Below are 132,003 nucleotides of genomic sequence, written 5' to 3'. Positions count from 1 at the left end.
ATTATTAGGTGGAGGTCACTAGCTTCAACCTAGCCTAGCTTTTAGCTAGCTGCTCTGCAGTGCAATCTAGCTTGACTCGCTATAAAGTTAGAGAAACAAGTTGAATAAAAACAATTAAAAAATAAACATGTTTTATTATAACCAGAACCAATATATTTATCCTGTCTTGAACGAAAAGGTAATATTTTACAATCTCCCAAAATAAATGTGATCTTTGACCAGATACAAGCTCTCCTCCATCTTGTGTTACAAACACTACACTTGTCCATTCAGTAGCGGGGCAAGAATTCATGAAGATTAAATAACAGTTCATGATGTAAATGGGGCATCATGCCAACACCTGTCAAAAATCCGGTATAGTAGCCTGTTTGATAGACTACACGTAACATAGTAAACGTATAACGTATTGAGGAAGTACAGTTCCCGCTCAGCCCAGTCAAAACTGTTCGCTGCTCTGGCTCCCCAATGGTGGAACACACTCCCTCACGACGCCAGGACAGCGGAGTCAATCACCACCTTCCGGAGACACCTGAAACCCCACCTCTTTAAGGAATACCTAGGATAGGATAAAGTAATCCTTCTCACCCCCCTTAAAAGATTTAGATGCACTATTGTAAAGTGGCTGTTCCACTGGATGTCTAAAATGTAATGTAAATGTATATCAGGAACACTTAAATTAATATGATATACCTTTGGTATGGTTACTTAAGACAGAAGGTTACTCAAGTTAAAAACCGAAGTAGGGTGGTTGGTCCAGTTGGATGGGTGGGCGTATAACGGTACATAGGAAAATCTAGCAACCCCTAGGCTAGATAACATTAGCCACCCAGCTAACATTAGCCACAACAAATTGGCATTCGTAACATATCATACGTTTAACAAATTCGTAACATTTTATACGAATTACAATTTGTAACATATTGAACGAATTGCAATTCGTAATATATCATACAAAATGGATGATGGACATCCACAAATTCATATATACCATACAAAATGTAACATATCATAAGTATCCTGGATTTACATTTTATTATGTTATGTCTACCCCAGAGACCGGGTTGACAAGAGGCCGGCAGTGGGTTGGGTACCTCCAATCAAGTTGATTTGCAAATTGCACGACTATAATACAGTCAGTGTTAAAAGACCAAAACCCTTATTGCAAGGGATAAGACCCTCTGACACTACCTTTACACTGGCGAAAAATCAACAAAATCTCTTTCACACCCCAGCTGTCAATGTTCTTATATACAAGTGAATGCTATTTATTGTGTAGTGGCCCCAATTTGATGTGTGCTAAACAGTACTGTCCTCTAGTGCACATTTATATGAAGTACATGGATGACAAACCTGCCACTATAGAGTTGAGGGTGGGCAACATGTATTATATAGGCCATTACTGTCCTGATTCTCAACGTAATGACAACCATATAAACTTGTGAACAATTGGATATTTGTGCGTAGTCTGTTTCACTTCAGAGTAGATTGTTTGATGACGATATAAGCCACTGTAGCCAAAAGCATCAAGCTTGTTCAAACACTTTCATTCAGTTGTTGGATATGGTATTTGACTTTGCTGTAAAATTAACTTGGTGAAGTGAATGAATGTTCCAGTTACTGACCAGATATAGGCCAAAAAACAACAATACAAACAGTATATTTCAGTTTCTTACTTCCTTCTTACTCAATTCAGAATGTTGCCTATACCGGATTTGTTTTGCTATACCACACCTTTATTATACCACACCTTTATTGTGCCACACCTTTATTATACAACATATTTATTATACCACACCTTTATTATACAACATATTTATTATACCACACCTTTATTAAGCCACACCTTTATTATATCACACCCTATGTGTGACGGTACACAGTTGGGATATGGGTTAGGTTGTACTCACAGTTGGGATAGGGTATAGGTTGTACTCACAGTTGGGATTTGGGTTGGGTTGTACTCACAGTTGGGATTTGGGGTTGGGTTGTACTCACAGTTGGGAGATGGGTTGGGTTGTACTCACAGTTGGGATATGGGTTGGGAGGGACTCACAGTTGGGATATGTGTTGGGTTGTACTCGTAGTTGGGAGATGGGTTGGGTTGTACTCACAGTTGGGATATGGGTTGGGAGGGACTCACAGTTGGGATATGTGTTGGGTTGTACTCGTAGTTGGGAGATGGGTTGAGTTGTGCTCACAGTTGGGATATGGGTTGGGCTGTACTCATTTGGGATATGTTACATCATATGAACCTTGATACACATGCGTTTTGAGATACATTTTTCCATCTCATACATTTGCCCGTATAAGAAACTGATCACACAGTTGTTCATGTAAACCACAAGAGGAGATAAGACAAGACACAATAGTCTTAAGGGAATAAAATGGTAGAGAATGAATGAAGGACCAGAATGTACAGGTCACTTTGCCAAACCATGTCAGTTGGTTCCATCCATTACTAGCCTGCTGTTTTAAAGGCACAGTGCAGTCAAAAACGTGATTTCCTATGTTTTATATAAACTCAGAGGCCAGTTTATTAGGTACACCCATCTAGTACTGGGTCGGACCCCCTGTAGCCATGAAGGGATACACCTGGTCAGCAATAATGTTCAGATACGCTGTGGGGTTGAAACATTGCTCAATTGGTATCAAGGGACCTAACGTGTGCCAGGAAAACATTCCCCACACCATTACACCACCACCACCAGCCTGTACCGTTGACACCAGGCAGGATGGACTCATGCTGCTTAGGCCAAATCCTGACTCTACCATCAGCATGACCCAACTGGAACCGGGATTCGTCGGACCAGGCAATGTTTTTACACTCCTCAGTTGTCCAGTGTCCGTGATTTCATGCCCACTGCAGCCACTTCTTCTTGTTTTCAGCTGATAGGAGTGGAACCTGGTGTGGTCTACTGCAATAACCCATCAGTGTCAAAGACCAACGAGTTGTGCTTTCCGAGGTGCCACTCAGCACACCACTGTTGTACGGAACTGTTATTTGCTTGTTTGTGGCCTGACTGTTAGCTTGCATGATTCTTGCCATTCAAATTCACCCTCTCTCATATCAACACAAGCTGTTTTCACCCACAGGACTATGTTTGACTGGATATTTTTTGTTTGTCCCTCCATTCTCGGTAAAGACACAGTGGTATGTAAAAAGCCCAGGAGGCCGTGACGTTTTTGGCACGACGATCAATCCACACTCAATCGCTTAGTTCACTTATTTTGCACTTTCTAGAGTTCAATCGAACAGTAACTGAATGCCTCGATGCCTGTCTTCATGATAATGCCCTTTTAGTGTAAGAGCTGTTTGAAAAGACTGCCTGAAAAGTCAGAGAGTTTTGGTGGGAAATAGATAGTAGCAGCTGCATATATGGTGAGTGTGAAAGTGTGTGCCTTTGTGTGAGTGTGTGTGTGACATTGGCATGCATGTGTGCGCGTTCTGTGCTCGGGCCATATGTAGTGTGTGTGTGTTCGAGTGTCAGTGTAAGAATGTGTGAGTGTGTGGGTAGAATCCAGTGTGTGTACATTGAGTCAGTGCAAGAGAGTTAGTGCACAAAAGGGACAATGCAGGTACTCCGGGTAGCCATTTGAGCAACTCAGTGATGTACTGGGCCGTACTCACCACCATCTGTAGTATCAACGGTAGTGGGTGCCTTGCAGTTGCAGTACCAAGCGGTGATGTATCCAGTCAAGATGTTCTCAATGGTTCAGTTGTAGAACATTTTGAAGATCTGAGGGCCCATGACAAATGTTTTCAGCCTCCTGATGGGGAAGAAGCACTATTGTGCCTTCTTCACAATTGTGTGGGTGTGTGTGGTCCATGTTCATTGTAACCCTCTCACCAGGCTCGAATTTGACTCTCACCATATTACCTTACGTAGAGTATCTCAACGACATGGGATGTTAGGTGAGAAGGACATCTCCAATAAGAATCCCTATTGTAAACTATCTAGGGTGACTAGGGTATTATCTTTAGATAGAATGATTATAGATTTTTGTTATGGTACAAGGATATGCTTTCCCATGCATTACATTAAATTGAAACAGTAAATGACTCCACCAAGGCAACATATATAAGGTTCAACATGTGTATTATTACATTTTCCCTGTACCACATCAAAATAAATAAAAATAAGAAACCTCAATGAGTTATGCACAACCCATGTCCAGATTATTTCAAGCCTGCTTACCCGTTGGCGCGCGTTGGAGCTAAAAAAAAATTTTGCGACTCACATAAAGTCCAGAAGCACCCCACCGTTGTGGTTACTCACTATTCGTAGATATTCCCTCAGCGAAGTATAGCAGTTCTGTGCAGGTTTCCTCACAAGATACACAGCAAGCACAGCTATCAATGCAGACAGTACTCCTTAGCAGTAGCCAATATCTTTGTCCAATATGGCGTAGCAGTGGGATGTTTTGTCTGATTGTCTTGTCCCGTCCCTTGTATATATAATTTCTTACTTAGTATACATCTAAGGACTGAGCATACTCTCCTGCAACCCGCCTCACCCAATGCGGTATGGATCTGCTATTTTTTATACTTTAGAACCGTAACCCCCTTCCAAAGCTAGCCAGCTAACTAGCTACTAGCTAGTAGTCAGTTAGCCACTGCCAGTTAGCCATCACCATTAACTCAGACATCTACCACTTTCAGCCCAGCCAACTCCTGCCAGCCTGCACAGCGCGATATCAACCCAGAGCATATTGGACTGCTTTTCTCCACCATATCTCCGGATTCTTACCAAAAGAGCTGAACCTTTACTCCGGATCAACTGCTATCCGAGTGGCTACTCCTGGCTAACCGCTCTGTCCCGAAGCAAGCACCAGTTATCCTGGAGCTAGCCTTGAATCTAGGCGAAGAGATCTATCAAGCAATTCCTTGGCTTCAATTACCTCTTTTGCCAATTACACTGGACCCTTTGCTGCTGACACGGAGCTCTGCCGATCCATCACAACTGGTCTACCGACGTAACCGTCCGAGGGGGTTTCTGTCCCGAAGCAAGTACCAGTTAGCCTGGAGTTAGCCTCGAGCTAAGCCCATCTCCTGGCTAGCCGAAGAATTCCATCAGATAATCCCTGGGCTTCAATACCTCTTTTGCCAATTGGCCTGGACCCTTTGCTGCCGACACGGAGCCCCGCCAATCCATCACAACTGGTCTGCCGACATAACGTCCGAGGGGGTTTCTACACGCTCCCCCGTTGGGATGTCCCCCTGAGGCCCAACTGCTAGCCTGCCCGTTGGCCCAACTGCTAGCCTGCCCCTTGGGATGTCCCCCTGAGCCCCAACCTGCTAGCTGTCTGAATCTCTGTGCCTCCAGCTCCCCTAGCTGCTCACTGGACCCTATGATTACTCGGCAACACATGCCTCTCCCTAATGTCAATATGCCTTGTCTATTGCTGTTTTGTTTAGCAATTTTTGTCTTATTTCACTGTAGAGCCTCCATCCCTGCTCAATATGCCTTAGCTAGCCCTGTTGTTCCACCCCCCACACATGCGGTGACCGCACCTGGCTTAAATGGTGCTTCTAGAGACAAAACCTCTCTCATTGTCACTCAATGCCTAGGCTTTCCTCCACTGTACTCACATCCTACCAAACCCTTGTCTGTACATTATGCCTTGAATCTATCCTTCCGTGCCCAGAAACCTGCCCCCTTTACTCTCTGTTCCGAACGCACTAGACGACTAGTTCTTTAAGTCTTTAGCCATACACTTAACCTACTCCTCCTCTGTTCCTCTGGTGATGTAAAGGTTAACCCAGGCCCTGCAGCCCCCAGCATCACTCCCATTTCCCAGGCGCTCTCATTTGTTGACTCCTGTAACCGTAAAAGCCTTGGTTTCATGCATGTTAACATTAGAAGCCTCCTCCCTAAGTTTGTTTTATTCACTGCTTTAGCACATTCCACCAACCCGGATGTCCTAGCCGTGTCTGAATCCTGGCTTAGGAAGACAACCAAAAATCCTGAAATTTCCATCCCTAACGTCAACATTTTCCAACAAGATAGAACTGCCAAAGGGGGCGGAGTTACAATCTACATCAGCGATAGCCTGCAGAGTTCTGTCATACTATCCAGGTCTGTGCCCAAACAATTTAAGCCTCTTCTTTTAAAAATCCACCTTTCCAGAAACAAGTCTCTCACCATTGCCGCTTGTCAGCCCCAGCTGTGCCCTGGACACTGTCATGACTGTCCTGACCAGGTCAGGTTACAGGAGACCACAACCCTACAGATTATCTCTCAACCCCAACAGAGGAGGGTTTATGACCCCTCACGCCCCTGGTAAATCTCAGGCCACAGACAAATTCCTTTGTCCTATTACTATGGAGAACCAGCCTCAGAAAATTAAACATGAAATAAAGGGACTTTGGAACAATGGTTTCCGTCAGCCACAATGGTGGTCATGACGATAGATGGAATATGAAAATGTATGTAATTTTTGTTTTGTTATTAAAGTTCAATAGATTATGTTTTTATGAAAACATTGTAATATGAAGAGTTTTCCTAGTATATGTTTGATGTTTATACATTGTACATTGTATGGAAAATATCCAAATCAAAGAGAATGTTTTGGGGAAGATGAAATGTTAAGTTAGTTGTCTAAAATTGGATTTGAATCAAATCTAGACCTTGCCTCATTAACTTGGTACGCCCAGAGAATTGCCCTAAAGGCGGTTACGCCCACTTCTGACCCAAGGGTATAAAACTTGTGAGTAAAGAATTCACAGAGGAGACTACGTGACCCAAGATGCAGCAAGGTCTAAAAAGTCAACGAACCCAGAACGCAACGCAAGTTTGAAGACAAAGAAATCCTTTTCTACCCAAGCTACGGATGAGTAGCTGTGTCTAAGCGGGTGAATTCAAGTCGAACCACCTAGCCTCCGTCTCCCATAGAATCATGGTATCTAAAGGGTTTCATTCCTATGCTGTGAGCTCTGAGATACAGAGCTATCTGTCCTCAGAAGACCCCTTCCAGAGCAAAGGTTGAGGGAACAGACTCCTAAGCTAAAAGGACACTGACATCGGGAGGACGATCAGAGAGGTGCGCCGGAGTAGTGCGTCATCGAGCAGCCTGAAGGCCTACGCAGAGAATCCTCAGAGATCATCCCCACGTAATTACATCATTATATTCTGACCCATAAGAGCGGCAGTTTGGGGCAAGGCTAGGGTTAGAATAGCATAGCTGACAAATTCACCCAAATGTATATTTCTCCCGTGTACTTTCTATTTTCTCTCTCTCTGTGAAATCCCCCTTTTTGGGTAACACGCGCCATAGTGTGTTGGCCCGTTACACTAAGTTCTAATCAATAGCCTATTATGTGTTTTGTCTATGTGTATCTTTTATCATCATGTTAGCTTTTTAGTAAATAAATATTTAACTAAGATTGGTATGGTACGAACTCATTGGTGAGACCCGGGTCCGTGCATATTCACGGGCTATACGACGTTCAGAACGAGATTGGAAGAGGCAACTGGTTAATTAGCGACTATTGTAAAATCGATATTCTGATATTCTTTGAGTTAATTTGGGAAATAGAAACTCAATAAAAACTAGTTTTCCCATGGTGCCCCATGTCAATGGTTAATAATTGCATGATTCGGGTAATCACGCAATTAGAAACTTTAATAATTCGATGAACAACAGTCGTCACATTTACTAATACAACGTCACGACAACACCATATGTGAATTGATCTCCCCCATCCATCTTCAGAGTTCATACTGTTAGGTGACCTAAACTCGGACTTGCTTAAAACCCCGTAATGGGTCCAAGGTCAAACGATCACCCCTCATACATTTACATTTACATTTAAGTCATTTAGCAGACGCTCTTATCCAGAGCGACTTACAAATTGGTGCATTCACCTTATGACATCCAGTGGAACAGCCACTTTACAATAATGCATCTAAATCTTTTAAGGGGGGGGGGTGAGAAGGATTACTTTATCCTATCCTAGGTATTCCTTAAAGAGGTGGGGTTTCAGGTGTCTCCGGAAGGTGGTGATTGACTCCGCTGTCCTGGCGTCGTGAGGGAGTGTGTTCCACCATCACTGTCAAATGCTCCCTAAAACACTTCAGCAAGCAAGCTTTTCTAACCGATCTGGCCCGGGTATCCTGGAAGGATATTGACCTCATCCCGTCAGTAGAGGATGCCTGGTTGCTTTTCAAAAGTGCTTTCCTCTCCATCTTAAATAAGCATGCCCTATTCAAAAAATGTTGAACTAAGAACAGATATAGCCCTTGGTTCACCCCAGACTTGACTACCCTTGACCAGCACAAAAACATCCTGTGGTGTTCTGCATTAGCATCGAATAGCCCCTGTGATATGCAACTCTTCAGGGAAGTCAGGAACCAATATACGCAGTCAGTTAGGAAAGCTAAGGCTAGCTTTTCAAACAGAAATTTGCTTCTAATTTCAAAAAGTTTTGGGACACTGTAAAGTCCATGGAGAATATGAGCACCTCCTCTCAGCTGCCCACTGCACTGAGGAAAGGAAACACTGTCACCATCGATAAATCTACAATAATTGATCATTTCAATAACCATTTTTCCACAGCTGGCTACCCCTACCAACACCTCAGCAACCCCTGCAGCAACTTGCCCAATCCCCCCTGCTTCTCCTTCACCCAAATCCAAACCTGGTGTTCTGAAAGAGCTGCAAAATCTGGATCCATACAAATCAGCTGGGCTAGACAATCTGGACCCTCTCTTTCTAAAATTATCCGCCAAAATTGTTGCAACTCCTATTACTAGCCTATTCAACCTCTCTTTCGTATTGTCTGAGATCCCCAAATATTGGAAAGCTGCTGCGGTCATCCCCCTTTTCAAAGGGGGAGACAAATTAGACCCAAACTGTTATAGACCTATATATCATCCTGCCCTGCCTTTCTGCCCTGCCTTTCTAAAATCTTCGAAAGCCAAGTTGATAAACAGATCACCGACCATTTCGAATCCCATCGTACCTTCTCCACTATACAATCTGGTTTCCGAGCTGGTGTTGGGGATGAATCAGAATAGTTGGGTAACATAGATAAGATGTTTTATTTTCATTATATGCTTGTGAGTTAGAATGTATCTTGTTGTACTATAGTGGTGGCCATTTGCAGTTATCCTTTCTCTGTCCTGGGTTAAGTTACTTGGGCCGCAGAGAGGGGAGAGGTCAAGCTTGTCTTCATATGTAAACATATCTTTTAAACCATGTGAAGGGGTGATTGAGGGGGAACCAATTATCTCTTGGCTCCACAATGTCTGTGTGCCAGTCACTGTGTCTCTGTGAGCTTGTCCAGAATGGGTTGTATTTGGGATGGGGGTGTATAAAATGACAATTGATATATATCCTTGGGTGAGGTAATGTCTTGGTACTATGTTGTACCAAGAACGAGAAGTAGAACCTCGTTTTAGGAGAGCAAACCGAACGATAATTTATAGCTAATGCTGTCTGGTTATGGGATACTCCTCTCTCAAGTAAAGTCTTCCTTTGTAATGTTCCTAAGATCTGTTATTTGTCATGTGAGTTGAGATGGGTGTGTCTTGGCTATAAATGATACCAAGAACTGTTTTGTAAGCACTCTCAGAGAATTCATTTATAGACACTGAATTGATCTGAGAGTCACAGGGTTGTGATGGAGCTCATAATAATTAAAGATGGACTTTATGATAACTCTGACTTGTGTGGTGGTTTGGTCTCATGATTTGGTAAATACAGGAAATTTCCACTACATTGGTCATGGGTGCACCTCAACCACACTCAAGGTCCTAAACGATATCATAACCGCCATTGATAAAATACAGTACTGTGCAGCCGTCTTCATTGACCTGGCCAAGGCTTTCGACTCTGTCAGTCACCGCATTCTTATCGGCAGACTCAAAAGCCTTGGCTTCTCAAATGACTGCCTCACCTGGTTCACCAAATACTTCTCAGATAGAGTTCCGTGTGTCATATCGAGGGCCTGTTGTCCGTACCTCTGGCAGTCCCTATGGGGGTGCCACAGGGTTCAATTCTCCGGCCGACTCTTTTCTCTGTATATATCAATGATGTCGCTCTTGCTGCAGGTGATTCTCTGATCCACCTCTACTCAGACGACACCATTCTGTATACATCTGGTACTTCTTTGGACACTGTGTTAACAAACCTCCAAAAGAGCTTCAACGCCATACAACACTCCTTCCGTGGCCTCCAACTGCTTTCTAATGCTAGTAAAACTAAGTGCATGCTCTTCAACTGATTGCTGCCCGCACCCTCCCGCCCGACTAGCATCACTACTCTGGACGGTTCTGACCTAGAATATGTATACACTCATGCCGACAAACATACCCTCGTAAAACTGACTATCCTACAGATCCCTGACTTCGGCGATATAATTTTCAAAATAGTCCCCAACACTCTACTCAGCAAACTGGATGTAGTCTATCACAGTGCCATCCGTTTTATCACCAAAGCCCCAGATACTGCCCACCACTGCGACCTCTATGCTCTCATTGGCTGGCCCTCACTACATATCTGTCGCTAAACCCACTGGCTCCAGGTCTTTGCTAGGTAAAGCCCCACCTTATCTCAGCTCACTGGTCACCATAGCAACACCCACCTTTAGCACACGCTCCAGCAGGTATATTGCACTGGTCATCCCCAAAGCCAACACTTCCTTTGGCCGCCTTTCCTTACAGTTCTCTGCTGCCAATGACTGGAACGAATTGCAAAAATCACTGCAGCTGGAGTCGTATATCTCCCTCTCTAACTTTAAGTATCAGCTGTCAGAGCAACTTACCGATCGCTGTCCCTGTACACAGACAATCTGTAAGTAGCACACCCAACTTCCTCATCCCCATATTATTACTTACCCTCTTGCACCCTAGTATCTGTACTTGCACATCCTCATCTGCACATATATCACTCCAGTATTAATGCTAAATTGTAATGATTTTCGCCTCTATGGCTTATTTCTTGCCTACCTCCCTACTCTTCTGCATTTGCACACACTTTACAAAGACATTTATATTTTTATTCTCTTTTGTGTTACTGACTGTACATTTGTTTATGTGTAACTCTGTGTTGTTGTTTTAATCGCACTGCTATGCTTTATCTTGGCCAGGTCGCAGTTGTAAATAAGAACTTGTTCTCAACTGCCCTTCCTGGTTAAATAAAGGTGAAATAAATAAAAACATCCCATGGAAACATGAACTCCTTAATCTTCCCCAAGCTTTTCTCTCTCGGTGTCGCACGATGCTAGGCTAACCTCAAGGCTGTCAAATACCTCTAAGATGAGACGGTAGCTTCAGTCTTTACTAAGTCTTTCTTTACAAAATGATAACTCTCTTGTAAAATAAAATCGGTATTTCCCTTCAAAACTCGGTAGGTATGGGTTTTGTTCTATTTTTATCATCTTTTTTATCATTTTTCTTCACCAGTCATAATATAATGTCCATCCTTTTCCCAACATCTCTCTCTCTCTCTTTTTTCCCAGGCCTTCCGTTAACCAGGTCAACTTTCCCATTGGCCACAGCTTAACAAGCAACCTTATTGGTCAAAACTTACACTTGAAAGTAAACCAACCTATTCACTTGTACATTACCAATTAATTATCAGCTCAATTAAACTCAATACTAGGTTTTACCAAGGGTATTGCATCCTTTTTATTGTGTGATGTGGACACTGAGGAACTTGAAGCTCTCGACCCACTCCACTACAGCCCCATCGATGTGGATGGTATGACATCTTTGGCGGTTGAATTTCAGGGTCAATGTGAAATTGGTTGAAAACAACTGTCTGAAACTAAGAAACTCTGCACTGATAAAAAAATATATACTCTGCAATTTTGCTACGCCCTATAAACCCACTACTCCATTTTAATGGAATATCCCTCTAAATACTGTGGCTTGTATCTCTTGTTTGTTAACATCTCTATTGTAGCATGTACAGTGTATTCGGAAAGTATTCAGACCCCTTGACTTTTTCCACATTCTGTCACATTAGCCTTATTCTAAAATTGATTAAATTAAAATTGTCCTCATCAATCTACACACAGAACCCCACAATGACAAAGCAAAAACAGGTTTTTCTAAGATTTTTGCTAACTTATAAAAAATAAAAAACTGAAATACCTTATTTCCATAAGTATTCAGACACTTTCCTATGAGACTCGGAATTGAGCTCAGGTGCATCCTGTTTCCATTGATCATCCTTGAGATATTTCTAAAACATGATTGGAGTCCACCTGTGGTAAATTCAATTGAATGGACATGATTTAGAAAGACACACACCTGTCTATATATGGTCCCACAGTTGACAGTGCATGTCAGAGTAAATCCAAGCCATGAGGTCAAAGGAATTGGCTGTAGAGCTCTGAGACAGGATTGAGTCGAGGCACAGATCTAGGGAAGGGTACTAAAACATTTCTGCAGCATTGAAGGTCTCCAAAAACCCAGTGGCTTCCATCATTCTTAAATGGAAGAGGTTAATGACTTAAATGTAAATGTAATGTTTGGAACCATCAAGACTCTTCCTAGACCTGGCCGCCCATCAAACTGAGCAATCGGGGGAGAAGGGACTTAGTCAGGGAGGTGGCAGAGTTCCTCTGTGGAGATGGGAGAACTTTCCAGAAGGACAACCATCTCTGCAGCACTCCACCAATCAGGCCTTTATGGTATAGTGGCCAGACGGAAGCCACTCCTCAGTAAAAGGCACATGACAGCCCACAAGACTCTCAGACCATGAGAAAATAGAAATTCTCTGGTCTGATGAAACCAAGATTGAACTATTTGGCCTGAATGCCAACCATCACGTCTGAAGGAAACCTGGCACCATCCCTATGGTGAAGCATGGTAATGGCAGCATCATGTTGTGGGGATGTTTTTCAGCAGCAGGGACTGGGGGGACTAGTCAAAATCGAGGGAAAGATGAACGGAGCAAAGTACAGAGAGCTCCTTGATGAAAACCTGCTCCAGAGCGCTCAGGACCTCAGACTGGGGTAAGGGTTCACCTTCCAACAGGACAATGACTCTAAGCACACAGCCAAGACAATGCAGGAGAGGCTCCGGGACAAGTCTCAATGTTATTGAGTGGCCCAGCCAGAGCCCGGACTTGAACCTGATCGAACGTCTCTGGAGAGACCTGAAAATAGCTGTGCAGCGACGCTCCCCATACAATCTGACAGAGTTTGAGGATCTGCAGAGAAGAATGGTGTGCCAAGCTTGTAGCCAAATACATGTGTGCTAAGATTGTAGCATCATACCCAAGAAGACTCAAGTCTGTAATCGCTGCCAAAGGTGCTTCATAAAAGTACTGAGTAAAGGGTCTGAATACTTACACTACCGTTCAAAGGTTTGGAGTCACTTAGAAATGTCCTTGTTTTCCATGAAAACATACATGACATGAGTTGCAAAATTAATACGAAATATAGTCAAGATGTTGACAAGGTTATAAATAATTATTTCTTATTGAAATTACAATTGTGTCCTTCAAACTTTGCTTTCGTCAAATAATCCTCCTTTTGCAGCAATTACAGCCTTGCCGACCTTTGGCATTCTAGGTGTCAATTTGCTGAGGTAATCTGAAGAGATTTCACCCCATGCTTCATGAAGCACCTCCCACAAGCTGGATTGGCTTGATGGGCACTTAAGTACCATACGGTCAAGCTGCTGCCACAGCTCAATAGGGTTGAGATCCGGTGACTGTGCTGTCCACTCCATTATAGAACAGAATACCAGCTGACCGCTTCTTCCCTAAATAGTTATTGCATAGTCTGGAGCTGTGCTTAGGGTCATTGTCCTGTTGTAGGAGGAAATTGGCTCCAATTAAGCGCCGTCCACAGGGTATGGCATGACTTTGCAAAATGGAGTGATAGAATTCCTTCTGAAAGATCCCTTTTACCCTGAACAAATCTCCCACTTTACCACCATCAAAGCACCCCCAGACCATCACATTGCCTCCACCAGGCTTGACAGATGGCGTCAAGCACTCCTTTAGAATCTTTAAAAAAAATTCTGCTTCTCACGAATGTTCTTCTTTGTGATCCCAACACCTCAAACCTTTCCAATCTTCCTCTCACCAGTGTTTGTGTTTTTTTGCCCATCTTAAACTTTTTTTTTATTGGCCAGTCTGAGATTTTTCTTTGCAAATGTGCCTAGAAGGCCAGCCTCCCGGAGTCGCCTCTTTACTGTTGACGTTGAGACTGGTGTTTTGCGGGTAGTATTTAATGAATCTGTCAGTTGAGGACTTGTGAGGCATCTGTTTCTCAAACTAGATGCGAATGTACTTGTCCTCTTGCTCAGTTGTGCACCGGAGCCTCCCACTCCTCTTTCTATTCTGGCTATAGACAGTTTGCGCTGTTCTGTGAAGGGAGTAGTACACAACGTTGTACGAGATCTTCAGTTTCTTGGCAATTTCAAACATGGAATCGCCTTTATTTCTCAGAACAATAGACTGACGAGTTTCCGAAGAAAGTACTTTGTTTCTGGCCATTATGAGCCTGTAATCGAACCCACAAATGCTGATGCTCCAGATACTCAACTAGTCTAAAAAAAAGCCAGTTTTTATTGCTTCTTTAATCAGTACAGCAGTTTTCAGCTGTGCTAACATAATTGCAAAAGGGTTTTCTAATGATCAATTTGCCTTTTAAAATGATAAACTTGGATTAGCTAACACAACGTGCCATTGGAACACAGGAGTGATGTATGGGCCTCTGTACGCATATGTAGATTTTCCATAAATAATCTGCCGTTTCCAGCTACAATACATTCACAACATTAACAATGTCTACACTGTATTTCTAAACAATTTTATGTTATTTTAATGGACCAAAAAAATGTGCTTTTCTTTCATTAACAAGGACATTTCTAAGTGACCCCAAACTTTTGAACGATGGTGTACGTAATATTTCAATTAATTTTTTTAAATTTATTTGCAAAAATGTCTAAAAACCTCTTTTTGCTTTATCAGGTATTGTGGTAGATTGATGAGGGGGAAAAAAACAATTTAATACATTGTAGAATAAGTCTGTAATGTAACAAAATGTGGAAAAAAGTCAAGGGGTCTGTATGTCATAGTCAAAGTAATAAATCTCCTATGATGTCCTGTGTTGTTTCTGCAGACGGAACTACCCAAAGGGTCCAGAGGGAGCAGGTATGGGTACTGGGGTTCAACAGAACCACCTGCCCCTGCAATACACTGCAGTCATCCCCTGAAAAATGGACCTCCGTAAATTATTTGATTATCTATGTTTCCGTTGAAAGCCGGGGCAATTGGCAAGCACATCACTGTGACCACACAATTATATTGATAGTGTCTAGTATTGTCCACAGCTTCTCTAATTATGTTAACTAGAAATATGGTTAATAATATCATAGCATTATTTTAAAATCTATTTGTAATTGATTTATATTTGTTCTATAACTGTCAGAATTGTCTGAAAATATTACATTTATCAAAGAAAAGGAACCAGTTTAGTCATGTTAGTTTTGTCAATGATTGTTATAAGACTAAATACTTTGTTGAAAGTTGATTTGGCATCACTTTTTAGAATTGAATATTAAAACACAACCCAAACGAATGTGGTTGAATTTCCTGAAAAGGATCCTTACTTCAATGTCCACACAATAACATTTCCAGAGGAAATACTCAGGTGTTCTGGAGTCACTGAAGGGGCTGAAAACATTGTTATAAGGAGAGATCTTTGATGCAATTTCTCTTTAGGTTGAGAGGTGGATGGAATATATAGCAGCCTGTCCTGGAGAGTTTTATGATATAATTTGGGTTTTCTTTTACATTTATTTTTAAGAATTGTATAATTCTTGTTTACAGACAAGTGATGTAGATCATGTCGACCATAATGACGGGATGTGACTAGAAGGAGCACAGCTATGACCCGTAGTGACATTTTAATAGCAGGTTAGGAGAGCAAAAACCCTAACCCTTTTCCTAACCTTAACTTAAGTCTCCTAACCTGCCACAATCATTTTCCTAACCTGCTACGAAAGTCTCTTCTGGTCATAGCTATACTCCTTTTAGTCAGAACCATAATGGCCCTGACACACAGGCAAGGGGAGGTGTGTCTGTGTCACACCCGACCACAGCACAAAAAAACACTTTATTCCACTTATTTATTGAAATATCTATGCGTGTATTCTTTCAGATGTTTTATGTTTCCATTACATAAAAAGGTCCACATATCATCATTTGACCACATCAAATAGTTGAAAACATCGCTTAAACTTTATTGACAGAATATGATGCAAGCCATTGGAGTCATATTGTGACAGTATTGCGTTGTGTTGTTGAGAGTATTCCAAGTTCTGTTTGACACAACATCTAGTACTCCTTCATCTTTTAAAACGTGTATTTGAAGACTCGCTTCATGACCATGGCTAGGTTAGCACATAGCTTATCCATTAGGACTGTATTTTAAACACACAGCGGGTTGTTCATCTCATGAGTCTCTTTCTTACTTATATGTGGACCATGCACTGCCTTTCCCTGGAAAATATATACTAGGAGAAAAAAAAAAGATAATGAAATGTCCCATTCCAGTTGTCTGATCTACGCCAAGCCTTACAATAATTTTTACAAGGATAATGATAATAATATTAACTAATCGCTAACTGAACATCAATGCTGCAGAAAGTAAAGCATGTAGTAACAGCAGAGCACTTCATACAATGTATAGACAAAGTGGTCCTGGGATAGATCAAACAACTCTCCATAAAAGATGATCCTACTGCCTCTAAGTACTAGAAAACAAGATATAGAAAGAGAATGCTTTTGATAGTAAATAGAAAAACCCCACACATTTTTGCACATTTGTGGCACAGGAATGATCAATAAACAAAATGACAAGCTTCACAATATCCATGGCTTTTTGTTAGTTTTTCTATACAATGTATACCCAACTTGAATTCAATGTGTCTTATTCCACAAAGGAGGAACACTTATGTACAATAAATAGATCATTATTATAACTACAGCCGTTTGAGATAATATTACCTGACAATTTCAATTTCTTTAGTTAATTATATTTCTTGATTTTTCCTTTTCCCCATTTTTTTGTAAAAAATTGACAGAAATTAAATCGAAAGACAGATCAGCAAAATGTAGTTTTTTAAAATGTTTGAAACTTTACAAAAATTACATTTGAAAATGATATTTTTCCTGTTTTTCTCTAGTTTCTTTAAAACAAACATTTTGAAATGGTGCATCTGGCATAGTTTGAGAAAGCGAGAAAGATTGATGATGAAGTCTATAACGCATACATACAACAAAATAAGACAAAGAAAACTATCAAAAACAGTGAGTGTCACTATTGACACTATTGTTCATCCCAAATAGTGATCTAGCTGTGGAGTGTTCTGTGTTAATGGACTACGGCAAACCCTGGGTCGTGTTCATTAGACACAAACAATAGGAAAGGTTTTCAAACAAACGGACAACATAAATGAAATCCCCTATAGGACAAGTGCAGGTAGTACTACCTCTGTTTAAAATATTTGCTTCAGTTTGGTGCTTACTGAACACGGCCAGTACAACATCTGTTCCATCTGGGTGCAACAGAAATAGTGCTTATATTACTGTATATGGGAGTAAGGCTACCTAACTGTAGTTGGGATAATAAATGGATAAAATAGTAACATTCAGCACAAATACTCAAATTAACTTTATCTTCCCTGTGTCTCAAAATATTGCACCTGCTTTTGAAGTTTATCAAAAAGGGCAAGGAGTAAGCCACTGCTCTCTGGCAATATGTTTATTTTACATTTTAAACTGCAGGGTATAAGAGGCAATAACCAGGCAACTCCTGCTTGCAAGAAATACATTCAATTAGAATTCATATTTCCTGCTGCTTTAAAATGGATGCACCAGTATTAGTTACTTCCAAATTTGATCCTGAAATAATTAAACATCAGGCATTGCTGAAATAGAGCCACAATTATCATGAGATGGAACAATAATCAATTCAATAATAATCTATCAATTCATCCTGGATTCCTGGTGGACAAAAAACAATATCCTTACTCTCTGTACCTAAGTGCTTATGTACAGTACCAGTCAAACGTTTGGACATACCTACTCATTCAAGGGCTTTTCTTTATTTTTACTATTTTCTACATTATAGAATAATAGTGAAGACATAAAACCTATGAAATCATGTAGTAACCAGTGTTAAACAAATCAAAATATATTTTATACTTGAGATTCTTCAAAGTAGCCACCCTTTGCCTTAATGATAGCTTTGGACACTCTTGGCATTCTCTCAAACAGATTCATGAGGTAGTCACCTGGAATGCATTTCAATTAACAGGTGTGCCTTGTTAATTTGTGGAATTTCTTTCCTTCTTAATGCGTTTGAGCTAATCAGTTGTATTGTGACAAGGTAGGGGTGGTATACAGAAGATGATATTTTACCAAATAGGGCTAAGTCCATATTATGGCAAGAACAGCTCAAATAATTAAAGAGACACGACAGTCTATCATTACTTTAAGACGGGATAGTCAGTCAATCCAGAACATTTCAAGAACTTTAAAGTTTCTTCAAGTGCAGTCGCAAAAACCATCAAGCACTATGATGAAACTGGCTCTCATGAGGACCACCACAGGAAAGGAAAACCCAGAGTTACCTCTGCTGCAGAGGATAAGTACATTAGTTACTAGCCTCAGAAATTGCAACCCAAATAAATGCTTCACAGAGTTCAAGTAACAGACACATCTCAACATCAACTGTTCAGAGGAGACTGGTCTGATGAGTCCAAATTTGCGATTTTTGTTTCCATCCGCCATGTCTTTGTGAGACACAGAGTATGTGAACGGATGATCTCTGCATGTGTGGTTTGGTTCCCACCATGAAGCATGGAAGAGGAGGTGTGATGGTGCTTTGCTGGTGACACTGTCAGTGATTTATTTAGAATTCAAGGCACACTTAACCAGCATGGCTACAGCATTCTGCAGCGATACGCCATCCCATCTGGTTTGCGCTTAGTGGGACTATCATTTGTTTTTCAACAGACAATGACCCAAAACACACCTCCAGGCTGTGTAAGGGCTATTTGACCAAGAAAGAGAGTGATGGAGAGCTGCATCAGATGACCTGGTCTCCACAATCACCCGACCTCAACCCAATTGAGATGGTTTGGGATGAGTTGGACTGCAGATTGAAGGAAAAGCAGCCAACAAGTGCTCAGCATATGTGGGAACTCCTTCGAGACTGTTGGAAAATAATTTCAGGTGAAGCTGGTTGAGAGAATGCCAAGATTGTGCAAAGCTGTTATCAAGACAAAGGGTGGCTACTTTGAAGAATCTCAAATATAATTTGATTTCTTTAACACTTTTTTGGTTACTACATGGTTCCATATGTGTTATTTTATAGTATTGATGTCTTAACTATTTTCTACAATGTAGAACAACTATGAAAAACCCTTGAATGAGTAGGTGTGCCCAAACTTTTGACTGTTACTGTATATCCTGTATATGTCTCCTATATAACTGTTTGATTTATGTAAATATTCAAGTTGCATTTGTCATTCTGTATTTATTTATTGTCTCCTGTGCAAAGTACCTTTCAGATACACTAACACTTCAGAAGACACCAAACATCTAAATAGCTTAGAGCAGGCTTAAAGCTAATAGCTAGCCACTCTCCATGACCGTTTTCAAATGCCTCCCAGACACCATGGGGATAATGTTGACATAAGAAAGTTCAAATAGTATCTAAACGGAATCCAGAACTCTGAATGACAGGGTAGAGTGAACAATAGCAAATCCTATTAGCTAGGAGATGAAAACAGGGGAGAGAGGGATCAACACCTGTGCCTCCCCCCTCATTCCCACTCCTAAATAAGTACAAACCATGGTCCTATTGGAAACCCCTTCAATTTTCGGTCTAAGGATGATCCCTCCCACCAAATCCAATACCTGTATCCTCTCCAATTAAATAACAACCTTATCACCTGATCTCTCAGCCAATTAGGTACGATCACATGATCTCTCTGCCAATCAAAACCCTCTAAATGATATCTCCAATCAATACCCCATCAATTATATATGCTTTAGGATACTAACTTCTGAACTACAGCCCCCCACCCCCCATCTGCCTCAAATGAAAAGGTGAAAGGATACAGGGCAACTCTGCTATAGGTTCAGTTTCTATGCCTTCATGTACAATGGGAGTAGTATTTTTTCAGCGGTGCATCCAATCCAAGTCCAGATGGTGCATTGGGCTCTCTCACTTTGTGGGATATGTATCCATCCTTGTTTCAACAATCAGTTAGAGGAGCATTGCTCCAGACAACTCCAGGGTCTCAAACATCCTCTTTTCTCCCCACAAATCTTTGAAGAAAGCTCAAGCTCAAAGGCTTGACAGATTCAGGTCAAAGTTAAACCATCACAATCACCTTTTTAAAACAAAGGTTTGGCCGGGCTGGTACAATTCCTCCTCCAACAATTCACAACCAAATGTGGAAAAACAGAGTGATGGTTGAAATCATAAATCAGACTAAGAGCAGGGATTGGAGAGTGGTGCAGTTCTCAAAAAGATAGCTTGGTAATTCCCGACATAACAAAGACTTGAGTCCGGTAAGGAAAGCTCAAGCGAGACAAAATATTGCTTCAAAAACAAGCGCATAAATCGAAAACAAAAGACACCCCACACTCGGGACACTGCCACAAGCATATAAAGACAGGGGTTCTCCACAAAGATGGGCACGCTCATAACTGGTAGCGGCAATGTAGTAACAACATCCATAGCACTAATGACGATATTAATAACAAGAGGAATTAAAAGGGGTTTGCATCACGTTCAAATGAAAAGTCATTTCAGAGTTTGGTGGCCTCTTTTGACTCGTTGATTGTGTTCTTCATACAGGTTAGTTTGGTAGGCACACTAACAGGCACTGCATGCGATGGAGGTTGGGGTGTGGTGTGGGGAAGGGCTGTGGTATTGCGTCGGGGCGGGGTGAGGTTCATTTCTGTCCGCTGATGGACTGGGATATGGAGCGAGGCGGGATCATGTCCAGCAGGTATTCCCTCTGGCGGTCAGCCAGGCTCGACCCCTTGTGGCCGACCACGTTGCCTGGGTTCAGGTAGGCAATGTTCACCCCTGGAGAGGGAGGAAGAGGGAGGGAGGCAGTGAGAGACTGTCAGAGAGGCCTGCCTCTCAGCCCCAGCCCAACCCCTGGTCTATACAGTCGTATGGCTTATTTCTGTCCCAACCCCAGCCCAACATAGTTGTTTGGCTGATCTCAGTCCCATCCCCAGCCCAACTCCTGGTCTATACAGTTGTTTGGCTGATCTCAGTCCCATCCCCAGCCCAACTCCTGGTCTATACAGTTGTTTGGCTGATCTCAGTCCCACCCCCAGACCAACTCCTGGTCTATACAGTTTTTTGGCTGATCTCAGTCCCACCCCCAGACCAATTCCTGGTGAATACAGTTGTTTGGCTGATCTCAGTCTCATCCCCAGACCAACTCCTGGTCTATACAGTTGTTTGGCTGATCTCAGTCCCATCCCCAGCTCACCCCTGGTCTGTTTACTCACCAGGGATGCTGTAGAGCTGGCGGCGGTTGTCGTGATGCTGCTGCTGCTGCTGCTGCTGCTGTTGCTGCTGTTGCTGCTGTTGCTGCTGTGCCCGGCTGTGCCCACTAGTGCTCAGCTGTCCACTACGCTTTCCAGTCATGCCCAGCAGGCTGCTGGCCACTGAGAGCTGGGAAGCCTGGGCGAAGTTGGACAGAACACCCCGGGCCGAGCCAGACATACCCCGTTGGAGGGAGGCCTGTGACTGGGTCACCTGGGGCTGAGGCGCCTGGAGGACACACACACACATCAGATAGAGAGTCCATCTGTCAGCACGGGACATCCTCAACAACTAAAGGGGGTGTGGTGACAGTTGTGGAAATGTGAAACCTCGGGATTCCTCTTTTTGCAGCCATTATACCCCTGACATGCCAGTCCAGTTCAAAATGTCAACAATGGCACATGTGGTTTTTGATATACATCTACTTCAATGCCCACCCTTAGACAGGGATTAAAGACAGAAGAGAAAGTGATCATTGCACAAGAGGGTGGTACATATTTGTAAAGTTTTAAAAAGTACAGATTTATTTCATTTGAAGTGTTTACACAGAAACTCAGCAAGTCGCTCCCGAAAATGTACAACCAAATCTCATAAATAGGGTGTTTAATATTGCACAAGACAGAGGTTTATGTAGTTTATGAGCTATAATTCAGTCAATATTTGATCAATGAAAAAAAAGATGTATCAAGTATCCTTTATGCAGCTGTTACAATTGGACCTTTCATCAACTTTGCTGAACAACGCTAGATGACAGGGTGTCTGTTGCAGCAGGTAGCACTTACTAACAGCGGTGATAGTGACATACCTGTCTGTGTGTGTGATGTCTGCTCATGGACTCAGCCTTACTGACGCTTGGAACAGTTTGAGCTGAACTGGTGGCAAGAGCGGCTTGCAACTGGATTCTCTGCTCAATCTCCTGTGACACATTTAGTAAAATATGGTTATTCACACACACGCACGCACACATACACACACACACTTTCCCTGTAAACAATGGTTGCCTGAACAGAGCACAAGGATCCAATGGAATGCTGACCTGCTCCTGCTGTAGAGCCTTAACGAAGGCGTTCTTCAGCCTATTGGTGTGCTCGGCCTTCAGTGCCTTCTTCTGATTGGATGACATACAGGTCTCGCAGAGTATGCGCCCACCCTTCTCCTGCTTCCAGTGAGGGGTGAAGTCCGTCTTGCACTGGGCACAAGAAAAGGGTTCCATGGAGGAGGGCAAACGCAGTTTACCTAAAAGAGAGAGCCACAAGAGTTCAGTGAGGGGAGAGGGGCCCGATTCCAAATGTCTGTCCAAAATCTGATAACATTGTTGGTTTGATGGTTGTGTGCAGGACAAATGGCTGCTAGGCATCAGCAAAATGGTTCCAGTTCCTTCCCTCACCCTGACTGTCAATGACACTCTGCACAACCTCCTCCAGGCCCACCATATAGATAAACTCGCTGTTGGCCGCTGACGGCAGGAAGTGGAGGAGTGGTGCCGGTGGCTTTGGAGGCGGGATCTCCAGCAGTGTTTTTTCCAACTGCTTCCTCAGGGCTAGCTTGGCGGCCGCCTGGCTACTGGCTGTGTCTACCATGGAAGAGCCCACCGATGTCCCCCCTGGGCTGTGTGTGGCTGAGGGGCTGACCGCCCCCACCCCCGACACCCCGCTGACCCCTCCCGCGGCTCCGGCCGCCTGCATGTGGGTCAAGCTCATGTAGATGGCCGAGGAGGAGGAGGAGCCAGAGCGCTGAGAAGCTGCCACCTGCTGGGTGGAAGACTGCAAGTAAACATAGAGAACCATACACGTCATTCAGAACAGTGGTTTTAAGTCTGATGGCATGACAGCTATATTTATCTGCTAAAAATTATATAACAACCCCCAAAACCTGGCATCTGAGTGGAAGCAACTGATTTTGAACCTCCGACAGTGGTATTCAAACTTTTCCAGCAATTTTTCTATGGACGTCCCCTGTCCATAGACTGCTTACAGATGAAGGAAACCAATATGTGATTTTGTAATTTGGGTAAACTATCCCTTTAGTTTAAGAGAACCAATAAATACAATTTCATCAATAAAATTGTATTTTCTAATTATCTCTCAAAAAAGTGTGCATTTATCCCCTACAATAATCTATACTCTTATTTCATTTTTTCCACTGCTCTATGATGATTTTGACCAATAACAGGGATGACGTTGGGGTTTACCTGCTGGTAGCTAACGGCGTTGTTAGAGCTGCCAGTCGAGGAGCGCATGCCACCCTGCTTCTGCTGTGCCAGCCTCTGGCCCTGCAGCTGGGCAGGATTGGGCGCTATCACCCTGCTCTGTGACATCATCATCTGAGACATGGAGCTGTTGGTGGCTGACCTGATCACTGAGTGACCCTGGGGGAGGAAAGAGGAGGAAGAGAAGGAGGAAGAGAAGGAGAAAAAGATCATAAGTAAGACATGGGTGGTGTTTGCCGGTTTTCAGTGTCATGTCTTTTTCCTGCTCATATTCACCAGAGTTTATTTAAGAGGGTAATGCCTCTTCATACCACGAGATGGTGTCACTGTGCTATTAAAGAAACAGGAGACCTCTGCTTTATTGTGAGATGGTTCTCATGCAAAATGTAAAAATAATTGTTAAATCCCATCCCCCAACCACCTCTATGTCTTCCTTGTGCCTGCCCAACTTGCATTGTGACCGACCCAAGGCACAAAGGGAACCCTAAGAGAACCAGTACTGTAGCCCACCTGTGCAGTGCTGTAGCCCACCTGTGCAATGCTGTAGCCCACCTGTGCAGTGCGATGGTTCTGGGGCTCTGGGGTGTGGTGGCCAGGGCGGCCAGACATCTTGCTCATGCTCTGAGCCCCGTGGACGGCACCGCTCTGGAGGGCAGACGCTGTGTTCTGGACCACAGGGACCTGATGGGGCCGGAGGGTAGAGGTGATACATCGAATAATACTAACATAATAAGGTTATTTACCTGACACTTTTATCCAAAGCAACTTATAGGTAAGCCCTTTACACTCCATACTGTATATTGGGTGAAAATAGCAGATTTGGCCACTGATATGCCCATAAATTGGATAGTGGTATAGTAACATAATATACATTACTTCAGAGCTACAGTATCTGTTTTAAAGCAGTATATTTAATTTTTTATTTTACCTTTATTTAACTAGGCAAGTCAGTTAAGAACAAATTCTTATTTACAATGACGGCCTACCAAAAGATTTCAAATAAAATAAAAATATAGGACAAAACACACATCACGACAAGAGACACCACAACACTACAAAAAGAGAGACCTAAGACGACAACATAGCATGGCAGCAACACATGCCATGGGAATCAACTGACAGTCATTCTAAGCGGGCAACAAGAAGATGCCCCCATCCTTCGCGCCAATTGGGTTACTTTGGCATTAATGATCACTATGTTTAATGTACAGTTACGAGGATGACATGGCATCATACCCTGGGTTGTTATTCTGAACAGAAGGAGCCTATATTCGGGGTATCTCTAAATTGTTCCCTTTCAATTGCTACAATGGTTATGCATATGCTTCTCATTTTCTTTTAATGTGTAGGCCCTATAGGCCAATTCCCCCGAGGGTAAAGTGTTGATGCATAAGCAGTAAGTGAGTGAGAAAAGGATAAGTGCAGTGGATGAGTGAGTGAGAGAGGGATGAGTGCGGTGGCTGAGAGAGTGAGAGAGGGATGAGTGAGGTGGCTGAGAGAGTGAGAAAGGGATGAGTGAGGTGGCTGAGAGAGTGAGAGGGATGAGTGCGGTGGCTGAGAGAGTGAGAGGGATGAGTGTGGTGGCTGAGAGAGTGAGAGGGATGAGTGTGGTGGCTGAGAGAGTGAGAGGGATGAGTGTGGTGGCTGAGAGAGTGAGGGGGATGAGTGTGGTGGCTGAGAGAGTGAGAGGGATGAGTGTGGTGGCTGAGAGAGGGATAGGGATGAGTGTGGTGGCTGAGAGAGGGATGAGTGTGGTGGCTGAGAGAGGGATGAGTGTGGTGGCTGAGAGAGTGAGAGAGGGACGAGTGATGTGGCTGAGAGAGTGAGAGAGGGATGAGTGCGGTGGCTGAGAGAGTGTAGTGTGACAGAGTGAGCAGTGGATGACAGAGGGATGAGCAAGTGGATGACTGAATAAATGTATAAATGACTGACTGAAGCAGATGAGTATAGAGGATGGATGGGACAGCGTTGGGTGGGTGACTGACTGACCTTCTGCACCAGGTTCTCCTTCTGCATTTGGCTCTGCCTCAGCTTCTTCAGCAGCACCAGCCGGGCCTCCTCCAGCCTCAGCTCCTCTCTCAGAGCCCTGATCATCTTCTGCCTCTCCTCCCCTGTCTTACCCTGAAGCACACACATAGAAACAAATGAGCACACATACTGCACCCACTTCTGCCATTCCTCTCCATACACACATATACAACTATAAAACTTGTCATTTTATCTATTGCACTTGGTTTTTGTGTATAGATGATGTGTTACAGCTGATGCCAATGATGTATAGAGGATATAATGTATTATAGATAATACCAAATGAATATCTGTACTGTTTTCCTAGAGTGTCTCAAAACAACCTGAGTGGTCCACAATGTGTTTTTTTAATTAATTAATGTATTAATAACTCTATACAACTATGCACTATTCGAATACTCATACACACAAAAATACAATATGCACATACTTCTAAATTTTTCAAGACTGCAATAATATGTGCTGAAACACACACAAACACACACACCTTAAACATCTCCAGGTTCGCTACCCTCAGGCGTTCTTCCCCTTGGCTGGGCCCTCTTGGACTGGACGCCTCATTGTCTGACAGAACGATCACATCAGGGGAGGGTGTGTGTCGCTCCCGGTCAACGTCACTGTGGAGGAACACACACACTTTCAACTCTGACTGATTTTTAATTGTAAGAAAGATTTCTATTTTCCCTCCTATCCTCTTGTACTCCCCATCTCTTCTCTCTCCTCCACTCACCCTCTCCGGGCGCTGAAATCCACCGGCTCCTCGCCCATGTTCTCCTTCCCGCTCTTTCCCACCATGCCATGGGCTCCCACAACTTGACCACGGAGGCTCCCATTGGTCTTCTCCTCATAAGCCCCTCCCCCTGAAGACCCATGACCCTTGACCTCACCCCCTAGAGCCCCACCTCCTGAGACCCCTCCCAACACTCCCCCCTCCAGGCTGGCCAGGTCCTTGCGTTTCAGATAGGCCAGCATCTTGAGGCGCTCCATGGCTTGGTGGCCCTCCATCTTGATGCGTTTGGAGAGCAGCTCGTCTCGCTCACTGCTCGTGGCGCCACCTGCAGGCGAGGAGGAGTCCAGGCCTCGCTTCAGCAGGCTCAGCCGCACCGCCTCCTCATTCAGTCGCTCCATAATGGACTGGATGGATGAGAAAGAAAGAGAGACAGGGATGAAGGGATGGAGAGGAGTATGTAGGAACATCTAAATTAGCCATGATTATTTGTCCTAAGGTAAAAATAAAGAATTTCTGAGATCAAAAGAGCAACATGATTATGACATATCTTGAAATGTGCAACTCAAACAAACACAAACAATGAAAATCTCTACTCTACTAAGAAAATATCTTCACTTGTACGTACAGTGAGCATACTTGATCTGATGATACACTAGCAAATTTTGGAAACAATATTGCTGGCAATGGAGTGGGGTATGAGACACTGGAGCAATTATAAGCAATATGGCCATGAATAGCATATGAACATAAAATCTAAAATTCCCCATTTATTTACTCATCTCCTATAGCTTTTTGTTGCCTGTTGACTGACACATTGGTACTGGAATTTGTCAGCTAACAAACAAGCAACAAAGAACTCAACCTACTGTCAGTCAAGTCAACAGTTGCAATGCAGACATAAGGATAACTACATTTAGCAAACTTTTTGCAAACGTTCAAGCTATTCAGCTAGTTTAACATACAAAAAAACTTATCCAAACAAAAAACTAAAGGTAAAATCTACATGGCTAGCTAGCGAATTAGCCTGTTAGTCCGATTAACATAGCATGGGTTTTCGGTTAGCATGCTAATGACGATTAGCATGCACCCCCGCGTGGATATCTGTCAGTTAACATGACAAACTCAATACAGTATGTACACTGAATGTACAAAACACTAGGATCACCTGCTCTTTCAATGACAGACTGACCAGGTGAATCAAGGTGAAAGCTCGGATCCCTTACTGATGTCACCTGTTAAATCCACTTCAATCCGTGTAGATGAAGGGGAAGAAACAGGTTAAAGAAGGATTTTTAAGTCTTGATACATGGATGGTGTATGTGTGCGCCATTCAGAGGGTGAATGGGCAATACAACATTTTTAAGTACCTTTGAATGGGTTATGGTAGTAGGTGCCAGTCACCCTGGTTTGAGTGTGTCAAGAACTGCAACGCAACTGGGTTTATAATGGTCCACCACCCAAAGGACATCCAGCCAACTTGACGCAACTGTGGGAAGCATTGGAGTCAACATGGGCCAGCATCCCTGTGGGACCCTTTCGACTGATCAAAATTACCCAGCTTATAAAAAGTTGCTCATTTTCAATGGAAAAATGTTGCAGCAGCCACAGTGAAGCATAGCGGACAGGTCGGCTGCTCTCCCACCATATTGTTTGTTTTGCCACCTCAGACAACGCTAACAGTTAGCTGTCATTACCCCTGTCCCATAACCATAGACTAGCAGCAGGCTAACACAGTGCAGCACACACAGCTATCCTATTGAATTAAGAGTCAAATAAGCATGTGTAACAACTGTGTTACAACTCCAATAATCATTATTCATACCTCCATCCTAAAAGTTAATATTTCCATCAAAGCCAACAGAAAATGGGAGAAATGCTTGCTGCCCTTTAACATAGCTGCAGATACAGAAAAAAGCACACACCCACACTTTTTCATTCCTGACCTCCTTCTCCAGTCTGAGTTAAAGGGGTATGTAATATGATATGTACCTAAGATAGAACATGCTTGAGGGCTTTTATGTATCTATATGGATGTATACTGTATCCTGTGTGTGTTTGTGTGTGTACTATTACATGCATGGGCACATATGATGCCTTAAACATGCACACACATGCGCATAAAGACAGTCATTTAATTAATATGTCGTGTCCTCTATCAGGCCCTGAAATGGTTAACCGTGTGTGTGTGTATGTGTGTGTGTGTGTGTGTGTGTGTGTGTGTGTGTGTGTGTACAAATCCGATTGTATTTGACATACTTGAGTCATAGGAAGGTTGGTTGAGGATGCACAGGCAGGCAATGTAGGTTGTGCACAGGGAGTTAGTTTGCCCTGCAACTTAGACCAATAATACGCTTAAAGAAATCAGAGAGTGATGAGGATTGGCCCGGAAGAGTGGGGGGAGGGGTTGTCAAGGGACTAGATGGTGGACTGGTTATAATTAGAGCATAATGCCTTGCTATGTAGAAATGGTAGCACTCTTGTGTACACACACACACTAACACACACACACACACACTAACACACCCATTTATAAGGACACACACGGTATGGTTTTTCAATGTAGCAATCTTTAAAAAAATGTATTGTATGTTTACTACTCTCTCTCTCTCCAGGTCCAGAGAGTCATCATGAGACATGGAAGTTACCACTTCATTTACAAAAGGAAAAAGGAAGTGGTAACCCACGTAGAAAACTGTGGAGAGAGAGAGACAGAGAAAGCAAGAGCAGGTAGAAAAGTGAGAAAGTGCGAGTAAAACCAAACGTGGCTAACAAGCCAATCAGAATTGCATTGTGGTGTGTGTTTGTGTCTGTGTGTGTACATGTGATCATCTTTACCCAGCACCTTTTGCCCCCCACCCCCCTTCTCTGTCCCTATTGCTCCTTATATAATGTGATGACTGTTTCCCTCAGCTGCAACAAACCACCATCTCTTTCCCTCTCTCACCAGTCTCCTCCTACAGCGCCCAACCCCAACACGCATCGACACACATGCGCACACACATGCACACACACACCACACTCTGGGCACGCTGCCAAACAACACAAGTCAGACGCCTCCATACCGCGAGAGGAAGAGAGGAGGAAGAAAAAGGGGGTGCTAAGATGGAAGGATGGTAAACGAGAGGGGGTGATCAGCATAAGCACAGACACACACACATACTTAAACAGCACACAGACAGACACAGACAGACAGTCAGACATACACACTAACATTCCCCAAAGCTACATAATCATTATCCTGCAAAGTGAAGCTACTGTTGAAGTGATGTAGAGGTTGGTCAAAAATACATTCTACTGGGACCAGCACCCTTGATTAAAAGAAATACAGGGATATACACAAAGCTGTCTTTACTGTCCTTTCTCTTTTTTACAATGATCATATTGGCATTAAAATAAGACAATCCTACAGGGGTTATGGACAAAGACCGCTATGATACAGTATATTATAATCACTGTAGCCTATATGCTGTAAAAAGAGAGGTATACAATAGAAGACTGACACAGTAACAGATAAAGATATGTACAGTATTCTTCAGCCATACCCAGCCCTGCGAGAAGACACGGGCGCACCCACACACACATACACAGGGATTTCAGAGACCATGCCAACATAAGGCTCCTTTGTTCCCGTTCCTCAACCCCCACCCCTCCTCCATTTTCCTACAGTTGTGCGATGCCAACAAAGCACCCGTATAAACACTCCCCTCCCTCCCCTCTCCCCGTCCTGACTCCACTTCCCTCCATCCATCCCTCAAAAAACACTGGGGAGAAAATACAACTTTTTTATCGTAAACATATGCTGCATAGTTGTGTTTGCAAGACCCTGAGGGGGGAAGGGAAGTGACAAATAAGGGCTTATGTCGTACTGTTAGGAATATAGTCCCAAGGGCTTTCATTTATGTGCATGTACGTGGTGAATGTAGATTACAAACAGAGATGTGATTCACTTCTTTAACCTTCTTGTTGCTTGGTACTAGCAGAAGTCAGTGCAGAAGCAGCGTTAGAAACCCACCAACCCACCGCCTAACCTGTCAATGAGAGAGCACAGGTTGTGTGTAAATAATGAAGTGCTGATGATCACCCCACATTTGACAACACATTGGTAGCAAGGTGCAACCGAATGGAAGAAAGGAATCAGCCATGAACCCACCCATGAGTCCTGACTTAATGTGGGAAAACCCTGAGCTAAGTTCTGAAAAAACACCAACACCTAAATAAATCTGGTTTTAACATTTGTTCCAACATAATACCCTACAGCAGTGGTTCCCAAACTGTGGGTCCGGCAGGGGTCCCAAACTGTGGGTCCGGCAGGGGTCCAAGTGGGTTGCGTGATAAGACAAATGTGTGCATTGCACATATTTAGAAATACATTTTCGGGATGGAAAAACGCTTTCAGTGTCAACTTAAATGACTAAAATCAAATAGAAAGTATGTAGAAAAGATAATGGACCTATAGAATAGCCTATAATCTTTGAGAACATACAACTAAATAAATACTAGACTATCAGGCCGCAATTCATTTTGCTATAATATTTGAGCATAAGAACACAGCATTAGCCATTAAAAAATAATTTAATTCAATTGTAGGAGATTAGCTATTAACTGCAAAAAAAGGATCTCAGCTCTACAGCAAAAATTTGTAAAATAGCTGGAAATTAGCTTTAAAAATAGACATTTTTCTGTCCTCTGCTAAGGTGATATTGTTTCCTTATTCTTTGGTTTGTGTAATAGTAAAACAAGCAAGCAAGTTGTGTTGTGATACTTGTAACTGATTAGCCTTTCATAATTGCCCCCGAGGGGTTAAATAAAGTTGTATTTAATTTAAATGAATATGTATTGTCAGACTGAATCACTAGAAATGATTATCAGGCTAATCTAAAAATCATATCATCATTATAAATCACATTATTACTATAATAACATGTAATGGTCCATTCATAAAGAACACGGGTGGTTCATGCTGGGTCACTGTGGTCATTAGGAGGGAATCAAACACAATCATATCTAATTCCATTCAAGATCAGTGTTTATGGGGGGAGGAGAGAAATTAGGACAGGACACAAATATTTAACAGGGCCTTAAGTTTATCTCATAACTGTAGCCTGATAAACTGTATTGACTGAAAAGAAAGGGAAAAATATATGAGGACATGGCGGTGATGGCATCAGGGGTTGTTGTCGACAACCAATAGGGTTTCATCACACGGTCAACCCCAGGGTACAGAGGGTTCCTAACATGAGACTGATTAGGAAACAGTGTCCATGGAAACCAAGGGGTAGCTGGTCACCTTGACAAAAAAGTCAGAAAAATTAAATAAAAAAATCTGAATCTATTCAATTGGATGAATCTATTTACTCACACAATGAATCTGGCACAATTCAAATGCAAAACACACACAGTTCAACATTACACTGTAATATCATATCTTACACACACCTGTAGTGTCAGATCATGTAATCCAGACAAACGAACCTACACACCGACACCCACACCCATCATCCTGCTCCCACTACACTACAACAACACTTAGGAGGCCCAGCTCTTCATCACACAACACTTATCACATGGTTGCCATGGCAACTATGGCCTGTCTATTTATAGACCGCACCACTAATCAATTTAATTTCTGCGGTTGCCTAAGCAAAGGAGGGAGCAAGGGACAAAGGGAGCAAGAAGAAGAGGAGGAGAGAGCAGAGATGTCAGAGTTCTGTGTTCTGTGTACAGTGGAGATGCTGAATTTCCCCAGAAAGACATCCATACCTTTGTCCATACCTAATTATACATGAACCATGATTGATCTAGACAGAAGCTTTGTTAAGAGGATTTTGAAATGGACCAAGATGGACAGACATGTACATGCATATTATGAAAACGGGCAATTCCACGGGTAACAGAATGATGCTGAGACTCAGATTTTTCACTTGAACCCTATCAGTCCCAAGACCCCAGCAAAGATCTGCTTTTCATTTATCTGACTTTCAATTATCTGCATATTCAGCCCTTTTTTTAAAGACAATTAGGTGTTTTAGACCTACCATTTAATTTGCAGGACAACCATGGCTACAAGTAAAACACAAAACAATTTGACAAACAGTTGCATTCATGAGTTTTATTGACAAATGTCAACAAAAAATGGCCAGCCAAAGCAAAAACCTGGTAAAAATGAATTTATATGAATTCTGTAAGTACAGAAATTGTTTGCTCACTGCGAAATGAATATTCAGCTAGTCAGTGACAACTGTATGGAGTTTGTGACCGCAACTATGTGAGCTTATTAAAGCATAATAGATACTATGTCCTGGGATTTCCTATGATGTTATATCTATAAGAACCCCTTATTTTTTAACGACTCGTGTGTAGCTTGTGAGCGTCATAGAGCAAAACGTGTTACGTGTAAGTGTCCGTGAGGGTCTCAGCTTTCCATAGATTGCTTATAGTAGTTTGTAGCACAAACCATTCACATGTTTTTGGTAAAAGATCTAAAGACATTTTTATAAAAAGACCCGGCCCCCTTCGGGATCCGCCCTTGTCTCACAAACACCACTCTAGCTCAGCCCCTGTTAATCACACACTCATTTTTTTTATTTAACCTTTATTTAACTTGGCAAGTCAGTTGAGAACAAATTCTTATTTACAATGACGGCTTACCCCGGCCAAATCTGGACAACGCTGGGCCAATTGTGCGCCGCCCTATAGGACTCCCAATCCCGTCCGGATGTGATACAGCCTGGATTCGCCATCGATAAAAGACAGCACTGTGCAGCCGTCTTCATTGACCTGGCCAAGGCTTTCAACTCTGTCAATCACCGCATTCTTATCGGCAAACTCAATAGCCTTGGTTCACCAACTACTTCTCAGATAGAGTTCAGTGTGTCAAATCAGAGGGCCTGTTGTCCGGACCTCGGGCAGTCTCTATGGGGGTGCAACAGGGCTCAATTCTCGGGCCGATTCTTTTCTCTGTATAATATCAATGATGTCGCTCTTGCTGCTGGTGATTCTCTGATCCACCTCTACGCAGACGACACCATTCTGTATACATCTGGCCCTTCTTTGGACACTGTGTTAAACCTCCAAACGAGATTAAACGCCATACAACACTCCAACTGCTTTTACATGCTAGTAAAACTAAGTGCATGCTCTTCAACCGATTGCTGCCCGCCCGACTAGCATCACTACTCTGGACGGTTCTGACTTAGAATATGTGGACAACTACAAATACCTAGGTGTCTGATTAGACTAAACTCTCCTTCCAGACTCACATTATGCATCTCCAATCCAAAATTAAATATAGAATTGTCTTCCTACTTCACAACAAAACCTCCTTCACTCATGCTGCCAAACATACCCTCGTAAAACTGACTATCCTACAGATCCTTGACTTCGGCAATGTCATTTACAAAATATCCTCCAACACTCTACTCAGCAAGCTGGATGTAGTCTATCACAGTGCCATCCGTTTTATCACCAAAGCCCCATATACTGCCCTTTATGCTCTTGGAGGCTGGCCCTCAATACATATTCGTCGCCAAAAATCACTGGCTCCAGGTCATCTGTAAGACTTTGCTAGGTAAAGTCCCGCCTTATCTCAGCTCATTGGTCACCATAGCAACACCAACTGCCTTTCCTTCCAGTTCTCTGCTGCCAATGACTGGAACGAATTGCAAAAATCACTGAAGCTGGAGTCTTTTATCTCCCTCTCTAACTTTAAGCTGTCAGAGCAGCTTACCGATCACTGTCCCTGTACACAGCCAACCTGTAAACAGCACACCCAACTACATCATCCCCATATTATTACTTACCTTCTTGCTCTTTTGCACCCCAGTATCTCTACTTGCACATAATCATCTGCACATCTATCACTCAAGTGTTAATGCTAAATTGTCATTATTTTGCCTCTATGGCCTATTTATTGCCTTACCTCCCTACTCTTCTACATTTGCACACACTGAACATAGATTTTTCTATTATGTTATTGACTGTACATTTGTTTATGTGTAGCTCTGTGTTGTTGTTTTTGTCCCACTGCTTTGCTTTATCTTGGCCAGGTCGCAGTTGTAAATGAGAACTTGCCTCTTGCACTGAGATGCAGTGCCTTAGACTGCTGCGCCACTCGGGAGCCGGACGGTCTTTAGGTCAAACACATGATGTTTAAAGGGGTTAGAACTCCAAAACGCGATGATGGGACTCATTGGGTTAAAATGTATGCCTAACAAAAACTAACGATTGTTAAACAAACCAAAAAAGTTCTATACACAAGGAAGAGTTTTAACAATTTTCACAGAAAATGTTACAAAAACACATTTAGTTGAAGAACAGTGCAGATGCAAAGTTTGGTAACAGAATGATGGCACAAAGAGCACAAACCATTCTGTTACCAAACTTTGCATCTGCACTGTTCTTCAAGTACATGTGTTTTTGTAACATTTTCAGTGGAAATTGCCGTCTTGTGACGGCCGGCCGCCCAACAACCTGCCCGCTTGACCCTATCCCCTCCTCTCTTCTCCAGACCATTTCCGGAGACCTTCTCCCCTACCTCACCTCGCTCATCAACTCATCCCTGACCGCTGGCTACGTCCCTTCCGTCCTCAAGAGAGCGAGAGTTGCACCCCTTCTGAAAAAACCTACACTCAATCCCTCCGATGTCAACAACTACAGACCAGTATCCCTTCTTTCTTTTCTCTCCAAAACTCTTGAACGTGCCGTCCTTGGCCAGCTCTCCCGCTATCTCTCTCTGAATGACCTTCTTGATCCAAATCAGTCAGGTTTCAAGACTAGTCATTCAACTGAGACTGCTCTTCTCTGTATCACGGAGGCGCTCCGCACTTCTAAAGCTAACTCTCTCTCCTCTGCTCTCATCCTTCTAGACCTATCGGCTGCCTTCGATACTGTGAACCATCAGATCCTCCTCTCCACCCTCTCCGAGTTGGGCATCTCCGGCGCGGCCCACGCTTGGATTGCGTCCTACCTGACAGGTCGCTCCTACCAGGTGGCGTGGCGAGAATCTGTCTCCTCACCACGCGCTCTCACCACTGGTGTCCCCCAGGGCTCTGTTCTAGGCCCTCTCCTATTCTCGCTATAAACCAAGTCACTTGGCTCTGTCATAACCTCACATGGTCTCTCCTATCATTGCTATGCAGACGACACACAATTAATCTTCTCCTTTCCCCCTTCTGATGACCAGGTGGCGAATCGCATCTCTGCATGTCTGGCAGACATATCAGTGTGGATGACGGATCACCACCTCAAGCTGAACCTCGGCAAGACGGAGCTGCTCTTCCTCCCGGGAAGGACTGCCCGTTCCATGATCTCGCCATCACGGTTGACAACTCCATTGTGTCCTCCTCCCAGAGCGCTAAGAACCTTGGCGTGATCCTGGACAACACCCTGTCATTCTCAACTAACATCAAGGCGGTGGCCCGTTCCTGTAGGTTCATGCTCTACAACATCCGCAGAGTACGACCCTGCCTCACACAGGAAGCGGCGCAGGTCCTAATCCAGGCACTTGTCATCTCCCGTCTGGACTACTGCAACTCGCTGTTGGCTGGGCTCCCTGCCTGTGCCATTAAACCCCTACAACTCATCCAGAACGCCGCAGCCCGTCTGGTGTTCAACCTTCCCAAGTTCTCTCACGTCACCCCGCTCCTCCGCTCTCTCCACTGGCTTCCAGTTGAAGCTCGCATCTGCTACAAGACCATGGTGCTTGCCTACGGAGCTGTGAGGGGAACAGCACCTCAGTACCTCCAGGCTCTGATCAGGCCCTACACCCAAACAAGGGCACTGCGTTCATCCACCTCTGGCCTGCTCGCCTCCCTACCACTGAGGAAGTACAGTTCCCGCTCAGCCCAGTCAAAACTGTTCGCTGCTCTGGCCCCCCAATGGTGGAACAAACTCCCTCACGACGCCAGGACAGCGGAGTCAATCACCACCTTCCGGAGACACCTGAAACCCCACCTCTTTAAGGAATACCTAGGATAGGATAAGTATTTCTTCTCACCCCCCCCCCCCCCCCTTTAAGATTTAGATGCACTATTGTAAGTGACTATTCTACTGGATGTCATAAGGTGAATGCACCAATTTGTAAGTCGCTCTGGATAAGAGCGTCTGCTAAATGACTTAAATGTAAATGTAAATGAAATTGTTTAAGTAGTATTTCTGCATGGTTGTATCATTTGTTAAGCTTTGCAATCATTGGTTTATGTTTGAAATACATTTTAAAGTGAAACATGTGAGTCTCAGCATCTTTCTGTTGCCATGGAATTTCACATAAACAAATGCATTGCCATGGAATTGCACATACATAAGGCCTATCCCATCTAGGTCAATAAGGCCTAGCCTATAACATGGGTCACAGAGTTGGGCCCCCTGTCCCTTTAAGAACAGGACAGTCACCCATTATCTCTCCTTTCTGTTCTCCTGTGGTGCCAAGCACTGTCCTAACGCGCTACCCAGTCTGAGCCGGTCTATAACCTCAGGATATGAAATGATCTCTTAATGTGAAGCCTTTAGTGACATCACACGGGAGAGAGAGAGAGAGAGACAGGTGGTAATATGTGTGCGTGTGTGTGGGTGGGAGTACAAACGCGTGATGTGTGCGAAATTCAGATTAGTTCTATGGAGTTTGTATTGTAGAAGCCTTTCAAACCCTCCACACGGCTTCTAACCTACATTAACCAACACATCGTCTGCCAACCACTCGTGTCAGGGTTTGTGTTGTGATGATGATGTGAGGTATATGAACCCTAAAGAGTTGCCAGTTCGGGTCCCACTTCAGTTCAACCCAGGCTGTGCTCCTTTAATTGCACACTTCATTCCAATTTACTTCTGGAGATGAACAGCCCAAGAGATGTATAATTTGCAGCCAGGAGATATACAAATGGAGACTAGAATTGACAGAAGAGCACGGAAGGGTCAACAACCACCTGTCCATCCCCTTACTGCATTTCTATTCCAAAAATAAAATGTATGGCAGAGGGATCTCCAAACGTTCATCTCACCTGCAAAAGTCAACTAGACAAGTTCTTGCAGGAAAAAAATCATCAGGAAAATGACAGTGAAAATTTGGCATAAATCAAAGATTTTGGCTTTTTATCTGTTTGTTACTGTCCGTTCTATCTTTGTATAAATCAGTGCAACTGATTAAGGTCTCTGTTTGGCCTCCATGAGTAAATGCCATGATAGGTTGAACAAGTGGTTCTCAAGGATGGAAAAGATTTACCATTGGATTCCTGGAAAAAGTGGCACTGACTAGTGAAACATTGTCCCTCTGTGTTGGTCACAAAAACCAAAGAGGTGAAGTCAAAGTCTAACCCGAGTGGGAATGAATACAGAAGTTACAAAATGTTAATAAATAAAACACTTACATAAACCAAATAGATTATCTGCTTATCTATTGGTTTTCACAAGTGACATTTCTGATGCAAAAATACATCAATTGGCCGGTCACTGAAACATACCTGCCACTGAAATGTTCATAAAACTCAGAGAAAAAAAAAGAGGTTGACATCAGCTAAACAAAATTTGAATAAAGTCAACTGATAAGAACTCTGATCGTCTGGTTGCCCCACGTATCACTACAGGCATTCACTGATTCCTTCAACAGCACTTGTCATCGCCAACCATGGTGGCCATTTGCATAGGGCTAGGAAACAAGTTGAGAGGGTGAACACGTCTTCACTTACGTAAATGGCTGATGCATTTTGAATTCATTTTATTGTATGACATATGCACAACACTTCATGCCATTTGTCTCCAGTTCGCTCAACAAATATCCATGTTCAGAAACTCGATCGTAGCAACGTTGATAAATATATTTAAACAATCAAATTACAACCATCGGTTTCAGATTAACATTTTGTTCATAACGACACCACGAAGACGCATTTTTTCCCCAACCAATCTAGGTTAACCTCAAGGGACTCGAGATTAAACAATAAACGTATTCTGCTCTATATGTATCAATATGATCCGCGCTCACTGTATCATTTATTGCTACAATGGAAACAAATTTGGAACGTTAAAACATTATCAACGTTTGTGTCAGCTGTTTTAGACAGACCTCTTTCATTACCTACATGTTGGAACTAAAAATAACAGCAAAGCACATAACTATTAACCCAATATAACTACTATGTAACCGTTATTTCGCTACTCATCTCACATTGTCCCAGTACTTCAGTTGGACTGAAGTCTGGAGCCTTATCACATCTAGAACCATGATCCGGGGATTTTTAGTTAAACTTCACTTCAGATAGGCCGCGGAAAAATCCTCGGTCTCACCTGACTCGCCTTCACCCCGCAGGTTCCACTGGCTTCGGGTTTGGCTTTGGGATCCTGGGGCGCTGCAGTAAATCCTCACAACCAGTCAGTCCCCGGCACTGGCAGGCAATACAAAAGCGCTGATTGGGCCCCGACAAGCTCTCACGCTCTCTGTCCGTAACCAGACAGACAAATTATTGGACCGCGCTTGTGTCACTGACGCGCCTCTACTCAAAAGGTGTATGTTGTTGTCTGGAGGGGAGAAAAGAGGAGAAATTGACCGAGATGCCCATCCTGTGAACAATACAATATTTAGGCTATATGCCATCGAAAACATGACATTTGCTCATGTTGTCAGTTATTCTACTGTAGACATCGCGTCGAATTAATTGATTGTAGCCTACTGGGCCTTCTTTGATGCATTTATACTATTTTTAGTCAAGGGGCAGTTTTGTCAAGTTCTTGTAGACTGTTTCTTATGCAATCACTTGGACCTTATGTATTTGAAACATATTTCACGGCTGAGGTAGGCTACCAGTATGGGACCAGCATTCAGCATGCATTATACCCGGTTTAACAATAAGCAAAGGCCATTTAATTGGCATGAGTAATCAACACTTAATTGCCTACATGCAAATCTACATGCATTTTAATTGGCTTTCCAACTTTTGTAAGCTACCATTGAACATTAAGATTATCAGCCATATGCTTATACAATTTAGTTGAACAAATACTGTTAAACCATTGTTTATTTATTCTGCAAAGGATGCTGCATGAAAGCTTTTGACCGCAATGCAAAATGCGTCCTCTAGTGGCTACCTGGTAGTATTGCGTGGACACGTTACTGTACTGTACAGTAAAAGCATTATACTATATTTTACCAAATACACTATATAGATACAAAAGTATGTGGACACCCCTTCAAAGTAGTGTATTTGGCTATTTTGACCGGTGTATAAAATTGAGCACACAGCCATGCAATCTCCGTGGACAAACATTGGCAGTAGAATGGCCTTACTGAAGAGCTCTGTGACTTTCAACATGGCACTGTCATAGGATGCCACCTTTCCAAAAAGTCAGTTCATCAAATCTCTGCACTGCTGGAGCTTCCCCGGTCAACAGTAAGTGCTGTTATTGTGAAGTGGAAACATCTAGGAGAAACAACCGCTCAGTGGTAGGCCTCACAAGATAAAAAAAAACAGGACTGCCAAGTGCTGAAGCGCATAAAAAAAAATCAGTCCTCAGTTGCAACACTCACTGACAAGTTCCAACCTGTCTCTGGGCGCTACATCAGTACAATAACCGTTCATCAGGAGCTTCATTGGTTCCCATGCCCGAGCAGTCGCACACAAGCCTAAGATCACCATGTGCAATGCCAAGTGCCAGCTGGAGTGGCGTAAAACACGCCGCCATTGGATTCTAGAGTAGGGGAAATGTGTTCTCTGGAGAGATTAATCAAGCTCTACTATCTGGCAGTCTAACGGACTAATCTGGGTTTGGCGGATGACAGGAGAACGCTACCTGCCCGAATGCATAGTGTCAACTGTAACGTTTGGTGGAGGAGGAATAATGGTCCGGGGCTGTTTTTCACAGTTCCAGCTAGGCCACTTAGTTCCAGTGAAGGGAAATCTTAACGCTACAGCGTAAAATTGCATTCTAGATGACTCTGCCCTACCAATTTTGTGGCAACAGTTTGGGGAATGCCCGTTCCTGTTTCAGCATGACAACACCCCCATGCACAAAGCGAGGTCCATACAGAAATGGTTTGTCGAGATCAATGTGGAAGAACTTGACTGGCCTGCACAAAGCCCTGACCTCAACTCCATCGAACACCTTTGGGATGAATTTGAACAGACTGAGCCAGGCCTAAATGCCAAACATCAGTGCCCAACCTCACTAACACTCATGGCTCAACGGAAGCAAGTCCCCGCAGCAATGTTCCAACATCTAGTGGAAAGCCTTCCCAGAAGAGTGGAGGCTATTATAGCAGCAAAAGGGGGGACCAACTCCATATTAATACCCATGAGTTTGGAATGAGATGTTTGACAAGCAGCTGTCCACATACTCTTGGTCATGTAATATACATGGTGAATATCTATGGTGGGCTTTGTTATTTACCAGTTTGTGGAGCGCACAGAGCAAGCAAGCATCTGCTGAGATGGTTTGCATAAAAATGTCTCATGGCCATTATGGTTTATTTCTACTAATGAGAGCTTTAGTCTATCATTAAGATAAACAGGTTAATAAAATAGATCAAATCAAGTATGTAAAACCAAAACTGACAAACTAAATTTTTATTTAAATATAAAAGTAAAAAAAACAGGAGTATTAACAGTTTCATTAGGACAATTTATCAGGCAGTTGGTCGGTTGTCTGGTTAGATTAATCAACCAATTTCCTTTACAGCTACAGCACTGATATGTAAAGAAATAACAACAGTTGTATTGTCATGTTGGTCCACATTCATATTTAGCAACCGATTGTGGAAATTGTGACTGGCCTGAACATGTTAGTGTTGAAAAGAAAACGATTTAACCAATCAAGACTGACATAAGGGTAGCAGAATGACAGATGAAAATGAAGATAAACAATTAAATGACAGAAAATATGTATACGTTTGAACAAAAGTTAAGCCCAGACTAACAAAAAGGTCAAGCCTCTTAGGTTAGAGGTCAAAGGTTGGACTACAAGGCTCAACCACATCTCAGCTGACATAAGCCTAGCTAATGGAATCACCCTCATTGCAATATCATCTGTCTTTACAGTCAATTACACAAATTCCTTACAATGTGGCCAGACCTGTCAGTAACCTACACATCAGGGAGACAATAAACCATAATCACAGGAAGTCTCAAGGTACATGTTACAGTACCAGTTCCTATGGCATTGAAAGTGGTATTTGAATCATTAAGTTGCACAACATAAAATCCCCTAATGTGGAGCGGGTGGCAAATGTAGCTTAGCGGCGGTCCTGTGCTCATTTTAAGTAGTGCACAAAATACTAGAGGATTGTGTAGGCTGCTCCCCGTGTTGGGGTGGGAGATCTGGCACTATTCTAACCACCTCACTTCTTGAAAAACTTCTTGTTGAGAAGGAAGATTAGCAGGTTGACGTTGACTTTGGCCTTGTCGAACATCTTCATCACCGCCACTCCCTCGTACTGGAGCTGCAGCAGGTCCTACACACACACACACACACACGTTTGAATACAGTTCTGAAATCCAAGATCTTTCAAAATAGGATCACTAAATAATTTACCATTGCAGCAAATACAATATAGAGCACTGATTTCAGTGTGAGACTGGGATTTGCGTCAATCATAGACCATAGGTTTGTATTGAAATGTCTGTTCTAGTTTCATTATACTACTCCCCAGACTCACCTTGTATTTGAGGGGGAACTTCTCCATGTCCACACTCATAAAGCGAGAGCCTTTACCTGGAACGTGCCGCCCTCATCACCGGGCACAATGTCAAAGATGACATTCTTAAACCTGAGGAGATATAATAATCAAATACATTTAATTTCTTGATGCCCTAGGTAACCATCCATGGTAATTTGGTAGGGTGGTGTGTGTGCACGTTCCTGCATACTCACTGTGTGACTGGCAGGTCCTCGATCTGAAGAAAGAGAGAGAGTGATAGAGAGCTCAGCACAGTAGCAGTGTAAAGCCATCTTCCAGTGTGGTCACACTCCCACATGTGTTTGTGTCTACCTGTGTTTGGCAGTGAGGTTACCCAGGCAGGTGGTGATGTACTTGCTGTAGAAGTCCACCTGTTAGCTGTGGAAGGAGGTCTTGCAGTGCAGGCTGCCCATGGTCTGTCTCGGGGGGCTATACCATCTTGGTTTATCTGTAGTTGATTTGGTGTGATAACTTTACAATTAAAATGTCATTGTGTGTGTGCTATGTAGTGTATGTCTCCATCTACCTTGGCTATGAGCTGTAGTATCTGTGTCTCAGAGTCAGGTGGGGTCAGGACCCCCAGGCTCTCCAGCCTCCTCAGGCTATGCTGGATCTTCTGCTTCTTCTCCTCCAGAGACAGGTCTTCTCCTCCAGAGACAGGTAGCTGTCGGAAACGATCAACTGGTTCCACTTCATCTTCTCTTCTCAGAGGTGCGGGCGTCCCTTGGGCACGGCAGTGCATCATCCACTCGTGCTGCACCTCCTGAGGGGAGAGGAATACACCACCGGTTAACTACTACCAACTCCCTACGGAGAGATGAGAGTGTGAGGAAGAGGGCGTGTGGGAGCCCAGTGAAGAGCTGTGGAATATACCTGATCCTGAGAGGAAGAAGCTTTCCAGGCTGGTCTCGGATCAAGTCGACGATCAAATGTTTGGTACTGCAAAACACAACCACACAGAAACAAAACACACTTCACGTTAGACATGCCATTTTCATGGTGTGATAGTCATACCTCACTGAAATGTTAAAAAGTTTAAGCCCCTAACTGAGGAGAATCCCCCTGGCGTCAGAGCCCCTGAACACATCAAACTTGGTGAGGTTGAGGGACACCATCTTACTGTACTGGGCCAGGGTCTGCTCTGTCTAGGGCTCCGCAGCGCTCACAGCCCCCTCACCAACCAGAGCTTGGATAGTGGGCACCTTCCCCAGGTCAGCAGTCAGCAACGGGTCAGACTGGTCGGGACACAGAGAGTCCTGGTGCTCCATCAGAAGCCACACACACACACACACACACACACACTCTACTCAAATGAAAAGGTTTGTTCCCAACCCACCTCCCCCAGAACCCATTAAAAACTAAAAGTTTCTATGCCTCTTTCGCTTATATGGCATCCAGACCTTGTGTGTGTTAAGGAGCTCACTGATGGAGATATAGATGACAGGCTTGTTGAGGATGACCATCTCAGAGTACTCAATGTTAAAATGCTCCTCTGGCACCGACACATCACACACAGCATGCAGGAACTTACTGCGGAAGATCTGCTTAAGAACCATTTAGCATGTATAGCCTAATTATAGCAATAAAGCTCTCCTCTAAAAAGGGGGTGGAGGATGCGCTAAAATGACGGGACGATTCACCGGAACTTGGAGTGCATCAGGGTAATGTAGTCGTTGAGGGCGCACAGGTGAGGGCTGTCACCATGGAAGTGTTTGTATGTGGCAGGATGCTGCAGGATGCGTGCGATGGAACCCAGGATGCCGCGCTGCTCAGGGAGCAGTGAGGAGCCAGACGAGAACTCTACCACATCAAAACCATCCGGAGCCACAGCAGCTGGGTTCATGTAGCGGTAGTACACCAGGATCCCCACAATCTGACCACAACACAACCATCATAACACCAGGTTCCACACAATCTGACAATAACACAAGTATTCCAGAAAGCAAGATTAGTGACTTAGCGAGATCTGTCAAACCAGAACGTGCAAACTCTGAATTTTCAGCTCCAGAAAAAAAAAACTTGAAAGACAGCCTGATCAGAAACCACAACACCGAATTCTCTGAAGTAAAATGGCTAAGCCTGTTCTAGTGAATAAATACGGGACTTCTCCGCCAATAAGATTGTTCATCATTTGAGAAAATCCACTTGACATAAAGCAGTGCTTTATAAAAGAGAACAAATTATTGGACCTTGAATACATCCTTTAGATCATGCAGAAGAACGTGCAGAAAAACAATAACGTTCAAAAATACAATCACTCATATCTGGTTTCGCTTTCACTGCTATACAAACTGTATTGCTTTGCGATGTTTTGCCATTGGAAGTTTCCTGTACAATATGGGCAAAGCTGAACTATTTGGCAAGGCAACTGTGTGTAGAGCCATAATAAGTGCCTCGCATTGAAGAGGTATTTTATGTCTTTGTTGCATTTGCTGGCTATCAAGTTTTCCATATAATCATGGAGGACTTCTACAGAACTGCAGGTAGAGTAAACTAGATCAGTTGACTGCCAGCGATGCTTTGCTAATCTCAAATGAATAAACCTAGGCAATATGATAAAAATAATAAATTGCCTAATTCATTCTGCAGATTTTCAAAACGTCATTGGTGCTATAGATGGACACATATCCCCAATTCAAAAGACCCTCTGGACCAAATGAAGGAGACTAAATTAATAGAAAAAAAATTTCACAGCATAAACAGGCAGCTATTTAATATTGTAGCCAACACTTCCACCAAACCAAATAATTTTCAGAAAGTCATTAAATTCAATGATTTTCCTTACTTTTTGGTCAGATGATCTGTGACTCCCATGGGGTTACAACTAAAACCAAATACATTGCTGCCCGTGTTGTCATGAAAAGCACTCTTCACTTGCGCATTTACTCTGTCTGTAATTATCTACCAGGCTCCCTCTTGTTTTTGCAGTGGTGGATGTATTACTTTTTTTGGTAAATACACTACATACACACAAAAGTACAGTACCAATGTATAAAATCGAGCACACAGCCATGCAATCTCCATAAACAACCATTGGCAGTAGAATGGCCTTACTGAAGAGCTCAGACTTTCAAAGTGGCACCGTCATAAGATGCCACCTTTCCAGCAAGTCACTTAGTCAAATTTCTCCCCTGATAGAGCTACCCCAGTCAACTGTAAATGCTGTTATTGTGAAGTTTAAGCGTCTAGGAGGAACAATGGCTAAGTCGGGAAGTGGTATGCCACACAAGCTCACAGAACAATCCTGCCCAAATGCATAGCGACAACTGTAAAGTTCGGTGGAGGAGGAATAATGGTCTGGGGCGGTTTTTCATGTTTCGGACTAAGACCCTTAGTTCCAGTGAATTTAAATTCTTAACGCTACAGCGTACAATGACATTCTAGACGATTCTGTGCTTCCAACTTTGTGGTAACAGTTCGGAGAAGGCTCTTTCATGTTTCAGAGTGACAATGTATGCCCCCGTGCACAAAGCAAGGTCCATGCAGAAAAGGTTTGTCGAGATCGGTGTGGAAGAACTTGACTGTCCTGCACAGAGCCCTGACCTCAACCCCATCGAACGCCTTTAGGATGAATTGGAACGGTGACTGCGAGCCAAGCACAATCGCCCAACATCAGTGCACAACCTCACTAATGCTCGTGGCTGAAATGGAAGCAAGTCCCAGCAGCAATGTTCCAACATCTAGTAGAAAGCCTTCCCAGAAGAGTGGAGGCTGTTATAGTAGCAAAGGGGACCAACTCCATATTAATGCCCATGATTTTGTAATGAGATGTTTGACGAGCCGGTGTCCACATACTTTTGGTAATGTAGTGTATGTGAAGATATTCATTGTGTCCCAATTGTTTCTTGTTTTAAACTAATCAAATATTGGGCTCGGTCTTTTGACTCCATATCTATCGTTTGTCTGTCATTGACACGAGGACCTTTTTGAATGTTGCGTGATTTATTCATCGAGTCTGGTCAGTAGTGTACCTTGTAAAGCTCATCCTCGCTGGCCTGAGGAAACTTCTCATGTAGAGAATCTCTCAGGACCTTGGCTGTGTAGCGCGCATCCCATATCTGTGGGAGGAAGGAGAACGCCTGAGTGTTGAACTCCCATCACAGAAACAAATCAAACTAAAACAATAAGTAGCCAAATCTGGTGAGAGGAAGACGTGAGCGCCCAACAGCTGTTTGATTAAGTTTCTGGTGATTCAAATGAATTGCACTGAGAATGAAAAGGAAGCTCTGCAGAGTGCATATGAAGGACCTCTTACGGTAATTTATGCAGGTTGCTGGTGATTGCGTTGTGCAGGCGGTCTGTAACGTTCTTGAGGTTGACGATAGAGATGTCCAGGCGACGCTGCACTTGGGGGGGGGGCTGCTCTGCACTCACTTCATAGGGCAGGGAGCTGGGGAGAGGAGACAGAGTATGTTGCTGTGTGTGTATGCATTTATGTTTCTCAATGGACCTCTTGAAGCCAATCTGAGAGTGTGAGCATACATATCTTTAAATACTTGTCATGAGCAAATCAAAATCAGTGCATTCAACTCAAGTAAGTAAATCAGTTGGAATAGTATATGTATTTCTTGCTTTATGCTGAACTCTAGTGGCCAAGCTAAAACTGTCTAGGCTCTCTATAGGAGAACCACCACGACACTACATTTGCTCCTGGCTCACTGCTGACCTCTTGTGGCTGGTCTGGGTCTCGGTCTGGTTGACCCAGCTCTTGTCAATCTCGCAGGGGTCCGTGCGGATGCAGTCCTGCAGCACCTCTCTAATGGCCAGCCCTAGGATCTCCTTCAACGCGGTCTGACCGCAGGCATGGTGGTAGAAACTCACTAACATCTTAATGACTGTGGGGTTCCCAGTCACCACCTGTATAGTGTGTGAATAGTGTGTGTACACTGACTTGATCTCATGGCGCAGCGCGGGGGTGAAGAGCTGCAGCAGCAGGTAGGCCTCCCTGCAGTCGGAGCTGTAGTTGAACAGGGTGAAGAAGACAGTCTCCATGAAGAGAGTCGTTTTATTCTGGTGCTTCAGGAAGATCAGCTGGGCCAGGTACAGAGGCTGAGTCTGGAGAACAGACACTTAAATTAAGCAAGCCATTGTATAAAACTCAGCACAGGCCACATATGAGGGGGCCTGTCAGGTGGAAGTAGTAGGGGCTGTCCTTAGTCTTCAGTCATGGGCTCCAGTTGTCCCCTGAGTCCCAGTACAGAGATTAGGGCTTGTCACTACCTAGAAGATTGAAGGTAGATTCAGTGTTATGACGCTGCCAAGAGCAGCACTGCAGATACTGAGATGGGCGCGATGCAACATAGTATCTGCGGATGAGCAAAGGTACACTCAGTCTGCTACATTGTGGCGGGACCTAAACAACGCTCTTAGTTGTTGCTGAAATTGACCTGATATGACATTTACTGCGTCGCTGAGTCTACGGTTAATCCTGACCAATTATGAGCAGCTAATATGCTACTAAAGTGCATAGATCACAACCAGCATGAACACAAGTGAATCACAGTAGTGGGAACTGACCTCCCACAGATTTGGCTCAAGAGTAGGGTGGTGATTTCAGCCTGGTACACTCCAGCACATTCTTCCACCACGCTCCGCAGCGCCACATCTGGCAGACGCAGGACTCGCAGCGTCTGGGACGTCTTGCCCTCCTCCACTGCCTGGTTCACGGCCACCAAGCCCAGGGACACTGGCCAGGGAAACACACACACAGTTAAGATAACGGTATACATTTTGTGATAATATGAATTACAACTGTTGTGAGGAAACCCATCAGCATAGAATTTCACCATGTCTTTAAAAACCCGATGTGAACGTATTACGCCAACTCACTCTTCGGTGTCGTGATTGGCTCTTCTCACTCCTTCCTGAATGTCAGCCAACCACAACTCTGCTCCTGGATTACGGTTCACCTGTGATAAGACAGGGCACAGCATTGAACAATGAACCACAAAATCTTGTTTAGATTCCCTGTTTTAAACTATTATGTCTTCCTGGATGACATACCCCAGCCTTCTGCCTCCGGCCTCTGGTCAGTACATCATGGTAGCGACGGGCATTGAGTGTTGTCACCTCCTCAAGGCCACTAGAAGGCAGCAGCAGTGCAGCTAGAGCCTTCTGAAGGTCGCCTCGACACAGGGCCTGGTTAATCAGCCCGATGGCGAGGATCTCTGTGGACAAACAGGAAGCAGATCCAGTCAAATACAAGGTGTTCCTCTGGTTTTAGAATCAAATAGCACCCAACAAAATATTTCTGTCAATGGACCAAAACCCAGTGTTTCTGGGAGTTGGTGTTCAGTTCTCCAGCGTACGGTCATGCTCTTCCTGTGCTACTGCGTTTACAGATGTCGGTCCTCTCTGGAGATTGTTCCACGTCAGCAGAGCTCTCCTAGCCTTCCTCCTCTGATCACCCAGTTCCTCAACATACCTGAGGCAAATGGCAAAGGAGTTAGTTAAAGTATACAGATCTGCACCCAGGCTACAGAGACAACTGAGAATTGTCAGGAGAGTGGTACTGGAAACCCACCTCTGGACCAAGCTGTCGTCCATATCGGCCAGACCAGCTGTAGGGCTGACCAGCGTGGCACAGAAGGCTCCCACATCTTTGGCCTCCACCGCCTGGTTGATGAGAGCCACCGCCGAGAGTATCTCCACTGCTATGTACAGCTCCTCCTGCTGCAGGTCCCCCTGCAGGCACAGAGGACCATATTCACTACAGTTAGTTTACATACAACAAAATTATTCAATTTCGGTAACCTGGTCATTTCCCCCTATATTGTTTATATTACTATTCATTTTTTAAACCAAAATGTTAATGGAACACAGTCTTGTTTACAGACAAGACAAAGTTGCAGAGAAAAGGAGTTGAGCGAGATGCCCTCAGGGTCCATGAGGACACGAACAGTCTGCCTGGGCTCCCCAAGACGCAGGTCCTCGTTGATAGACCTTACAGCTTTCTGCACTGAATAAACACACATTTTGTTTGGATGGATCTACAATGGAACATTGGGACTGCAAAGGACAGGACATTAATATATTTAAGCACACATGCAGCAACTCAAGGGTCACTGGAATTGATATAGTGCATGCCCCTTGTGATAAGAACAGACTACGATACAGTATTTAGTTGAGTGTGTACTGACTTGTATGGTTGCTCTGGGCCTCCTCGTTAGCCACACACACCTCCTTCTGCAGCTCATCTCGCTCCAAAGGGTACACAGAGCCCAGGTCCTGCCACATGTCAGAGACTAAAGGTCAGGGGGTCAGTGTCTCTGTGTGCGGTGTTAATGTGCAGTTTCTCACCAGGGCCTTCTGTTCACGGTCAGTGGCCAGTTGCTCCAGGTACCATGGTCTCTCTGGAGGCCAAGCAGGATGGCCAGAGTCCCCACAATCCAGGGCCTCGTCCACCTGCTCTATGGCCACACGCACTGCAAACAGTGACAAAATGACAAAATATTTGGTTTAGTTACGATTTTTATTCATCTTCTTATTTATCTGTTTGATGGGTAAGTCAACTCACCATTTACTTTGTCGATGTTCTCTTGAATCTCACAGGTCAGGTGTTCCTCATAGATATCCTTCTCCTCTGAACAGTTACACTAGAAATTCAGTACACATGATTACTATCCTGACACCAACAGAAACTCTGTACCAGGGATACGGCTATAAATGCATTTTTAAATGATCATATTAATTCAGTCTGTTAGTCACCTTTGTGTAGGCGAGAGCCGCCTTCTGTGCCCGTGCCTGGCGCAGCATCTCCTGGTAGACTGGCATCAAGTGCTCCTGCAGGTTGGTGAGCATAGCGCTGGGGTTCCGCAGGGCCTGGGTAATGACCTCCACGTGCCCCCTCTCCACCGCCTCGTTGATCACTATAACTGCAGCATGGACTGGAGGGAGAGAGAAGGGAGCTGGAGGCAACATTTTGATAAACTATTCAAGGACAGTGAAAACATTGACTCTTAGATGATAGTCGATGACCGAGGAACTTCAATAGTATCCGATGCGTCTCTTGGCGTTTCAATTTTGGAATCCCATCCACATCAGTTTAAGTAGAGAGTAATAGTAGAGAGAAAACAAACACATTTTGGGCCAGTGTGAATTCAAATTTTAATTTGAAATAAGGTGTATTTTCTACATCTGAAAACATCAAAGCAAAACATCTGTGCCTCTACTTACTAGCAGCCTCATCCACTGTTATCTCATGGGGCGGCAGGGTAGCCTAGTGGTTAGAGCGTTGGACTAGTAACCGGAAGGTTGCAAGTTCAAACCCCCGAGCTGACAAGGTACAAATCTGTCGCTCTGCCCCTGAACAGGCAGTTAACCCACTGTTCCTAGGCCGTCATTGAAAATAAGAATTTGTTCTTAACTGACTTGCCTGGTTATATAAAGGTAAAAAAATAATAATAATAATTAAACTGGCTAAGATTCCCCCAATCTTGCTAAAGGCTGGCATCTGGATGCCATATTAGTCCAGCTCCCATTTCATGTTGTTTATCTCCTCCTCTGGAGAATAAATATTACCCCAAAAACACAGGAATGAGAAAGGAATATTAATATTATATTTTCCCCTTATCCCAGTTACCAGTTGTGATTGAATAGTAAGGGGCTACTGGGACTCTACCTGTAGATTTGACCTTGCCACAGAGGTCATGGATCTGAGGGGCCAAACATAGTCAGAAAAGGCTGAGAGCACAGATACAGTACACAGTTCTGGGGATGTTCTTATCATAGATGTCAGTCGTCTCTGGGTGGAACATCTGAAACAACAAGGACAGGTTAGGTGTAGTTCAGGTGTAACAGTAAACAAGATTGCTACTGTTATATGTTGGAGAAGTCTCCATTATGACACCTCTCAGCTACACTATTCAATGCCTTTGAAATAGAGTATTATGCTTGCTCAGCACAAATTCAAATCTAAGCTCTAAGGGAGCTGGGTTCCAGTCATGTGAAAAAACTACATTAGAGCAGAAAAGCAGGTACTGGGGAAAAAAAGGTAGTTCTAAAGGGTCAAGAATGTAAACAAGGGGCTGAGTGTTATTTTTCAGAGAAAAATAAATGACAAGACTGTCAAAAAAGGTCCAAAAGAAAGTTACTGAGCAGGAAACTCAGTCTTTCTCGGTGAGAGGCATTTCAGTAAAACCATAGGGCTGTGAATAATAGAGCAGACCTTGAAGCGTTCCTGGTCCAGGTCATAGATCTTTTTGAGGGGGACTATCTTGGGGGTGAAACAGTGGCCTAGCTTGGCCAGCAGCACACCGTTCCTCAGCCCCTCCTCCTGCTCAGTCGGGGCAGGCAGCTCCTCATGGAGACAAGCTTCCATCCACCTGTAAAGAGAGAACATGCGTCTAATGTTAACTTACTAGGGAATATTAATGTAAGATTTTTCCAAGTATTGCATGTGATGTGTTGAAACATGAAAAGCAATCAGACTTAATGACAGAGATAGTTGCTTTTGCAATTTCCTGTAGAAAGAGAATTGGCCAATTCACTTCAAAAGCAAGTTAGCTATCCATGATAGGGTGAAGTGATACTGATATAGTCTGAAGTACAAGTCAGTTATTGTCCAAAACCAACTGAAAATAAAGTTTAAAATGTTCTTACCTTTTAGCCTCTTCCAAACGGCACAGGTATTTATAGGCAACCTTCTGGATGCGTTGTTCATCAATCTCCTCAGCTGTCAACCGCTCATCTATAACATGTCAAAAATCATATAACTTATTACAACGTACCATCTAGATGTCTAACCTAACTAAATACCTGAGTTGACATGAACTTGACCCAAGTTAACCTTGACAAGTTAGCTAACGTTATATTAGGAGACTTGCAAGTTAACTAGCTATAACGTTACAGTAAGCCTTTAACGTTAAGGTTAGATCATTCGCTAACGTTAACTATAGATCACAGGTAACTTAACCACCCACCTAAACCAGGCAAAACAACAGTTTACTATTTACTGTCTAACAAACTTTGGTTAATTAGGTTGCAAGGTCGCTTAACTTACAGCCACCTGAACCCAGTTTGTGTGCCCGAATCTCCCATTTCCTTGACTTACTGGCACATACTCTCAAAACGCTAGCTATATTTTCTGGTCTCAAGTTATCGATATGATTTCCGCATGTGGATAGTGTTTCACTTAAATGGTTGATCCTGTTTCCACATTCTATTCTAGTAATACATTTTTAAAAAATACACTATCATTCCCTACTCTCCTACTGCCTCAACTGCAGTACAGACACATGTTTCTGTTAATGGTTCCATCAAGTTTGAACTTTGAATATCCCGCCATTCATTGGCTAATCAGAAGCCGTACTGATTGGCCAATACAGGTGGTCACTTTGTATTGTGGTACATGAAGTGTATTTTAGAAACGTTCGAACACATGTGATTTAAAAAAAATGTACCTGTACTTAACTAGTAGGCATGTCAGTTAAGAACAAATTCTTAATAGTGATGGGCATTCTTAATAGTGATGGACATTTTCAGTGAGCCGGCTCATTCGGCTCAGCTCACCAAAAAGAGCCGGCTCTTTTGGCTCCCAAACGGCTCATTAAAAAAAAAAGTTTATATATTTTTTTCAAAACAGTTTGCGATAGTTTGACTATGATTGGTGTTAAAACAATTCTAATTAAATTATTAAATTCAATTTTGGAGTGGCTCCTCCAAATAGGATCGGACCTATTATGACATCTGCTGAGAGATTCCTTCGTGCTGCATCCCCAGTTGCTCGCTCGTCAAACAGCAGACGTTTGTGGCACTACTGCTGGTGCTTCTGCTCCATCTGATCCCTCTTCTACCTGTTGCCCTGGTGCCTGAGCCAGCTGTCTGCTGGGGCTGTCCCTCCCTGCTGCTGAGGTTATTCTTTGAAGAGCCTCATCAATCGCTCTGGCATCACTGAAGGCTAAACCTGGGGTCAAGTGCAGTGTTTTCTGATAGCACGTGATTATATTCCATTCTGTGGAACTTCTGTCCATTGATGAACATAGGATGTCCATCAACTCTGTCACATGTCCTGTGGTAACATTTGCTTCTCACTGGCGGCTGGCTGTGATTTGCTGCAGACCCTTACACAGGAGTATACTTTTTGAGGCTGTCACATAGCTGACAAGAGAGAACAGTAACTTATTCGTTCAGGTTCATGTTTTGTCTACTGATACTACATTCTCATCTACTCCTCATATACATATATAATACTGGATTAAATAATGATGAAGTAATAACTGCCTACCCCTCTCCACTGATCTCCACAGTGGCCTGCTCAAAGGGTTCCAGGACTGCACACCTCCTCCACCTCCCATTCCTCTTGGGTCAGAGCATCAACAGGTGCATTGAATATGGCCAGGGTAGAGATGATGGCATCCTTTGACTCAAGAAACCACTTCAACATATAAAATGTTGAATTCCACCTTGTAGTGCAGTCTTGTTTAGGCCTCAGCTCAGGCATCCCCATCTGGCGTTGTGTCTACTTTAGTTTTTCAGCACCTACTGTGCTCCTGTGGAAGTATTCCACAGCTGCTTTCACTTTGTTCACAGTGGGCTTCATCACCTTCAGAGCATCTCTTACTATCAGGTTGATTGTGTGGGCAAGACATGGATGATGGGTTCCATTTAACATTTTCATGGCTTTGGTTATGTTAGACAGACCACTTTTCCATCTACTTGCCATTCTCTGGCCACTCTCAACTGGCTTTATATGAGGTTCTGTTTTGGCAAATTCTACACTGTGCTCTATCTAACATTGTCTACGTTATTAAAAAGCTTCCAAATGCTGTGCTTCTGCCTCATTTTCCAGCTGTTGTTTTCACAGCTGCTCTCCTTAGCTGCAAAGTGTGGGCCCTCCCTTACGCGTCTTTGGTTGACACTGCGTGTCTGATTGACGGGAACAACAGGTGAGGCTGTTTGTCTGAACGAATGTGTGTGCGCGCTTGAGCATTGAGGCGTATATTATTATTCTTTGAATTAGTTAATTCTATTCATTTAAATGTTTTGATTATTCATATCTTAATTTTTTTAATAGATTCGGCTCTTCTGATATGCGAGCCGGCTCCCAACGTTGACATATAAGAGCCGTCCCATCACTCATTTACAATGACGGCCTAGCAACATTACGAGTCAGTTACGAGCCCAACGCTCTAACCACTAGGCTACCTGCCGCCCATAAATAACTTTCTGGGAGATGTTTCCTTTCTTTAATTTTTATATAAATATAAATATATATATATATATATATATATAAATAAATACATAAAATAAAAATTCATAAATACAACAACAACAAAAACAAATATTAAAAAATGATACATATTATATATATATATATATATATACATTTGTAAATAGTCCTAACTAGCAGTACGATATTTAAGTTGCTGCTTCAGTCTCCTTGTTAATTGTGCCTAAAATCATTTATATGGCCAACTACGCCTCGCTTCATATTTAATATTGCCATAGCAACAGACCTGCTACTTCATAGCATGCCCTGGCTCCACAAACCAGTAACTCCCTAACATTAGCTAGCTAACAAGAAAAGCCAGCTAAAACGTGTGATATAGACTAACTAGGGGTTACGGCTGTACGGATAATTTACCAATGTATTTGTCAAGCTAACTAACTAATTGCGACTGCTCTGTTTTGGATGGCTGTTCATCTTGAAAATGTGAGTGAAATAGCTAACTAAACTAGCTACGTTAGCCATGTTACCAAGACTCGAGAAGCTAATGCGTTAACTCGTCATGTGGTTTCAACTTCGGTGCACACCAGATGAGAGGAAAGTAGCCAAGTTAGCTAGCAAACAAGATAGACATCGGTCCATGCTACTTCTCAAAAATGTTTATTTGAATGCGAGAATTCTGGCTATATATGCCTAAAAGAAATGCATGTTCAGTGATCACGTAATAGACTTAATTAAACATTTATTTGAAGAGGGCAGGCACTGAGTGAGTCCTCATGTGGTTTGCCACATAGCTAGTACTCATTGTCACCAAAGGAGGGCAGTACTGTCGGTGTCATGACCTGAGTGAGTGTGACTATAATCTGAACTTCATCATTATTTTTGCTCTCTTCTTTCCATCAGTCTCCTCATAATGCTGTCCTGTAGCCACCCCCTGGCAAAATCAATATGGCATCTGATAGCTACCCATCACATGAGGGCAGGAAGAAGAAGAAAAATAGTGACAAATGTGTAAAGAGCAAAGACAAAGAGGCTGATGTCCTGAAGGTCCAGGTGGACATAGAGGAGCTCACAGCCTCTGGCCACATTGCCCTAAAGCAAGGGGACTGTGAGGAAGCCCTCCGCTGTTTCAAAAAGGCCTTCAAAGCTTCCATGGAGGTGACATTACTTAGGCTACTTCCATGTTGTCCATTTTGAGACATTTGTCCTGCACCTCACCCATATAATATAGGGCTTGCTAAAACTGTGAGAAGGAGAACTGAGCACATTATTTTATTGTTTGGAAAATGTCCAGGCAACAAAAACTTGTCTGGTTCCAAGTCCAAATGGATTACAGTGTTTACACAATCTTTATTGTCCCCCAAATGGTAATTGGTTTTCACAACAACATACATCTGACAACTACAACATTTAGACATACTGTATGGAAGAAAGTCAAATATTCTGCATAATGTTTACTGGTACTTATGTTAGCTTTTATAATGTTTAAGTTGCCTGTCTTACCATACTCTATCACCCACAGTTAAAGGAGACCAGGGTCCAGCAGGCATGTGCCTTTAACCTGGGAGCTGCCTACGTGGAGGCGGGTAAAGCCCTGAAGGGGCTGGACTTCCTGAAGCGGGCCCAGCCAGGAGAGAAGGGGGAGCGGGTAGCAGACCTCCAGTTCAATCTGGCCGTAGCCCATGAGATCCTGGGGAACCACGGCCAGGCGGCTGGTTACTACCTCCAGGCAGCCCAGCTGTACCGCTCCCAGGGGGACGGGGCCAGTGAGGGGGACTCCTGTATGAAAATGTCCCACTGTCACCTGCTCCTAAAGGTCAGTCAGCTCCAGGTGTATGTTTATGGTTCAGCTCAAGGATCAGATTACCCTACCAAAAATCTCATTAGAGGGGAACTGTAAAACGGCAGTAAACTGTACTTATATTCCTCACCTTAAGCCATTCCAAAATGTAGGTAGGATACTCTCCTAAAGAGATTTAACACCAATCCAATATATTCAGAGAAAAGACCAAACTGTGCTTTTTTATAATAAGGGATTTCCACCATGAGATTTGCTTTCATGCACATTAAGATTGTGCTGAGTCAGAATTTAGAAGACCACCCATATCTTCTGCAAAGCAAATAAGATGCTTATGCACGAGGCCTAGAATACTCGAGACAAATGCTCAAGTACTCAAAAAATGCTTGAGTAAATTGCGATAGTTGAATGATTGTTAAATAAGTTTTATTTTTTTACAACCAAATGGAAATAGTTGCTTTTTATGGAAATAGTTTCTTAGAGAAGGGTCCAGACATCTTTTTGTGATTTATTTTTATTTTTTAGAAACAAACAGCAAATAATTTCCTCATCCTCGTTGTATAGTATAGGGGCCCTGAAAAAACATGAACAAAGGCTCCAAAAACAACAACAATATGTAATTTTAGAAACGACAAAGCTCTCAGTATAGTGATGTAGGGCTATAGATGTTTTAAATATGAAATTGTGTCATTCCAAACTTTATCCGCAACATTATATTTCCTTTTGTGCAACTTGAGCGATACCTATATTTGGTTATAAATATACAACTTCTCCTTTAATTGATTGTCAGTTGATTGATAGGTGCTCAGAAATCATCATGCTTTGCAATTCGTTTAATCAATACAATTGTAACACCAAGAAAAATTATTCCATGAACCTTTTCAGATCTTTAGTGAACCTGCCCACCTCCCTCATCTTTGCCGATCACCAGCTGCCACTGATGAAGGGCCAGTCGCTGTCATTATGGTCCGTTTCTCATTGGGACACCCTCAGTCGGTGTGTCAGAGTCAAGCCACGATGAAATTATTTAGAGAACTGCCATAGGCAGTGTGTGGGTGTTATCAATAAATTAGTATCATTATTAGCATTTACAATAGGGATGTAAAGATTCACCTGTATGCATCAGTCTCTGGTTCAAATGTTTAAGATCTGAGTGCATCGGTCAGCGGGACCCCAAACCGATCCAAATGTAGCATGCATCTGTCCAAAATTCAATTCAAACGTTGCAAAATCACCTGTTCACAATTTTTTGTTGTTGCTCAAATTACTTTCTTTCTACCTTCTGAAAATGCCTCTCATCTTTTGTGACAATTGCATCCTCTACTTCAGTGTCAAACTAAGCATGCAATTGTGTTGACAGTCATTGATCGACATGTCATTTTGCATGCTGAACAACCCTAAGCAAAATCGGTAGTCAAACTGCGAGCAGCTTGCTCGATTCCTGATCTGGCACATCTGTGCTTCACCTTCAGCATTCAGATGTTTGAAAATGTCTTGTGCAATATTAGGCTTTCAGTTGTGTGACAACCAATGTAATTTGTTAGGTTATTGTTATCAAATGGGCTGGTGAAAATGGTGTTTTACCAGAATAAAGTAGCCTAAGCTACTGCTGGACACACAGCTCTCATCTGGCTTTACATGCTGATCAGGGCTTACATTGGATTTTATTTTGATTGTTCAGGTACACCATCAGCAATATTTGTTTGTAGTTTTGCTTGAAACAATGAGTATGCGGTCATTTTTAGATATACAGTGGGGCAAAAAAGTATTTAGTCAGCCACCAATTGTGCAAGTTCTCCCACTTAAAAAGATGATGCCTGTAATTTTCATCATAGGTACACTTCAACTATGACAGACAAAATGAGGAGAAAAAAATCCCCAAAATCACATTGTAGGATTTTAATGAATTTACTTGCAAATTAAGGTGGAAAACAACTATTTGGTCAATAACAAAAGTTTATCTCAATACTTTGTTATATACCCTTTGTTGGCAATGACAGAGGTCAAACATATTCTGTAAGTCTTCACAAGGTTTTCACACTGTTGCTGGTATTTTGGCCCATTCCTCCATGCAGATCTCATCTAGAGCAGTGATGTTTTGGGGCTGTTGCTGGGCAACAGGGACTTTCAACTCCCTCCAAAGATTTTCTATGGGGTTGAGATCTGGAGACTGGCTAGGCCACTCCAGGACCTTGAAATGCTTCTTACGACGGGGCGGTGTGTTTGGGATCATTGTCATGCTGAAAGACCCAGCCACGTTTCATCTTCAATGCCCTTGCTGATGGAAGGAGGTTTTCACTCAAAATTTCACGATGCATGGCCCCATTCATTCTTTCCTTTACACGGATCAGTCGTCCTGGTCCCTTTTGCAGAAAAACAGCCCCAAAGCATGATGTTTCCACCCCCATGCTTCACAGTAGGTATGGTGTTCTTTGGATGCAACTCGGCATTCTTTGTCCTCCAAACACGATGAGTTGAGTTTTTACCAAAAAGTTATATTTTGGTTTCATCTGACCACATGACATTCTCCTAATCTTCTTCTGGATCATCCAAATGCTCTCTAGCAAACTTCAGACGGGCCTGGACATGTACTGGCTTAAGCAGGGGGACACTTCTGGCACTGCAGGATTTGAGTCCCTGGCGGCGTAGTGTGTTACTGATGGTAGGCTTTGTTACTTTGGTCCCAGCTCTCTGCAGGTCATTCACTAGGTCCCCCCGTGTGGTTCTGGGATTTTTGCTCACCGTTCTTGTGATCATTTTGACCCCACAGGGTGAGATCTTGCGTGGAGCCCCAGATCGAGGGAGATTATCAGTGGTCTTGTATGTCTTCCATTTCCTAATAATTGTTCCCACAGTTGATTTCTTCAAATCAAGCTACTTACCTATTGCAGATTCAGTCTTCCCAGCCTGGTGCAGGTTTTCAATTTTGTTTCTGGTGTCCTTTGACAGCTCTTTGGTCTTGGCCATAGTGGAGTTTGGAGTGTGACTGTTTGAGGTTGTGGACAGGTGTCTTTTTATACTGATAACAAGTTCAAACAGGTGCCATTAATACAGGTAACGAGTGGAGGACAGAGGAGCCTCTTAAAGAAGAAGTTACAGGTCTGTGAGAGCCAGAAATCTTGCTTGTTTGTAGGTGACCAAATACTTATTTTCCACCATAATTTGCAAATAAATTAATTAAAAATCCTACAATGTGATTTTCAGGATTTTTTTTCTCATTTTGTCTGTCATAGTTGAAGTGTACCTATGATGAAAATTACAGGCCTCTCTCATCTTTTTAAGTGGGAGAACTTGCACAATTGGTGGCTGACTAAATACTTTTTGCCCCACTGTACATGGTAAAGTAGATAATTTCATAATGAGGACAGCAATCACTTTTGCTACCTTCATTGCATGGTGGAAGCGGGAGAAGAAGAGGAGCTCACCCGAGGTCCAACTTCCAAAAGGTCTAAACCATTTGATTCTGAGACACGGGTGAAATCCAAAGTTGTGCTTTATATTCATTGGCTATGTCATAGCTCATTTTAAAAATAAATATTTATACATTACTAGCTAACGCTTTTAATCTGCAAAAATGACACATTTACTAGTGGGTGATTTCTTATCAAAAGCGGGGTAGATACCCAGTTTCCCTTATGGCTCAGGTGCAACATAGACATATACAGTACATAATTTTTACACACACACACACACACACACACACAGAAGTCAGCTCAGAGAAGCCCAGCTCATAAGCTCCATCAGCAGCATATTTTAATTCGGAATGGAAAAAGAATGTGTTTATGCAACAAATGTTAGTGCATTGCATCGAACTGAATCACATCGATTCGTTCCTCTAATCGTTTCAAACTAAAACGTATCGTTCCTGTATTGTATTGTAGCCCGTGTATCTAGATATGTATCGAATCGTCTTGAAAGGGAAATATGCACATCCCTAATTTTTAAGAGCTTCTGCAATGTCTGACTGACTCATTTGAGATGTGTAGCAGCCAGGTCTATATACTGACAGCTCACTGACTGTCCTACACAGAGCTAGTTCTGATTCAAGATGTGTGTTTGCAGGACTGGACCCAGGCAGCTCAAAGCTTCCAGAGGGCTGGAGAGAGCTACAGGATGGCAGGCAAGCTGGACTCAGCCACCATGGCCTACAAAGAGGCAGGGAGTCACATGCTCCAGTCAGATGACTTCACCACGGATGATATCATCACCGTGCTCACTGATTGCCTTGAGCTGAGCAATAACATCAAAGACCCAGAGTTGCTCGGTAGATAAACTGTCAGAGTAACTGAATTGAGGAAAAAACAAATGAGTAACAGCATTGTCAGTCAACACTTTGGTCACGATTTTGTGACTTTATCCCTCTGTCTTTCAGGTAAGGTGTACAATGACCTGGGCCTGATTTTCTCCCAGCTGAAGTTGTTCCAGGAGGCAGCCGGGTGCTATGAGCGGGCCCTGCCCCTGGCCAGCACCAGGCCCAGCAGGCTGGCCGTGGTCCTACAGAACCTGGGAGCCGTTCACAACACACTGAGCCAGTACCGGCAGGCCCTGGACTACCACCACCAGGCAGCCAACCTGCATGGTGAGCTTATTATGTCAATTACGCTGGAGAGTTTAGTTATACTGTATTTTCTGCACAGTTCAGTGCTGTTATGTACTGCATGTAATAATGATATGCCATTTAGTATGCGCTTTTCTCCATAGTATTCTGCGTGCATATTTTTTCATATGAGTGGTGCAAGCACTCTACCAACTGAGCCACAGAGATTCATGTGTGTGTGAAGAACATGTTACCTGAGGCGTGTAGGAGTAATTGTTTAGGCAGAGGGGCAGACCATTCCTCAAACATTTCATTATAACGTAAACTCACTCACTTTTGTACATCGCCTTGGTCCGTACAATTGACCTTATTTTAGCGCCCAAAAAATGTAATACTTCCAGATCAACTGTAATGTCAATACCACTGTAAAGCACAATTTCTCCACTTTCCAACAACATCCATGACGGGACCTCCACGCTGCCCGTTTCTGCATGATTCAAGAAGGCAATGAGCTCTATCAGGTCTTTTTAAAAATGGCGGGTAGGGAAGTGAAACTAATGTGTGATAGTGAGAAGGAGAGATGTCGTGTGAGGAAAGAGCTTTTTTTCACTCGATCTGTCCAACTTATCACCTTATCGCTGCTAAAATGTAAATAAAACACTATAAATAGTTTATATAATGTGTCATTACATACCTATTTGAAGGTTTGCGTCGAATTTTAATCGGGTTTTTAGGGTGGTGCTAAAGTGATCTTCAGATGTAAACAGCGGCTTTTGAAAGTCATGATCGCTTGCAGTGATGATGCAAAAAATGACTAGGTATCCCCCCTTACCCCCGTCACTGTCCATTTCTTGTTTTTAAACGATGAGAGAAGTGCTACACCTGGTGGAGAGATTGTAAGTCAGAAACAGTTGCTTTATGCGTGCTGTACGTTACGACATGACACGTCACGATGTAACGGAGGGTCTGTTTCTTCTCCAGTACTATAGAGCCATTACCATGTCGATCAACGCTTGAATAGAAACCTAGTTCACACCCCAGATTTTGAGGTCAACACAGTCGCTACAGTCCCATTAGTTTTCTTTGCAGCCTCGTTTGAATATCGCGGTTGCGCACATTTGTACAGAATGGGGTGAGTTTACATTACCCTGATTAATCCTTTACAGTACCTTGGTCTGTCTGTGTGTCCAGTGCTCTCCATGCCTCTAATCGGTCTCTGTGAGCAGCTCTCACATTAGCAACAGAGAAAAGTGTGTGTGTGCGCGTGCAGGGCTGTGTGGGCTGAGATTCCACTGAGGCAATCCCATGGGTACTTAGAGTGCTTACCACAGCACCACTGAGTGACTCACACACTGTTATGTCTTGTGCGTATGTGCATATTATTTTTTGCTGTTGGGGATGTGAGCATGACATTATAGCTACTCATTATTTTTTTAAGTGGGAAAAACTGATCTCTCTCTGATACTTCTCCCCCTTCTCTTTCCCCCTCATTCTGTGTGTCTGTCAGGGTCTTTGGGCAGTCGTCGTGCTCAGGGCCGCTGCTTCAGTAACTTGGCCGTTGCTCTCAGTCAGCTGGGGGAGCATGAGGAGGCAGCAGAGAACTACCTCCACGCCTTGCAGGCCTTCAAAGACACTGGTACAAAATCAAGTCCAACTTCATTCTTTATAAGAATAATAATAAGCACATTTTTCATGTTGAACAGACTATTAATGACTCTTTACGTCCATTGACCCCTTTTGACACTTAGTCTCTCTCTCTTTCTCCCTTGTTTACTCAACTTTCTCAATGTCTCTTTATATTTATCTTTCTTCTTCCTCCTTTTCTCTCTCTATCTCTCATATATATATATATATAATTTCTAGATGACTATAAGGGCCAATGGCAGACTTGTGAGTGTTTAGGGGAAGCTCGTTTTAAGTTGAGAGACCTGGAGAGAGCCACCCTCTACTACAAACAAGCTCTGGGTTTACTGTCAAAGTGCAAGGTAAAGAGGTCACTACTACAAATACACCAACCCATACAATTGATCCTCAATAGAATATACTTTTTCAGTTGTATGTGGTTGCTCAGACCTTATCAGACCGTATAATGTTGGTTAACCGCAGTCTTCATTTCCAGGACTCGTCCAGCTCGGTCCAGGAGCGTCTGGTCAACAAGCTGAGCGAGGCCCTGCAACACAGGCTGTCACTGATCACCCCTGGAAAACCCCAGGTAGGTGCTGTCTGGACACCACACTCCTGACTATCATACTCAGTTGCAGGAAAACAAACTGATTTGTTTATATATCAGCTAGTATCTAGTTAATATATCAACACTATAACCAGGTAATATATCAACCATTTTCTGGTCTGTTCGTGGGAACTATAATGTAGTGTGTGTGTGTGTGCGTGTGTACGTGTGATGTGCCTGCTTGCGTGAAAACCATTACTACACTCTGCATAGAGATGTCTCGGCCCTCGTCTACACACTCAAAATAGAAAAGCTGTTCTGAATGGCCATAGGGCAAAGACTGAGCCCCAAGGTGAGGACCTTCAGTTTAAATGTTGACTGTGAAAAATGGTTACATTTCAAGCCACTTTCAACTTGTAAGTGTATTCATGCGTTTATACAGTTTTATTTCCTGTGTACTGATTGGGCTGTTGTTCCATAGTGAGTGGAGCTGGCTCAGCAGAGGTGTCTACCGGAGCGCCGGGGAAGGAGGAGGATGCCCCGGGGCCAGATGGAGAACAGGCACACTCAGTGACCATGGGAGAAGCAAGTGACTCCCAGTCACCGGTGACAGGATCTCTCACTGAGCAGCCGGGCTATCGGACTGTGCTGCCAGGGGCAAACAGGCAGGGCATTTAACACACACACACACACACACACACAATGTAAACATCATCATATAGGCTCACACAGTGCACATTATCACTAACTTACTGTACATATTAGCACACACTACCGTTCAAAAGTTTGGGTCACTTAGAAATGTCCTTGTTTTTGAAAGAAAATCACATTTTTTGTCCATTAAAATAACCATCAAATTGATCAGAAATACAGTGTAGACATTGTTAATGTTGTAAATGACTATTGTAGCTGGAAACGGCTGATTTTTAATGGAATATCTACATAGGCGTACAGAGGACCATTATCAGCAAACATCACTCCTGTGTTCCAATGGCACTTGTGTTAGCTAATCCAAGTTTATCATTTTAAAAGGCTAATTAATATTTGAAAACCATTTTGCAATTTTGTTGGCACAGTTGAAAACTGTTCTGATTAAAGAAGCAATCAAACTGGCCTTCTTTAGACTAGTTGAGTATCTGGAGCATTAGCATTTGTGGGTTCGATTACAGGCTCAAAATGGCCAGAAACAAATATCTTTCTTCTGAAACTCGTCAGTCTATTCTTGTTCTGAGAAAAGAAGACAATTCCATGTGAGAAATTGTCAAGAAACTGAAGATCTCAGACTGTCCAATAAAAAGAAAAGATTAAGATGGGCAAAAGAACACAGACACTGGACAGAGGAACTCTGCCTAGAAGGCCAGCATTCCGGAGTTGCCTCTTCACTGTTAATGTTGAGACTGGTGTTTTGTGGGTACTATTTAATGAAGCTGCCAGTTGAGGACTTGTAAGGCGTCTGTTTCTCAAACTAGACACTAATGTACTTGTCCTCTTGCTCAGTTGTGCACCAGGGACTCCCACTCCTCTTTCTATTCTGGTTAGAGACAGTTTGCGCTGTTCTGTGCAGGGAGTAGTACACGGCGTTGTACTAGATCTTCAGTCTCTTGGCAATTTCTCACATGGAATAGCCTTCATTTCTCAGAACAAGAATAGATTAGTTTCAGGAGAAAGAAAGTTATTTGTTTCTGGCCATTTTGAGCCTGTAATAGTGTACATAGCTGGACCATTATACACACGTACATAGCCCAATAACACCCACCCAGACAACCCATAAATAAACCCAGGGTAATTTTACTTGTTGTGATTAGCACACTGGAAAATCAAACACGTTTTCATTTCGTGCCACCAGACTCCAGCCTCTTAAATTCGTTTTTTTTTTTTTTTTGCAGAATGTCGTTAAGGTATAAACACCTATTGGGTTTTCTTAAATTACACTGAAGAAAATGAGCTCTGGGAGTGTCTGCTCTGCAAAGAATAGATTCATGGGGAAATGGAGAGTCATTAGCAAGCCACAGATATATCATGAGCACCAACAGAGAAAACAAAACCCCATACATAATTAATGTACATGGGGATGACCTCAGCTTCCACTGATGATTCACTACCATTCCCCTGTAAACACACACTCATTTCTGCATAGCTGCACTATGTTTGTTATTCTCTCAGTCCCAGAGAAACCATATATCTAAGATGCCTTTGACTTGGCATTGCTGTGTGTGTGGCCAATGTTACACTGCTGCTTGTCATTTAAATTATTATTGAAAAGTTGTTTTTGAGATGATGTTTGAGCGTGCCTCTTCCTCTCACCTCCAGGAACCTGAATAATCATTTTGAGCATCCTGACCCCCATTACCAGGATCCATCAAACCACCATGTACTCGCCCAGAAGAGTAAGAACCACTCCCTTCAATCTTAACCTGAGAAACGGGTGCACAACATGAACTTTTTTCCAAATCTCCCATTGGGGAAGTAGCTAGCTACTAGGTATAACTAGTGTGTGGGCTAAGTAGTCCTTATTTGGACAGAGGACCACTAGCATGTTAAAATAACACTACCGGGGTTTTTTTCATCCACATTCTGCACATGTTGTTACAAGAAAGTAATGGCTGTGTTATCAAAAGCTTTGTTCAACCAATTTTTACTGTTTGTTATAATCCCTCTGTAGGCGAGAATTTATATGAGCGCATTAAACCGGTGACAACACAGACTGACAGGTACGTAATGTTTGTGAGTTATTTCCAGTGATCGGCTTTGGTTTGAGTAATCATTGATACTGACTGAACACGTATCATGTGTTTTAGTGAGACTCCATTGTCCGAGAGCTCCGAAGTTTCACCCATTGCTGCGTCAGATAATGAAGAGGCCATACCCCTGTTAAAGAAACGGAAGTCCCAAATCTGCACGGTCATGTAGATGCAAGTCCAGGCTAATGTGGTTGGTTAATTGAAAGTATTCATAGGAATGACTCTATTGAGTGTATTTCTATGGGTAAAATCTGCTCTTTGCAAATTGGTATATAAAAAACTAATGCACATGTAAGTAAGTGCTACTCTATAATATTGTCTGTCTCATCTCCTGCACGTACAAGTGTTGCCTTGTCATTGCATTTGTCTTCCAAACAATCCCTGTGTGTGTATGCTGGTCATTGTCCCCCACAATGAAATCGGGGAAGGCACTTTGGATCTGTTTCCGTCCGTTAGTAGGTTCACGTGTTAGTCACAAGCGATATCTCAGACAGCACTGACCCGGTTTTGACTAAACTTGGGTGAATGATGCGTCTTGCCATAGTGTTACGGCATTTAGAAAATTACACTGATTGGCCAGATGGTGGCTCTGTAACAAGAATGAAAATGCAAACTTTGAAAGGTCACGCCCCTCACCCCGTTTGACCTTAAGTCATGAAATGTAGTAGATCGATCCCTGTCTTCACAAGGAACAAGTTTGTCTCGGGACCCATAAGTTCCGCCATGATGAATTTTCCGCCATTTTGAATTGTGTGAAAAACAGTTAACACTACTCTTCTGTTACCGAATGACCGATCTGCACGAAACTTGATATGTGGCATTTATGGAAAACGATCTCTCAATGTAATATTTGACTGGTAGCTACAACAACATGTCCGCTATTGACTAATAAACATTCACGTGGGTGTGGTCTGGCACATAACTGCATATAAATCAGCCAAGGATATTCATATTGTAACAGAATTTGGTACACATGTTGCAAACACTGTCAAGACTCAACATATGCAAGAACATTCATATCGACTTTGCGGTGGCGCTATAACGGGCGTATATCTGATGATCTGTTTGACTTAGTGATGAAATTTGGCACACGTGTTTAGGGATATGAGCTAAGCCACATGATATCTCAGACACCACTGGCATAATTTTGATGAAATTTGGGTGAATGATTAGTCATGCCATAGAGATCTGGCATTGACAAAATTACATTTATTGGGCCGGGGGGGAAGGGGGCTATAGTAATCAACTGTACATACGTTAGTCATTCGTGGGGGATGACATGTTTACTGTTGCCTTATTTCAAGGTATCTTGGTAGTCAATATTCTAAGATTGTCATATTGTGTATTATTTCTTTGATCATGCAAACTTAAATCTCTGCTCTTCTCTTGGATCATGGTTGTACAATTTGAAATAAATGTAATCTGTTTTTGAAGTATTTAACTCTGATCCTTTGTAAATTAATAGTCACCCCAAGGCTTAACAAAGCCATCGCCGTTGATCATTGCTACAAGAGAACACAAAAAAGAACGAGCACCCAATCTGTTTTCAATTGGTTTTCCTAAAGGGCACACTTTGAGAAAATAGGCCTAACCTTTAATTAAATGCAAATGGAGGGTAGATTAAACTTGGCCGCTTCAATCGACTTGTTAATAAACATGTTAATGAAACATTTTCATTATGCCTCCGCTATGGCAGAGGTCATGTTCACAGTTTTCACAAGTCAAATTGGGGATGGCAAGAGTCAATCTATTGTAAAGAAAACACATTCCATGCATTTGTTTATGGTATAAAGAGTGTTTTAAACTAAAGTGTAAGCGTTACCCATCAAGTGTAAGCGTTACATGGCTTGATAATAGGTCTACAATTTATATTCTTTTTTAACTATGTAATCACATCCTTTGCCGCTTTTCAGTGGCAATGTAGAAATGATGCCAACGACGCGCAGGGAAACATGCGTCACTCATGATGTAGGCTCAAGTTTACTTTGCCCAAATGGTCAATAAAATCCTGCCTTTTATTGTCAAAGTGCTGTCGTAACTTCTGACTTCGGAGTCAGTCTCTATCGAATATCACCTGATATATCTAATGATCTTTGATTAACTGGTTAATAAACTGGTTCGATTTAAATGGTTAATAAAATGTGGATGGATAATTTTCAATCTGAAAGCGAGTAAACCGTATTCAAAATGTTTTTTTAACTTCAGACCTTTCAGAGGGCAGGTACTCAACATGAAAAAGGGCACCCCCTGCTCAACTCAATTTAAACAAAATATATATCTATTTTATTTTTACTTTCAGAATTGTTAACCATCTCGAAATTCAGAACATAGCCTACTAAATGCCTCTGTTTAAATCATTTTATTTTAGCATAGGCCTATTTAGATCTGCAACAACACACTAACTCACAAATTGAAAGCAAGCTAGTTACAGTGCCTCCTAAAGACATGATTGACATTGGCAAAAGATGATAAGCTGATCGTTGATGATTGATGTAAATCTGCTAGTTAGCTAGCTTGATTATTTTTTTTTTTTTTACTGATTTTAGGATTTATCTTCAATGCTGTTAAATAATAACTTCATAATATACCTTATTATTCAATCTTCTAACTCGTGATATGTGGCTTGTGTGGATAATTTAGTATATGGTGGTTAGCTAGATTCTAGACTACCTGTGTTCAGTGATTAACTTGTAAATCGGGAGGTGCTGGAACAAAAAGTGAGTAACTGAGAGCACCCCCCCTCGTGCTCACTTTTTGTTCCAGCACCTCCCAATTCATGGTGTAGTAGACTATTCTGAATTATTCCATTTCTTACTGAATAGACAGCAGTAACTCTAACTTTTGCAAATGTATTTCAATTTAGGGAGAGGTGGAAATGTACACCATTGTTACCCAGAGGAGGGTCATGCTTTTTCAATTTCAGTCAGGGGGAGGGTTTAGTCTTTTTTTATTTTATTTTTATTTTTTTTGTCCAGGTGAGGGTCATGTAATTTGTAATCGATTAAATGTCATATTGTTCAGTGTTTTAGAATTAGTATGATTCCCCTCATCCCTGATTTTCTACTGGGTGTGCAATATCAAGCATGCCTAGTGTGGTCTCAATAAAATGATCCATAGCCTATACTATAGGCCAAGGGTGGGCAAACTTTTTGGCTCGAGGGCCACATCCGGATTTTGAAATTCAACGGAGGGACGCATTTTTTGGGGGACCAATTGTTTTGTTAAAATCAATTTGCGGGGGCCTCTCGAGTGGTGCAGTGGTCTAAGGCACTGCATCGCCATACTTGAGGCTTCACTACAGACCCGGTTTCGATCTCAGGCTGTGTCACAGCTGGCCGTGACTGGGAGACCCACGAGGCAGCGCACAATTGGCCCAGCGTTGTCCGGGTTAGGAGAGGGTTTGGCAGGCCGAGATTTCCTCGTCCCATTGTGCTCTAGCGACTCCTGTGGCGGGTCGGACGCATGCACGCCAGGTGTACGGTGTTTCCTCTGACACATTGGTACGGCTGGCTTCCGGGTTAAGCGGGCATTGTGTCAAAAAGCAGTGCAGCTTGGCTGGGTCGTGTTTCGGAGAACGCACGGCTCTTGACCTTTGCCTCTCCTGAGTACGTAGGGAGTTGCAGCGATGGGACAAGACTGTAACTACCAATTTGGATACCACAAAAATGGGGAGAAAAAAAGAGTGTCTGCTTTAACAAGCCTTTTTTATTTTTGTACTTATGTATTGAATATAGTTTTTGTGTTTTTTATTTTATTTTTATAAGCCCTTGGGCTTCCAACCACACTTGCACACCGTTTTTTATTTATTTGTTTTTAACTGTATTGTTGTTTATCACTTATTTTCTTCTTGTGCAAATAAATTCAACCTTAAACATATGTGTTAAATAACAAATGGCTTTTTCTCTAAGTCATTGATGATCAGATAATTCAGTTGTAACTGATTCTGTTGCTCAGCATTTTTACAGTTGATCGACAACTTTAGCACTGTTCCTAACTTGGACTATCCTCTTTTTTTAACAATAGCCTTTATAGAAATCTAAATGTCTTTGGTGCTGCAGCATGCACTCATTCATTGTCATGTTCTGTTGCTATATATATTTTTTAATTCAGCTTTTCTCCAGTCATGTAAAACTACGTAGAATTGCAAGAAATGTGTTTATGAAAGGCAAAAGAAATTCGGACTGCAAATAAGATGATACATTCGTACAGTGCTTTTATTATAATGGGTATCTTTTCATCCCTACGATTGTCTGCAAATCCACAATCTTCAAGCTACTTTGCTATGTAATGCTTACAACACGAAGAACAGTTTCTAAAACTGCATATCTAAGGCTATGGCCTGGGTCTCATAAAAGCATCGTAGCACTAAGATATCTGTCCATTTAGTGTCAGTGGAGTTAAGATGATCTTAGTGCTACGATGCTTTTGGGAAACCCAGCCATTGTCTATCATAGGCGTGAGGGTTAACGTAGGCATGTTCTCTGTTATCCACTTTCTTTGAATTATTATTTTGGGTATAGGGGAGGGTCACTTTTTTTTAAGCTTTCAGAGTGGGTCAGGTAAAAAGATATTTTACTGAAGGGAGGGCCATCCATTTTAATTTCAGGGAGGTCCGATTTTCTCCAGGTATCCCTCATTGTCAATAACGTGCATTCCCTTATCAGGAGTGCTGCAGCACCTCTAGAAGTAACCGAAATGTCGGTTATTTTTAGGTTTTTAAACAACTAATTGACCAATGTACGTTTAAATTATTTGAATTCCATTTTGTTAGAGTTTTTTTCTGTCAGCTCAATGGGCAGTTTATGTAGAGATAAATCGGATCAAGCCTGAACTATGCAATGTAGTAGGTTTAGTTTCCAACAGGCCAATATTCTACATACATTAGCACAGAAAAAATGGTAATGAACTACAATGACAATAATCCTTTGCGCACCTGCATACTTGTCAGGCTTGTCAGGTCTGTGTGGAGCACTGAGCTATAATAAGAACGGTGTGGAGCAGACACGGGGTGATTGATACTTGGCATTCAGCTGTCAATAAAGCATGTCTTATTTACTTTGAAGAACTACTAAAATGTTGATTTTTGTCAGACTGCATAGGCAGCAGGTCTATAGAGATGGAATGATGACTTGGAATTAAATAATAAAGTAATCAAATAAAACAATTTATTCACTTTACTTTAATAAAATATGGTTAATAAGTGATAAGCAGTAATGGGCATCACTAACATGATATATATATATATAATTTGTAAGTCGCTCTGGATAAGAGCGTCTGCTAAATGACTTAAATGTAAATGTACAGAATATGTTGGTTATTTTTTTGTTATTTTTAGACGTTATTATTTTTTTACTTTTAATTGTTTTATTCTGTGTTGTTACGACATTCGACCCACGTAATGCATAGTGCATTTAATGTCTAAAAAATAAACCGAAATCGAAACCGAACCTACCTCATAAAGCCCTAATCGCTCAGCACTAATCTCCATGCAGGGAAGACTGTGAAAAAGTCACAACCGGGCTCACATGAGCTCCATTCAAGGCAGACAAACGGTTGTGGTGGAGGTGTGGGGTGGCGAATTTGACGTCATCGCGACGACTAGGTGGAAGTGGGTTCAGAACAACAATGACAAAAACTGTATACAAAAAATAGAAAATTATACCACCACACAAAAGAACACTTGGCAAGTGGGAGGGAAAAGGGGCAGGTGTTCTGGCACAGGTAGACCCATATTGTGCACGCGCCTGCAAATCAGTATTGCCAAATAATCTAGTCTATGCTTTTGATGCACCAGGTTTATTTTCAGCACTTCAGCACCTGCGTGTATGGACAGCTCCCCTCCCCTGTCTATTTTTGATGAACGCAAGTAGTGGGATAGAGTGGTCTGTTGAACTGCACTGTAGCTGCAGAACCTATTTCACCAACCTCGGAGACGGACAAGGATTGGACATTGGATCATTTGGGAAACTCCCATGGATATTGACATATACAAAAAGAAAACTGAGTGAAAGATGGATCATCCGAAACGCTGAAATTGTTGTAGGCCTACTTTGGAGAAGAATACGTAATTTGGGGTTTCAATTATTTTTGATACTGCGGTAACTGAAGATAATACACATATTTCATTGCATGACGGTTTAGCTGATCAATTGGAATACACAACATTGTATCAGAGAGAAAGTGTGCTTTGTGGCGTATTGTGAGGGAATGCGCGAATTCCAAGTGAGTTGAGCGTTAAACAAGGTAAGAGTGAGCATAGTCCTGTAATATATCTCACTGCATGTTGTCATTATGTGGACAGATGACTAGCATACATAAACGTGCTATAGGATAAATTGGACTAACTGTTGTATAGCCTACATTATAGTGGCATAACAATCAATAAATATACTAATTTGTTAAAGGACTATATGGTACGAAACAATCAATAGAATAATATATGCAATATCCCTGCATATCTACGCTTCTTGTCCAGTTACAACATGAAAACAAACAAATGTCCAAAATATAAAGGCAAAACGTTACAAATATATAGGTCTTAATATAGGTCTTATACTTTATTTGTTTTACCTTCCATTTTCAAAGGTTAGGTTAAAGGTTTTTCCCTCCACTTAAAGTTTGTAATCCCATTGACCCATCCATCAGATTGCTGCAGTTTCCGAATCGACCGCGACCTTTTACCTTGCACACACACTAATATAGCAAAAGCAGTGACGCCAACCGAAATATGTCTTCCGCATTTAACCCAACCCCTCTGAATCAGATAGGTGCGGGGAGCTGCTTTACAACGTTCACGGCGCCCGGGGAGCAGTTGTTGGGGGTTAACTGCCTTGCTCAAGAGTAGAATGGCTCGGGGTTTCGATATAGGATTTATATTACCACCGCTTTGCAGTGACGCCAAAAAATAATTCATGAATGTACACTGTAAACACTGCCCTAGTCCCTAGTAGGCTACTGGTGCATGCTGGGATGATCAATTTACTGCGTTAAACTTGATCCCAATGTCCTTCAGACACCTTCGCGTGCCGGTGCCATTTATTCTTCAGTGGATGGAAGAACAGTCACAGCCACTAAAAATAACTCAGCATTCTATTACATGATTAACACCCATTCAAGACTTCGTTTTGAAAATGTTAACACACTGAGAGGAGACAGCGTGAGGATCAGCGTTGAAAGACTTAGTCAATGAGAGTGAGATGGTGAGAGAGAAAGTGTGCGTGTGTGTGGCATAGGAAAGGCATAATTAACGTTGAATTAATTAAAGTGAGATGGTGAGAGATACAAAGTGATAGAGAGAGGGAGTGTGTGTGTGGCATAAGGACACACACACTTGGTCCAAGGTCATCTAAACTGAAAGGGGGATATGGTTGGGTAATCTACACTGCTTAAAAAATAAAGGGAACACTTAAACAACACAATGTAACTCCAAGTCAATCACACTTCTGTGAAATCAAACTGTCCACTTAGGAAGCAACACTGATTGACAATACATTTCACATGCTGTTGTGCAAATGGCATAGACAACAGGTTGAAATTATAGGCAATTAGCAAGACACCCCCAATAAAGGAGTGGTTCTGCAGGTGATAACCACAGACCACTTCTCAGTTCCTATGCTTCCTGGATTATGTTTTGGTCACTTTTGAATGCTGGCGGTGCTTTCACTCTAGTGGTAGCATGAGACGGAGTCTACAACCCACACAAGTGGCTCAGGTAGTGCAGCTCATCCAGGATGACAAATCAATGTGAGCTGTGGCAAGAAGGTTTGCTGTGTCTGTCAGCGTAGTGTCCAGAGCATGGAGGCGCTACCAGGAGACAGGCCAGTACATCAGGAGACGTGGAGGAGGCCGTAAGAGGGCAACAACCCAGCAGCAGGACCGCTACCTCTGCCTTTGTGCAAGGAGGAGCAGGAGGAGCACTGCCAGAGCCCTGCAAAATGTCCTCCAGCAGGCCACAAATGTGCATGTGTCTGCTCAAATGGTCAGAAACAGACTCCATGAGGGTGGTATGAGGGCCCGACATCTACAGGTGGGAGTTGTGCGTTTGGCATTTGCCAGAGAACACCAAGATTGGCAAATGAAAGCAGGTTCACACTGAGCACATGTGACAGACGTGACAATCTGGAGACGCCGTGGAGAACGTTCTGCTGCCTGCAACATCCTCCAGCATGACCGGTTTGGTGGTGGGTCAGTCATGGTGTGGGGTGGCATTTCTTTGGGGGACCGCACAGCCCTCCATGTGCTCGCCATTAGGTACCGAGATGAGATCATCAGTACCCTTGTGAGACCATATGCTGGTGCGGTTGGCCCTGGGTTCCTCCTAATGCAAGACAATGCTAGACCTCATGTGGCTGGAGTGTGTCAGCAGTTCCTGCAAGAGGAAGGCATTGATGCTATGGACTGGCCCGCCCCTTCCCCAGACCTGAATCCAATTGAGCACATCTGGGACATCATGTCTCGCTCCATCCACCAACGCCACATTGCACCACAGACTTTCCAGGAGTTGGCGGATGCTTTAGTCCAGGTCTGGGAGGAGATCCCTCAGGAGACCATTCGCCACCTGATCAGGAGCATGCCCAGGCGTTGTAGGGAGGTCATACAGGCACGTGGAGGCCACACACACTACTGAGCCTCATTTTGACTTGTTTTAAGGACATTACATCAAAGTTGGATCAGCCTGAAGTGTGGTTTTCCACTTTAATTTTGAGTGTGACTCCAAATCCAGACCTCCATGGGTTGATAAATTTGATTTCCATTGATAATTTTTGTATGATTTTGTTGTCAGCACATTCAACTATGTAAAGAAAAAAATATTTAATAAGAATATTTCATTCATTCAGATCTAGGATGTGTTATTTTAGTGTTCCCTTTATTTTTTGGAGCAGTGTATATCAAGGAGACAACAAGAAAGGCTGTCTTTGTGCTGCTACTTTAAGTGCAGTGTTGTGTCAATGTTCTCAGCATCAGTACTGGGGCCATCAGGGATCTGACGGGGCCGAATAGAAACAAGTCATGGTCAGAAGAGGCTGAAATTGACCATTATATCAATCTAATGTGCCTTTCTCTGTGTTACAAACCAAGAACGAACACCATCTCTGCATATGAGTCATTACACATGACAATGCTCTTTGTTAAAAAGATTTATAAAGATTATATTCATTCCCAGGGTAGGCTGACAAACTAAATGAGCTAATGGAGAATCCATGGCACCAGTTGGCTTTTTCGGGACATTCTGGTGTGACATTTCTCTCTGGCGGATAGCAGAAGTCTCCCGGGTCAAACACATGATCTTCTTCTTTAGTATTCACAGGGCAATGTGTTTGGAGAGTGTGTTGACAGCTCTGGAGTGGGGTAAGGTCAGGCTCTGCAGTCCTCTACATCGACTTTCAAGCCAATAGACACCAGGCAGATGGCACATGTAGCCTAAACAACACTGGCTTTTCGTGTTTCCAGGTCCAGTGTCATTCCATCTTACTCTTGGTGAACAGTCCATGTGTTTGATTGGTGGTGTTTAAATCTACTGCACTTGCTAAGAGAAGATGTATAGTCACTGTGACATACTGTCTGATAATCTTATCTCATTTTATATTATGCTGTAAGATCAAATGAATGATGATGAATACAGATCATTTATCTGATCATTAATAATCCTATTTCCAACCTTATTACCTCTGATATGTGTGTGATATATAGTACACGAAGTCCTCCTGGATCAGCCTCTCACTTTGAGGCTTTGTCATTACATTTTTATGTGCAAAGACATCTCACTCCCCCACTATGGTCAATGGTGTACTGTACGTCACTGTGCCATTATGAATCACAGTCCACAAACAGTGCACACAATGATGCTATAGGGCACTGATTGCAGTCCTCTGTGGCTAGGACAACAACATAGGCCATGTTATTGTGCTCTGTGTGTGGGCTGATTGCATTGGCCATAAAAAAAAGTGGTATAAAAACAGATCCATCATGGTCAGAGTCAACGTGGTTATTTACTGGTAGGTAAGGCCTCTAATTACAACCCAATTGGGGTCGCAGAATCGGATCAGGTTGGCTTCTCACCAACACTACAGCCTCTTTCAAAACAGTAGGTCCGGTATTGCTTATTAAGCATAGGATATAATGTCTGTTTTTTCAATACAGAGCATTTATCCCAAGTCCAATTCCACACAGAGCCTTCCATTCAAGCATACATGCTATGTACATTTCCTCCCAAACATCTGTTGTGAAAATTACAGTAGCATCAATATGGCCATTTTCCTGGTGTTCAAGACGTCAGATAAATATGTTACACTGGACAAGAGTTTAGCTGACATGCCAAACCTGTGTCTAGCGAACAGAATAGAGGGATATTTGGGAGGCCAACTAGAGCCATAAAAACAGCAGTTATGAGAAAGGAAGATGCAGCGCTGGTGCGATTACTGTGTGAGTTATACCGCAGAGGTTTGTTATCAGCAGGGGAGGCTGCCTCGTCTCATTCGTGACAAAACAGTGTGTTGAATACCCATACTTCTCCACTGGCCTTCTGTGTATAGTTGAGCAATAACAGGCAGCGTCATATTCTGATTACCAGGAGATTACAATATGTCACCGTGCGATTCTGTCATTCGGATAATTGTTTATCATCTTGATGCCATTACGCACCATGCACAAACTGGTTGAATCAACGATGTTTCTATTTAATTTGCCAACGTATTGTGATGTGGAATCTGCGTGTAAAACACATTGGATTTTTAAATTATGTCATTATGGTAACCATTTTTAAACATGGACAAACCGTGTGTGAAATGTGTTGAATTTGCACCTTTAAAACAAGGTTAGATCTTCAACGTTAAATAATCCACTGTCAGAAAACAACAATAGGCTGGGCAGTACCTCCTACTGGAGAATCTACCCTTTGGTCTCCCATCCAGGGTTTTAAGGTTTTAACCAATCCCAGCCCTGCTTAGCTATGATATTTGTCACTGACTATTACTAATGTGCAATCATGAGAAATATTGTTGGGAAATCTCCACTTAAAAACTAAATAGATTCACTGTTGCTATTAAAGCCATTCCAAAGGGTAGGTTTAATAGAGCAAATTAAATGTGACAATACTTTATCACTCATATAACATCAATGATGCTATTTAGGCCTGAAAAGTCCTCAACAGCTATTCTTTCAATTAAACCCAGAATTCAACAAAAAAATAGACAATACTAACTTAATTTAAGGTGCATTTAAAGTATGATTTCATTTGATTTAGTCCTATTCTTTAACTTGTATTTATTTATTGAGATACAGACATGAATTCAACATATCAATGATTCATTTGTAGACAAACTGGAATTAAAGCCAAACTAAATCAGTGGTACAGATGGAACTATCCAAGCAGAATATAAATCTCCTTCAGATGTTGATATTTGGTTGCATTTACAACCAAAAACAATTCAATATCACTTTTGAAATACAATATATAGCCTATTAACTTGTCCACAAGTTAACAAATTAGATGTTGGATTCACGTCTCCAACTCAGCCAAAAATATAAGTTAAAGAAATGGATTAAGACTGTGGCTTAGCTTTAACTATCCAAGCAGTATATACATCTCCTATATATGTTGATATTTGGTTGAGTTGTCAACCAAACAGAATTCAATATTACTTTTGTAATAGAGTAAATAGCCTAAAGTTAAGACTATCTTCCAAACTAATGTAACATTCAACCTTAAAATTAGTAATACGTCCATTGGCACATGTTTAGGTTACTGTAACTATACATTTCTTCTTATGTAATCATATAAAACATGCATGTTCAAGATAGTATGCGTAGGACCTTGCAGGTCAATGAAGATTTTCACAATTGCTGTAACAATCTGCACAGAATCTCGAACGGCATTAATGTAATCTCAAAAGCAATACAGGTCATTTGGTTCTGCTATTATATTAATTAAACACAGTGATAACACATTAAACATTAACGTCTCCCGAGTGGTGCAGCGGTCTAAGGCACTGCATCTCAGTGCAAGACGGTGTCATTACAGTCCCTGGTTCGATTCCAGGCTGTATCACATCCAGCTGTGTTTGAGAGTTCCATAGGGCGGTGCAAAAATGGCCCAGCATCGTCTGGGGTAGGCCGTCATTGTAAATAAGAATTTGTTCTTAACTGACATGCCTAGTTAAATAAAGGCTAAAAAATGTTTCTTACATTTTTTATTTAAAAACAAAATATCTGACATTGTATTCCCATTTGAACTTTGCTGTGGTTTTAGATGGTTGAAAGTGCAGTGATAGACATTTGGGTGACAATTAAAACCGAAAATCAGACATTGTTTTTCCATTGGAATTTGGTTGTGCTTTTAGATGGTTGAAAGCATAGTGATAACACATTGGCAATTCAACTAACTTTTGGCTGTCTTCTTGAGTGGGTGAATATATGTTGTAATCTCATTGATCAACTTCTCAACCAAATATTACCCAATTATCCACGTTGAAATGATGTGGTGTGCCCAGTGAGTACGCTTCTCTCTGATGAGTTGGTTGGTGGACTAAGTGGTGAAATGAAAAACAACCATATTAATGTAGTGTATGCTGTTTCTCAGTCGCATGAGGTCTTATTTTATATTAATAATCACTTATCCTATCAAGAGCAATGTATAATAACTGACCTCACATAAAAACTTTGATGTGTATATGATAATAATGTATGTAATCACGATAAGGATATACATGTTTTACTTTATCTACAGTCATTCATATAAACCTTGTCTTTTCCAACCCAGGATGTCTGGCAACCTGTCCCTCCTGAGGCCTCCATTAGTGGGTGTCACCGGGTCAATGCAACCCGCCCTCTCAAACATGTCCCAGTTTCCCCCTCTGGTTGACTGGGAGGCGCCCACCTTCACCCGAGCCGCCCAATTCCGTGTCGGCGCCACCTTAATCCTCTTCCTATTTGCCGCCTGCAGCAACCTTGCATTATTGGTCAGTGTGTGCCGGGGGCGTGGCCGGCGCCTGGCTTCTCACCTGCGACCACTCATCATGAGCCTGGCCGCCGCCGACCTGATGATGACCTTTGTGGTGATGCCACTGGACGCCATTTGGAACATCACGGTGCAGTGGTATGGCGGGGACGCCATGTGTAAGATGCTATGCTTCCTCAAGCTGTTTGCCATGCACTCGTCAGCCTTCATCCTGGTGGTGGTCAGTCTGGACAGGCACCACGCCATCCTGCACCCGCTGGACTCACTCAACTCCCACCACCGGAACAAGAGGATGCTGGGTCTGGCCTGGGTCCTCAGCGTGCTTCTGGCCTTACCACAGGTGAGTTAAAACCCTGGTAGCCTTATTTACTATAACTAGTGTGGCACTTCAAGAAATTCAAGGTAAATTCCTTAAAGTGAAAGTGATTTTGATAAGTCCTGGTATGTTGTTGAGATGTCGTGTTCATGCCAAGTGCAGCTCTAGCTGTGGGTTAGTCAAGGCACTTAGAAATATATATTTACATTTGAGCAATTTAGCAGATGCTTTTATCCAAAGCTACTTAGAGTAAGTGCATTCATCTTAAGATAGCTAGGTGAGGGCCTCCCGAGTGGTGCAGCGGTCTAAGGCACTGCATCGCCATGTTGTTGTGTCACTACAGCCTCGGGTTTGATCACCGGCCGTGACCTGGAGTCCCATATGGCGGAGCACAATTGATCCAGCATCGTAGGGTTAGGGGAGGGTTTGGCCGGGGGGGCTTTACTTTGCTCATCGTGCTCTAGTGACTCCTTGTGGTGGGCCGGGCGACCTGCAGGCTGACCTCGTCGTCAGTTGAACGGTGTTTCCTCCAACATATTGGTGCAGTTGGCTTCCAGGTTACGGGGGCAGGTGTTAAGAAGCGTCTTTTGGTCAGGTCATGTTACGGAGGACGCATGACTCAACTTTCGCCTCTCCCGAGCCTGGCAGCGATGAGACAAGATCGGAATCACAAAATTTGTAAGAAAAAGGGGGTAAAAATTACATTAATAACCTAAAAAAAATAGATAGCTAGGTGAGATAACCACATATCACAGTTGTCATGAGTACATTTTGCCTCAATACAGACGTTTTTTGGGTGGGCGGCGAGGGGGGGAGACTAAGATGTCTTATTTAAGATATTATTTGAAGAGGAAGGGTTTCAGTTGTTTTTGGAAGATGGGCAGAGACTCTGTTGTCCTGGCTTTAGGGAGAAGCTCGTTCCACAATTGGGGTGCCAGGACAGAGAAGAGCTTTGACTGGGTTGAGCGGGAGTGTACACATTATCAATCAGTTTGCACAGATGTTTCAAGTACCAATTAACACTCTCGACCCAGTGGCTGATGGGCGATGACAGGTGAAAGGATGGCTGGGGTCACCAATTGTGACAGATACTGAATTAATCTGGTCAAGGTCAAGCGTACATCTAATACACACACACACATACACACACAGTGACGAACGAGGAGGCATTACCTACGATTCTGTTCCTGCATGGTGTACTGTACTCAACTGTCATCTCAACTGTCATCTGTGCACACATACTGATGGACCTAGATGGGGATTTAATGAATATAGGCTGGGGATCTCCCTGGCTCTTTGGCACGGTGTTCCTTGAATCAAAAACACAATCCTGTCTGCTGTATCAAAAAAGGAAATTAAAGATGCCTCACAGTGTGATCTTGCGTCCCTCATGGGAATAGATTTGTTAATCTGAGTAGACAAATAAGCCTAATTTGCTGTCAGAGAGGCGCCGGGGCTGCTAGGGAGTTTTATCAGTGCACCTGCTGGTAGGCGAGTGATTCACCACAGGGCATGAGCATCTTGAATGTCTTGCCTCAGGCTCTTCCCCTGTAATTTAATTCTCAGGGCTGCAGAGTGCAGAGGGGCACAACAGGATTTACGTATCAGTGCCACACAGTCAGAGATCCCACGTAATCACCGCCCCTATGCAGCACTGGGGCATAACAGGATTTACGTATCAGTGCCACACTGTCAGAGATCCCACGTAATCACCGCCCCTATGCAGCACTGGGGCATAACATGATTTACGTATCAGTGCCACACTGTCAGAGATCCCACGTAATCACCGCCCCTATGCAGCAGAGGGGCACAACAGGATTTACGTATCAGTGCCACACTGTCAGAGATCCCACGTAATCACCGCCCCTATGCAGCACTGGGGCACAACATGATTTACGTATCAGTGCCACACTGTCAGAGATCCCACGTAATCACCGCCCCTATGCAGCACTGGGGCACAACAGATTTACGTATCAGTGCCACACAGTCAGAGATCCCACGTAATCACCGCCCCTATGCAGCACTGGGGCATAACAGGATTTACGTATCAGTGCCACACTGTCAGAGATCCCACGTAATCACCGCCCCTATGCAGCACTGGGGCATAACATGATTTACGTATCAGTGCCACACTGTCAGAGATCCCACGTAATCACCGCCCCTATGCAGCACTGGGGCAAGGACAAGTGGGTAGATAGACAGATAGGGATATGCCTTCTGGAGTCTTCCTGGAAATGAGGAGGCATTTCAGCGAGAAATCTTTAAATTCCTGGCATGCTGATATTAGTTAGTTAATTGTGCCCCCCAGAGTGTGAAATGTGATTATATTCCTGAGAATTAGGAAAGTGCAACATCAGCAGTGGGAGGAGGGAGATGTTGTAAAAGCAAGTATTTAAACACTGAAAACAATCTAACGTTTTATTAATACATGGGGGATTGGAAAACAAGTAAAATTGCATTGTTGCAAAAAGCGAACAACTCCGTCCCCAACTCAGATTGGATACAATTAGTAAAAAAAATCAGAAATCAATTCAGTATTTATATATGTCTGTCATAGTGATTTATGTCCCCAAATAATTTTGAAAGCCATTGCAGAGTATGGATCCACCTTGAAAGTTACTGTGATGCTACTGACCATTGCATTCATTAATCAGAAAATACTTCAGACATGACTCAGCCACTGCATTTTCTCATTAAACCACCCATTTCTGGCTAGTGCTCTGGCACAAAATAGCAGCCAAGACCTCAACTGAGTTTTATACTTTGAAGGTAGATTAAATGATCCTCAACTAAACCTAAAGTAGTACTGTAGTAACCCAGTGTATACCTGTGTGAAAGGTGCTGCTGTATTTACAGTAGGTGGATTGTCATACATATTAGATGTTGTGGTTGTTGTTACTCATTGACTTCCTGTTCCCCAGCTGTTCATCTTCCGGGCCATCAAGGCAGAGGGCGTAGACTTCACCCAGTGTGTGACCCATGGCAGCTTCAAAGAGCGATGGCAGGAGACGGTCTACAACATGTTCTACTTCGTCACTCTCTACGTGTTCCCCCTGCTGGTCATGAGCTTCTGCTACACACACATCCTCATTGAGATCAATCAACAACTCCACAGAAACAAAGGTACAAGCTAGCTATTCCAATCTGGCATCCACAATACTACCATGGCCAAAATGGCAACCTCAGTAGGCCTATATGCTGTTCCAACATTAATTATACATTAACAATGTTCAGGAGAGATCTGATAGCTACATTGGCTTTAGGAAGCTACTAACCAGTGCCATACTTTTCCAGCTGGCGAGTCCTGCCTGAGACGCAGTGGCACAGACATGATCCCCAAAGCACGAATGAAGACTCTAAAGATGACCATCATCATCGTGATGTCCTTCGTGGTCTGCTGGACACCCTACTATCTCCTGGGTATCTGGTACTGGTTCCAGCCGGAGATGCTGCAGGTCACGCCTGAATACATCCACCACGCCCTGTTTGTCTTCGGCAACCTGAACACATGTTTTGACCCGGTCATCTATGGCTTCTACATGCCCTCATTCCGGGCCGACCTGGCCATGTGCTGGTGCTATAGAAGAAGGGACATTAATATGTCGCCCAGGTCTCTGGACCGCCTGTCCGCCCACCAGGGCCCCCACAGAGGAGAGCAGGACTCTGACGCCCCCGGTGTGGAACAGACCAAAGAGACTGGAGGTGACGGTAGATGACTGGCGCTGACAGTAAGTACATCTGTAAGGTTGGAGGCCTGAGGGAGAGCAGACCTGGAATGAGCGCTACTAAGGAGTATGTAGACCGACCTACTTATTCTGTGAGGTGAAGACAGTGACAGGCTTAACAGCACCGCCAAAATATCTCCCCTCTGATTGTACGCCCATCTTTGACATTTTGAGGACATTGTTGAAGCATGGGAGGAGGCACTTGAGTTAGGGGTCAAGCCCAACCTGAGATGAAAGGGATAGATGGATAAAGAGACAAAACTATCTTGGAAGCCAAGGGTTGAAGGGTTCAAATCCTTCAGGATTACTTTACCCAAAAAATAGATGTTTTCTGGGCCTAATCTACAGCGTTAAGCACCATGGCTAAGGCAGGTCAGACGTAGACGTTGGAGCCACCCTGATCTTGTGAGCTTACATGAATGGTTTGTTGTTTCCAACAGGTCCAGAGGGAGGCAGAACAGAACCCACTGGGCTGCAACACGTTCCTGCCAACGTTGGATATCCAGTTATACAGCAACAGTTAAGCACATGCCATTCTATTTCAATTACTATCACATGGAAAGGCAAACTCATTTTAATGGCCGTTCCACAACTTTCCACGAACCATTAAAACCCTTGGCTGTCCCCTGATATATATATACACCATGCTGCTTACAGTATGTCACACTGCCTGCTGTCTGCCTACAGCTTGCTTTTTAATGCAACACTGTGTCCTTACAATGCCAGGCTGCATGAGATGATCTCCATAGCCACGAATCACTATACAGAACTGTCAAATTACAAAACAAAATACAAATACAGTAGGTGGTACAATAAAATGGTTGGCCGTTTCACTCAGAAGACAAACAGAACTGTCACATTCAGTGCATGTCATGGAGAAAAACATCATTTGTATTGTACTTATTATTCATGCATTCCCTTCAGCCATTCAGGCTTGAAAACCAAAGCACAACTACAGTATACTATAATACACTGAGTGTACAGAACCCTTTTTCCCCTTTTGTCCTCAGAACAGCCTCAATTCGTTGGGGCATAAACTCTACAAGGCTTCAGAAGTGTTCCACAGGGATGCTGGCCAATGTTGACTCCAATGCATCCCACAGTTGTGTTCAGTTGGCTGATAGTGGATCTCTACTCCGAATAGAAGAAATCCACTCGCAGATGGATACACTGTTGTCATGAAGGGATGCACCGGATTGGCAATGATGTTCAGATATCCTGTGGCATTCGAAAGTCACTCCAGTTTTATCAAGGGGCCCAATGTGTGCCATGAAAACATGACTAACTGTATGTAGCCTGTCTGTTGCTGCTCTACACAATTTGTGTCAGCCTCCTCTGTCCTCTTTCATCAATGACCCTTTTTCAACCACTGGCCTGCCAATGGCTGGATGTCCTTTGGGTGGTGGACCATTCTTGATAAACACGAGAGAGAAACTGTTGAGCGTGGAAAACCCAGCAGCGTTGCAGTTCTTGACACACTCAAACTGGTGCTCCCGGCACCTACTACCGTACCCCGTTCAAAGGCACTTAAATAGTTTCCCTTGCCCATTCACCGTCTGAATGGCACACATGCACAATCCATGTCTCAGTTGTCTTAAGGCATAAAAATGATTATTTAACCTATCTCTTCCCCTTCATTGACACTGATTGAAGTAGATGTAACAGGTCACATCAATAAGGGGATCATATCATTCACCTTGATTCACCTGGTCAGTCTATGTCATGGAAAGAGCAGGGTTTTGTACACTCGGTGTATATGGCAGCAGAGTGCAGACATGTGGAATCCATAATGCATCAAGCTCATCAATCTTACCATTGTGCTAAAGAGCCAAGAAGATACTTGTTCGTAGGGTCACAAGTAGTGGGCTAAGCCATAGTCATTACGCTATACAAATCAATTCTCCTGATCATTCTCCTGTAGCTACGGTATGCTCTGAGGCTTGAGGCAGCCAGATTGATAGTCATGTAAGACAATTATCATGGGATGTCTGTCCTGGGGGTATACACTATACACATACTGTATGCTCACCTTCTTATGGAATGTTCTGAATATCATATACTCAGAGGCATGAATTCACTTGGGGGTTGTTCCATCCCACCCAAAATCTGTATGTTCCTGAGCCGGTAAGAGTTCTCATAAAGGGAGAGTATGGAACAACTTCTCCCTCAACGTGAGCAAGACAAAAGAGCTGATCGTGGACTACAGGAAAAGGCGGGGTGAACACACCCCCATTCACATTGACGTGGCTTTAGTGGAACGGGTCGAGAGTTTCAAGTTCCTTGGTGTCCACATCACCAACAAACTATCATGGTCCAAACACACCAAGACAGTCGTGAAGAGGGCACGACAAAACCTATTCCCCCTCCGGAGACTGAAAAGATTTGGCATGGGTCCCAAGATCCTCAAAAAGTTTGACAGCTGCACCATCGAGAGCATCCTGGCAGGTTGCATCACCGCCTAGTATGGAAACTGCTCGGCATCCGACCGTAAGGCGCTACAGAGGGTAGTACATACGGTCCAGTACATCACTGGGGCCAAGTTTCCTGCCATCCAGGACCTCTATACTAGGCAGTGTCAGAGGAAAGCCCATAAAATTGTCAAAGACTCCAGTCACCCAAGTCATAGACTGTTCTTTCTGCTACCGCACGGCAAGCGGTACCGGAGTGCCAAGTCTAGGTCCAAATGGCTCCTTAACAGCTTCTACCACCAAGTTATAAGACTGAAGAACAATTATTCAAATGGCCACCGGACTATTAACATCGACACCCCCCCACCTTTGTTTTTACACTGCTGCTACTCGCTGTTTACTATTTATGCATTGTCACTTTACCCCTATCTACATGTACAAATTACCTCGACTAACCTGTACCCCCGCACATTGACTCGGTACCGGTACCCCCTGTCTATAGCCTCATTATTGTTATTTTGTGTTAATTTTTATTAGATTTTTTACTTTAGTTTATTTAGTATATATTTTCTTAACTCTGTTTCTCTAACTGACGGTAAGGTCTACACCTGCATTCGGCGCATGTAACAAATTAAATTTGATTTGATTTGAGGTGATGCCTTGAACCTTGTGGGGGAAAACAGACATTTGCCAAATTATTCGAAAAAAGACAATTATGCTACTGCCGACACTTAATTGTTTTTACCCACTTCAAGTACCAGACGAAGCAGGGTAGCAAGATAAAGCAAGATAACAAGGTATGGAAATGAATTTAGAATCAATACACAATGTACGTCTGTAAAGCATTGGAATGATTGAAATGTTCAGTGTACAGTATTTGCTGTTTACTGTTGTCTGGAATTCACAGGGTTATAAAGTAACAGGGTTGACAATAACAGGGTTGATGAGTTCATCTTATAATCAGCCACAAATCCCCTCGTGACAGGGGGAATGGAAGCTTGTTCTGTGTGTTCAACAGGCAGTGGCAACTGAATGCAAGCAAACAATTCAATAAAAACATTTGTTTAAACATTTCTAGCCTTTCTGTCTACGGGTAACAGAGTTGACGTGTTATGCTCGACCCACTCAGTTTCCCACCACAAAACACCAGAAAACGCCCACCAGCTCACCTGCTTTTACGCTGATTTGACTATTAATATACAATGTTTCTTTATTTTTATACTGAAAAAGGAATCGTTTCACTATATTAAAACGAGAGTTCAGTTCACGTAACAGGATTGACCTTAAAATGAGGGACATAATACTTTAATTGAATCACTAATCACATGAAATAAATCAATCAATCAATCAGATGTATTTATAAAGCCCTTCTTACATCAGCCGATGTCACAAAGTGCTGTACAGAAACCCAGCCCAAAACCCCAAACAGCAAGCAATGCAGATGTAGAAGCACGGTGGCTAGGAAAAACTCCCTAGAAAGGCCAAAATCTAGGAAGAATCCTAGAGAGGAACCAGGGGTGGCCAGTCCTCTTCTGGCTGTGCTGGGTGGAGATTATAACAGAACATGGCAAAGATGTTCAAATGTTCATAAATGACCAGCACGGTCAAATAATAATTATCACAGTAGTTGTCGAGGGTGCAACAAGTCAGCACCTCAGGAGTAAATGTCAGTTGGCTTTTCATAGCCGATCATTAAGAGTATCTCTACCGCAATAATCTGTGGATTCATTGTCGGAGAAGAGGACCTTGTGCATTTCAGGTAAAATAACAAGCCAATGTTTATATCCTAGGACAAATCAGCTAGCAACAGCAAGCTAGCTAGCTAAATTGCCATAAATGGTTAATACTTTTCGACCTGTCCCCTAATTAATATAGTTGGTTCAGAGTGATATTTCAACCTGCGTGTCCTGATCGCGAGCGTGAGCGTGGACAGGTCGTGGACAAAATCAACATCAAAGTATATCAGTAGATGCTGCTAACAATACTTCAGCATCTTATTTTCATGAACTATAGGACCTGAAGACACCACCTTTGTAATGTAGGCCCATGGTACATGTCTTTACTTAGTTTGAGAAAGCTATGGGATTGGTCAAAATATGGCTGGGTTATTGACAAATCAAAAATCTGATTTCATGTGTCCATTTAAACCACTTTACATCCACTCCACAGTGGCCTATCAACTTTAAACTAGGTATCTCTGTCATGGATGTCGCTAAAATGAACCACACTGAATTTGGTGTTGATATCTCAAAAAATAGGGAAACTATTAATGACTCATTCTTTGCATATGTAATGCTAATGCTCAAAATCATCTTTTCCTCATAAACCATGTCAGATTCACTCCAGATGTTGTATTTTGGCTCATGATTGCACATAAAAGAAGATAGTTCCAACATGATAGACTGCTTGCTTTGTTATCCAACTCCCCTTGTGTCCTTTCTGTCATCCTGTGAACTCCCTGCTCACTGCTATATTTGACATGACTTTTTTAACTACATGTTGAACTGTTATATTTCATAGAGTAGATCTACAGTATGTCACTGGGGCTGGAATTCAATTAAACCCACACTCTGAATAACCTTTCATTAGGGAAGTCACTGCCTCTGAAAAAGGCATGATTTATGGTGTAATTAATTCAACAGGGTTGACTGGTTGAAACCAGGCAATAATTGTTTTAAATTAAATCAGTGTTAACATGACCCATTTCATTATAATATTCACATTTGAGCTGGTTCAGGTCTGCCGTATAGCTTTTTGATAAAAGTCTACAATACATATCTTTGAATCACCAATAAAGGTACTAGGAAGCTATGAACATTTGAATCGTGTTAATACATTTCAACTTTCATTCATTATAAGGGTATCAGCCGCATTATAAATGAACTCTCCAGGAAGACGGATGTCTACATAATGATCCTAGTTTTATTTGGCGTACACGTGTCATTTCAGTTGAAAGAAGGAAAAAAACTTAAAGAAACAGTTGACATATTCAAACAGTCATATCAACCAGAGGCCTATGGTTTAAAGGTCACGGACAAAAACAACTACAATGTGATCTTACTCTGCGTTAGATCAATTCAATTATTAACCAAACAATGATCCATTTGTAGGGGTCTCTAGTTGTGCTATAATGGTACACATACACATCTTCCTCTCTTTCATCTGGTCTGTAACTAGTTTAAAAGCAGTTTACATTAAAGCATTTCTTTTTTCATTGGTTCTAGCATTCATTCTCTACATTTCAGGTGTTTTGTATTATGTGTAAATGTTTAGCAAGAGGTAGGTTGTGCGTCTGGCATCAAGAAATACTGTACTCAGTTGATAGGTTCAAATTCAGTGACCTGATATCAAAGTATGGACTGTAATACACGACAGTAGTGTAAATTATGGCTTAGGAAAACTCCTATATGGCTTACTTTAGTATGGCAAGTGTCCATCTTTGCAAATTAACTTAACATGGTTGTGGCTGAGCTGCTGCTAAAGGAGTTAAGAGAGGAAATGTCCATTTGGAGAATACCAGACAGTTTGAGGTATCGTTCCTTCAATGTCAAAATACATTTTTTTACACAACCTTTTTCTGACAACACACCGTTCTATTTAGAATTCTCACATTTCTAGCAAACATGTTCACATCCTTCAACTACAAATAAAACAGAAACAAAACGAGCCAAAACCAATATGAAATCAAAATGAAAGGAGTGAATCCAAAAATGGCAATAATTATAATATTAATAACAATAATAACATTTTAAAAAGGAACGTCTTAATTTTGGCAAGGTTTCCCATACGCAGCAGGACAACCTCGAGAGGGAACATTTATAAAATGAATGAAGAAGAAATGTTCTATAAAAAGAAAAGCATATCATTTAAAAAAAAAATTTTTTAGTTTTGTTCAAAGAAATATTGGGTCAACTTATGTCTTGTTGTTCAAATAATAAAATATTGACCATAATGTTTTTCATTTTTCCTTTTGGTATCACACTTATCATACTGCCCCCCAAAAAATGGTAGAGAAGTTATTCACAGTAAAAAAAATAAAAAAAGGATGGTATCAGTGATACAGTTGAACTAAAACCTTGAGGACAGTGGCACTATGTGACTTTGTTAGGGTATGTAGCGGTAGCTAGTCCAATTCTGCACAGAATACTAGATTCAGAAACTGGCAATGAAAGATGGACATTCACACAAAACAGAGACATAAACTTGTAGTGAGACTAAGTTTTTCACAGCCATTGAAACAGTTACAACACAATATATTTGGAGGATCTGAAAACAAATGTACTTACATGGAATCCTCTTGTGATTGATGGATAATTGCCCGAGTATCTCCAACAAATTGACTGGAATTATATTCAGTAGTTACAAAAAGGGGCAGGCGGTGCTCTATCACAACACGGCTATTCCTGTGGTTAGGTCATTAATAAATGGAACAGAAGTCATTTAAAATGTTAGAATATGGTTATAGTATTTCTATAATTCAAAGGACAGTTATTTGTAACAATATATGAAAATATATATCCCATTTTCGGTTTTCAAAGTAAAATGTTATGTTGAATAGAAACTGAAAATATGTAGAATTCCATGCCTCAAGTGGTCTGCCAGTGAGACACGTGAAAAACTATCTGTGAACATTTTACAGTGTTACAGGTGGTTTCTTGAATTATCTTTGTAATTAGTTTTTTGGTTTATGTAAGCTGTTTATGTAAGCTGCTTGTGTTTCTTAGTTTGTCTCATCATTGGCTAATGGCAGCCCCTTAAAACAGGAACCCACCTGAAAACAACTTTTTTTTAAAAGGTTAATCGAGGAAAGACTGAAAACCGTAACAATCATTCATCTTTGGATATCGTTCGACTTGGTTTTCATAGTATATTTGGAAATATTTGTTGAAACAGCGGTCTACGGTAAAAGCTAGTGTCATTCGTGCCGTAAGTGTGAGGTAAGAATTGAATATGAATAGACATGAAGACAAAATACAAGACAAATTAGTCACTCGAGAAAGTTAACCATGGTCTGCTGAACAGAATTTTCCCATGACAACAAAGGTATTTGAGGCACTGCAAACCAATCACCTTTGGTAGGTGACAGAAAGCTTCCTGAAAATGGCCGTCTCAGCAACAATATACATTTCTAACTAATTACATTTTGGAATTCTGCAGGAAAGGGCAAAATAGTCAGCAAATTCATCCATAACAGAATGGTGAAACTTGGGCTTTATATTCCTTAATGTCCATACTTTCATGCAATGTTCAAAGTTGAAAAAATGCTGTGCGTTCATGTTTATCGCTCACTTTCTGTCAGGCTTCCAACTTTGTTTCCTGTTGCATGTTTCTGAGTCATGTCTTCCTCCAGCGAGACGAGATGGTGTTGGCAGCAGCAGGTGATGCCTTAATAAAGAGACATTCATCTCGCTTTCCCTGTTTGACTGAGGAGACATGTTTGTTGTTCTTGTAGTGCTCCACAGCTGGGCTCCGAGACAGCTTGTGGTGACATCATCAATGATGGTTGTCTCTCCATCACCCGTTTGTGAAGCTGCTGAGTCCGAGGTAGAATATGTACTTGAATCATATCCATGTGCTTCCATACTGCATGTCAGTAGCTGAAGTGACCCAACTCTGAATGAACCGCTTTAAATTAAGGCAGACGTTCAGGTTTTGGACAAGGTGTTGAGTCCCAATAGCAGGATTAGAAGCAGGCAGGCGATTAAAGCAGAAAATCGGTGATCAGGAATTATACAATGTCAAACAACATAAGTGAACTGGCAAACCCACAGATCCAACCAGTTACATTCTGGGTAGAAGATGGGCCTAGTGACATTCAATCACGATCCTAGGCCTCCTCCTTTTCTTGACAGTAAAGGAATCGAAAGAGTGTACCACCCTCTGAACAGAAGGATTGGCAGCTGGCACAGGACTGGCATTGGCACCCAAAAAGAAAAGGAAAAGGGGGCACAGAAGTACCCTTTTGGTTGAGGTAGGTATGCTTGACCAGCAGCACGACAGGCAAAATGGTTACCTTGATAGCTCTGACGTTCTCGTCAGGCTGAGGTAGCTATCTTTGGAGGTAAAACGTTTTGGTGGGGGAGCAGAAAGTTAACAAAGAGTTTGGGATAGGGGGTTGAACAAAAATGGCTGAATCTGTGATCCCTCGACCCCGGACCGCCTCAAGGCTAACATGGTGAGACAATCAACTCAGTCAAACAATCAACTCAGTCAGGTTCGGCAAGGCTAAAGCTGACCACGTTACGTAGCCCCGAGGTACAATCTTATGGAGCTAACCAGAGAACACCAAGCGACTGAAAACATTCACTATATCTACTGTATCACAAGCTGAACAGAGAAATCACTTTGGTACTGGCCCCAATGTAAGACTGATAGACTTTCTATCTCATCCATTGACTCAAGCTCAACATCTAATCATCTGAGAGCCACGTTCACTGTTCAAACTGGTAAAAGGCCTCATTATATCTATCAGAACCTAACTTAACTTAAAATGACATAAAATGAAGCTATTTATGAGTTTTGGTTTTAAGAAGATGCACAATGTCCAATACCACATAGAAAATATAAGGAATATAGTAATAATGCAGTTATCTTCAGAGATGAGCCAGCAGCATTTTACCTAATGAGTCATTTTGAATAATAAATGGTCTGTGCCCATTTCCTCTATGGCTATCAATACATTTCCATGGAACTAAAAATAAAATGTTAAAATAAGGCTTTCAGCTTTGGTGTAAAAGACACAAGACAGAAATGGGGCTAACATCCCAATAGTTACTCATGACTACATTGGTACTACTTTTACTTGAAGCTATTATAAAATACCTTTTTTTGTTTGTGGCATTGGCCATTCAACAGAAGTCCTCAACACATCATCTCTTACTCTCAGTTTCATTCTCAATCTCTCTCTCATTCACTGCTAGAACTACGGCTGGACGCTGCAATAGGCAGACTATGGCTAAGGCGTTGGTGGGCAGGTGAGGTGGAGGAACCATAGAACAGCCATTCATTTCTCAGGGTAAGGGGTTGGGGGAGGTAAGTGGAGTGGTGTTTGGGTGCTTTAGCCAGTGCCTGTGCCAGGCTGGCATGGTGGGGGCTGCTCGATGAGGACTTGGCACTGCGCTGGGGGGTCTTGACCCTTAACAACCATCACTGGAGCAGTGATAGAGTCACATCTCTACAGGCAGAAAAGAGAAGGATGGTTATTATTATACTAACCTCTCCATAGGACACAGAATGCTAGAACTGTGAGTGTGTATGGTGTAGAATTGTGCATATTACAGCTCCTTACCTGAGGCACTAATTCAATGACCTCGGGCATGTGGATCACCCCCTCTTTTGGTGGGCCAGCCCGCTGGTTCCTGTCTCCTCCTCGGGGCCCTGACCAGCCATCTTGGGTCCCCTTCCTGCAGAAGAAGCTGGGGAGAGAAGCATTCAAACATGGAATGAGACCCATGTCCTCGAGTCAGTGACTCAATATCCAGGCAATAATAAATAAAGCAATGTACACATTAAAATCCAGTTATTACAGTTAAAGTTATTACACTAAAACCATATTCAAAACATATTCTGTTATTATATATTTTATTATTATATACCAAAAAGTGCTTGCTTACCTGCGGCGGTAGCCAAACATGAGGAACAGCACACAGAAAATGATACATGCCATGCCAGTGTGGATTCCCACCACAATGCCAGTCATGGACCCCTCGTCCTCCTGCTTGCAGTTACATGGGCTCTGCCCACCTAGACAAATACGCACAAAAATGGGTTTTGTTAGTGGAAAAACAGTAGCGGGATACACATACACATACACACGCACAAATGCACGCACAAGTGCCACGACTCACACCATCTGTGGTGTCGATACAGCGATCTGCTTTACCTTTAATATCATGAGGCAAATATTGTCCTTGTGTATATACTTGACACACACTGAGATGTTCAGCAAATACATATTGAAATAGTCAAATAAATAAAAGTGTGTAAAAAAAATATGGAAAGGATATTTCATTATGAAACCCTCATATTACTAATGGTATTCACTAAGTTGATAGTTTTTATTTAGGATAATGTTGTACAGCTTTGTCATTCAATATATATATTTTTTTTAATCACCTAACTTAATAATTTGACATGTGATCTTGCCAGAGAGAGGGCCACCGATAACTACGGACATCTGTGATAATCTAAAGTATCCAACGGCCTCTAGATGTCTTTTGATAAATGACATACAAATCTTGAAAGTTACCAAAAATTCTGGTAGGTAACTGGTAAACTTTGAACGTTTCCAGTAATATACCCTTCCTTTGCAACTCGGGGCGGCAGGTAGCCTAGCGGTTAAGAGTGTTGGGCCAGTAACTGAAAGGTCGCTGGTTCAAATCCCTGAGCCGACTAGGTGAAAAATCTGCTGATGTGCCCTCGAGCAAGGCACTTAACCCTAATTGCTCTAGATACATTTTTCTTTTAAATGTACCCCTGACACACATACTAACAAGACAGCATCATTGCTCCACATCGCCCCCTGGTGCAGTATGTTTGACAGTACCATTTTACACTGACAGTTACACATAGGATCCTGATCCTAAATCAGCTTAAAGGTCCGTGTTTGTGTCTCACCGGAGCTGGTCTTGGCGCTGGTACCACTCTCAGCCAGTGAAACCAGACGCTTGTTGGCAGTGCCGTCCCCATTGCCGTTGTAGGCCACCAATTGGATCTCATACACAGCAGTGGGTTCTGAAACAGAGATGGCCAGGTAGGAAAATCAACCATAGAAAGCGAAACTCTAATACACAGTTACATTCATCCCATTTCAAAGGTCCTTTTGGTACCAGTACCGGCACTCCGCATTGTGAAAATGTCTGCTTTGCGTGAGTCATTGCAATCTGAGACCCTGCAGTGACAGTGGTTAGTAGTATGCTACCTCATCACTTACCTAGATGGGAGATGGTGTGGGTGTTGATGTGACCGGGAAATACTTCCTGCCCCTGGAAGTTGGGCTGGGGGACCTCGCGGTAGGACAGCTTGAAGCCCTCTACCTTGCCCGACTTACTGGGCAGCTCCCAGAACACCTGCATGGCCGTCTTGTTCAGCACCTTGGTGAAGAAACTGGGAGAACTGGGTACTGTGAGGGGAAAGAGGGGAGGGACAGAGAGGATGAGCGGATTAACATACAAATTGAATTCCAAACATGAGAAGACAGATAGAGAACAGGGAAAGAGAGTAAGGCTTCGAATAAACAAACTAAATGTGAAAAACTGAAAAATTTTGCAGAAACAGTCAAATATAGAAAGGTGAGGAAAATAAAAGAGATGAACAAATACAAATATAGGTGCATGAGAAATGAGTCACTCTGATATGCAACTGCTTATCTCCTCTCATTTCATGACATCTACATGACGTACCGCCCCCTAGTGTTGTAGCCACCACAGTGCTGGACTGCTGGCTGGCTCCCAGAGGGGAGTAGGCCTTGAGGTAGATGGAGTAGGTGGTGGCAGGCTCCAGGGTGGTGAAGTCATGCTGGAAGGTGGTCTTACTGACAGCCTCCTGCAGCTCTCTGCTGTCTGGCTCTGGAGGGGACAGCAAACAGGAAGTGAGGTCATCATCTTTGCATCTTACGAGAGGAAGGTATTAAAAAGAGGCAGTCTTGTGTACTACTAGAGTATTACTAGAAGCTCTAGATGCATAACTGTCTGGATTTTTAAAATTAAATTCTCCATATGAATTACATAAGAAAGCAAAAATACGATTCACTTTGGACAATGAAGTTGTATTATATTATAACAGCCTCCTTACCGCCCAACATGCGGATGTGCAGCACATATCCGATTATGCCGTCGGTGACCTCTGGGGCAGGCTGGGCCCAGGTGAGCTGTAGAGTGGTGGGGGACAGGGCCGTGGCCGTCAGGTCCTGAGGGGCCTCGGGCAACTCCGTGGACTGGGTGAGGGCCAGGCGGGCACTGGCCTGGTTGGTGCCAGCGCTGTTCTCAGCAATACACTGGTAGATGGCCTCGTCATCCGTGGTGATGCGCGTCACCGCCAGCGTGCTGTAGGGGGGTATTGTTAAGAGTTGGAGTGACTAATAATGGTGGTGTAATGAATCTATTAATAACATTACTTAATGTTTCATTTGAATCTTATATTTGGAAAATCTAAAAGTATATGTAGATGAGTAAAAACATACTAACTACTGTACCTGTTATTGTTGGTGAGCTTGACGTTGTCACCAGGCGTCAGGATTTTGCCGTTCTTCAGCCAGATGAGGTGAGGCTCGGGGACTCCCTGGGCCATGCAGGTGAACACTGCACTGCTCCCTGCTGGTCTGGAGACAGACTGCGGCCACTGCAAAAACTCAGGAGGAGCTGGGAATAGAGAGAAAGAAAAAGAGAGTGAGCTTCTCCTATTTCGCTACGTGCTATGTAATTAATGTATGTGATGGAATGTTCCACCATCTTGTAATGTCTCAAAGTCTGCTTGGCAATATCTACATTATGTAGTTTATTTCAATTTCATTTAAATGAGAGGGGGTGCGGAGGGAGATGAATAGAGAATGAGATACTGCTTGCCATTATCGGGCTCAGTGGCTGTGCAGTGTTGCCTATGTCTTGCAATTACTATAAAGCACAGTAGAGGGCAGCATAGATGTTTAAGCAATGCACTTGACACAGGTGGACTTGACATTATTCTGACCATTAAGGCTGAGACTAAGATGAGCTCTCAATTTGCCAAAATTATATTTGGGTTCATGGACAGTGTACAAGAGATACAATCTTGATTTAAGTTCTAGGGTTCACTCAATATTTTGTATACCCTGTTTGTGCTCAAATTGTCGAAAGTTACTCAAAGAACTTGAAAAGGATGACATTTCATTCTGTTCTGTGTTTTCTGTGGTCAGAATGTGTGTTTGCCTCTGAATCCAAATCCCCAAATAATCCCCAAACAAGAAAAGCCAAAACATCTCCAACGAGATAAGAACATTAAGGTCCAGACTCGGACTCCAACTGAGCATATGCCAAAACAAGGAGTCCAAAATCAAGTTCATGATCCATGACAGCAGCATCTCGTCCCCAAATTAAAGCGACACCCCTGTCCGTCCCTCTCGTGACACCCGAGTTGAGAGGGACACAGGGTGGGACACAGAGGCAGTCTTGCTGCCACAATGGCATAATGTCTGTGTGCAAAAACCTCAGGCCTCTCCCCCCTCCACACGCATCTCATTGATCTACTACTACCCCCACCCCCCTCGTAAAAATTAGCCAGCTCACAAATCCATTGTCAGGACTCTGGGAAAAGCGGACCAAGAGGAGAGGGAGGTGGGGTGGGGGGTGAAGGGGCTGGGGGCATGGGGGGTTGGGGGGGCCATCAATCAATGGCAGGGATGGATTCTTTTTTTCTAACCAGGGCGCTGGGCCTCAATCTCTTTGCATTAACAAGGGACAGGAAAATAAAAGATGACATACAAGCTGGGCCTATAAAGCTTGTGTACCGAAAAGATAAACATAAATGCTTGGTTTAATCTTGTGGAGATTTGAGGATATTGAGGAGATATATATCTGTTAGGGTTCCCAGGGTAGCAGAACTTGGATATGACAACAAATTGTGTTAAACGTTTTTATATAACCAGAGGAACACATTTAATCTCCCTAACAGTTTTTCTTCCATCTCCAGAACAGAAATCCACCTGATGGCCAAATATTGGTTTCAGGAAAGTTGAAACATTAAGCTGCCATAAATGGCCCTCTAGAGATTTCCATCAGCAACAAACTTTCCAATTCCTTAAGCCTAGACTGACAGGAGTACTCCAAACAGTCTAGAATAAGTGTTTAATAAGTGTGTATTTCACTTCAGCTCCAGCAGTGTGGAGAGCTGAAATTGAGTTAGAGTAAACCACTCAATCAATGGTGTGTGTGTGTGAGAGCCTGGTGACAGAATGGCAGTCAGGGTCATTGTCATTGTCATTCTGTTTGCAGAGAGCTCCCCAGCTGTCCCAGCCTGCCTCTCTGCAGAAGGGACCGATGGGGTAAAGAAGAGGGGGAGAAGGGAGACTGTGGTTAGGGTGAGAGTGCAGGTTTGCTCATTTGAGAGCAAAAAAGATGGCTCCCATTGTGAGAGTGAATGGGGGCTGCTCCATACTACTGCATTTGGGGGAAGTTTGGGTAATGAATCTACCCTCTAGCATCTCTCTCTCCTGGGCTACAGTGCACTTCACACTTGAACTTGGTTGAGGTCATATATTTAGAGTAGAGATGCATTCAAGCCCTGTTAGTTCAATGAGGGTTCGTGGTTCCTATTATTTCAATGAACTGGAGGAGAAACCTGCAGTGAATGTGGGTCTGCCTGTCCCTCTGTCTGGCTGTTTGTCTACCAAAGGTGTGGCTGGACTATCTAGAGTTTTCTGTGTTCCTGCACGTTGCTGTGACTCTTATTGAATATTGTCGACTTCAGCATCCTGGTCACACACACATTTAGGTCCTCAATCATGAAAACCAATCATAGTCATAGATTGGTTTTCAACTGTTTCACACCATTTCTCATACAGAACTAAACCTGAAATATACTGAATATGCTTCCCTCTCTGTAAACCTGATCCCAGTGTAATCAGAACAATACAATGAGATGACCATGACGTGGCTAAAATCGAACATAACTTCCATCATGAGAACGTTCACGACACATAGGTCCCAATCAAACACCTCATGGCAATAGTGAATTGTCCTGACTTCCCTGGAATATTATGCACATATTCAGAAGGTGTGAATGAAAGTGGCTCATGGCTTTCTCTATGCATGAGGATGCTAACCAGCAGCCATGGGAATGGCCTGTAGGCCTACACATAGACGTCCCTTAGAATAAGCTGTTTTGCAAACACACAATGGCTGTCGTGTCCCTTTGTGTCCTGAGCCCTTCTGTGTGTCTGTCTGGCACTCGGTGGCCTCTGTCCCCTGAACTTGGCCTTGCCTGTGTCTGTCGCCTGCAGCTGTGACAAAGACAAGTGTCCCCACAGGCCAGGGAGGTGGAGCAGGGACTGTCTCGCTCCATCAAGGCCTGCCAATCAAAGGCCTATAGCACCCAAACCCCCATCATAGCCCCACCCCCAGCCACCAAAACCTAAACCCCACCCCCAACCATCTCATGCATCATTTCCTTAGGGCCTGCAGGAAGAGGGTTAGGGGTGGGAGGTCAGAGGTCAGAGGTGATCCCTCACTCTGGCACCATCACTCTGCTCCGCCTCCCCCTCCCCCCGGGCACTTGGGCTTTGCTAGCACTGTCTGTTTTATTCTGTTTCTATATCTTGTCTTTTTTCAGTTCTCTGTTTCACAATTTATTCTGTATCTGTTCTCCCTATAGCTCTCCTTTTCTCTCTGTCAACCTACAGATGTAGGATCTTAATTTGATCACCCGGTGGCAGAAAAACTTTCCTGCAATGCACTTGTAGTCTATTTGAAGTTTAAAAAGGCTTCTTAAAATGCTTGTTTGTAAGTTCAACTTTAACATTCCAAACTTGATTCTCCTCTTTTGTTTTGATTTTCCACAATTGTTTTATTATCAAACCCTCCAAAAATGTCCATTAATGGCCACAGATGGTGGCTATGCAGCCTTTGTCTAACTGTGGCCTGCATCTGTCCTGGTCAGGTGGTCCCCTGGTGCAGCCAATTTATGACCCCCAGCAGCCAGCACCCCAAATTAGTTTGGGGGGGGGGGGCAGGAGGCAGGAGGCAGACACAACCAGGGAGATGAGGTCTGAAAGGGCATCCCATAATATGCAAAGCCAGCCCAGACTGGCCCTAACTTGACTTCATAAGACTGAAAAGGTCTGCAGAAGGTAAAGAATGGTCAAGTTCAAGTAGAATCAGTAAACTTGGGAGAGTTTCAGGCACATTGAGGCAGATGGTATTTGATGTGAGATATCAAGTGATTGAGTTAAATATAATTCACATGGTATGTTTTATTGATGTTAGATTTGGGTATAGCCTGAGTCCCTGATATAGATGGTGTTAACATTATGGACTGGATTGTTGATATCTACCCCCACATTAACTGTATGAGTGGTTTTAGAAAGAGCAGAAATGGTATCCACACTGTAACATACAGCGCATACATGTAACATGCAACACATACATGTAACATGCAGCACATACATGTAACATGTAACATGCAACACATACATGTAACATGCAGCACATACATGTAACATGCAACACATACATGTAACATGCAGCATATACATGTAACATGCAGCACATACATGTAACATGCAGCACATACATGTGTTGATCAAGTTATGAAAAAGCGAGAGAAACTAAACCGATTCATATCTGCATATGAACGCTGACTGCAATTGTACTCCTCCAAACCTATTGATGCTTTGATCTCTTTGTTTTCAAATCAAGTTATGCTCTTTGTTCCTTTTCCAACATCAATCAAAAAAATGAATGAATATATTCACCAAGCCCAATAAGGGTGCTATGCCAGATCCTGATTTTGAAAGGCACAGAAAGCAGATATTGATTGATTGAGTTGGGTGGCGAGGACAAGCAGATAGACTCAGCCATTAACACCAGCTACCATTATACATGTACAAATGTGTGTACTACTGTGCCATTCGGCAGTGTATTACTGATGTACAGGAAAGTATCACCTGACTAAACACTCCAACTATGAACACACTCACTCTGAAACTCAAATTTGAGTGTGTTTGTATTTGAGTGTTACTCTGAGTTTATATTTGTGTAAGCATAATTGTGAGTTGAATCCGTGGGATGAACCACCATTAAGATGCTATAGTATAAAACAAGGTATTAAGAGCTAAAATAGGTAGAGCAGAGAGGTAGGTATATAAGGGAGGGTCACCAATAAACGGTATCTCCTCCTTTATCTTTGTCCAGCTGGAGCCCAATATCAACGTCAATATCAAAAGAAAATGTTGGCCAAAAGCAGAACACTAAGGCTCCGTGCCAGGAGGTCAAAGGTGACCAGAAGAGTTGGGGGATGTCAGTTCACCCTTAAGGTCATTGTGAAATCTACCAAAGGTTAATATAGCCTGACCTTCCTAAAATAACCCCAGCATCCCCACCATCCTCCATCCTGCTTATTACCTCTCTCGCTCCATCTCCCCATCCCTCCCCCTATCTCTACCCCCCAAAACAGAGCCCTGGGAGAGTGAGGTGTTCCCCTGAGGGAGACTTGAGATGAATTTCCAAATTGACCCCCAGCCTCTTCTGTAGATCTGGAAAGATCACATAGGGTTGAACCAGATGCTAATAGCTTCAACTTGTCTCCTGATTGGCTGGGTGGAATGTCTAACATGTTTTTTCTACCTATCAACTCATTTCAGATCTAGAGGAGTGTTTTCGGGGTAGTGGCTAGGGGTGCATTCAGCATAGGCCTGGGAGACACCGGTCTGTTGAGTTGATGCTTGAGTGGTTCCTGGAGGCTGGTAATGGTGGGTGGGGGATACATATTGGGGTGGGAGATCTGAAAAGTGCTGTATCAACAAAGCCAACATTAATACTAGTGTGTTTGGTGTGAGATTGATGGGTACTACGACTCACCCTGCACCACCAGTCTGCCCAGCGCAGTACGCCTCATCCTGGTGCCAGGGCGGTTAGCAGAGCACACATATACCCCAGAGTGTTGCAAGTTGGCATCTGAGATCATCAGGTTCCCCGTACCCAGCACCTGGATACCCTCCACCCCGATGGAGCGCCCGTCTGGAGGAGAAGAGAGAGATAAAGAGAAAGAGGGGAGAGTTAGAGAGTTAGAGAGCTGAATGTCTCATCTGTAGCAAACATGGATGATCTATTTAGTACAGAACTACTCAACAATATTAAGGCAGCATTCAGTCAATGTCTGACTACCAAGGCCACATTGAAGTCTTATATCATGTGTATGTTTGCTGTCACTTCTGTAATCCTAAAAGATGTCACAAAGGTGACAATAACAAATTGATTTTACCTGTTAGCGATAACAAATTGATGTTATGAGACAATACTCTCTGTGGTAGAAGGATCTGGTATTGGGTTTGGACAGTGATGTAGGGTGTGTGAGAGGGGACAGTGATGTAGAGTGAGAGGGAGCACAGCCCTACCCAGCCGACTCCAGGACACGATGGGTCGAGGGTTGCCAGTGGCGATGCACTCCAAGATGGCGGTCTGGTGCACAGTGATGGTCAGGTTCTGAGGACCCGACAGAATCACCGGCTCCTTGTAGATCCGTGGAGCTGCCACTGTAGAGAGAGAGAGCGAGAGAGCGAGAGAGCGAGAGAGAGAGAGAGAGAGAGAGAGAGAGAGAAAGAGAGAGAGAGAAAGAGAGCGAGAGAGCGAGAGAGAGAGAGATAGATAGAGAGATAGAGAAAGACAGTGAGAAAGAGAAAGAGAGAGAGAGACAGTGAGAGAGAGAGAAGACAGGAAATGGTGAAGAGGCAAAAATACACTAAATGCACAAATCTATGGGCATATTTGTTATTATTTAAATACAAAAATGTTAGCCTTTATTTAACTAGGCAAGTCAGTTAAGAACAAATTCTTATTTACAATGACTGCCTACCAAAAGGAAAAAGGTCTCCTGCAGGGACGGGGCTGGGATTAAAAATTAATAAATACAAATATAGGACAAAACACACATCACAACAAGAGAGACACCACAACACTACATACATGAGAGACATAAGACAACAACATAGCAAGGCAGCAACACATTACAACACAGCATGGTAACAACACATTAGCAGACACATACAGACTCAGAAAGGACATCTTCACTTACCAGTGACAGTGAGCTGGGCCTCATGGCTGAAGCGAGTGTTAGCGATGTTGGTGGCTACGCAGCGATACACACCACTGTCAGCCTGCCTTACACCGGTTATCTGCAGGATCCCTGTGGGCAGGATGGTGTACCTGAATACAGGAAAGGAGAATTATAGTGTGTGTGTGTTGTGTGTTGTGTGTTGTGTGTTGTGTGCTGTGTGCTGTGTGTTGTGCTGTGTGTGTGTGTGTGTGTGTGTGTGTGTGTGTGTGTGTGTGTGTGTGTGTGTGTGTGTGTGTGTGTGTGTGTGTGTGTGTGTGTGTGTGTGTGTGTGTGTGTGTGTGTGTGTGTGTATCCATGTGTTACCTGTTATCGTCAGTATTCACAGCAGTTCTGTTTTTCTCCCAGGAGATGCTGGCCTCTGGGATTCCGTTCACCTGGCAGGTCAATCTGGCAACGCCACCCTCATCCACCGACATGGACTCTGGGTGTATGTGGAACTTAGGGAGAGCTGTGTGTGAGAGAAAATAGATCAGATATTTTAAATAGGCACATCCAAGACCGTTTTCAATGTCCTAGAACCCGAAAACAACAAGGTCCCTGGAGACAGGTCTTTCTGATAAACTTAGAACAACTGCCCAACAACCTATGGGATTTTGTAATCAATACGGGTAGGGCGTTTTGCCGTGAATCTCCATGGTAACCCCTTTCCCTGAGGGGAGCACCACCAATCCTCCCAAGAGCCATAATCCTGCTGGTTTCTGCTAAATGACTTAAATGTAAATGTAATGTAATGGTTTACCCACAACCCCCTGCACCTCCCAACCCCCAACAGCCCAGTTCTGGTTTTATTTGGCCAGAGGGAGGGGTCAGCGGAGTGAGTGAATGAAAGGTTGTCCACTCAGTGGGGGGTTTAGAGTGGGGGGAGGTGCTGTGGTTATTAATGTTCAGTCCCAACTGGGGGGCTGGTCAAATAATGGAGGAAGGGGTGGGAAGGGAGGATTAAAGCAGACAGGTATGATTTAAAGGCACAATGGGCAGTATCAAATGAATGAACACACATAAAGAATGTCTTGACCAGCATGGGAGCCGGTTTATGTGAGATGTTATGTTCACTTCAATGGCTTGCTAGCCATTTCAAAGAGTTGACATATAACTGCTGCATGCCATGTAATGTGCAACACATGACTCTTACAGTATACAGTATGTGTATCATCTGTCCTATGTATGACTATTAATGTGTGTGTGTGAGGACTCCAATATGTATATGTGCCTGTGCGTGTCTGTGGTGTGTGTATAACTTACATGCCAGCTGAACCCTGGCCTTGCGGCTGATCAACATGCCATAGTGGTTCTGGGCAGCACAGGCATACTCCCCAGCGTCCGTCTCGTTGCTCTCTCTTTTCTTCTGGAAGCTCTTGATCAGGAGAGTTCCGTTGGCCAACACGCTAGCCTTCGGCCCGGTGGGAACGGACACTCCATTGCGCCGCCACATCACAGAGATAGGCCCCTCCCCTTCTACCTGGCAGTCCAGCATCAGGGGCCGGTCACGCACGGCGATGACATCATTGGGCTCCTTCAGGAAGGCCAGCTCAGAGGCTCTGCCCAACACTGGGAGATAGAAGAGGAGCATGGGAGGTCAGGTACTGCTGAAGTTCTCCTCCATTTAGATGATGATAAGGATGATGATGATGGAGGTAAGAGGGCTGACGAAGTTGACAAGGGAGATCCTCAGGACAGAATGGAGCATCTGATGATGATGGTGGTGGTGGTGTTGATGATGAAGAAGAGGGCAATGATGAAAGTAAGAGGGCTGTTGAAAAATGACAATGATGAAGATGAGAATGAGGATGATAATAATGATTGCATACACACACACACACACACACACACACAAAAAAAACTCTTGAAACTGAACCGACATAGGAATATGACCTATCACCTACTATTACACTACTACACCAATCAATCAGTGATTCCAGTACAGAGCCTTCGGAGGGCCAGAGGTTGAAACTCTCCCTGCCTGCAGGCTTTACAATGTTAACCTCAAGAAGCAGAGAAGGGCCAGGGGTGGTGCTCCTCCGTTTATAGAGTCATGAACGAATTGAAGACCACATTTTACGATGCCCACTCAACGTTAAGGTGGGGGGAGGAGGGAGGAAGACACTGAAAGATGGCTGATGAAGCCACCAAAGTGCTGATATCATCGATTTAAGTGGACTTTTTTCATAAATTATTCTCTGTTAACAACCTAACTATCGGTTTTGTGTAGTGCCTTAAGCACATATCACAGTGTTAGATCACCATTGTAAAATATAGCTTCTAGATAGTTAGCAAGTTTAGGAGCTTCCAATACCGACAATATATGGCCATCTGGTTCTGGGGAAATATTGTGAAGCACCTTTCTTGGTGGATAGATTTATAAGAAATAAACAGTGTGTTTTAGAGTTAGAGGAATCTACCATTACGACCCATTCTCTACTGGCATTTTGTATATTGTTTAATGTATTTTCCATGATTCCTCTTTCCCTACAGCTCCTTTATATTGAAATATCAAGTAAAGGTTAAGTTTTTAAAAAACGTAAAAAGACCCAAACTTTGTAAACCAAGTTGTGCATCTCTGCCCAACTAGATGTTGGACATAATCCAGGCCCTTGTGTTCTTAATAACACCTTAATTACCGCTGAATAACAGGGTTGTTAATGAGAGATTAAGAGGGGAAAAAGAGGACGCTGGATTACTGCTTGGCTGGGTTTATAGAGCTAGGCTGGGAATCACACACTGATAAATGGCCAGTTTCATTGAGCAAGAGCAGACAGCCTGAAGCCCTAACTCTACCCCACAATGAGACCCTGTGAAAAGTCAGACTGCCTCTCTCAGTGGTGAGCACTGGTGACAGCTTCATTCTCCAAGCGTGTGTGTGTGTGTGTGTGTGTGTGTGTGTGTGTGTGTGTGTGTGTGTGTGTGTGTGTGTGTGTGTGTGTGTGTGTGTGTGTGTGTGTGTGTGTGTGTGTGTGTGTGTGTGTGTGTGTGTGTGAGAGAGAGAGAGAGAGAGAGAGAGAGAGAGAGAGAGAGAGAGAGAGAGAGAGAGGGGGGGGTATTGGGCTGAAAAGAGAGAAACAACAGCACAGAGGGAGGGGAGCAAAGATAATGTCTTCAGAGGAGTCTGTTTGGGTAGTTTTCAGAAGGGTGAACTTGCACTTGACTTTCCTCCAGCCTGATTGATAGCTCTGTTAGTTACCTCCACCCCCCCATCCTATTCTGCCTTTCACGGTGCCCCCCCTCCTTCCCCCACACGCAAACACAATTAATTCCCAAAACTGCCTTACAATAGTGCCGAATGCCATGGAGCCATTGATGCAAGAGAGGGCCTGAACAATGCAAGAAGTGGGAAGAAGGGGGGAGAGAGAGGGGTTAGGGGTCAAGTTTGGATGACTTCAATGGAGTCTGGTTGGATGACTAGTGATAGCCCCCCCACACACCCCTCTCCCCCTCTATCCCCTTTAGTCATCGCCCACTCAGATGAGAACATCTGCCCCCCTCTTCACTCTACTGCACCCCCTGTCCCCCTCTCCCCTTTTTAACTTGAACTTGGAGGTGACTTTCCCATGCCACCCCATCTCTCACACTACATCGAACCCCGTCACCGATTCCGTCGACACGCTCGTCCCCCAATTATACGCACCATTTGGCGATACCCCTTCTGTTCCCCTTGATTTTTAACCCTCTCTCTTTCCCCTGACCCATTCTAAAGACCGATCCACCTTTCCCAGCTGTTCAAGATAAAAAAGGAGAGATGCTGAGACGAAGAAAAGTTTCGCGAGCTGTGGAATTGTAGCGTGTGACGTCTGGATCCCCTGACCCTGTGACCCTTCCGCTGAACAACAATACACACTACCCAGACACAACAAACATCAACACGGCCGACCACAGCAAACCTCTGCAACCGTCAAACATCCCACCAAAACACGCCAGACAGCTGCTCTTTCTTTCCCAACTCCTTCCCCCTATCCATCCATAGTCTTCCCATCCTCGCCATAGTCCTCTCCCACAGCCCCCTCTCCCACATCAGCCCATTCTGGGAGACCCAGTCTAAACTCCAGCTCTTGGCTCTGCTCCAACACATGCTGTGTAATCTCCACTGCCTCCAGTTGTTTTTTTGTTTGTCCAATTAGCCTCCATTTACTCCATTTAATCCCTCCCCATTTTCCCATTAATCCACCTCCATTGACTACCTCTGTAACAAATAACAACTAACCATAAACGACAGTCTATTCACAGCATAGCTGTGCATCCACAGGACTGATCCTTAAAGCATCTTAATCTAAATGAAGATATCTTCTCGCTCCAGTAGATACCTGATCATTACATTTAGATTCTGGTTATACACTTTTCAATCACTGATATACAATTATTCTCAATCACCTGCACCTTCCAACAACTTTATATTATATGAGTGCATGGGCCATTCTGGGTAAAAGTCCATCATTTACACAATCAATGCACACATGGATGCATGCCAAACAAGCAGCCGCATTACAAGCAATCTCAAACCCTTCGAAAACATAACTTATTTTACAATCTCCTTCATATCTGCTTTGCAAAATAGATCCATTCTGGATTTTAATACTATGACCCAGGACCAGGTCGAAGCTTAAGTCACTCTGGCATGGAGTCTTAGAATAAGCCCCAAGTCACTCTGGCATGGAGTCTTAGAACAGGCCCCAAGTCACACTGCCTGACACAGCTGAGAAGCTTGGGCCCCAGGTCTTTGAAGTTCAGAACGACTACTTGCACTACCCAGAGACACCCAGTCAAGCTTAACATCTGATGAAAGGGGAAGCAGTGGATAATGGAATACCTGGGGATGCAATGCTGGGGATGTACAGAGAGTGAGATGTCGGTCACGGTATCTAAAGATTAGCTGCATGTCAGATCTTCTGTGGGGACATATTGGATTAGAGATATCTGGGGACTTCCATGCTGGGGATAGAGGGAGACTGTAATGTAAGAAGGAACTACGAGGGAAGCAGTTAAGACTGGTGTCAAATTGTGTTGCTTTGAGGGGTGAGAGTGCTGGAAACAGCATTATTTTGGGGTTGCTCAAGAAGGAAACTTTAATAATTTGTTTTTAGTAGTATATTTGTTTCATTTGTGCTTGAAATCAGAGGCATAAAGTGAATGATGATATTATTTATCATCAATGTATGCCATATAGAAGCAGCCAAGCTCAGCTGTGCCTTATGAGTTCCCAGCTGTATTCTACACAGTCAGAATGCAAAGCCCATCTTTACCACTGCAGCCCTGCATTCGCCCCTGTGCCACAGAGTGTGATTAAGTGTTAAGTTTAGGGATAAATTCACCACCCATCTGGGTGCTCATAATAAGCAGAAGGGGGGCTATCCAGAACACTGAGGACAGGGACCCCCGGCCCCATCCCCCTAGCTTTCCCTCACACTCCACCCCCACAAAATCCCAAATCTCTACCCCTCAGCCCCAGATTGTGACCCCAGCCCCTAAAAGGTCATGAGAGAGTTGGGTGAGGGGACTGAGGGGGCCGGGCGGAGGACAGCTTGCATTCGGTCACCAAAGCAGCCCCCTACCCCAGTCCCTTCATTGTTTATTGTCGCCTCAGACTTGGCAGTGAACTTCACAGTTTCCATTGTGACTGTGGCGTGAAGGTGGCTAAGCCCCCCAGGACGATGAAAAGGGGGTTCAGGGTCGAGGCAGAGAAGGCAAACACAAGTAAATCCCTTCATTGGTTGCGTCCTCTCTATATTTTTCCCTGTGTCGGTTTGTATGTTTTTGTGTGTGTGTGTGTGGGGGCTGCTGCTAGTGAGTCAAGCCCAGTTGCAAGTGTGTCGCAGAATCCTTAATTGACTCGTCCCATACTATCCCCTCTCCCTGACCCTGGGAACCCCTGCATGAAGGGGAGAGGCCGGCTTTGGAAATAGACTGATGCCATAGTGAAAATTAACATCTTTTATGTGTGCTTCACTGTGTTCACAGTGCTTTCTCACATTTTTTGTGTTGATAAGCTCCATTAGGTGAAATGGATAAGATCAATGACCATGCTATAATAAGCATAGAATGCTGAAGGCTTAGTTGTATTATCAGCTCAAGTCGAACCACAGGAAGACCCTCTGGTATAGGCATAAACATGCCTTATTACCAGTGGATATTGCTATAGCCAGCAGCTCTCCCTCTCTCCTTTCATCTTTTCCTTCACTAGCCTCCTTCACTCTTCATCATAGCAGAGGGATAGGCACAGATGATGTCTACTGAATTAGGCCTATGCAGGCAGGCAGGCATAATGGATGGAGGGGAGGGGGGAAGATACGTCTGTATAAGTATTGGGGACTGATTCCTGGGCCCAGCTGGGATTGAGGATTGGGGGTGCTGGGTCAGGGGGCTGTGTGGATTTGGGGACTGACGTTGCAGGGCTGGGCCTATTGTCCCACTAATAGGAGTTAAACTCCCCTCTCTAACCCCCCCTTGACTAGCTGCGTGGCACGCTCTTCTTTATGGCTGGCGATGGTGCACCAGCAGATCTGCTCCCAGCATAGCTCCTCTCCTATTGTTTAAACAGCCACTTCTTCATTAATTGCCAGCCAATTTGGCATTAGCGTGTGTGTGAACACAAGATCCTTTTCCCATTGCGCTAATCAATTCACTTACGCACCCATGGGTGTGTTCAGCAAGGGTAGGGGGCATTTCATGACCAATAATTACAAGGGGTGGCATTGTAGGAATGTGGGCAATGTTGGCAACAGATCAAGCATCCATTATGCAACGTATTGAGATAACATATTTAGCTTGTCTGTTATTCATCATTCAACAACCCTTAATAGCCTATTTAATGACAATACATTCTAATGACAACACACTGTGATGATTAATTCATCAGTATTTTAACCCTTGTTCTAACTACATGCTCCAAGCGTATTTTTCATTTATTTTGAGTCTGCTGTAAATGGGTTAGGCATATAATGTTTTCAGCACACTGTGGCCATGTAAAAACAGCACAATCAAAATAAGAAAGATCCGAAATGATCCAACTTCGCTTTCCCTTTGCCTCGGCCTGAGTTCCTCAGAAACATATTAGAGAGATGCAGTGGAGCGCATTTTGTCAAAGCAATCGCAACCCGAATCGGGATGACCAAAATGTATTGACATTGTTGCACAGAAATTGCCTATGTCATCTTGAACTGCTGCTTGTGAAAGTGGCTTCTGTCAAGAAGTCAACATCAGGTCTCATTGACCACCAGCATTTGATTGAATGGATTTCACTTTCAAGAACAGGAAGTCTAGTTTATCTTTAATTGAAAACAATTCCAGAACAAAGGTTGTTCCATGTTTCTATTCAGTAAAAGTGGCATCGGTATTGTTTCATTTAAACTGGTAGATCGAGATGGACATGTTTTTCCAATACTGTCCTCAGAATGCACTTTTACAGGCTTTCTTGATAACTTTCTTTCTTGAGGTCATTAAACCTCAGTGTGTCTTTCTCTTATAAAAGGTTTCATTGTACACAATGTTATTTTCAGTTTGTGTACATTTCACCTCAGAGGGCCTTGGGAGAATTTTGCTCTCAATGTATGAGACCCGTGGTGTAAATTGTTCTTTCACCATGCACATGATACACAGGCAATTTGTTGCCGAGGCAATAACAATCTTATTGACTAATTGGCCCTGCCGATTACATTTCCACAGATAATAAAACGATTCTCATTTGCAATGGAAAAAGTTGCAGCAACCTTTGCTGACAACATTGCTTTGCACTATTGCATTTAAAAAATTGCCAGTGTCGCAAAGGCCTTTAGGTCTTGCTTAAAGTTCTATAAAATATAATGCACCTTGAAACGTTCAACCTACAAACTATACGTCATTCATAACTGCCGTCAAAAAAGGGTTATTGAATAACTGCATTTTATATGGTCAATGCATGTAATTAACTCAGTTTGTAAACTACGGGGAATGTTCTTATCCCTCATACACACAGCAATAACAGCCAGCAGCACTGTTTCTATGAGCCAACTTCAGTCTTATTTGTTATATATGAACCCAGGGTGGGTCCAGCCACATAAGAGGTGAAGAAGTGGGGAGGCCAACAAGAAAGGCTATGAGGCTATGGCACAGAGAGCAAATAAGTCTGAAGGAACCAGGGCCAAGCTTTTGGGCCTCATGGCAGGGTAGAGCCTTGGCCCGGATTCTACCTCAATGTAGATCTTTGGGATTAACACCCCCAGTCAGAGGGGTGTCTGGTTGAGATTTTGAGAACACTGTCTGTGCAGGCTGGGGGAGAGTGTTCGTGTGTGTGTGTGTGTGTGTGTGTGTGTGTGTGTGTGTGTGTGCATAGGTTTTAGGGGATATCTAATAAGGCAGCTGCAGGGGGATTACTGAACACCCAATCCCACACACACCATCATGCCCCTAAATGAGGTGTGTGGGGGATGGGGGGACAGACAGAGAGGGTCTGTCTGCTTTATGTAAATGAAGGTGTGAGGAGGTCAGTCATTGTTTAACCCCAAGTCCAACTGGCTGCCCTGTGTCTGACCATGACGGGTAGATGAGTCTGATCTGACCAAATATCCCTGATGAGATTTCAATACACAAGTGTTAGCCAAAACATCACCATTTCCTACCCTACAGTTATTGGATCTCCAGATATGTTCTTTGCCTGAGTTCAACACTTTTTTATGTGTAGTGTAAACGTGGTTCTAATGGAAACAGTTGCAAACTGCACATATTGTTTAAAAGATGACACAGTGTTTTGGATCAGATGGAGACTTAAACAGCCTGATTAAGGAATAAATGCATGAGAGGCAATAATCGGGTTCAGGGGATGAGTCAAATTTACTAACATGTTCAATGTTAGAATTGAAAGGTTGAATTGGATTATGGTTGTGATTATTATGTAAAGTTTGTTTCGTGGATAGCCTTTGCCATTCATTTGTCTTAAATGGTGTAATCAGAGAAAATAATGTGGGAGCTGACTAAAGTCAATAACATGAAGCCTGACATGATAAAGCACCGTGAGTTCCTGTCCCCGAATTGCCTTACAGAGAAATAAACTTGTGCGTAAAAGGAGAGAGCATAGGCTAGTATCTTTACGCATCGACTGAATGGTGCATCATGGTAGCACACCATTGAAATCTGTGATCAAACATATGTCAACTTTTGTGCTGATAAGACATAATTAATTAAACAAATTGGAATGAAAAACGCTTTTTAAAAGTATCTAATGCTCTTGTATTTCACCTTTCCCGAATCAATAACAAAACAAATTATGTTTTTTGAAGGCTCTCCATTCTGCTATCCACGCATAATGTCAAAGTAACACTATAGACATGTATGTTGAAGGTCAAAAGCCTCCCTCCAAAGACACAGTTGTAAATATCCTAACGGTTCCAACTTGGCCATTCATCTTTACGCGCGCCTTAACAGCCCCCATTGATTTCTCTCATTACACCCATGGTATCCCAGAGGCTGCAAACTACACATGTCCCCTAATCGACACCAATGACTTTATGGAAGACATATACAGACGAGATGGAGTCGACAGGAAAGGAAATAATTGCTTTTACGCAGTGCAAGAGCCAGGTGCACACTAAAGACGCATGGCTTCGCGTTCACCTCAAATACATTAGATACTGAGGCTGCATGCTAAAATCATTTCAAAATCACATGCAAGTAGCAAAACATTCAGTGGGTTCCACATGGAGGACATTAACTCGACGTATACTATCATTACCTATTCAAAGCTCGAACATTCATCCGCTTAAATATGAAAAGCATTACCTGAAGATATGACCACCAATAGAAAAAGCTGAAAATTCCTCGTCTGGTTCATGGTTTAGTAAGAATCCCTTTTAGTTCGAAGTCTAACTGTTATAGCGACGCTTTAATAGCGAGCTTCACTCCTTAAAATGTATTAAATAAAAATACCAACACAAATCTCAAAAAAACATTTCCGCAGTTTCAGTTCCACTGTCCAGCGAACGGCTGGCTTCTGGCCGAGGTTGCTTTGAGAATGTTCTGTTTGCTATTGTAGAACGGCCCTCGCTGGGTTCTGTGGCTATTAGTTATGCGTAAGGTATTGTTGTCCCCGCTGACATCCCGGTCAATGAATGGACACCGATACAACAATAGAACTGGCCAGCGGAGACTGGGGGCATGTAAACGAGCCAATGGCAGGATGGGGGCCAGTCGAAGGGGGTGGCCCCTTCTAAACCGCAAATCATCACTTGAGGGAACTTGCTATGAAGAGGCTCCAGAAGCCAAATGTTGTCTTGATATACAGGTCATCATCATTCTATTGTCAACCTACTCCACCATACATACACTTTAATGCTGTTATAGTGGTTATTGCTGTCAGTTGTTGAGGTGCTGATGATTACTGGCAATGACAATGTTACTGGTACTCCACTAACCACTTTCCAAATGACATTGTGAGCATCTGTAAAAAATAAATATATATATAGAAATGTCCTTGTTTTTGAATGAAAGGCCCACTTTTTATCCATTAAAATAACATCAAATTGATCCGAAATACAGTGTAGACATTGTAAATGTTTGTAGCTGGAAATGGCAGATTTTTTATGGAACATTTACAAAGGCGTACAGAGGCCTATTATCAGCAACCATCACTGCTGTGTTCCAATGACACGTTGTGTTAGCTAATCAAAGTTTATCATTTTAAAAGGTGAATTGATCATTAGAAAACCCTTTTGCAATTATGTTAGGACAGCTGACAACTGTTGTTCTGATTGAAGAAGCAATAAAAACTGGCCTTCTTTAGACAAGTTGAGTATCTGGAGCATCAGCATTTGTGCGTTTGATTATAGGCTCAAAATGGCCAGAAGCAAATAACTTTCTTCTGAAACTCATCAGTCTATTCTTGTTCTGAGAAATGAAGGCTATTCTATGCGAGAAATTGCCAAGAAACTGAAGATCTTGTACAATGCCGTGTACAACACCCTTCACAGAACAGCGCAAACTGTCTCTAACCAGAATAGAAAGAGGAGTGTGAGGCCCGGGTGCACAACTGAGCAAGAGGACAAGTATATTAGAGTGTCTAGTTTGAGAAACATACACCTCACAAGTCCTCAACTGTCAGCTTCATTAAATAGTACCCACAAAACACCAGTCTCAATGTCAACAGTGAAGAGGTATCTCTGGGATGCTTCCAACCTTCCAACAGGACAACGACTCTAAGCACACAGCCAAGACAACGCAGGACTGGATCTGCAGAGAAGAATGGGAGAAACTCCCCAAATACAAGTGTGCCAAGCTTGTAGCGTCATACCCAAGAAGACTCTAGACTGTAATCGCTGCCAAAGTTACTTCAACAAAGTATGAGTAAAGGGTCTGAATACTGTAACATCTCAGTTATTTTTTTCAATACATTTGCAAAGATTTCTAAAAAAAAACTGTTTTTGCTTTGTAATTATGGGGTATTATGTGTAGATTGATGAAGAAAAAAAACAATTGAATAGATTTTAGAATAATGCTGTAACGTAACAAAATGGGGAAAAAGTTAAGGTGTCTGAATACTTTCCCAATGCACTGTATATATATATATACAGTGGGGAGAACAAGTATTTGATACACTGCCGATTTTGCAGGTTTTCCTACTTACAAAGCATGTAGATTTTTTGTAGATCTGTAATTTTTATCATAGGTACACTTCAACTGTGAGAGACAGAATCTAAAACAAAAATCCAGAAAATCACATTGTATGATATTTAAGTAATTAATTAGCATTTTATTGCATGACATAAGTATTTGATCACCTACCAACCAGTAAGAATTCCAGCTCTCACAGACCTGTTAGTTTTTCTTTAAGAATCCCTCCTGTTCTCCACTCATTACCTGTATGATTTGCACCTGTTTGAACTCGTTACCTGTATAAAAGACACCTGTCCACACACTCAATCAAACAGACTCCAATCTCTCCACAATGGCCAAGACCAGAGAGCTGTGTAAGGCCATCAGGGATAAAATTGTAGACCTGCACAAGGCTGGGATGGGCTACAGGACAATAGGCAAGCAGCTTGATGAGAAGGCAACAACTTTTGGCGCAATTATTAGAAAATGGAAGAAGTTCAAGATGACGGTCAGTCACCCTCGGTCTGGTGCTCCATGCAAGATCTCACCTCGTGGGGCATCAATGATCATGAGGAAGGTGAGGGATCAGCCCAGAACTACACGGCAGGTCCTGGTCAATGACCTGAAGAGAGCTGGGACCACAGTCTCAAAGAAAACCATTAGTAACACACTACGCCGTCATGGATTAAAATCCTGCAGTGCACGCAAGGTCCCCCTGCTCAAGCAAGCGCATGTCCAGGCCCGTCTGAAGTTTGCCAATGACCATCTGGATGATCCAGAGGAGGAATGGGAGAAGGTCATGTGGTCTGATGAGACAGAAATAGAGCTTTTTGGTCTAAACTCCACTCGCCGTGTTTGGAGGAAGAAAAAGGATGAGTACAACCATCCCAACCGTGAAGCATGGAGGTGGAAACATCATTCTTTGGGGATGCCTTTCTGCAAAGGGGACAGAACGACTGCACCGTATTGAGGGGAGGATGGATGGGGCCATGTATCGCGAGATCTTGGCCAACAACCTCCTTCCCTCAGTAAGAGCATTGAAGATGGGTCGTGGCTGGGTCTTCCAGCATGACAACGACCCGAAACACACAGCCAGGGCAACTAAGGAGTGGCTCCGTAAGAAGCATCTCAATGTTCTGGAGTGGCCTAGCAAGTCTCCAGACCTGAACCCAATAGAACATCTTTGGAGGGAGCTGAAAGTCCGTATTGCCCAGCGACAGCCCCGAAACCTGAAGGATCTGGAGAAGGTCTGTATGGAGGAATGGGCCAAAATCCCTGCTGCAGTGTGTGCAAACCTGGTCAAGAACTACAGGAAACATATGATCTCTGTAATTGCAAACAAAGGTTACTGTAGCAAATATTACGTTCTTCTTTTCTGATGTATCAAATACATGTCATGCAATAAAATGCAAATTATTTACTTAGCAATCATACAATATGATTTTCTGGATTTTTGTTTTAGATTCCGTCTCTCACAGTCGAAGTCTATCTACGATAAAAAATGACAGACCTCGACATGCTTTGTAAGTGGGAAAACCTGCAAAATTGGCAGTGTATCAAATACTTGTTCTCCCCACTGTTAACACTTAACTTGACACCCAGCATCATAACATGTTATGACACGGGCATAACCATGTCATAACAGCTGACAAAACCTGTTATAATATAGTCATAACACTGTCATGACATATCAAATCAAATGTTATTTGTCACATGTGCCAAATACAACAGGTGTAGACCATACAGTGAAATGCTTACTTAAAAGCCCTTAACCAACAACACAGTTAAGGGGGGGGGGGTTCAATGCAAATAGTCCGGCTTGCCATTTTATTAATTGTTCAGCAGTCTTATGGCTTGTGGGTAGAAGCTGTTAAGAAGACTTTTGGACCTAGACTTGGTGCTCAGGTACCGCTTTCTGTGCAGTAGCAGAGAGAACAGTATATGACTAGAGTGGCTGGATGGCAGGAAGCTTGGCCCTAGTGATGTACTGGGCTGTACGCACTACCCTCTGTAGTGCATTGCGGTCGGAGGCTGAGAAGTTGCCATACCAGGCAGTGATGCAACCAGTCAGGATGCTCTTGATGGTGCAGCTGTATAACTTTTTTGAGAATCTGAGGACAAATGACAAATCTTTTCAGTCTCCTGAGAGGGGAATAGGTGTTGTCGTGCCCTCTTCATGACTGTCCTGGTGTGTTTGGACCATGATAGTTTGTTGGTGATGTGGACACCAAGGAACTTGAAGCTCTGAACTGGATCCACTACAGTCCCATCAATGAGAATGGGGGTGTGCTCGGCCCTCCTTTTCCTGTAGTCCACGATCATCTCCTTTGTCTTGCTCACGTTGAGTTAGAGGTTGTTATCCTTCAGGAGCAGGACAAGACACCCTCTTTTTGATTGATGACTGACATAAGGGCATGTACTGTACGTGATAGGCCTATTTGGCATTATGATGGTCATAATGATTCTTGAAGGTGTCATAAAGTCTATTTTCTTGGTCAAAGTAAAGTGGCACAGGATAGTCATAATGCTTCATGACAGTGCCATAAAGTGTATTTTCTACAAGTTATTTAAAATACGATGAAAAAACATCACTGTAAAGAATTCATTACAACAACAACAAAGGATTTAAGAAACAAACTTTCAAACGAAAGGAAACTTCTTAGCAGGGGATAAACTCATTTGAATAAAGTCATCATGTTGTTCCTCTTTGGTGTTTTTTATTTCTCTCCTAAAAAAGTGGATTCTTGATGATGAGAAGGGGAAGCATATTGTACTGCAGCTTTACTAAAAACACAGTCATAGTAGCTACAAGCAAGTTGAAGGTCTGTTCAATGAAGACCATTCACCAACTCAAATCATCTCAACTCCACCAGCCTCAAAGAAGTTCTCAACCTTGGGTACAATAACGAATGTTTAAAAAGAAAAACACATTCAGCCACCCTCTGCCCCAACGGTCCTCACTATGGCTCCATTACCAAAGCTGTTGGAATGGAATGCAGTGTGGCTCACAGTAGGACAGACCAGCCAATTAACAGGCATCAGCCCCCCTAACACACACAATACGCACCCCTCTTAAGGGAGAACAACAGGCTTGTAGCAGCGTGCTATTCATTAGGTGGTCTTCTGCTCATATAAAGGGATCGAATTGGGGATCGGTCCAAGTGGGAATGGCCTGGTCTATTATGAGGGAGATATCAACATGCAAAACAAGGATCTGGGAGGAGAATGATGCATGTTTTTTTTTAGCCATCTGAGGGAAGAGGCATAGATCCTACCTACACACAGTTGTTTTGTATCTTCTTAACTAGCTCATTAGTAAGTAGCTCAGTGACCGTTCTTATCCTAATCCCCCTGGTTCTCACCATCATTAAATCTGATCCTCATCATCTGAGGAAGAGGACCGTTTTCTTCTTCTATGTAATGGTAGTGTCTAATGAAAGTTACATTTTGCATCTTTTATCAAGTGTATGAATGAGTATCTATAGAATTGTTTTAGATATATCAAACGTATACGGTCTTTAGAATAGCAGTTCACATATAATAATATTGCGCAATAATACTTAATAGACAGATGTATTACAAAAATGAACAGCTCATCTGGTCACTCATCCTGATCTAAAACCAAGCTTACTGTCCCATGCTCCCCACCCACAGTACAACTTGTATTAAACTCACCGTACAATGTACTCCCCCTTAAAAAAATGTTTTACACATCTTGAACACCAAATATAATGTTTTACACAGTCTGGTAAGGGAGTGAAGGTGGTCATGCTTGCCAATTTTACTGGACAACATCAATCAACTGTCCCCCATGGGCTCGTTAAAACTATACTACAGCTGTATCAGCATCTCATATCATATTTTCTCCTAATCTGGCCATTAAAGTTGCTAGGGAGATAGAAAGGACATGAAAATATATATATAATTAGGGGTCTGGTCCAACTGGGAATGTCCAGAGATATATACATGCAAAGAGTCAGAGAGAAACAGACACAAAACATGTCTACCCATTCCAGTTTTTTTTTTAAAGGTATAGACAGTCACCCCTTTGTGATTTTCTTAGCGAACTCATTAGGCAGCCCAATTCTGATATTTTTCCCACTATTAAGTCTTTTGACCAATCACATCAGATGTTTCAAATCAGCACTTTTTCAAAGTTGATCTGATTGGTCAAAAGACCAATTATTGGAAAATAAATATCAGAATTGCGCTGCCTTTTGTGATTTCTCATAATCATCCTCATTCTTCTCACCACCATTAAATCAGTTCCTACTGAACATGTCCCTTCATCTGCTGAGCCCAGTATGTTTAAATCTACATACTGCAAGTATCATATGTTGTCAATGTGTACATAATGTTTTGTAGACTCGTCGTGAAGCCGGTCAGGCTTTACTGTGCAACATCACTCAAATAACCCTCGTTGACAATAAACTTCTGTATGATGCAGTAGGTTTAAGAACAAAACATCTAACCTCATATATTGTCCTAATCTAGCCAGTAAAGGTTGGTGTCTCAGAGATCAGATCAGAGAGAGCAGATTGCTTGAAGATGGTTGTTGCTATGGTATTACAGGTCTGGACAGTGTGAAGTTATCCATGTCTTATCGATCAGTGAGGTTATTATGTCTCGAAGGGCAACATCATACATTTCAGAGTGTTTCAGGACTTTATAGAAGAGAAGATAAACTAGTATTGTCTGTTTGGAGTATGTTAATTTACTCAAATCGGTCAAATTCATATTTTGTAGCACATAACATATAAAGAATTGTAATCACAATTGAAAGGAATTCAGGTCTTCAGAATGAAGTTAGTTTGGATTCAACATTCAAATTACAGGGATGCTCAACACTCAAACTGACAGGAACCTTCAACCTGTAATGCATCAGATGATGTGAATCAGTACTCTTACCCTGCAGGTACATCAGCTTATAATAGCCTATGATATTTCACCCAAGAGGAAATGGCAAAGGGCATTTCAATCGATAGGACCACTTTATCCTCAATAGTATGCATACAGAGACTAATAGAGTTATTCCCAGGCCTCTGTGGTTAAACAGTGAGCAGTAAGCATGGCTGTATTGAAAGCCCTCTGTAGCTCATTGTCCGCGCAGCAGTAGCAAAGCTTTATCCTGTTAGCCACATAATGGGGTTTAGGGTTTCACATAGCGACGATCACAGTGGTCTAATCTGAGCTGGCCTGGCAAGACCACCTCTCACTGCATGCATACGTCTCAGATTTTTACGCCATTCCTCTCTACAAGGCTTGTGGTCATGGAGGAAATAAAATGGAGGAGAAGAGTAGAGATGAAGATTATTTGCTTCCCCACCTTTGACATTTCCCTGTTTACATTTTAGAAAACCAATATTTCCTGCAGCAGACTACATCAGGAACTTACATTCCATTTCATTGAATAGTAAGTCGTCAGAAAATAAACAATCTGAGGCGTATAAAGAAGACCACAAAACAGGGGTCAAAACAACCCAATACCCAACACCCTGCCCAACCGAGCAGTGAAAAAAGACCACTTTAATATATGTTCTTGAAATAAAGGTGTCATGTACTGACTTATACTGACAGTGGAATAAAAAGATCCATGGCAACTGGACCAGATGAACTGGTTTGGAACGTATATCCCACTGGGCTGATACAACTACTGTACAATGTAGATCAGACAGAGCTTTAGTGTAAGATGACACTGCGACATAACCGTATGCAGGATACAATGGTCTCATACTGATTATGAGTATATTATGAGTGTATATATATATACACACACACACACACACACACACACACACACACACACACACACACACACACACACACACACACAACACACAAAAAACACATACAAAAACTCAGCAAAAAAAAGAAACGTCCTCTCACTGTCAACTGCATATATTTTCAGCAAACTTAACATGTAAATATTTGTATGAACATAACCAGATTCAACAACTGAGACATAAACTGAACAATTTCCACAGATACAGTGGGGCAAAAAAGTATTGTCAGCCACCAATTGTGCAAGTTCTCCCAGTTAAAAAGATGACAGAGGCCTGTAATTTTCATCATAGGTACACTTCAACTACGACAGACACAAGGAGGAAAATAAATCCAGAAAATCACATTGTAGGATTTTACATTTATTTATTTGCAAATTATGGTGGAAAATAAGTATTTGGTCAATAACAGAAGTTTCTCTCAATACTTTGTTATATACCCTTTGTTGGCAATGACAGAGGTCAAACGTTTTCTGTAAGTCCTCACAAGGTTTTCACACACCGTTGCTGGTATTTTGGCCAATTCCTCCATGCAGATCTCCTCTAGAGCAGTGATGTCTTGGGGCTGTTGCTGGGCAACACAGATTTTCTATGTGGTTGAGATCTGGAGACTGGCTAGGCCACTCCAGGACCTTGAAATGCTTCTTACGAAGCCACTCCTTCGTTGCCCGGGCGGTGTGTTTGGGATCATTGTCATGCTGAAAGACCCAGCCACATTTCATCTGCAATGCCCTTGCTGATGGAAGGAGGTTTTAACTAAAAATTTCACGATACCTGGCCCCATTCATTCTTTCCTTCACACGGATCAGTCGTCCTGGTCCCTTTGCAGAAAAACAGCATGATGTTTCCACCCCCATGCTTCACAGTAGGTATGGCGTTCTTTGGATGCAACTCAGCATTCTTTGTCCTCCTAACACGACGAGTTGAGTTTTTACCAAAAAGTTATATTTTGGTTTCATCTGACCATATGACATTCTCCCAATCTTCTTCTGGATCATCCAAATGCTCTCTAGCAAACTTCAGACGGGCCTGGACATGTACTGGCTTAAGCAGGGGGACACGTCTGGCACTGCAGGATTTGAGTCCCTGGCAGCGTAGTGTGTTACTGATGGTAGGCTTTGTGACTTTGGTCCCAGCTCTCTGCAGGTCATTCACTAGGTCCCCCTGTGTGATTCTGTGATTTTTGCTCACCGTTCTTGTGATCATTTTGACCCCACGGGGTGAGATCTTGCGTGGAGCTCCAGATCGAGGGAGATTATCAGTGGTCTTGTATGTCTTCCATTTCCTAATAATTGCTCCCACAGTTGATTTCTTCAAACCAAGCTGCTTACCTATTGCAGATTCAGTCTTCCCAGCCTGGTGCAGGTCTACAATTTTGTTTCTGGTGTCCTTTGACAGCTCTTTGGTCTTGGCCATAGTGGAGTTTGGAGTGTGACCGTTTGAGGTTGTGGACAGGTGTCTTTTATACTGATAACAAGTTCAAACAGGTGCCATTAATACAGGTAACGAGTGGAGGACAGAGGAGCCTATTAAAGAAGTTACAGGTCTGTGAGAAGCAGAAATCTTGCTTGTTTGTAGGTGACCAAAGACTTGTTTTCCACCATCATTTGCAAATAAATTCATTAAAAATCCTACAATATGATTCTCTGTTTTTTTTTCTCATTTTGTCTGTCATAGTTGAAGTGTACCTATGATGAAAATTACAGGCCTCATCTTTTTAAGTGGGAGAACTTGCACAATTGGTGGCTGACTAAATACTTTGTTGCCCCACTGTATGTGACTAACAGAAAAGGAATAATGTGTTCCTGAAAAAAGAGGGGGTCAAAATCAAAAGTAACAATCAGTATCTGGTGCGGCCACCAGTTGCATTAAGTACTGCAGTGCATCTCCTCCTCATGGACTGCACCAGATTTCCCAGTTCTTGCTGTGAGATTTTACCCTACTCTTCCACCTAGGCACCTGCAACTTCCCAGACATTTCTGGGGAGAATGGCCCTAGCCCTCACCCTCCGATCCAACAGGTCCCAGACGTGCTCAATGGGATTGAGATCCGGACTCTTCGCTGGCCATGGCAGGACACTGACATTCCTGTCTTGCAGAAAATCACACACAGAACGAGCAGTATGGCTGGTGGCATTGTCATGCTGGAGGGCCATGTCAGGATGAGCCTGCAGGAAGGGTACCATGTGAGGGAGGAGGATGTCTTCCCTGTAACGCACAGCGTTGAGATTGCTTGCAATGATAACAGGCTCAGTCAGATAATGCTGTGAAACACCGCCACAGACCATGACGGACCCTCAAACACCAAATCAATCCCGCTCCAGAGTACAGGCTTCGGTGTAACACTCATTCCTTTGGCATTAAACGCAAATCCGACCATGTGTTTGTGCCCATGGCGCGGTTGTTGCCGGTGATGTCTGGTGAGGACCTGCCTTACAACAGGCCTACAAGCCCTCGGTCCAGCCTCTTCTCAGCCTATTGCGGACAGTCTGAGCACTGATGGAGGGATTGTGCGTTCCTGGTGTAACTCGGGCAGTTGTTGTTGCCATCCTGTACCTGTCCCACAGGTGTGATGTTCGGATGTACCAATCCTGTGCAGGTGTTGTTACACGTGGTCTGCCACTGCGATGACTATAAGCTGTCCGCCCTGTCTCCCTGTAGCGCTGTCTTAGGCGTCTCACAGTACGGATATTGCAATTTATTGTCCTGACCACATCTGCAGTCCTCATGCCTCTTTGCAGCATGCCTAAGGCACGTTCACGCAGATGAGCAGGGACCCTGGGCATCTTTCTTTTCGGGGTTTTCAGAGTCAGTAGAAAGGCCTCTTTAGTGTCCTAAGTTTTCATAACTGTGACCTCAATTGCCTACCGTCTGTAAGCTGTTACAAAGATAATTGTGCAAAGCTGTCATCAAGGCAAAGGGTGGCTACTTTGAAGAATCTTAAATATAAAATATATTTACATTTGTTTAACAGTTTTTTGGTTACTATATGAGTCCATATGCGTTATTTCATAGTTCTGATGTCTTCACTATTAATTCTACAATGTAGAAAATAGTAAAAATAAAGAAAACCCCTAGAATGAGTAGGTGTCCAAACTTTTGACTGGTACTGTATATATACACAATTGAACAATAGTTGCTGCTTTATCTGGCCTGAAAACTTTTCAATACTTCAGAACAAAGACGGGTTCAGAGAAAACTATTTCAGGATGTAATTTAGAGCCGCTCTATTGTTAGGCAGAGAGAAAATCATACATTAAATCACACAAGAAAACAGAACTTTGGGGAATCTGTTTGTATTTTCCTTCTATAAAACAAGACATTTACAACTGAAGTCACATCCATATAAATTACAACAGCAAACACAATATATTTTAAATACAGATATCCTCTCTTCATTTCTTTGCTCACTTGACCAATAAAGGAACAGACAATATAAATGTCCCTTATATTCACTTGCAGTCCAGTGCATTGAAATAGTGGCCATAAATGTAATATTGCCTACATTGGGGAACAGATCTACCTACCTTATTTTTACAATCTAACTTCAGGCTGGGAAATCTCAAAATATACACCATTTTATCAACCTACTATCCATACAGTCCACTACTTTTGACCAAGAGCCAAATAGGGTGTAATTAGAGACGCTGACAATAACTCAAGTCTTAACTTTTAAACAGCATTCCCTCTTGGGTGTCCTTTACGTCATGACCACTGATAGGCAATTTGAATAAACAGGTTCCCACCATGTTATTACTAAAGACGTGTCAATTCCAAGACCAGGGTTGCCTTTGCATGATCAAGCCCAATTCACCCTACCAATGGCTAGCCTGGACTCTGTATGCCCTACTGCCCTCTACTGGCTGAGAATGCTCAATGCTTTGCTCCAGTCTGTATATCCCTGTTGACTGGATGGCTGTGTGCAAACAATGTCTCCCTTGTACTTTAATGATATATGGGTAGACTCACAATGATATCAGTGCCATCTGAAATATATCTCACCCTCAGGACTAAAATATGAGATCTGAAAATTGTTCTCGCTACAACTTCACATCCCTAGATGTAAATACAGCTTTACTTTATAACACTGCAAGATCAAAAACAAGGTATGACGGTAACAGAGGCATTTAACAGTGTGGCAACATCATATGAAATTGAAAGAAAATGAAAAGTCCATTGTGCAATTAATTTGTTTTCATATACAAAGTCGAACAACAAATAAAGTGTTAAACTAAGAGGGGAAAAGGCCTCACAGGTACTGTACATGAAAACAACAACCTAGTAGGTAAGTATGTGCTCCACAGTGAAGTACCTTCCTCTCCTTAAACCCTTCCACTCAACTGGATCTTCTGAACCTTGATCTCTGCCAAAAATTCTTAACCCACTACTGGCCTCAATGTGTGGTGAATGAAAAACTGGTGATGTGTGACTCAAGTTCCATCACAGTCTACTACTACTAAAGGTCCATCACAGTCATTTCCTTGTGGACCATCCTCCCAGACAAATCACTCCCAGTTAACACGGGAAAAGAGGTATGAGATGAGGTAAATACACGTAAAACATGAGAAAACACATCATACATACCATAATCAACCCCCCTTCTACACATTTTTCTTTTATTCTTCTGTCAGCCACTTTCTGCAACAAATGCCTCAATCACTGAGAATCAGTTCTTGAACTGAGAACCCCCAATCACACTTCAAATTCACAAGAACAGTACAGGGAATTAAAAAACACAATACAACTGATAAATCCTGTATGTAATATGTATGTGTGTCCATGTATGAAAAGTCCTTCCTGGTTGTGATGTAGGGGTGCAGGACTGGGGTTTTATAGGACTCGTGGATTCTCCTTGACTGTCAGTGTCTGTTCCCAGTCACACACACCCCCCCCTCCACTTCCTGCCTAACCTAATGTTGCAGGCATTGAAAGACGCCTGAGCAGAGTTCCCACTTCCGTCAGGTTGAAAATACTGTATCCCTGAAAACCGGATGTTAGCATTTCTGGCAACTCTGCATAAGCTATTTCCTGCCATACCCAAAGTTTGACCATAGCCCCATTCCACACCATGAGCTGGAAAACACACACACTAAGAAAACCATAGTGATAGTGATCAAACCATTACATTGCTGATCACCACAACTCACCATCTGCTCCCAAAACCGATAGTTAACATCATACTCTCCCAAAATCAATAGGAAACATCATCATTTCCCAATCAACAACCTCCTTTACCAGAGTTGACATCATCTCCCAGATTTGACATCATCCTTACCCAGAGTTGACATCATCCTCCCCCAGTCAACATCATCCATTCTTAGTTGACATAATTCTCTCCCAGATTCGACATCTGAGCTGACATAATCCTCCCGAAGATATCCTCACCCGAAGTCGATATTCAATATCATCCTCTCCCAGAGTAAACATCCTCGTTTGGATTGGCTTGCTGAAGCAGTCTCATCCCAAAGTGATAGACTTTACCACCAATGTCCAGTTGACAGAATTCATTCCAGAGGGTGAAAAAGAGCAAGAGAGGCATGAAATGCGATCTAATCTAAAGGTTTTGACTGTGACTGTGAGTGACTGGTATGTACCCTTGCAATGTAATGTATGTTACAGTTCGATGATAGACACTTCCCATCACATCAAGGATCACTAGACATCTCCCACTCATTAGATTTTCTGTCTGAAAGCAATGCAAATTATAGAATATATTCGCATTGAATGCATAGATCGCAGGTCGGTAATATGCCTTACATGTTGCATACGAATGAAATGCATGGTTTATGACCTACAAACCAGTATGAGTTATATTGGTGAGGCAGAGGCCATGTATATACGAGCAATGAGCAAAGTCCAAGGGGGCTGGGCTGTATGTACCAGGTCCAATAATCCCTGTAGCCAAACTATAGGACGAGAGGGTTGTGTTTAGTTATTGAGGAAGCTGTCCAAAGGCCAGTTGCACAATGGAAATTAATGAAGGTCAAATGTAGATATCGGGTTCACATAAACAAGGATAGTGAGGTGTGGTTACATAGTCAAGGGGCTTTTATAGTGTGGCCGAGCTGTGCTAGGTGGCAGCACAGCGGAGAAGTCCAAAGTGAAGGCAGAATTTTCTGTCTGTTGTTTTCGGTCTAACTTCTCCAATCCCTTCTTCTTGGCAGCTGGGTATCAGTGTTCTAGGGAGCGGAGGCAGCAGCGATGGGGGCGGATCTGGATTGGAGTGGGTGGAGGCAGCAGCGATGGGGGCGGATCTGGATTGGAGTGGGTGGAGCCTGCAGGTGGTATTAGCACTCGAGGGGCAGAAGGAAGCTCCGTCTGCAGTCCACAGCCTTGGGGCTAGGTGGTTGGGCTCGCTTCCTGCGGAGCTCCTCGCGGCCCAAGGAGCCACTCAGCCGTTGGTACGCAGCCTTGTATTTCTTATCAAACGCAGCTAAAAGACAGAAAGTGCTGTAAGCAATAAGCCTGGTTGGTTTGAAACTATTGTGAAGTTCTAGTATTCCAACTGTGTTTAAAGTGTCAGAGGCTGCTTACCAACGTGATCTCTACCCATGGCAGCCAGCGTGAGGAAGAGCATCTCTCTGTACAGACTCCTGGACACACAACACAAAGTACTATCGATCACAATTGTGCAATCATATAACCAAAACAGTGCCTTGAGAAAATACAGTATCATACCCCTTGACTTATTCCACATTGTTGTGTTACACCCTGAATTCAAAATGGATTAAATTGATTTTTTCCTCACCCATTTACACACAATACCCCAAAATGACGAAGTAAAAACATGTTTAGAAATTTAATTGAAAATGAAATATCTCATTTACGTAAGTACTCATACCCCTGAGTCAATACTTTGAAGACGCACTTTTGGCAGCAATTACAGCTGTCAGTCTTTCTGGGTAAGTCTCTAAGAGATTTCCACACCTGGATTGTGAAACATTTGCCCATTATTCTTTTCAAAACTCTTCACGCTCTGTCAAGTTTGTTGTTGATCATTGCTAGACAACCATTTTCATTGTTCTTGCCATAGATTTCAAGTAGATTTAAGTCAAAACTCTAACTCGGACACTCAGGAACATTCACTGTCTTCTTGGCAAGCAACTCCAGTATAGATTTGACCTTGTGCTTTAGGTTATTATCCTGCTGGTGAAAAGCAGACAATCAGGTTTTCCTCTGTGCTTAGCTCCATTCGGTTTCTTTTTTATCCTGAAAAACTCCCCAGTCCTTAATGATTACAAGCATTCCCATATCATGATGCAGCCACCACTACGCTTGAAAATATGGAGAGTGGTACTCAAGTAATATGTTGTATTGGATTTTCCCCAAACCTAACACTTTGTATTCAATACAAAAAGTGAATTGCTTTGCCACGTCATTTTTTGCAGTATTACTTTAATGCCTTGTTGCAAACAGGATGCATGTTTTGGAATCTTTTTATTATGTACAGGCTTCCTTCTCACTCTGTCATTTAGATTAGTATTGTGCACTAACTACAATGTTGTTGATCCATTCTCATCGTTCTCCTATCACAGCCATTAAACTCTGTAACTGTTTTAAAGTCACCATTGGCCTCATAGGAAACCGCTCAGGGATTTCACTTTCTCTCCTACAACTGAGTTAGGAATGACGCCTGCATCTTTGTTGTGACTGGGTTTATTGATACACCATCCAAATTGTAATTAATCACTTCATCAAGGATATTCAATGTCATAATATTTTTTTTTTACCCATCTACCAATAGGTGCCCTTCTTTGCGAGGCATTGCAAAACCTCCCTGGTCTTCGTGGTTGAATCTGTGTTTGAAAATCACTGCTCAACTGAGGGACCTTACAGATAATTGTATGTGTCGGGTACAGAGATTAAGTACTAAAAATCATGTTAAACACTATTCATGAAACTTGTGACTTGTTAAGCAATTTATTACTCATGAACTATATAAAATGCAACATGCAATAATTTGAATGATTTCACTGAGTTACAGTTCATATAAGTAAATCAGTCAATTTAAATAAATAAATTAGGCCCTAATCTATAGATTTCACATGACTGGGCAGGGGGCGTCTCTGCCCGCCTCTAATCAGAATGAGTTTTTCCCCCACAAAAGGGCTTTCATACAGAAATACTCCTCAGAAGTCGGGTGTGGAGGTCCTGGGCAGTCGTGGTTACATGTGGTCTGCGGTTGTGAGGCCGGTTGGACGTACTGCCAAATTCTCTAAAACGATGTTGAATTGAGTTTTTATAAGGTTTTAGAGCTTATAGTAGAGGAATTAACATCAAATTCTCTAGTAACAATGGAAATTCCTGCAGTCAACCAACTGCGCATCTGTGGCATTGTGTTGTGTGACAACGGCACATTTTATAGTGGCCATTTATTGTCCCAGGCACAAGGTGCACCTGTGTAGTTATTATGCTGTTTAATCTGCTTCTTGATATGTCACACCTGTCAGGTGGATAGAGGAGACATGCTCACTAACAGGGACGTAAACACATTTGTGTACAACATTTTAGAGAAATGTGCTTTTGTGCGTATGTAACATTTCTGGGATGTTTTATTTCAGCTAATGAAACATGGGACTAACACTTTACATGCATTTATATATTTTTTCAATATATTTAGGCTTGCCATAACAAAGGGGTTTATTACTTATTGACTGAAGACATTTCAGCTTTTCGTTTTTAATTAATGAGTGTGTAGGCCAGTGACAATTGTATTTTTTTAATCCATTTTAAATTCCGAGTGTAACAACAAAATGTGAAAAAAGTCAAGGGGTGTGAATACTTTCTGAAGACACTATTACTTACACAAACAAAAAATGCTATCAACAATTGATGATTCGTAGGCAATTTTCTGCACTCACCTTTGTATCTTGGGCGTGCCTGGTTGCTTGGCAATGGTTTCCAGGAAGAGAGTGATTCCCTTGTGTACCTCGTTCATGCCGACCCAGCGCAGCACTTCCTCCAGGAAGGCCAGGGTGAAGGGGTGGTTGTGCCTCCGCCAGCTGTGGTTCCGCATGGGTACGCCACCTGAGAGAGTGAGAGCGAGAGAGAGCAAGAGATGTAATTCATGAAAGGATCTGAACCTGTATCATCTGACTATTTCCAAGTGAATAACGTGTTTATCTTACTGTGTATCCTCCACAGGATGTAGAGGGGGGGCCAGTAGTCTGTGTCAGGGGTCAGTGTGTCCCACAGCAGCCTCACCCTCACTGCTGAGTTCTCTGAAGTCTGACACACAGATAGGAGCTCTACATTAGTATGAGGACATTATGTATTGTAATATACTAATGCTAATAATTAATCACTAGGCCCCAAGAAAAGCCTGGGAGTGGAGTTACCTGTGCTAGTTGGTTGGCCAACGGTGAGGAGCGAACCAGCTGCAGCAGGTTGCTGGGCAGGCCCAGGCGATGGAAGTACCAAACCATGTTCCAGAAGATGATGGAGTGGCTGTCCAGGAGCTGGCCCTGCGACAGCACCGCCTCACCCTCGTTCTCCAGCAGGCTCTCAAGCTCCTTGCGCAGCACCAATGGGCTCAGGTAGGCCACCGTCACCTGGGGCGACCCGCCCACCGATGATCCCTGGAGTCAATAACACATTAACTGTGGGTATAGCTCGACTGAATATTTCCCAGAAGCCAACAGATAAAGATGAGAAATAAACCAGTGTTGGTAGAATACCATGGTAGCGCTGCTGCTCTCAGAATAACTGCTGGTCTCAGAGCTGGAGTCCTCACTCACACCGTTGTGACCCAGGATGGCCTCCTGGTCACCAGGGGACTTGGCTGCGCTTTCCACCTCCTCGTCCATGTTCCAATTGGTACGTTCCAGGCTGTGGTGAGCGTTTTGTTTAAAAAAAAAAATCTGTTTTAGAATCATACAGTCCTCACCATACATCATACCGTCCGCACCATACAATCCTCACCATACATTACACAGTCCTCACCATACATTACACAGTCTTCACCATACATCATACCGTCCGCACCATACAATCCTCACCATACATTACACAGTCCTCACCATACATTACACAGTCCTCACCATACATTACACAGTCCTCACCATACGTATTTAGAAAGTAAAACCGTAGCTTCACTTTCCAAATACATATGGTGAGAACTGCACATGGCCCTGAATAGACAGATTGAATAAGAATAGGAGTCAAAAGGCCCTGGTCAAAAGTAGTGCACTATATAGGGAATAGGGTGTCATTTGAGACACACATAAATGTTTGGGTGATGAGAGGAGTAGTCCTACCTGCTGATGGGTCCTAGGTCACAGATCTCAGCGTTGAGAAGGGGGACGAAGGTGGTCGAGCAGAAGGGACAGCTGGAGTTGAGGTTGGAGTCGTCAGACGTCCACCCGGCCATTATCTCCTCATCATAGACCAGGGAGTTACAGCTCCGACACAGGGAGCAGCTCGACATCGACACCTCTAATCCTGCTCCCTCTTGGTTGGTGTCCCAGGACTTGCGGAGAGGAAAGGCCAAATTGGTGGTTTCAGGAAGGTCGACGTCACTCCCCACCGACAGAGAACTCTACAGAGGAAAAGGATGGAGAAACATTAAGCACGTTTTGACAGGTTTGATAACTCTCCCTACATCTGCAAATGCATTTTACCACAGTAAACTAAATCATTTGGGCAATACAGTAGAGTAAGACTATAAGCTACAACAACCCACATGTTGTCCCCTCACCTCAGAGGTAGCAGTGTAGAGCCTCTCCTTAGCCTTCAGCAGGCTCTCAGCCACCTGGGCTTTTCGGGACAGCCTCTGTTCCGACACTCTGCGCACCGGCCCGTTTTCACCCCCCGAGCGCCGAGCGTCTACACTTGCGGCCCGCCGCCCCGAGACTCGATGGCGAGTAGGTGTGAGCAGCTGCTGTAGTTTCCCTGCCAGGCTTCCCCGACTCGGCGGTGACACATTATTGTAGTTCTCGTCCACGGCCTTGCGGCTCACAGTGTCTCTAGGCCCAGGTGGCCTACATTGAGAACAGAGGAATGGGAGACATACTCTTATAGTATATCTGAGTGATACTCAAACTGTAATCCAAAAACATACCAGAACATATCAGTCCCCAGCTTTTCCACCCCCTCACCTGCCGTCTCTGTCCTCAGGCTGGCAGCTGCAGTCGGGGTCAGAGACGGCCGTCTCGGCACAGTCTTTGTAGAAGGTGGACAGGCACACCTGGTCGCGGCGCACCAGGACACCACCAGGGGGAAAGGGAGAAGGGGTGGTGGTGTCTCGTGGCCCCACGGGGGGTTTACGGGAGGCAGGATTGCTGCAGCCATTGGCACCTGGGTTCCCGAGCACCGCTTTCATTGAGAGCTTAGATTCTGTGGGGTGGAAATTGTTAGGAGGGTGGTTCCCAAACATTAGACACAGTTGTTTGATGAGAGTGTTATGTTACATTAAACCTTAAATCAAATCACATTTTATTTCTCATATGCGGCAATAACAACAGGAGTAGACCTTACCAGGAAATGCTTCTCACAAGCCCTTAACCAACAATGCAATTAAAGAAATAGAGTTAAGAAAATATCTACTAAATAAAGTGAAAATACTGGGGATACCGGTACCGAGTCAATGTGTGGAGGTATAGGTTAGTCAGTAATTTGTACATGTAGGTACTGGTAAAGTGACTATGCATTGATAATAAATAGTGAGTAGAAGCAGTGTAAAAATGGAAATAGTCCAGGTGGCCATTTTATTAATTGTTCAGCAGTCTTATGGCTTGGGGGTAGAAGCTGTTAAGGAGCCCTTTGGACCTAGACTTGGCACTCTGGTACCACTTGCTGTGTGGTAGCAGAGACAACAGTCTATGACTTAGGTTACTGGAGTCTGACCATTTTTTGGGCTTTCCTCTGACCTGGTGACAGTGTCGATGGCAGAAAGTTTGGCCCCATTGATGCACTGGGCCACACGCTCTACCCTCTGTAGCGCCTCCGGTCGGATTCCGAGCAGTTGCCATACCAGGCGGTGATGCAACCGGTCAGGATGCTCTGGATGGTGCAGCTGTAAAACCTTTGGCCAAATCTTTTCAGTCTCCTTAGGGGGAAAAGGTGTTGTTGTGCCCTCTTCACGACTGTCTTGGTGTGATTCAACCATGATAGTTTGTTGGCGATGTGGACACCAATGAACTTGAAACTCTACCCGCTCCACTACAGCCCCAGCGATGTCAATGGAGGCGTGTTCGGCCCTCCTTTTCCAATAGTCCACGATCAGCTTCTTTGTCTTGCTCACGTTGAGGGAGCAACTCACGGCTGGGTTTCCCTTTGTAGTCTAACAGTTTGCAAGCCCTGCCACATCCGACGAGCGTCAGAGCTGGTGTAGTAGGATTCAATCTTAGTCCTGTATTGACGCTTTGCCTGTTTGATGGTTCGTCTGAGGGCATAGCAAGATTTATTATAAGCGTCCGGATGAGTGTTCTGCTCCTTGAAGGCGGCAGCATTTAACTCGGTGCAAATGTTGCTTGTAATCCATGGCTTCTGGTTGGGATATGTACGTACGGTCACTGTTGGGACGACGTCGTCAATGCACTTATTGATGAAACCGGTGACTGAGTTGGTATACTCCTCAATGCCATATAACATTCCAATGACCGTGCTATTTCTATAAAATAGATATCCGTCACTCACTGTCTGTTGAGCCTCTCATGCTGTTCAGGCTGTTGCTCTTCACCATAGACCCCGTCAGCGATTCGTGGCTGGAGCTTTCACTCAGGCCGCTCCAGCTGGACTGACGAATCAGGTTAGATTGTGGGCGGGACCGTTGGTTACTGTCCATTGTATCTTTTTAAAAAGACAAAACATGTTTCACCTCAATGTTTTAACATATATAATGATTTGAATTAAAACCATTAAAAAGGCCACTCTAAAACCAATG

General features: G+C 43.1%; 5 protein-coding genes and 1 pseudogene across 13 annotated transcripts in view; 2 read left to right on the top strand and 4 right to left on the bottom strand.

The window, feature by feature from the left end:
- Positions 1 to 16,184: 16,184 nt before the first annotated feature.
- On the bottom strand, positions 16,185 to 39,287 carry LOC118367652 (transcriptional repressor p66-beta-like). 5 transcript variants are annotated; one of them, XM_035751248.2, is made up of 11 exons: positions 38,794 to 39,287; positions 26,518 to 26,921; positions 26,275 to 26,404; positions 25,749 to 25,880; positions 24,291 to 24,440; positions 23,742 to 23,918; positions 22,938 to 23,313; positions 22,587 to 22,786; positions 22,356 to 22,466; positions 21,514 to 21,778; positions 16,185 to 21,076 (listed from the first exon to the last, which is right to left on the bottom strand). In XM_035751248.2, the coding sequence occupies exons 2-11, from the start codon at positions 26,913 to 26,915 to the stop codon at positions 20,940 to 20,942; spliced, it is 2,076 nt and encodes a 691-aa protein (XP_035607141.1). In that variant the 5' UTR covers positions 26,916 to 26,921; positions 38,794 to 39,287; the 3' UTR covers positions 16,185 to 20,939. The 5 variants fall into 5 exon arrangements, with proteins under 5 accessions (XP_035607141.1, XP_052350398.1, XP_035607142.1 ...); XM_052494438.1 differs by having other exon boundaries at positions 22,938 to 23,298; XM_035751249.2 differs by having other exon boundaries at positions 24,312 to 24,440.
- A 1,764-nt stretch (positions 39,288 to 41,051) lies between these two features.
- On the bottom strand, positions 41,052 to 53,621 carry LOC118367620 (ras GTPase-activating-like protein IQGAP3; annotated as a pseudogene).
- LOC118367649 (tetratricopeptide repeat protein 24) lies at positions 52,931 to 67,023 on the top strand. 4 transcript variants are annotated; one of them, XM_052494436.1, is made up of 15 exons: positions 52,931 to 53,305; positions 53,422 to 53,494; positions 53,979 to 54,060; positions 55,245 to 55,499; positions 55,864 to 56,157; positions 60,202 to 60,403; positions 60,512 to 60,718; positions 62,184 to 62,312; positions 62,540 to 62,661; positions 62,796 to 62,888; positions 63,120 to 63,198; positions 63,328 to 63,511; positions 65,157 to 65,233; positions 65,509 to 65,557; positions 65,645 to 67,023. In XM_052494436.1, exons 4-15 carry the CDS (start codon positions 55,290 to 55,292, stop codon positions 65,754 to 65,756), a joined length of 1,758 nt encoding a protein of 585 aa, XP_052350396.1. In that variant the 5' UTR covers positions 52,931 to 53,305; positions 53,422 to 53,494; positions 53,979 to 54,060; positions 55,245 to 55,289; the 3' UTR covers positions 65,757 to 67,023. The 4 variants fall into 4 exon arrangements, 3 of the variants coding, with proteins under 3 accessions (XP_052350396.1, XP_035607136.1, XP_035607135.1); XM_035751243.2 differs by lacking the exon at positions 52,931 to 53,305 and having other exon boundaries at positions 53,418 to 53,494; XM_035751242.2 differs by lacking the exons at positions 52,931 to 53,305; positions 53,422 to 53,494; positions 53,979 to 54,060 and adding an exon at positions 54,615 to 54,827.
- An 11,232-nt stretch (positions 67,024 to 78,255) lies between these two features.
- LOC118366547 (gonadotropin-releasing hormone II receptor-like) lies at positions 78,256 to 82,574 on the top strand. The gene is made up of 3 exons (XM_035749162.2): positions 78,256 to 78,882; positions 81,780 to 81,981; positions 82,153 to 82,574. Exons 1-3 carry the CDS (start codon positions 78,256 to 78,258, stop codon positions 82,572 to 82,574), a joined length of 1,251 nt encoding a protein of 416 aa, XP_035605055.2.
- Positions 82,575 to 92,600: 10,026 nt separating this feature from the next.
- On the bottom strand, positions 92,601 to 111,835 carry LOC118367621 (immunoglobulin superfamily DCC subclass member 3-like). The gene is made up of 12 exons (XM_052494435.1): positions 111,533 to 111,835; positions 103,037 to 103,544; positions 102,098 to 102,242; positions 101,753 to 101,883; positions 101,076 to 101,213; positions 100,540 to 100,698; positions 95,184 to 95,349; positions 94,784 to 95,034; positions 94,393 to 94,557; positions 93,924 to 94,112; positions 93,608 to 93,724; positions 92,601 to 92,734 (listed from the first exon to the last, which is right to left on the bottom strand). The coding sequence occupies exons 2-12, from the start codon at positions 103,362 to 103,364 to the stop codon at positions 92,601 to 92,603; spliced, it is 1,923 nt and encodes a 640-aa protein (XP_052350395.1). The 5' UTR covers positions 103,365 to 103,544; positions 111,533 to 111,835.
- A 10,565-nt stretch (positions 111,836 to 122,400) lies between these two features.
- Positions 122,401 to 132,003, bottom strand: part of LOC118367617 (DENN domain-containing protein 4B-like) — a 37,847-nt gene continuing 28,244 nt past the window's right edge. For both annotated transcript variants that reach the window (XM_052494433.1, XM_052494434.1), the window contains exons 18-27: positions 131,757 to 131,909; positions 130,217 to 130,454; positions 129,817 to 130,099; positions 129,377 to 129,657; positions 128,798 to 128,948; positions 128,459 to 128,698; positions 128,249 to 128,348; positions 127,982 to 128,147; positions 125,655 to 125,713; positions 122,401 to 125,553 (exon numbers count right to left, since the gene is read on the bottom strand). In XM_052494433.1, the coding sequence (XP_052350393.1) occupies positions 125,408 to 125,553; positions 125,655 to 125,713; positions 127,982 to 128,147; positions 128,249 to 128,348; positions 128,459 to 128,698; positions 128,798 to 128,948; positions 129,377 to 129,657; positions 129,817 to 130,099; positions 130,217 to 130,454; positions 131,757 to 131,909 (1,817 nt within the window). In that variant the 3' untranslated portion in view covers positions 122,401 to 125,407. The remainder of the gene's footprint in view (positions 125,554 to 125,654; positions 125,714 to 127,981; positions 128,148 to 128,248; positions 128,349 to 128,458; positions 128,699 to 128,797; positions 128,949 to 129,376; positions 129,658 to 129,816; positions 130,100 to 130,216; positions 130,455 to 131,756; positions 131,910 to 132,003) is intronic.

The sequence above is a fragment of the Oncorhynchus keta genome, chromosome 34 (genome assembly GCF_023373465.1).
Source record: "Oncorhynchus keta strain PuntledgeMale-10-30-2019 chromosome 34, Oket_V2, whole genome shotgun sequence".
Classification (NCBI taxonomy): domain Eukaryota; kingdom Metazoa; phylum Chordata; class Actinopteri; order Salmoniformes; family Salmonidae; genus Oncorhynchus; species Oncorhynchus keta.
Note: the sequence above shows the minus strand (reverse complement) of the source record. Positions and strands in the feature narration are given on the sequence as shown.

What these genes read in the sequence shown, in the direction of transcription:
- LOC118366547 (XM_035749162.2), top strand. Translation starts at nt 78,256, where the DNA reads ATGATAATAATGTATGTAATCACGATAAGGATATACATGTTTTACTTT. An exon ending in TGCTTCTGGCCTTACCACAG is followed by an intron (nt 78,883 to 81,779) that starts GTGAGTTAAAAC and finishes CCTGTTCCCCAG; the next exon opens with CTGTTCATCTTCCGGGCCAT. An exon ending in ACAACTCCACAGAAACAAAG is followed by an intron (nt 81,982 to 82,152) that starts GTACAAGCTAGC and finishes ATACTTTTCCAG; the next exon opens with CTGGCGAGTCCTGCCTGAGA.
- LOC118367649 (XM_052494436.1), top strand. Translation starts at nt 55,290, where the DNA reads ATGGCATCTGATAGCTACCCATCACATGAGGGCAGGAAGAAGAAGAAA. An exon ending in GCAGGCCTTCAAAGACACTG is followed by an intron (nt 62,313 to 62,539) that starts GTACAAAATCAA and finishes TATAATTTCTAG; the next exon opens with ATGACTATAAGGGCCAATGG. An exon ending in CCATGTACTCGCCCAGAAGA is followed by an intron (nt 65,234 to 65,508) that starts GTAAGAACCACT and finishes ATCCCTCTGTAG; the next exon opens with GCGAGAATTTATATGAGCGC.
- LOC118367652 (XM_035751248.2), bottom strand. Translation starts at nt 26,915, where the DNA reads ATGGAGCGACTGAATGAGGAGGCGGTGCGGCTGAGCCTGCTGAAGCGA. An exon ending in TGGGCTACAGCATTGCACAG is followed by an intron (nt 23,919 to 24,290) that starts GTGGGCTACAGC and finishes TTCCTCCCCCAG; the next exon opens with GGTCACTCAGTGATCAGGTC. An exon ending in CCAGCTCTACAGCATCCCTG is followed by an intron (nt 21,077 to 21,513) that starts GTGAGTAAACAG and finishes CTCCCTCTCCAG; the next exon opens with GGGTGAACATTGCCTACCTG.
- LOC118367621 (XM_052494435.1), bottom strand. Translation starts at nt 103,364, where the DNA reads ATGCTCCTCTTCTATCTCCCAGTGTTGGGCAGAGCCTCTGAGCTGGCC. An exon ending in AAGCTCACCAACAATAACAG is followed by an intron (nt 95,035 to 95,183) that starts GTACAGTAGTTA and finishes ACCCCCCTACAG; the next exon opens with CACGCTGGCGGTGACGCGCA. An exon ending in CCACACCATCTCCCATCTAG is followed by an intron (nt 93,725 to 93,923) that starts GTAAGTGATGAG and finishes TCTCTGTTTCAG; the next exon opens with AACCCACTGCTGTGTATGAG.